General features: G+C 51.8%; 1 protein-coding gene across 2 annotated transcripts; it reads left to right on the top strand.

Moving 5' to 3' along the window:
* Positions 1 to 61,867: 61,867 nt before the first annotated feature.
* DISP3 (dispatched RND transporter family member 3) lies at positions 61,868 to 121,427 on the top strand. 2 transcript variants are annotated; one of them, XM_007980570.3, is made up of 21 exons: positions 61,868 to 62,280; positions 82,497 to 83,592; positions 84,155 to 84,374; positions 95,802 to 95,938; positions 96,816 to 96,950; positions 97,730 to 97,890; positions 99,199 to 99,338; positions 101,072 to 101,220; positions 101,437 to 101,598; positions 102,414 to 102,575; positions 106,079 to 106,192; positions 108,758 to 108,894; positions 110,230 to 110,414; positions 113,223 to 113,353; positions 113,432 to 113,604; positions 114,546 to 114,672; positions 115,202 to 115,347; positions 118,015 to 118,174; positions 118,647 to 118,760; positions 119,179 to 119,345; positions 120,087 to 121,425. In XM_007980570.3, the coding sequence occupies exons 2-21, from the start codon at positions 82,500 to 82,502 to the stop codon at positions 120,447 to 120,449; spliced, it is 4,176 nt and encodes a 1,391-aa protein (XP_007978761.3). In that variant the 5' UTR covers positions 61,868 to 62,280; positions 82,497 to 82,499; the 3' UTR covers positions 120,450 to 121,425. The 2 variants fall into 2 exon arrangements, with proteins under 2 accessions (XP_007978761.3, XP_007978759.3); XM_007980568.3 differs by lacking the exon at positions 61,868 to 62,280 and adding an exon at positions 65,710 to 66,099 and having other exon boundaries at positions 120,087 to 121,427.
* The last annotated feature ends 20,770 nt before the right edge of the window (positions 121,428 to 142,197 follow it).

Raw genomic sequence — 142,197 nt, 5'->3', positions numbered from 1 at the left:
CAAGACTCTGTCTCAAGAAAAAAAAGAAAGAAAAAAAATCAAGTAGAGTAGATTTAATGTTCTCTGTCTAATAAGGTCACTGTCACTCATCCCACGTGCTTGCTTATAGGGAAGAGGCCGGGGGGCATCATATCTGGGAACAGCGTGGCCTCTGGGGCTGTCTCATCGCCGTAGCAGCCCGAGGGTCATTAGCAGTCAGGGCAATTGTGAGTGATAGTGGGGTGTGTGCATTGCAATTTTATAGCTACACTCATTTCCTTTTACATGCTGGATTTTATTAAACTCTGGATGAGCCTGGATGGGGGAATTATTGAACTGCTTATAATGAGGATGGTGAACCCCTCCGGAGCAGTTTCCCCCGCTGCAGGTATCATGTTCAGAGCTCTACGTGCATGATGATTGTCTTAATCTTTTTATGAGCCCGTGAAGTAGGTTCCATTATTTTCCTCATTTTAGAGGAGAAAATTGAAGCTCAGAGAAGTCCAGAAATGTGCTCAAGGTCACCCAGCTGCTGGGTGGCAGAATAAGGATTTGCACGTAGATTTATCTGGGTCCAGAGTTTGCTTTAAAAATTCTTGCAAGACGTACACTGAGTTGCCTGACATTTGCCCACTGACCCACCATCTGTGAGTGGGTCCTGTGCTGGGTGTTCAGGAACATCGAGAGACAGGTCCTGGGACCCCAGGGCTCCTGCTCCCCCAGAGCCAGTTGCTATCCGCCTATACCCTTGTCTCATCCTCTCGCTTCTAGAGGACGGCGATTCTCTCCTCTTGTGCTCTCCGGCGTCATCAATTTTCCCTCTCTCCTGGGTCATTCTCAATGCCATAAGCATGCCATGATTTTTCCCCATCTTAAGAAAATAACCTTCTCTCAACCACGCTTCTCTCCTCTGTGCTACACCATTTCTCTTTCCCTTTACAGCAAAACTCCTTGGAAGAGTTCTGACTTGCTGTCTTCAATTCCTTTCCTCCCGGTCTCTCCTGAATCCACCCAATCAGGCTTTACCTACATTGCTCCATCAAAACTGCCCTTGTCAAGGTCACTGATGCCCTCTTCATTGCTCTGTTCCCTGCTGGACCCTTGGTCCTCTTTGTCCTTGTCCCATCGACTGCCTTTGACTCTCGTCATTGTCTCCTTCTTGAACCTGTTCTTCCTGGGGCTTCCAGGACACTGGCTCCTGGCTCCTCCTCCTGTCTCTCTCTGGTTGTCCCTCTCTGTCTCCCTGCTCAACAACCTGACTTCTTTTTTTTTTTTTACTGTAAGTTCTAGGGTACATGTGCACAACGTGCAGGTTTGATACATATGTATACATGTGCCATGTTGGTTTGCTGCACCCATCAACTCGTCATTTACGTTAGGTATTTCTCCTAACGCTATCCCTCCCCCAGCCCCACATCCAGGCCCCGGTGTGTGATGTTCCCTGCCCTCTGTCCAAGTGTTCTCATTGTTCAGTTCCCACCTATGAGTGAGAACATGTGGTGTTTGCTTTTCTGTCCTTGTGATAGTTTGCTGAGAATGATGGTTTACAGCTTCATCCATGTCCCTGCAAAGGACATGAACTCATCTTTTTTTATGGCTGCATAGTATTCCATGGTGTATATGTGCCACATTTTCTTAATCCTTCTATCATTGATGGACATTTGGGTTGGTTCCAAGTCTTTGCTATTGCTATTGAATAATGCCACAATAAACATACATGTGCATGTATCTTTATAGTAGCATGATTTATAATCCTTTGGGTATATAACCAGTAATGGGATTCCTGGGTCAAATGGTATTCCTAGTTCTAGATCCTTGAGGAATTGCCACACTGTCTTCCACAATGGTTGAACTAATTTACACTCCCACCAACAGTGTAAAAATGTTCCTATTTCTCCACATCCTCTCCAGCATTTGTTGTTTCTTGACTTTTTAATGATCACCATTCTAACTGGCGTGAGATGGTATCTCATTGTGGTTTTGATTTGCATTTCTCTGATGACCAGTGATGATGAGCATTTTTTCATGTGTCTGTTGGCTGCATAAATGCCTTCTTTTGGGAAGTGTCTGTTCATATCCTTTGCTCAGTTTTTGATGGGGTTGTTTGGTTTTTTTCTTGTAAATTTGTTTGAGTTCTTTGTAGATTCTGGATATTAGCCTTTTGTCAGATGGGTAGATTGCAAAAATTTTCTCCCAGTCCGTAGGTTGACTATTCACTCTGATGGTAGTTTCTTTTGCCATGCAGAAGCTCTTTAGTTTAATTAGATCCTATTTGTCTATTATGGCTCTTGTTGCCATTGCTTTTAGTGTTTTAGTCATGAAGTCCTTGCCCATGCCTATGTCCTGATTGGTATTGCCTAGGCTTTCTTCTAGGGTTTTTATGGTTTTAGGTCTAACATTTAAGTCTTTAATCCATCTTGAATTAATTTTTGTATGAGGTAAGGAAGGGATCCATGTTCAGCTTTCTACATATGGCTAGCTGTTTTCCCAGCACCGTTTATTAAATAGGGAATCTTTCCCCATTTCTTGTTTTTGTCAGGTTTGTCAAAGATCAGATTGTTAACAACCTGACTTCTAAGTGTTTAGTGCCCGGGGCTCAGTGCCTGGACTTCTCTTCTCTATTTACACTCACTTGGTAAATAATCTCAGCCAAGCTCATAGCTTCAAACACCATCTAGATGCTGATAATCCCTGAATACCTATTTCAGTCCCGATGTGCCTCCTGAACTCCAGACTTACACATCCAGCTGCCTACACTGCATATCCACTTGGAGGGCTAAAGACACCTCAAATCTGACATACACAAAACTGAGCTTCCAAGCTTTCCCCCAAAGCCTCTCCACCCTCTTCTTTTCCCACCCAGGTATGGCAACTGCATGCTTCCAGTTGCCCGGGCCAAAGGTCATTCTTGCCGCCCCCCGATTCCATCATCCTCTGCATCTAGTCCATTAGCACATTCTGTCTGCTCTCCTTCCTTCCTTCCTCCCTCCCTCCCTCCCTCCCTTCCTTCCTTCCTTCCTTCCTTCCCTCCTTCCTTCCTTCCCTCCTTCCTTCCTTCCCTCCCTCCTTCCTTCCTTCTTTCCTTCCTTCCTTCCTTCTTTTCTTTCTTTTCCTTTCGTTGCCTTTCTTTTCCTTTCCTTCCCTTCCTTCCTTCCTTTCTTCCTTCTTTTCTTTCTTTTCCTTTCCTTGCCTTTCTTTTCCTTTCTTTCTCTCTTTCTTTCTTTCTTTCTTTCTTTCTTTCTTTCTTTCTTTCTTTCTTTCTTTCTTTCTTTCTTTCTTTCTTTCTTTCTTTCTTTCTCTTTCTTTCTTTCTTTCTTTCTTTCTGTCTCTCTCTCTCTCTCTCTCTCTCTCTCTCTCTCTTTCTTTCTTCTTTCTGAGACAGAGTCTCCTTCTGTCACCCAGGCTGAAGTGAAGTGCAGTGGTATGATCTTGGCTCACTGCAAACTCAGCCTCCTGGGTTAAAACAATTCTCCTGCCTCAGCATTCCAAGTAGCTGGGACTACAGGCGCCGCCACCATACCCGGCTAATTTTTCTATTTTTAGTAGAGACGGGGTTCCACCCTGTTGGCCAGGCTGGCCTTGAACTGCTGACCTCAGGCGATTCGCCTGCCTTGGCCTCCCAAAGTGCTGGGATTACAGGCGTGAGCCACCCTGCCTGGCCTCTACTTTCAAAATAGATCCAGGATCCGGTCAGTTCTTTCCACCTCCTGGGTTGCAACCCTCTGAGCCTCTGAAGGTAATCACTGCCTAACTGGTCTCTCTGCTTCTGCCCTGGCCTCTTCTCTGTATTTTCCATCCAACAGCCAGAGGAATCCTGTAAAACATAAATCAAATCATATGACTTCTCTCCTAAAAACCCTCAAATGGATTCTCAACTCACTCAAAATAAAAGCCAGGGTTTTATCACCACCTGTGAGGTTTCATATGATCTGGCCTCTCCCTTTATCTCTGACTGCGCGGCCTTCCACTTTCCTTATTTGCCCAGTGCCTACTTCCTTGCCTTTCCTCCAATGCCCCAGGCATGCCTCTGCCCCAGGGCCTTGGCACGTGCTGCTCCCCCTGCCTGCTTTTCTCTTTCCCCAGAAATCTACTGAGCCCCAGTTCCCTCCCTTTCTCAGATCTTTACTCAAGTGTCCCTCTTCAGTGAAGCCTTTCCTGGCCTCCTTCTAAAACGTCAACCCCAGACCAGGTGCGGTGGCTCACACCTGTAATCCCAGCACTTTGGGAGGCTGAGGCTGGCGGATCACTTGAGGTCAGGAGTTCGAGACCAGCCTGGTCAATATGGTGAAACCCCATCTCTACTAAAAATATAAAAATTAGCTGGGTATGGTGGCACATGCCTGTAATCCCCAGCTACTCGGGAGGCTGAGGCAGGAGAATCGCTTGAACCCGGGAGGTGGAGGTTGCAGGGAGCCGAGATCCTACCATTGCACTCCAGCCTGGGTGACAGAGAGAGATTCTGTCTCAAAAAAAAAGAAAAAAAAAAAAAACTCAACCCCCTTCCTCACTCCTTGCTCCCATCCCTCTGTCATGCTGTGTTTTGTCCTCCCTCGCGTGTTTCACTAACTCAATACACATTTCATTTATTTGTGAATTTATTTTCTGAGAATCCCACTGGAATGTCAGCTCATGAGAGCGGGGACTTTGAGCTCTGTTTCATTGCTGCATCCCAAGTCCATGGTGCATAGTGCTCAGCAAATATTTGCTGAATGGCTGAGGGAATGAATCCCTTCTCCTGTCCAGCATGAAGAGATCCAAGTTATCTACAATATCCATGCCACCCAGGGGTGGGGGGCGAGGTGCTGAAGAGCCCCCCAAGACAGCAAGTGGGCCTTGAATGGAAAGGGATTCTCCATTTTCCCAGGGAGAACTTGAATGTCTATTTTCCTGTGCCACTGGAAAAAGTAGTTATGCATTAGTTTGTGTGTCTATTAAATACCATGTATCTGAAATAAGAGGCGCTAATTTAGAAATGTGAATTTTTCCATTTAATGCATTTCATGAAATTATTTTGCTCAAGCCCCTTCCTGGGGCCTTCCCCACTGGATCTTGGGAGTCAGGAGACCTCTGTTTTGAGGGATCTGAGACTCAGTGCCTTTTGAGTCCTTTGTGTTGCTGTCACTGGAAATTTCAACCCAAGTTACAGCTTCCTGTCTGCTACAGAATAAGAAAGGTATGTTTTCCATTCATCCACTGGGTATGTGTGACACTCGCCTCAGCTGAGACACGCACTGCTGGCACGGGTCCTCTGTATATAGGGTGATCATCTGTCCTGGCTTGCCTGGGACTGAGGGGAGTCCTGGGACTTTCAGTCCCGAGAAAACCCAAGTTCATCCCTTTGTCCATAGTGGGTTTGTTCCCAGCCATGTCCTTGCAGTTCTGAGGCCATGCACCCAGGAATAGTGAACACACTTGGGTCGATGTTCCTTCCTGCATTTTATAAGCTGATCCACCAGGAAACTCCAGAAGGTCTCAAGTTAGCTTTGATTGAGGCTAATGTGTTTTCCTACACAGTGTTTTGTGGTCCAAGCTACATAATCGACAAAGGATTCCAAAAAGAGAGGCTTTGTTAGGAACCTAATATGACCCTGTAAACCAAAAATAAAATTCCAAGGTCTCCCACTGACTGAACAGACCCCCTCTTGGCCAAGGGGACCCCAGAAAAACCTTAAAACTGAGTTCTTGGCCGGGTGCGATGGCTCAAGCCTGTAATCCCAGCACTTTGGGAGGCTGAGACGGGTGGATCATGAGGTCAGGAGATTGAGACCATCCTGGCTAACCCGGTGAAACCCCGTCTCTCCTAAAAAAAACAAAAAAACTAGCCGGGCGAGGTGGCAGGCGCCTGTAGTCCCCGCTACTCGGGAGGCTGAGGCAGGAGAATGGCATAAACCTGGGAATCGGAGCTTGCAGTGAACTGAGATCCGGTCACTGCACTCCAGCCTGGGCGACAGAGTGAGACTCAGTCTCAAAAAAAAACAAAACAAACAAAAAAAAAACCGAGTTCTTGGTCATGATGGAACAGGAGGTTGGTCATGCCTCATTATATCTCATTCCCTTTTGTGGTTTAGATACTGACCAGCATTAAGGCTAAAATGGAAATGATAAGACTGACAGGACATACTCTTTGTGGCAATAAGATGCTAAATTATAAATAAGACCTAAAGCCATGCCAGGCAGGGGTTAAATCATGGACCCCTGCACTTAAAAAATAAACTATAGGGCCGGGAGCGGTGGCTCATGCCTGTAATCCCAGCACTTTGGAAGGCTGAGATGGGTGGATCACCTGAGCTCAGGAGTTCAAGACCAGCCTGGCCAACATGGTGAAACTCCATCTCTGCTAAAAATGTAAAAATTAGCTGGATGTGGTGGCAGGTGCCTGTAATCCCAGCTATTTGGGAGGCTGAGGCAGGAGAATCACTTAAACCTGGGAGGTGGAGGTTCCAGTGAGCTGAGTTCACACCATTGCACCCCAGCCTGGGTGACAAGAGTGAAACTCCATCTCAAAAACAAACACACAGGCTGGGCGTAGTGGCTCACACCTGTAATCCCAGCACTTTGGGAAGCTGAGGCAGGCAGATCACGAGGTCAGGAGATCGAGACCATCCTGGCTAACATGGTGAAACCCTGTCTCTACTAAAAATACAAAAAAAAAAAAAAATTTGCCAGGCATGGTGGCGGGCGCCTCTAGTCCCAGCTACTTGGTAGGCTGAGGCAGGAGAATGGTGTGAACCCGGGAGGCAGAGCTTGCAGTGAGCCGAGATCACACCACTGCACTCCAGCCTGGGCAACAGAGCGAGACTCCATCTCAAAAACAAACAAAAAACTATATTCTGACTGCCACAAGTTTTTTTGTTTGTTTGTTTTACTTTAACAGCTAAACAAGCACTGGCCTCAAGATAAACACTATTAAAACAATTGCAACTCATCTACCTCGCAGACACTAAGCCCCTATTCCACCAGCCATAACTACAGCTTTTATAGGACAAGAGACTGATTGCAATAACTTTCTCCTGATAGAAAGACCACCCTCCGCAGACCGGTTCTGGCTGGTTTACAGAGGCTGCACACTTGAGTGCCTTCATGTCCTAAAAAGACCTTTTGACATATAGGGCCTAATTGTAATACATTTAAATGTTAAGTTTCTATCCCAAAGTAAACATGGGTCATACATAACATATACGTTTATTCAATACACGTGTCGGGACCACCTTCATAAATACTCATAGCTCTTCCCGTAACCTGTTAAATATGCATGTTTTGCCAACCCATTCAGCATACAGCTTCCACCCGGACCCCTCTGATGGAGCTTGGATATTTGTCCCTGCTCAAATCTCATGTTGAAATGTAATCCCCAGCGTTGGAGGGGGGGGACCTGGTGGGAGGTGTTTGGATCATGCAGTTGGATCCTTCATGAATGGCTTGGGCCACCCCCTTGGTGATGAGTGAGCTCTTGATCTGAGTTCACACATGATCTGGTCATTTAAAAGTGCATGCCCTACTCCCCTGCTCCTGCTTTCACCATGGGACATGCTTGCTCCCGCTTCACCTTCCACCATGAGTCAAAGCTCCCTAAGCCCTCCCCAGAAGCTAAGTGATGTCGGTGCCGTGCTCGTACAGCCTGCAGAACCATAAGCCAATGAAACTTTGCTTGCTTCTTTACAAATTACTGCATTTCAGGTCTTTCATTATAGCAATGTAAGAATGGCCTAATGCACCCTCTCTTTCAAAGTGACCATCAATGGCCTTTATTGGAGGCACCTTCCCAGCCTTTGGGATGACCACCTTGCAGGCTATAACCCCCTTATAGAAAATAAACCCTCCTTTTCTAAATTCATATATATTTGTAAGTTTACAACCCTATAGCCAGGCCAAGGGCTAAAACCCCCTCAGTTTATTATAAATAAAGCATGGGTGTCAGGGGTGGTAGCTCATGCCTATAATCCCAGCACTTTGGGAGGCCAGAAGAGTGGCAGGATCACTTGAGGTCAGGAGTTTGATACCAGTCTCACCGACATGGTGAAACCCTGTCTCTACTAAACAGACAAAAATTAGCCAGGCATGGTGGTGCATTCCCGTAGTCGCAGTTAGTCAGGAGGCTAAGGCAGGAGGATCACCTGAACCTAGGAGAAGGAGGTTGCAGTGAGCCGAGATTATGTCACTGTATTCCAGCATGGGTGACAGAGCAAGACACCGTCTCGAAAAAAAAAGAAAAGAAAAGAAAAAGGGATTGCATAGGAAAATAGAAAATATCGTTCTGGTTTAACGTTGGTTAAACGTTGGGTGGTGTGTTAAGGAGATTTGCTGGGGGTATAGTTGTCTGGGTCTCCTGACGGGTCAGGGCGAAAAGAGGACTCGGACAAGTAATCACAGTAGAAGGCGAGTTAAGCCTCAGACATCTTTGCTTGTGTAGTATGGATGATATGGGATTTTTCGGAATCTGATGAGATTCCTGATGGGTTGTTGGATCCTGTTTTGTGGAGAAATAGAAGGTGAACAGCTACTAGGGCAGCAATGATAATAGGGAAAATGAAGTGGAAGGTGAAGAATCGTGGAAGGGAGGTTTTGTCAACTGAAAATCTGCCCCAGATTCATTCCAGCAGGTTAGTACCAGTGTATGAGGAGCTGACCATAGGTTTGTGATTGCTGTTGTCCCTCACAAAGATATTTGTCCTCATGGTAGGATGTAACCTATACATGCTGTTGCTATTACTGTAAATAGTAGAATAATACCAATGTTTCAGGTTGGTAGAACCTAGAAAGGTGTAGGACCTGTACTGTCAACCTCGTCCTATGTGGGTTTATTAGTCTGTTTTCACACTGCTGATAAAGACATACCCAAGACGGGTCGATTTATAAAGAAAAAGAGGATTAATGGACTCACAGTTCCACATGGCTGGGGAGGCCTCACAATCATGGCAGAAGGTGAAAAGGCACATCTTACATGGCAGGAGACAATAGAGAAAATGAGAATCGAGTGAAAGGGGAAACCCTTTATAAAACCGTCAGATCTCGTGAGACTTATTCACTACCATGAGAACAGTATGGGGGAAACTGCCCCCGTGATTCAATGATCTCCCACCGGGTCTCTCCCACAGCACGTGAGAATTACGGGAGCTACAGTTCAAGATGAGATTTGAGTGGGGACGCAGCCAAACCATATCAGTGGGCCTTCTTGGGGCTGTAGTGAGGCTTAAATGGCAGGAGTCCCCTCCCCCAACTCTCACTACCTTCACCACCCCCACTGCAGAGTAAATTGCTGCTTGTCTCCAGACCCTCCACCTGAGGGGCAAGAACAGCAACTTAATATGGTTTGGATCAGTGTCCCCACCCAAATCTCATGGTCAGTTGTAATCCCCAGTGTTGGAGGCTAGGTCTGGTGTGAGGTGACTGGATCATGGGGGCAGAGTTCTCATGAATGGTTTAGCACCATCCTGGGTACTGTACAGTGAGTTCTCACAAGATCTGGTTGTTTGAAAGTGTGTAGCTTTTAACACACTTCTTTCTCTCTCTCTCTCCCTCTTGTTTCTGCCCTGTAAGATGTGCCTACCCTCCCTTTGCCTTCCGCCACGATTGTAAGTTCCCTGAGGCCTCCTCAGAAGCAGAAGCTGCTATGCTTCCTACACAGCCTGCAGAACCATGAGCCAATTCAACCTCTTTATAAATTACCCAGATTCAGATATTTCTTCATTCATAGAAGTACAAGAATGGACTCATACACAGCTGCTCTGTGCCAAGCTGTGAATATGATCTGTGGTCCTTATCATGACTCATTTCCATTTTACAGATGGGAAGACTGAGGCTCTGAGAGGGTAAGGAGTGACTCGCCCAAGGCCATGCATCTAGGTGCCATGCATTTGGTGTGGAGCTCAAGTTCAGAGGCTATCCCTCACGCCCACCCTACCCCATCCCCAGCCCAGTGCATCGAATGGATGACTCAGTGCTTGTCTGGGTTTACCCTCCAGCGAAAACAAAGGTAAGGTTTATCCAAGGGTTTGGTCCCTCATTCCTGGTGCCATGGCTCGTGACCTGGCCTCAAACCTTTGGCCTTCATGACCCAGTCCCCGGGGCCCCAGCCCCTGGAGGTGGCTACAGACAAGGTACAGGCAGTGGAGCGTGTGTATGTGTGTGTGTGTGTTTTAAGTTCATCTTCCAGGATCTTGTCCCCCAGACCTGAAGCTTTCATTCTGAGTACAACACAGAAAATTTAATTAAATTCGTTAAGTCATAACTGTCTGCAACCATTTATACCCACAGGGAAATGTGGCCCTCTCTGCTGTGGGAGAGACCCAGGGTGCAGAGCCTGGACCAGCAGACTCAGGGAGGCAGGAACCAGAGCCTGGGAACACAGGTGTGCCCTTCCTGCCTGTCTGCAAGCATTTCATGAGCACCGGTTATGTGCAGGGCGGGTGCAGGGTGTTGAGGAAGTGGTGGCCGACAAAGCATGGATCCTAAGCAGAAAGCAAAGCTGGGGCATTAGGACTCACCCCAGGATCCTGTTTTCCATGTCTCTCCCTGCATCTCTTCCTGCTTTTCAAATCCTAGCTCTGGCAACACCTCCTCAGGAAGCCCTCCCTGACTAGCCCAGCTCACCCCACCTCTTCCTGTTGTCCCTATCCACAGCTGAGTGATGAAACAGAGACAGAAGGGCTCCTTGAGGGTAGGGGCAGGGTCTCTTTACCCCAGAAGCATGCAGCCCTATGTCTCTGATTTCGACAAATTAGAGAATCAAAGAATGCCCCTGACAGAGGGAAAAACTGAAGGTCAGAGAGGGGCAGTAACTTGCCAGAGGCCACACAGCAGTTTAGTGCAGAACCAGGACTAAAACGCTTCTCTGCCAAGTCCTTTCCCCTAATTATCATAATACCCCAAATATCCTGAGCTTTTTTTTTTTTTTTTAATGTGTCTGGCCCTATATTAATTACTCAAGACAGATGAACCCATCTAGCTTGTCTCCAGCCCCTCAAGGAAGGCATTAATACTATCATCCCATCTCCACTGACAAATGCACTACCTGGGACCTGGAGAAGCCACAGAATGTGCTTTAAGATACTTCCCTGTCAGTAAATGATAGAGTCAAGGTTCCAGCCCAGGTGAATCACCCTCAAATCCACCCTCTTCACCCCTGCATCATATTCAAAGCTCACCTGGGGATCCTGATAGGCTTCAAGGGGCTGTGAACCACCTGGAGTTGCATGTATGTGCATTTTCAGGGGAGAGAATCTGGAGTTTTTATCAGATTATCAAAAGGGTCTTGGCCGGGTGCAGTGGCTCACGCCTGTCATGCCAGCACTTTGGGAGGGTGAGGCTGGTTTGGATCACCTGTGGTCAGGAGTTTAAGGCCAGCCCAGCCAATATAGTGAAACCCTGTATCTAGTAAAAACACAAAAAATTAGCTGGGCATGGTGGTGCGCACCTGTAGTCCCAGCTAGCTCTGGAGGCTGAGGCAGGAGAATCTCTTGAGCTGAGATTGTACCACTGCACTCCAACCTGGGTGAAAGAACAAGACTGTCTCAAAAAAAGGGGGGGGGGGGGCCTAAAGCGTCCAAAACGATGGCTCACTGCTGTTTATGAAATTAATGAGATGGTTAATTATGAGGATGGAGCTGCAGGTGAGTTTAGTGAGGGTGTGTGTATCTGTGTGTGCGTGTGTGTGTGCGCGTACATAAGAACAAGCTGGGATGAAGGAGTTGTGGGGGCATCCACGATCTCCATTTTTATGCCCTGCCCCATGACATTCCCACTTGACGTGCTCTGCCCCCCGTCAGTAGCCATGGTCATCACAAGACCCAGTTGGGCCCATGCGTGTGCTTCCCCACGCAGAAGGCTGGACTCACTGCCCGCTTCTATGCCATGTTCCATTTCTCTTCTGCCCATCAGCTGGGCCTCCCCAGGGCCCGATCTCCACGGTTGTTTTATGGAAGGTGTCAGTTCCCTGCTCCAGTCTCTGGCCTGATGTGGTTATTAGGAATAGCTACAAGAAGAGACAAAACACAGGCGAGAAGGCGGAGGGCGAGGGTCCCCGAAGCAGCTGCCGAGAACGTGTAATGCCTCGTTCCTCGTGTCACTGGAGCAAACTCTCCGCTCCTGCCATGACTTCCTATTTAGAACCGCATAATCATTAGGATGCATATTTGGAAACAAAAAATGAGCTGCGAACATGTGGCTAAGTTTGCTCAGGCCGCGTTGATAACATTAATCCGGAAAAAGGGGAGAAGATGGTGGGGCAGGGCACATGGGAGTGATCGAAACCCAGGTGGCTCCTGGCTTGGCTGCGGGTCTTTATCGCCGGTTTCTCACTGGCCTGGGCCTGGTGGCAGTAGAGATGGCTTCGGCCAGCAGCCACAGTCCTGGGGATCAGTTTGCAAGGTGGGCTGGGCCTCACTTGCTCTGTCTGAGGCCACATGCCCATACCCTCAGGCTACCGAAGACTTGAGTCCCATGTGCTTGGAGTAGACACCTCTCTACTCACCCTTGGCCAGTTCCTCTGCTTTGGAACACCCATGCAGGCTTCCTTCTGTTCCAGCAGGTAACTTACAGGACATGTAAGTTACCAGTGTGAATTTGTGCTTTGTGAACCACAGAGGTCCTAGGTTGGGGTCCCAGCCCTGCCTCCTATTGCTGGGTGACCTAGCTGAGTTTCTCTCCTTCCTTTTCCACCGCCCTCCCTCTACTCCAGCCACAGGAGAGTCGAAGCTTTGGCCTTAGACGGAACTGGTTCAACATTTTTTTTTTTTTTTTTTCCTGAGACGGAATCTTGCTCTGTTGCACAGGCTGGAGTGCAGTGGCATGATCTCGGCTCACTGCAACCTCCGCCTCCTGGGTTCAAGCAATTCTCCTGCCTCAGCCTCCCAAGTAGCTGGGACTATAGGCATGCACCACCATACCCGGCTAATTTTGGTATTTTTTTTTTAAGTAGAGACGGGGTTTTGCCACGTTGGCCAGGCTGGTCTCAAACTCCTGACCTCAAGTGATCTGCCCACCTCGGCCTGTGGTGGGATTACAGGCATAAGCCACCGTGTCTGGCTCAGAACTGGTTCAAATTCTAGCATTTCTCCTCACCAGCACTACCATTTTGAGCAGGCCTCAGTTTCTCCATCTGCAAAATGGGGATAACACTACCTACCATCTATCATTCTGATGAGGATGAAAAGGGAAAAACGCATGGAAAGCGCTTAGCAAGGTACGGGAGCCATGTGTGTTCCTGGAACGTTGTAAACGATCCCTATGCTCTATGTTGTGAGTAGCCACCCAACCGCTTGTCAGTCCCTTCATGCAAACCCCCTGGTATCTTGCAGTTCCTGCTCCACTCTCTGTCCTGGGCAATGAGCTGTGGAAGGCAGGGACCAGGTCCTAGGGGCATTTTCTGTTCCCCGCAGCGCCTAACCCATGCTCTGCTTCAACACTTGATACAGACTCATCAGATGCTTGTCTGGGTTCCTGAAGTTGCCTTCCAACCCTTCTCCCGCTCCTCCGACCTTCCTCCACATGACACAGCAGCCGGGGGCCTCTTGGTAAAACACACACGGGCTCACGACTTCCCTCTGCTCAAAGCCTCCTGCGCGTTCCCATCTCCGAGTGAAAGCTCCAGCCGTGCTATGGCCTCTGTAGGAGACGTGGTGGCTTCAAACAACAGAATGTATCCTCTCCCAGTTTTGGAGGCCAGAGGTCCAAAATCAAAGTGTCAGTGAGGTAGGTTAGATAGGTAGTGTGGTCACAGCCCCGCTTAGAGGGGAACAAACTTGCCAAAGAGATGGAGAGAACAAACTGCCCGCCAGTGCATCAGCTGTATCCTGGGCTTGTGGTTAGAATATCCTGAGGCAAGGAGGGAGAGGAGCAGCAGGGGAAATCCCCACATTCACACAAGACCACATACCCATGATTAGTGTCTTTGGGCTGACCTGTGCTCATGTTTTTTCTTGAGAAAGGTTTTCACTCTGTCACCCAGGCTGGAGTGCAGTGGCGCCATCTCGGCTCACTGCAACCTCTGCCTCCCGGGTTCAAGTGATTCTCCTGCCTCAGCCTCCCGAGTAGCTGGCACTACAGGTGCCTGCCACTTCGCCAGCTAATTTTTATATATTTAGTAGAAACGGGGTTTCACCATGTTGACCAGGCTGGCCTCGAACTCCTGGCTTCAAGTGATCCACCCACCTCGGCCTCCCAAAGTGCTGAGATGACAGGTGTGAGCCACTGTGTCTGGCCCCTGTGCTCATTTTAATAGCAAAAAGCACACCCCTGGATAGAGTTGTTTTCTTTTTCTTTCTTTCTTTTTTTTTTGAGATGGAGTCTCCCTCTGTGGCCCAGGCTGGAGTGCAATGGTGCAATCTTGGCTCATTGCAACCTCTACCTCCTGGGTTCAAGCAGTTCTCCTACCTCAGCCTCCTGAGTAGCTGGGATTACAGGCGCCTGCCACCATGCCTGGCTAATTTTTGTATTTTTAATAGAGACAAGGTTTCACCATGTTAGCCAGGCTGGTCTCAAACTCCTGCCCTCAGGTGATCCACCTCCCTCGGCCTCCCAAAGTGCTGAGGTTACAGGCTTAGCCACTGTGCTTGGCCCTGGGTGGAGATTTAAGATGTGAATGAGACATACCGTGTATGTGCTAGCATGCATATCAGTAGGGCATGCACCTCCAGGGGTCACCCAGAACCTGCCTAACAGCAAAGCCCCTTCCCGCTTCTTCAGGAATAATCACGTAAGACTCCCATAAAAGGACTGTCCCCAGTGTCATCAGTGCTGTCTCACTCCCCAGCAGCCCACTCTCACCCAGCTCTGAGTGTACTTTCACTTTACAATAAACTTTTTCACTTACTTTCTTCTCTCCCTCCCTCCCTCCCTCCCTCCCTCCCTCCCTCCCTCCCTCCCTCCCTCCTTTCTTTCTTTCTTTCTTTCTTTCTTTCTTTCTTTCTTTCTTTCTTTCTTTCTTTCTTTCTTTCTTTCTTTCTTTCTTTCTTTCTTTCTTTCTTTCTTTTTTTTTTTTTTGACAGGGTCTCGTTCTGCCAACCAGGCTGGAGTGCAGTGGCATGAGGTGTGATCATGGCTTGATGTCAAGCGATCCTCTCTGGGACTACATTCATGCACCACCACACCCAGCTAATTTTTGTGTTTTTTGTAGAGACAGAGTTTTGCCATGTTGCCCAGGCTGGTCTCGAGCTCCTGAGACCAAGCAATCCACCTGCCTCAGCCTCTCAAAGTGCTGGGATTACAGGCATGAGCCACCGTGCTCTGCCTACCTTTATTTTTGACTTGCTCTCAAATGAAGTCAGGAGCCTGAACGGGCCCTCAGCATCAGCAGGGCTGCACTTTCTCCACAGGGGAGGATCCTTCCTGGCCACTTCCCAATCCTGGTAGCTGTCATGCTTCTGGGCTTGTGGCCACATCATGCTCTCTGTGCTCACATGGCTGTCCCCTCGGTGCACCTGTATCTTCTCTTTATTCTGCCTCTTATCTCTCTCTGCCTCTCTCTCTTATTTTTATTTTTATTTTTGTTTTTTGTCTTTTGTTTTTTTTTTTTGAGACGGAGTCTCGCTCTGTCACCCAGGCTGGAGTGCAATGGCACGATCTCGGCTCACTGCAAGCTCTGCCTCCCAGGTTCATGCCATTCTCCTGCCTCAGCCTCCTGAGTAGCTGGGACTACAGGCACCCACCACCTCGCCTGGCTAATTTTTTTGCACTTTTAGTAGAAACGGGGTTTCACCATGTTAGCCAGGATGATCTCGATCTCCTGACCTCGTGATCTGCCCTCCTCAGCCTCCCAAAGTGCTGGGATTACAGGCATAGGCCACCTCACCCAGCTTGCCTCTCTCTGTTAAGGACCTTCGTCACTGGGCTTAGGGCCTGCTCAGATCATCCAAGATGATCTCATCTTAGAATCCTTAATTTAATCACACCTGCAAAGACTTTTTTTCCCAATAAGGTCACAGTAACTGGTTCTGAGGATGAGGACATGGACATATCATTTGGGAGCCACTGTTCAGCCCACTACAGCCTGGTAGAGGTTCCACCCCTTCCCACCTCCTTTTTCCCTCTTGCCTGTTCCAGCCACAGTAGTCTCCATGGAGTTCCCTAAACAATACTGCCTCAGGGTGCCTTCAGATAAACCCACAGCCCATGTCCTTATTTCTTTCAAGTCTTTGTTCATATATCACCTGTCCGGTGAGGACTCCTTGGCCACCCTACTGAACTCCATAGAACACTCGATTGCAGCTCCTCTTCCTTTCCTGTTTTATTTTTCTCCACAGCACCTACTGCTTTTAATATCTATCATTTTACTTATTGCTTTTTATTTACGCATTTTTTTGAGACAGGGTCTCACTCTGTCATCCAGGCTGGAGTGCAGTGGCATGGATCTCTGCTCACTGTAGCCTTGACATCCTGGGCTCAAGCAATTTTCTCAGCCTTCTAAGTAGTTGGGATTTAGGAGTAGTAGGTGCACACCACCACCATGCTTGGCTAGTTTTTGTACTTTTTGGTAGAGACAGAGTCTTACCATGTTGCCCAGGCTGGTCTCAAACTCCTGAGCTCAAGCAATCTGCTCACCTCAGCTTCCCAAAGTGCTGGGACTTATAAGCGTGAACCATTGCGCCCAGCCCATTTTCCTTATTTGTTTATCATTGGCCACCAAGAGTGAACTTCCATGTGGGCAGGGACTTTGTTTTGTTCATTGACGTACTATCCCCTGCATCTAAAATTGTGCCTAACACAGTAGGTGCTCAAAATCCATTTGCTGACTACACAAGTAAATGGGCAAGGCACTGTGCTCTGCTGGGAATAGAGCACTGGCCAACTTAATGCACCCCCTGCACCCTCAGAACTTACCTGGTAAGGGGGCAGGTGGGATCTCCATGTCCGCCTTGCTCTCCGCTCTTCAGAGGAGATGATCAATGGAGAAGACCACGTATTGGCTGAGGGCAGGGAGATGGGTTTCCATCATCTTGAGCAATAACTATCGGGAGCAACCCCTGTGTGCCAGGCTGGAAGCCAGCAGGTAAATGAAATGGGACCCAGGAGGGCCACTGTCCTGTCTGCCTTGCTCCCCACTGTAGCCCTGGGTGCTCAGCGGAGATGTCTTGAATGAATGACTCACTTATGCCCTAAATATGAGACAATGCATGGAGTAAATCAAGGCAAGCACCCAGTACTGGCCCAGAATCAAAGTCCTTGGTCTGTAACAAGAGTGTGCTGCACAAAGGGGTCCCTCGCCTAGGGACACCATCGATGTGTCTCAGCAGCAAACCCTCCTGAGAAGCAGCTGTCCCACCAGCTGATGTTACCCCTTGGCTTTGCTGACCCCTGGGCCAGTATCCCAGGTCGCTGTGGAGGGGCCCTCTGGCTGGTGGTGGGCCTCCCCCTGAGGGAGGCCTTAGAACTCTCCGGCACAGAGAGCAATTCTCCACTTGTGATCGCTGGGCTGCTGAGCCCAGAACAATGGACTGAAGGGCATGTCACCCATTAAGGGCCGAACCTCTCACCCAGGAAAGCACGAATCACCGCCTCATCTGTTGTCCCCTCTGCCACCTGCAGTTCCAACCTGGCCCTGCTGCTGGCTGCCAGCTGCACCCAGCTCCCTAGGGGCTGTCTTCAGAAGCTCATAGAGGCTGATCAGATCCTGTTCCAGCCTGTAAGGGAGAAGAGAGCAGGTGACTGGGGCCTGGCCATGGTGTTCCCAAGGCAGCTCTCAGAGGACACTTTCCCCATCCTCTTCCAGGCCCATGCCTGACATCAGTGCCCATGAAGAGTGACGCAGGCCCATTCATCTGCAACACCTAGGACCAGAGATGTAGAAGCCAGGCCAGGCTCCCACTCCTGGGGGACAACTGGGCAGGGGATCCCAGTCAGCTCTTTGCTCTCAGACACCCTCAGGCTTGGAGTCTGTCTAGGAAAAGAAAGCCCCATCCGCATCCGGCTTCTTAACAGCAGGTAGGACCCCGGCCTCACAGACAGCTTCCCTGCCACCGTCTCCCATCGTCCGTCCTACCCGAGGAAGGCCAGGCTCCGTGTCTCCCACAGGCAGGATGTGAAGGACAAGCTGCCCGCCTGCTCGCTGCAGCCTGGCAGGCTCGTCAAAGGCAGTAATTGTCGGGAGAAATTTGCCGGCGGAGTGAAATAAAGAGCCTTGAAGGCGTAAAGCATCGGAGCCGCCGATAAGAAGCTGTTTTATATACACTTTCTTTCCCCAGATTGGAACCAGAACACAGGGACTTTTCGTTTTTTGGTCATTTGAGCCAACGCTTTTATGCCCCAAGAAGGCCAGTTTGGGTGTGAGCGAGATGAATGGTGGAACAGTCAGCCACCATGGAAGCCTTGGGGGTGGGGTCTGTCTGCCCAGGACCCCCATGGTGGCCGGAGGGTTTCCTGCCCTCTTGGGCTGCCTCTGAGAGCACCCTCAGAGCTACCCTGAAGCCCGGAGCCCTCTGGTCCCCAGCTGCCCCGCTGCACCATTTCCTGTGCCCATCTCCACCCACCCAGCTGCAGAACTAGGGCCCGGGCCAGGCAGGTCCAGGGGCTCCACTTCTGCTCCCCCTAGTAGGGTTCAAGGGAAGATGAATGGATTCTCTCCTGTGCCCTGTAGTTCCCCATCTTTTCCAACTTGAGGGCCCCCTTCCTTTTATATAATTTGGTTTAGGTGATGCAGGTTCGTGGTGGAATTATTATTATTATTTTTATTTTTGAGATGGAGCCTTGCTCTGTCGCCCAGGCTGGAGTGCAGTGGTGCGATCTCAGCTAACCGCAACTTCCACCTTCCAGGTTCAAGTGATTCTCCTGCCTCAGCCTCCTGAGTAGCTGAGATTACAGGTGCCTGCCACCATGCCTGGCGAATTTTTGCATTTTTACTAGATATGGGGTTTTGCCATGTTGGCCAGGCTGCTCTTGAACTCCTAACCTTCAGGGATCCACCTGTCTTGGCTTCCCAAAGTGCTGGGATTATGGGTGTGAGCCACCGTGCCCGGCCCATGGTGGAATATTGAGAAAAGGTATGAGCACAAAGGAAAAAAATTAAAATTGCTGTAAACCTTTTCACCATTGTGTGCTGTGGTTTTCCTGGGCTTTCTTCCTATATCTTTACGAACATGGGCCTTGACATACTTCTTTCTTTGTGAGCTGCTCCTGCCCAATGCCTAACACGATGGTGAACATTGTCTGTGAAGCCTCCTCCATTCAGCGTCCGTCTGGTCCATGGGGTCCCACATGACATTAGCTGTGCTTTCTCATTCATTGATTGAGAACATTCAATATGATGGCAGTGACTATGAATCCAGCCAACATGCATACATCAGCTTTCCCTTTGTGAACCACAACAGCATCTTAATGCCCTTGAAAATGCTCTTATGTAGATGAGTGAGGCACATTATTTATTTCATGTGTAGGCAATCGTGAATGTGTCTGTAGTAGACCCCTTGCAATCAATTAGTCACCTCTTGGTGACTTGGTGACACCTTTCAACTTGGGTTGAAAGGAGCTGGTGAAAGTGCCCAATGTGTGTGGTGGGGTTTGGGAAGGGATGGGTTTGGACCTGCAGAGTGGCCCACATATAGGTGGGTCCACTTGAAACGTGATTTGTGGTTTGCTGTATTTGCTTCCAAATTCCCTCTTCTAGTCTTAGTTCCTTGGGGGAAGGTGGTGTTTCTGGACCTCTCTCCCAGATCCCTTCCTCTCCACTCCAGGAATGGCCTGGGACAGGTAACCTAGTAACCAACCCCTGGTAATCCACCCCCTTCAACATCAGCATAGACAGCTGGCCGGACAGTCAGGGAGGGAGACACAGGACAGGGCAGCTTCGTGGGTGAGAGAGTTGGAAAGGATGAGGGCACCGAGGACCTAAGGAGGGTCGGCTAGGTGGGGCACTGTGGTGGGGGCCACAGGACAGCCTTCAAAATGAAAGGAGGAGACTCCTCAGGTAGAAATTTCCAGAAGTGGAAGTGGAAAGACACTGAGATCCAGCCTTCTTCAGGGTTTGACAAGTAGCCAGTAAGAATATAGAATCTCCATGCTGGCTGGGCTCAGAAACTCCTTAGCTCCTCCCTAGGGAAAAAGGTATCCTCTGTCAGGACCCCAGCAGGGAGTGGTCCAGCTGCTGCTGAAGATCTTTCTAGAACAATCAGACCCTACCCCTCCCTTCCAATGGCTTCCATTGCTCCTAAACTCAAACTCCTAATGACAGTTCGTGGGACCCAAGAGATTCAGCCCCTGCCTGTCTCTTCCACCTTACTCTATATCTCTTCTCCTCCCCTATATCCCAGCCCCAGGGACCACTTTGATGTCCCTCAAACTCTCAAACCCTGAGCTCTGTCCTGCCCCAGGGCCATTGCACCAGTTGTTCAAACCTCTGTCAAGAACACTCTTTCTGGCCAGGTGTGGTGGCTCACTCCTGTAATCTCAGCACTTTGGGGGGCCAAGGCGGGTGGATCACTTGAGGTCAGAAGTTCAATACCAGCCTGGCCAATATGGCAAAACCCCATCTCTACTAAAAATACAAAAATAGCTGGGTGCAGTGGTGTGTGCCTGTAATCCAAGCTACTCAGGAGGCTGAGGCACGAGAATTGCTTGAGCCTGGAAGGCAGAGGTTGCAGTGAGCTGAAATCGCACTACTGCACTCCAGCCTGGGTGACAGAGCAAGATTCTTCCCCTTCAAAAAAAGAATGCTCTTTCCCTAGACCTCTGCATGACGACTTCCTTCTCATTTTTGGGATACCTCCTTATACGACACTTCCTTGTGTTCAGGCCCGTCCCGTCCACCCATGGTAGTGCAGCCAGCCTGTCCTTTCTTCTCAGTTCACTCTAGTTTCACTGTCTGTGTCACTATTTATTAAAAATCCATTTGGTTTTTAACTTGTTTACGCATTGATCATCCATCTCTTTCTCTACTATAAGATCCGCAAGAACTGCTGGAGCCCTAGCACAGTGTCCAGAATATAGTAAGTGCTCAATAAATACCTATGGAACGAATGAATAAACATGTGAGGCAGCCCATTCTGCTTTGGGAAACTTGTTTGTTGGAACATAGATGGGAGAGAGAGGTGTCATTTCAAGTGCTGGGGCTAATTGATTGGTAGGGGCTGCCTAGAGCACTAGGCTGAAAAAGTGTTTGAGATCACAGTTGGCCTCTGTGAGAGAGAGGACTGTGATCAATTAGTAATGCCTGCCACAGGCATACAGTCAGGAAAAATGGCACGTATGCCACATATCTGACACACTGGGATGAGACTAGAAGCCCCCTGGAAAGAAAATAAAGCATCCTTATTCTTCTTCGTGTCACCCTAGCAGCGGGCATGGGCTAGGTGCTTGGTTACGACTGAGGCTGACTGATTGGCCAACTGAAAATTGCTCAACTTTGAGGCCCAGGCTCCTGAAGAGACAGGAGAAAACATCTAAGCCAAGGGTTTTCAATTTTTAAAAAAACCCGCAGTGTTCTTTCTTCAAAGGACATTTTACATGAAGCTCAAGATATTAGCAGATGAAAGCAAAGCTACTCTGGCTGAAGCAGGGTTTGGGGCCCAGAGCCCCGCCTGCCTGCACCACCCCTGCCCAACCAAAGCCATCTTTGGATACCTTCAAGGAACCCGATGGTTTCCCAGAGCCCAGTCTGAGAATGACAGATGAGGAAACCAAGATCCAGAGAGGGGAAATGACTAACCCAAGGTCACACTGCAACTAGAACTGAAAATAGGGCACCTTCTCCAGACTCCCAGTTTAGTGCTCTTTCTGCCACATCTCCAGGTTCTCATCCAGGGCAGGTGGCCTCAGCTCTAGGCTGGGCTTTGAGGCCGAGAAAGGACATCCCCCACCTCCTTGGGGCCAGGTAATCACCTGGCCAGCCATCTTTCCCCAGACCCTGAGACAGAGAGCACCTGCCCCTCCCGGCACGGCCCCAGCCAGGGTGGTGGGCACCTGCTTTGTTGATCTTGCTCCCGGAGCCCCAGGGTGTGTTGGAAAACAGCTCTCTCTCCCCGACAGTGCTTTATTAATTAAAGCATTTCCCCTCCTTGGTAGCAGCTGCTTCGAAAGAGATCAGTGAATGTTTAATTCATTGGTTCCGAGCTGCTCCCCCAAACTCCCCCCAACACCTCCTTCCTTCAAAGTGCTTTCCTGGGAAACCCTCCCGGCACGAGGGCTGTTTCCCTGCTTTTCCGCAGAGCTGCCAAGCTGCCTCTCCCGCCACGCTCCACCTCGGCTAGCTGAAAACGATTTGTTATTCAGCTCAAGAAATCTATAAGGAACGAGCAAGGCTGGGTGCAAGCCCAAGTTCCCTTCCTTGAGATAGTTTAAAAGGCTGTGATTTGTCGAATTACTACATGAGTATTTAATGATCATGTTCCTTGGCTTCTTAGAGGCAAAAAATGAGGGCATTGATTATCAACGATGCTGATTAGACGCTGCGGCTCCCAAGGTGTGTGTGTGTGTGGGGGGGTGCTGCTGGCATGAGGGCATCTCTGGGAGGGAACCTCCATCCTCTCACAGCTGTGATCGGCACAATGGAAGGGCCCCGTTGCCCTGGGCCAGGCTGTGGGCTCATCTCCAGCAGGGTCACATGGGGCCAGTGAAGGGGTGATCACTTTCTGCAGGAGCTTGCAGACCACACTGGGTTTCTCTGCACACCTGTACACACGCTGCGGTTCCCATTCCCACCTCAACTTCCTGAACTCTCGAAAGATCCAGTTTGAGGTTGGTGGCTGGGTCTGCAGGAACCCTCTCAAGACTGGGATATGTGAGCCCATTTTTTCCTGCCTATCTGGGCTCAGCTGTGTAAGGCTTGAGGATGGGGAGAGACCCAGTCCACAGGAGCCACATTCAGGCCTTCCACCCTTTTGACCCTCCTTGGAACCCACCAATTCATGGTGCTCCCTTGAACTATGCCTTCCACGGGTATGTCCCAGAATTATGTCCAATTCCTCTTTCTCTCCCGCCCATTGCAGAATGTGTTCAGTAGTGATGCCATAATGTCAACCAACTTTATAACCAGAAGCAAATCCCATGCAACTCTAACCCTAACAACCCCAACCCTAACCCTAACAGCCCTAACCCTAACAGCCCTAACCCTAACAACCCTAACCCTAACAACCCTAATCCTAAGTTTAGGGTTACCAGGGGCAGACCACCTGCGGTATACCTCGCCATGGATGGGGACAAAACAGTGGCCTCAACCCCGGGGTTGGGACCCACTGAATCAGCTGGGGGAGCTCCATGGTCCCACCCCATGGACTCCTCAGTCAGTACATTCCCTCTACCCACTGGCCTGGTCATCCCACCGAGCAGAAAACCCAGTGGGTGGCCCTGCCATACCCCAAACCTTGGAAGATATTCATGAGAATCTGAACCAGTATCCACTGGGTACTTAGCATATGTAGTTGCTGTGCAAAGGAGGTGACAGTCATTAGCTCACTGAGTCCTCTCCCAACCCTGGGAGGCAGGTGCCACTTGGCGGCTGAGTGAACTCAGGCAGGTTGAGACTTCGTAACTGCTCAGTCACTCAGGATGAGGAGGCAAGCCTGGCTTGGCATCCACATCTGTCTGACACCATGCAGGGCTGCTAACAGGGATGGCTTCATCAGACCTGACAGGGCAGCTTCATGCCAACACCAGCCACACAGGGTGGGATGCAAGCTTGTCATTCTGGGCAGCATCGGGCTGGGTAAGGGCACAGTTCCGGGATCAGGCAGCCTGGGTTCAGATCCTGGGCCTGACGCCTAACAACAGCCGTGTGGCCCTGTGCAAGTTACTAAACCGCTTTCCGCCTCAGTTTCCTCCACTGTCAAATAAAGATACCGCCAGGGTTCACCGCCTAAGGTTACTGTGAAGATTCCTTTATTCAGGCAATACATGTTCAGCAAGTGCCCAATATGTTCTAGAAGGATCCCTGCCTTGGCCTGGTGGTGGGAGGTGGACAACTTGCACATTAAGTAAGTTGACGATGAGATGGGTTGAAAGGGAGAGCGGAAGAGGGCAGAACTAGGATTCCAAATGCTGGAGGCAGGGCGGGGTCGTGTGTGTGTGTGTGTGTGTGCGTGTGCGTGTCCTGTTCACTGGGGATGGAGCAGCCATATCCCAGAATCAAAGCAGGCAGGTGGATTAGGTCAGGCCACAGGGAGAAGGAGAGAGCCAGCCCAGTCAGTCAAGGAGACATCTGCGGAAAGAGTGGCCCAGCCAGAGGGAACAGCCAGTGCAAAGCCTGAAGGAGCACGCCCCGGGTGTTTGAGGTCAGCGTGGCTGGAGCAGAGAGTGTGAGAGCATACCAGGAAATAAGCAAACCAGGGAACCTCAGGAGTCTTCGTAAGGACCTTGGCTTTACTCTGGGTGGAACTGAGGCGACGAGCCAGCCTAGGTGAAGTGCTGCGCGCAGTGCCTGGCACAGGGAGTGCCGGTAAATAGTAGTTATTCTTTGTTAATCCTTTTCAGTAATTCTGTTTTGTGTGAAGGGATCGGGTGGGATGCCAGTGCAGCCCTGCAGAGAAGTTCCCCTCTTGCTCCTGGAAGCAAATCGACCAATTAGAGGCTTGTCCCATTGTGTGGGAGTTTATTTTCCTGTTCTTGGAATAGGTCTGGCTTCCCACTGGCAACAAGTGGATTTAATAGAGTGAGGGCTCTCCGAACTGGGCAGGAGAGGCAGGTGAGCAAGGAGGAGGAGGGAAGGGGGAAGGACAGGAGAAGAAGAAGGGAGGAGAGGAGAAAGAGGGAAGAAAGAGGCAGAGGAAGAGAAAGAGGAAGAGAGGAGACAGGAGGAGGGGGAAGGAGGAAGATGAGGGAGGAGGAGAGGGAAGCAGGAGTGAGGAAGGGAGAAGGAGAAGGGTCATAGCAGAGCTGGGATGTCACGCAGCCCCCTCAGCTTGGGGATCCCCACGTGGCTCCCTCCCTGTGGGGCTCTGCATGAGTTTCAAAGAGGTGGTTATTTTGGGTGGCAGCGTGATTGGGAGCTTGGAAGGCAGGAAATTGAGTGGTGATTAAGGTTGTAATAAGTTGACAACATCAAATATCATTACTCTTAGAACATGCAAATGATCACATCTTTACCCTGGATTTGCCATGCAAATACCAATTAGCTGGGAACGTATTTGCCTTGATATGGGGAGGCTGGTTCTCCTTCCAGTGCCCCCCTACTGTCCCCACAAGAGGGTAAACAAACAGGAGGGGCATCGTGGCAGCACGTAGAAAGGGGGCCACAGTGAATGTCACCAGCAGAGGAGAATGAAGAGCCAGGAGCCCCAGCTAGCCAGGGTCGGGTGACTACTGGCCTTGTGGAAGGCTGCCAGAAACTCCGGTCTAGAAGTCCCCTGTCCCAGGCTCTGCCTTCCACGCTGGACTCTGGGTCTGATAGAAGCCCATGGAGCTTCTTGTCTCTGCCCCAGGCCACATCCCTGCTGTGTGCCAACTTGTGTGGCTTTTGTAGCCGAGCTCACTTTCTGCAGCTTGGAGGCGTGTAGCTGATGATGCTCCACGGAGGAGGAATCTGGAACGAGACATGTGGCAGTTCTGAGGCCATGGCCCAAGGGTCCCCACACTACTGTATCTTGGGGACCCTCTGAAGGGTCCTGGGCAAACAGCAGGGAGGCCGTGGACAGGAGCCCCGACGTTTCCTTCTCCTGGCCAGAGATTTGCCATTACTCGTGCTCCCCACATACCTGGCACAAAGAAGCACCATTGCCCATACTGCGATGGATGTGGTGTGCTGCCTGCCCTCAGGAGCTTCCAGTCTCATTTGTTAAGCAGAAGTAACAGTGGCCGGAGACAGCAGATGATAGGTGCGAGCTGAGTGGTACCAACAGGAATGGCCTAGGCTGTTGCAGGGATGAACTTGCTTTTTGCACTGGTTGCATAATGTGGTACGAGAGTTTGGCTGAGACCTGAGAGGGGAGTGAGAAGAAGGGAGAAGTGGAGGGAGGGAACTCTCAGTGGGAAGAATGGCAAAGGCAAGATTTGGAGGTTAGGAAATTTGTGCTGTGCTCTAGGGCCACTGAGTCCCACATCCATTCATCCTGTCCAACCACCCAACTATCCAGCCCTAATTTACCCAAACCAACACACCAACCACTTTACCCAGCCACCTTCCCACATACCATCCAACCCACCCATCCAAGCCACCAGCCTAACGCAACCCCACATCTATCATCAACCCACCAGCTCACCTCACCAGCATGAGCCAGCTCTTCCACCCGCCACCCAACCCACCAGCCCCGGGGAAGAGTTTGAACCCCAGGGTGGATGGTTGGGGTTCAGTTCTTGACTCTGTCACTTTCTGCTGTGGAGTCTTGGGCAACTTTCTTAACGTTTCTGTGTCTCAGAGTTGTTGTATTTGAAATGAGGGTGATGATCATATGTGAGTTATTGTAAGGAGCTGATGGCATCTTGGGCCAACGCACAGCATCCCAGGCACGGCATCTGGGAGGTAGTGAGTACTCACTCTACAGTCACACTTGCTGTGTAGCTTGATGTGATTTATTTCAAAGCCAGTGGGGCCCATTAGGGAGGGGAGCACTGGGGCTGAAGCTGAGCTGGAGAAAGTTAAGCCACAGGGAACTTTAAAAAAGGTTAAGCAGAAGGATCAGATCCCTGGGCTGGGGGCCCACCAGGCCATTTGTCTGGGCCCAAATCTGGCAGGGGGGAGATAGATACCTGGAGGCTCTTCCATCATCCCCTCACTCCAGGCAGACCTCCTTGGGAAGCTGGGGACCCGGAGTTTGTCAGCCAGGAACTCGTTCTCATATCTAAACCTCTCCGTGTGTCTAAACATTTTGCTGATGGGCCCAGCCCCAGCCAGCCAGCCTGGGCAGGGCAGCGGGGAGCAGGCCCACTCTTCTGTACATCTTTCGTCCCTCTCCGAGACCCCAGCTGGCCCAACCCTCTTCCACCCCATATCCCACCAGCCTCCTGCAGACGGAAAGGAAGGTTTCCTGCAGCCCATATCCAGCCAGAAACCTCCAGTGGCTCCTATCTAGCTGCCTCAAGAAATGCTTTTGATCATCTAAATCCAGGTTGTATTAATTCACCAAATCCCTTAAATTCCCCGAGATTTTCTCTGATGTCTAAAGGAGGTCCCTTCCCCGGCTTCTCGGGAGTCTTCTTCTGAGGCTTCCCAGCAGCCTCCTGGCTCTGTGGCCACTCAGGCTGAGGAAGGTGGGTGACTGGAGAGAAGCTTCCCTGGGGCAGGAACCAAGCAGCCGTGGCTGCCCGGTTTGGGGGTCGCAGTGCTCACCCCACAGCTCCTGGGCAGGTGGGGGCTGACCCTGTGGGTTATTAGCCCTGGACTGCCTGGCTGGCAGAGCTATTACAAGGCACAGTGCAATTTCATGCCCTGTTTCCTCCTTCCTTGGTCTGCAGTTTCTGCTCTATTTGTCCAAAATGAACAGAGATGAAGTGGAATGAATTACGGTCTCTCCTTCTCCTCTCTCTGCTGTCTTCCTTCCCTTCCCCTCTCTGCCTCCTTGGTACTCCCAGCCAGCCCCTCGGCTCCCCCTCCATCTCCTCTGCTCAATCTTCTTTTCCTCATGCTCCCTCCCTCTTGTCTCGGTTAAAATCCGTGACTCTGCCCAGCACTTGTTTCCCACTCACTCAGGGAACCAGTCAGAGAACATTCACTGAGCCACACATCAGGGGCTTCCTGGGCCCACACCAGGCCATGAGGGTGCTGATGTCTCCAGGAGCCCCCACATGCCCCACTGACTCCCCTGGAAGAGGGGGTGACACTCTCTCTAGCTCTGAGTGCCACACCCTATGTCAGCTCTGATAGTCATGGCTGGACAGCTGGCCCTAGGGTACCTATGCCAGGGTCACTGCCAGCCAAAGCCTGGCCTCCAGTACTAATCCCCAGTCAGGGGCTAACTCTGACCCCCAACCACAGCCTCTCAAGCCCTTGGAGTAGATTCATCTGGGGCTTGGGCCCAGCCCAGCCCGTCTCCTTTGCGAACTGTGCCGTTACCTGAGTGCTAAGTCCCTCAGGAGAGTGTGCTTTGTCTGGCCTCAGAAGTGAGCCAGACCAGAAGTATATGCACCAGTCCAGGCAGGCCCCACAGCCTCCTTACAGAGGTGGGCAGTCACGCCCCAGGAGGTTCTGCTCCATCTCTGAAGGGCAGACACTTGAACTGGGGTGCGGTGCAAAGCTGAGGCTTCAGTAGCTGCATCTGACGCTCAGCTTGGGACAAAGGGCAGGCTAGTGGGTGGAGAGAAGGCAAGGGGTTAGAGGAGAGGGATGCTCTGTGAGCTGGGGCATGAGACAGAGAGGGAGGGAGACAGAGCGTCAGAGAGGCAGAGACAGTCAGAGACAAAGAGTCAGAGAGACAGAGACAGAGAGAGACATAGAGACTGACAGAAGGAGCATGAGGGCCCAGTGACGGGGACTGGGAAAGACAGGCTGACAACACAGAGAGATTCACATAAGAGGCAGAACTACAGAACTGGGGGTAGGAGGTCGGGGGGTTCATCCTGCTGTTCTGCCATTCAGCCTCCACCCCCTACCTCCACTCCTGCCCTTGGTCCCATGGGGCACCTTTAAAATTGTCTAATAAATTCCCCTTTTGCACAGGTGGGCACAGGTGGGTTTCTGTCTCTGGCAACCACAGGTATCTTGCTGTGAACCTGATTCCTTTGAGCCTGTATGGGGCACGCAGCACAGCCCCTGCGCCTGGGACCCCTCCTGTCTTCTTGTCCCAAACTCTTCTCTCCACCACCTCTCACACTCCCTCTGTCACCCCCGCCCCAGCTCAGCCTCTCCTCCCCTACCCCGGCATTTCTTGGGTTCACACGACGCCTTTATTCTTCTGACTTGAGTTCGGCAGATCCTGTCTGGCCTGTGCTGGGGACCTGCACCGTGCCGAATGCTGGGCCTGGGGCTTAATCCATTCCTTCCAGCACCTCTGTGATGCTGGCTCCATTTCTGTCATTTACAGACTAGGAAATCAGGCTCAGAAAGGTTAATTTGCCTCAGCTCATACAGCTGGCAAAAGGAGAAGCAGGGATTTGCTTCCTGTTCTCACGCTAACTCCAGAGCTCTTCTCTGCTGCACTCAAACCCCTTCCATGGTGGTACATTGTGTTGGACGCCCCCCAGAGCCCCTTTCTTAGGAGAGTGTTGGGTGACCCTCCATCTGAGTGGCCTCAGCCCTGAGTGAAATGGTCAAGCAGATGCATTTGTCCAGATGAGCAGTTTAGGTGGCCATAGGACCTTTCCAGGGTCACCCAACAGCTGCCCCTATCCAAGCGCCATGGCTCTCACTTCATGGAGGTAGGAAGGCTTTGGAATGACGGCAGTGGTGGTGGCAAGTTAGGGGCAGAATAACCCTTGAAAATGCCCAGCAAGACTCAAGACTCCTCACCCCACCCCTATCTCCAAGTGGCCTCTGGTGGGGAGGCTCCATTTCTGGAGCCTTTTTGGTGTTGGCCAAGATCCATGCCAAGGAGGTTAGTAACGGGCAGGACAGGGGAATGTAGGTGCCACTCCTTCCCCAGGCACGCCCCTTCTCCTAGATCAAGAGCTAGTGTTCTTCTGGGGCTCCTGGGTCCTAGTTCTTAGCTCTGCAGTTCCAATTCCAACCTTCTTTATTTCTAATCTTTCCAAATTCTGAACCAGGAGCTGCACCCTCCACTGCCTTTGGGGCCCAGACAGCTGCCGCAAATGGGCAAAGTGGGCTGGGTTGGTACAATACGGAGTGGTGAGGACTGTGGTAAGCTGCAGGTGGATGCCTGTCTCTAGGCGATAGCTGTCACTCAGCCCAGCCCACTGATACCCTGTGGGATTGTGGCCAGGCATGGCCACAGGTCCCTGTTGTTCAAGAGAAATTATAAATCTAGGTTTATTATACATATCTATTTTTTTGTTGTTTTTTAAATGTGTTGCAGGCCAACTCTTTTTTTTTTTTTTTTTTTTGGCGAAGTTTTGCTCTTGTCGCCCAGGCTGGAGTGCAGTGGTGTGATCTTGGCTCACTGCAACCTCTGCCTCCCAGGTTCAAGCGATTCTCCTGCCTCAGCCTCCTGAATAGCTGGGATTACAGGTGTGTGCCACCACATCTGGCAAATTTTTGTATTTTTAGTAGAGATGGGGTTTCACCATGTTGTCCAGGCTGGTCTCGAGCTCCTGGCTTCAAGCGATCCGCCCGCCTCAGCCTCCCAAAGTGCTGGGATTACAGACATGAGCCACTATGCCCAGTGAGGCCAACATTTTAAAACAGGTATGTGGGCCAGATTGGGTCCACAGGCTGCCTATTTGTAATCATTGTTCTAAATGCCCCGCGTTCTAAGTGCTCTGGAACTCTCCGGAATGCTAAACTTTCCCCGCTGTGCGTCACCATCAAGGATGGATGGATCCCATTTGCGGGGCTGAAACTGTTTCCAAACCACTGCCTTCGACAGAAGGGGTAGTAATTACACTCTGACATTAATATTTAAACCACAAACAGGGTTAGCGTGCTAATACTGTCCCCAAAGGCTTCGGACTCGGTTAGGTTTTATCCTTGTGAGACCTAATTATTGTCAGCAATGAATCCTGTAAGACTGCAGGATTAGGGCCAGGGGAGGAGGAGGTAGACAGATCCCTGGGGCCAGCAGCATATGGGGCCTGGACACAGGGTGGCCTGAGGGATGGGGTCCACGCCCCCTGGTCACGTGGGCCATATGAAAGGCCAGTGAGACAGCCAATGGTTTACTGTGCCTCCCAACCTTCCCCAGAATTAGGGATTTTGCTCCTAAGACATGCCCCATGAGGACTGGGGCATCCATGCCTCATCGGTGGAAAGTTCACAACAGTCTCTGGTCTGTGATTCTTTGACCCAGCCTCACGAGAGATCCTCCCAATTCAGGAGAGATCTCAAGAGGGAAATTGGCGTTCTGTGCTTCTGTGCTTGTCCTGTAAAAGAAAAAGGGTCATGTCGGGGTTGTGGGGTGGAGCAAAAAGGGCTGGCGTGTGGTGTGCAGAGAAGACTGAAACGGGCTTCTCAGAGACTAGTTCCAGAAGCTTCTCCAGCTTCTGCTGGATTGGTGGATTACGTTGGACTGACAAGGCTTCTGCCTGTGATTGTGGCCGGCCTCACAGCTGAGGCTCACAACTGTGTGGCTGTGATAAGCAAGGAGACCCACGAGAAACCATCCAGAAACTTCCATCCCCATCTGCAATTGGATTTGGCCTTGAGAAAGTGGTCTGGGTGGGGAGGAAGGAAAAACTAAATAACCCTAGAAGCAGAATTCAGATTTCTGGTTTTCACTCCCTTGTAGAAAAGGGACTGAAAGCTGAGGTTTAGAGCCAGGGAGGCCTGGGTTGGAATCCCAGCTCTGCCCTTTGTCACCCGTTGGCCTTGGCGAGTCAGCCTTGCCAGACTCCATTTCTTCCTCTGTAAAAGGGGATCATTCGGGGGTGCAGGTTTTGAGGGAGGGTGAAGTGAGAACATGTAAATATAGAGTCTGGCACACTGTGAGAGCTCGGCAGGTGGTGGCTGTTTATTTCATTGCCAGTTGGCTCTCTGAGGGGCCCACAGTCTGCCGAGGACACCTGCCTGGGAGCAGAGCAGGTGGACGGGGCCCAACCCCATCACAGCACAAAGCCCTATCAGCCACCCTGTCCCAGGTTCACCCCACAATGTCCTGACCATCTCCCCAGGACTCTCCCTCCCTAGGCCTTACTTCCAGACCTGCAATGCCCCCAGCTCCCGCCTTGCCATGGAGAACAGCAGCCTGTGAATTTTCTCAGTTTACCTCAGGGAAAGAAAGGCCCAAGATAAATACCCTTGGACGAATCCGCTAGAGGAACGAATGAGGCCATAACTCAGCCAGGGCCTCCGTGGCAGACCGAGGACCCCTGGGCTGCAGGCCTGCACTGTTGGGGTGGGTGGGGAGCAGAGAAACCTGAGGGCTAACTGGCGAGGGGCCTGAGCCTCTTCCCAGCCTGGTCTTCTAGCTTGGGGACAAGGGTCAGAGGGCTTCCAGGGATCCATGTCACCAAGGACAGCAGATGCGGTGTCACCTGCTTACTCGCCTCAAACTCAGGGAGAAGCTGGGGGAAGCAGAACCTGGCTCAGCTCCTTAGCCCCTCTGCCCTCTCCCCAAAGCTGTTTCCTGCCCCCAAAGCACCATGGGGGAGGTGTGCGCCCGGAGCAACCTCACTGGAGAGTGATTTGAGGTACCTCTCAGGACTAAAAAGGTGAACACTCCCTTTGATCCAGCACGTCCACTCCAAGAAGCCTGCCCTGCAGAGATACTCACCCATGCGCACAGAGCGCCACGTACCTGAGCGCAGCAGCTCTCACAAAAGCAGAGGCACTGGAGATGACATGATGCCCGTGGACGGGGACTGTCACACCGCAGGGAAATGAGGTGGAAGGAGTGAGGCGGCCCCACCTGTGCCGGGGGGAAGAATCACCCCGATCTTCTGCAACAGGAAAGAGACAAAGGAGACTGAAGGACACACAGGGACCCGGGCAGAGAGGAAAAAGAATTGCAGAGGGGCAGATACTGTCTGATTCCGCTCTCGTGAGGTCCCTAGAGGAGTCAAGTTCACAGAGACAGACAGAGACAGTGGGTGCCAGGGGCTGGGGGAAGGAATGGAGAGTTAATGTTCAATGGGAAGAGGGTTTCAGTTTGGAAAGATGAGAAAGTTCCGGCGGTGGATGACAGCAAAAGTTGCCCAATGGTATGAATGTTCTCAATGCCACTGAACTGTATGCTTAAAAATGGTTAAAGCATTTTTAATTTTATGTTACGTCTAATTTACCACAGTTAAAAGAAGAAGGGAGACAAGGGCAGGTCTGTGGGAAGATCACTTATCAATTTTTTTTACACTGTTTGAGTTTTAAAAAAATCATATACATCTATTACAAAGGACATAGTTACATCACGGAGACCCCTCGTCTGCCCCCACACACCTCATCCAGGTTTGGGGTACTGGAAGATGCGGACAGGTCAGTGTTCCAGGGATGGGTTTGGCATGGGACTGCTGTTTCCGGGCCTCGAGACATTTGCAGTGTGAGTTGAGGGAGATCTGGGGTGTCTCTGGTCTTCTCTGGGTTTCAGTCAATGTCCCATCCATGCAGAGAAGAGGCTGTATCCAGCCTCTTCTGGATCCTGCCCTCACTGGCCTCCGGCTTTCAGACCTCAGTTAGGGGACTCCACAGCACAGCTGTGCAGGCCAAGTATCTAAGGACGGCAGCTTGGCTGGGCACAGTACCCTCAGCAGGGCTTGCTGAACTGCCCCTGCATTTCAGGTGGGCAGTAGCCCTCGGGCGGCTGCTTTAATGAGGAGCGGGGACAGCCAGAGCCATCTGGTGCAGCCTCTGCCAGTGCCTGCTCCCGGCAAGCTGGCTGCTCCTGCCCTCTGAGCATGCCCCAGCTCCTGCCACCCTCACCTGTCCCCATCCCCTACAGCAGAGGCTGTGCCGGAAGTGAGTCTCGCTGCTTTCCAAAGTGGCAACTTTCATTGTTAGCCTCGTGGGGACTCCTCAGGGCTGGTCAAGGCTGTTACCAGCATATGTGGCACCTTTGAGCGAAGTAGGAGCAGGTGAATTCCATGGACCTGGTGCTGCGGCAGGACAAGTTTCCTCCATTGTATAGATGGGGTGACTGGAGCCCCGGGAGGGAAGCCATTTGTCCTACGTGGCCCAGCTCTGGAGCAATGATGAGCAGAGACTGGGCTCTGCACCCTCCCAGCCAGGACAAGCCTCTGCTGGACCGTGACTGAGTGGGTAGACCAAAGAGGCTAGGGGACCAGGGCTGAACCATAGCACTGTCCCAGGTGAGTCAGAGAGCCTGGGCTGGGGCTGGGGAAGCGGGAGGGTGGTGTAGGGGAGGAAAGATCTAAAAGGTGGCTGGGCATGGTGGCTCACGCCTGTAATGCCAGTACTTTGGGAGGCTGAGGTGGGCGGATCACCTGAGGTCAGGAGTTCAAGATCAGCCTGGCCAACATGGTGAAACCCCATCTCTACTAAAAATACAAAAATTAGCCAAATGTGGTGGTGGGTGCCTGTAATCCCAGCTACTCGGGAGGCTGAGGCAGGAGGATCGCTTGAATCTGGGAGACGGAGGTTGCAGTGAGTTGAGATCAAGCCACACACTCCAGTCTGGACAAAAGAGCAAGACTGCATCTCAAAAACATAAACTAAATAAAAATAAAACAATAAAATAAAAGACTCATCACCAGGTGAGAGAAGAAGGCCGGGAATTGTAGGTGCCGTGAGAAGGGCCCCCCAAGGTGATGGGGAGCCAGCTCTGGAGCCAGGTGGGCCTGGGTGCAAATCCCCAGCTCTTCCTCACAGGGAGGCTCCTCTCTGAGCCTCAGTTTCCTTCTCTGCAAACTGGCAGCAAAGTCATACCTATCATTTCAGTGGTGTGAGAATGAAAGAACATGATTGTCCAAAACACCTGGCACTGTGCCTGTTCGCCCTTTGGCCTGTGCGTGCTTGGGGATGGGAGCTGTTATTATTACTGCCGTTGTTAACCTTGACAGTGGGTGTTTCCATCTTGAGCACCTGGAAGACTGTTTTTGGGAGGTGCCTTTGGAGAAAAAGGAAGCACAGAAGCGAAGAACTGGCTGCACTGGGGCTGGGGCCGGGCAAGGGTAAATGTACAGCAGAAGCAGACTGGGAGGAGGAGGATGAATTTGCCTCTGGACTCAAGAGCAGGAGCTGAAAAATGGGACACAGGAACCCCACCCTCCTGGAGTGCCCACTGTTGGTCTTCCCAGCTGCCCACCTCCCCCAACCCTGCCATTACCTTGCCCTGATTTGCTTCCTTCCTTCCTGGGACTCATCCATTCCTAGGGTACCTGCTTAGCATTCCCTGGGAAGGGTTTAAATTGGAGCAAGAAATAATTGCAAGGGAGAAATGCTGCCCCATGGGCTGCAGGGAGGATCTGGCTTCAGGACAAGTTGACGGCTGAGCGTGGACACTGTGCTTGAGATTCACCAAGCACCCGGCTCCTCTCACCTCCACGTGTTCCAACTCAATTGCAACACAGAGAAAATCAAGGCCTAGAAAGACAGGGGGCCCGGCTCAAGGGGAATAAAGAACCATGGCCAGCCCAAGCCCCATGAGCAAAGCAAGTGCATCATGGGCTGATGGAGGAGAAGAGAGCCCTATCCAGGTGGCTCAAACCGTGAGTCCTGAGCAACTCTTGTCATTTCTCTGCAGCGACGAGATTTTCAGTGATTGGGACATGTGTTTTGGGTGCTGCTGACCAAATTCTCATGAAAAAGGGAAGGGTTACACGGTGAACTCCACTAACATCTCAGACTCTGTGTTGAATTAACTCATGAATTAAACTGAATCCCAGAAAATAGTTGAGGCTTTGGGTGCATTGCCAGCAAATCTGAGCATAGCTGACGCTTGCCGAGTGCTTGCTGCGTGCCTGGCCCCTGTGGGACTTGATGCAGAGGAATTATCCTCCCCGAACATGCAGGCATCACAGGCACAGGTGAGCAATGGGCAGGCCTGAGTTCCAGTCTCCACTCTGTCACCTGTAGCAAGGCCCAGGATAGGTCATTCTGCACGGAGTTGGTGGCCTCATCATCACTACCCTCATTTCCAGACAGGGAAACTGAAGCTCTGAGAAGCTGATGGCTTGTACAAAGGGCAACATCAGTGGGAAAGCTGGGACTTGAACCCCAGTTGATCTGACTCCAGAGGCTGAAGGCAGCTGGTGATGTCTTTGGCAGAACACAAAGAGTGAGGTGGTCGCTGAGCCAGAGCCAGATTCATCACTGTATTTCCAACCTGCCCCTGCTCCACCATCACCCCTGCCCCGGCCCAGCCCCCAGCCAGCCTCTGTGCTTCCCCTAATGTGGAACAAGCTTTGATCTGGGAGACAGCCAGTCACCCCAGGCTCCAGTTCAAGCTGCAACCGTGACATTGTGCAAGCCACTCCCCTTTTATAGCCTCAGTCTTCTCATCTGGGAAGTGAGGATCTGCCCTCTACTCAACTGGGATAACAGTGAGCACTAGGGAAGGAAAATGACTGAAAGACACCGCCAGCCACTGTCAATGACTGAGAGACTCCAAGCCAAGGCTGTGGGTGGTGGAAGGGGAGAGGGCCCCACGGACATTCGTCTGCCTTAAAAGTAGCTCTCAGCTCTGCACACAAGGAGGGGAGCTGGGACGCAGACCGTGCCTGGAGGACCAATCATTTCAGCTAAGCCTTAGGATGCATTCTGCTGTCATTTTTAACACCTGAGTTACTCCAGATTCTACAGGCTCAGGAGCCTGCCTTCCATGAACCAGTCATGGGAGAAATTGGAATAGGAGCAGGCTGGGGAGGTCAACGCAGGCCCACTTGGTGTGCCAGGGGAGGGGCCCAGCGGACCTAAAGAGAGGAATATGGGGCTCAGCTCCTGTTCGGCCTCAAATTCCACTGGGCAAGTCCTTTCCCCTCTCTGCTGTCCTGAGTCTCTGCCGAGGGCTCTCTCTGTCTGCTCTGTCCAGCCTGGGCACATAACCTGACCGAGCCTGCGTAGCTCACAGTTGCAACCCCTATACCTGGCACTCTGTAAAGTCCCACCCTTTCTTTGCCTCTTGTCTTCCCCCTCTCCTCCCCACTTCCCCGTCCCATCATGCGCTTCCCACCTGTCCCAGGGCTCATCTGCACCCTCGTGTGGTCCCAGCAGAGAAGATGAGGCACCGAGCTTCTCAGGACTCCGTCCTCGGTAGGCTGAGCCGTGCAGCCGGATGGTGACAGCGGGAGGACCAGACGACCTTACCCAGAGCCTCGCAGGCTGCAGAGCTTTAATTTATTTAATCAATTCTGGTCCCCAGGCTGGGGAAGGAAAACGGCAGGATATTAAATCTGTCGCTCTCGCCAATCTGTCATAGGGCTGTCAGTGCACATTGATTCTCCTCCTCCCGCCTTTATTAACTATCTCCTCTGGGGGCTGCTGGCTCCGCCAGTCCCAGCCTGGACCCTGCCCTCAAGCAGGGAGCAGATTGCAGGTGGAAAGAAGAGGAGGGGAGTTGGGGGGGGGCATGAATCCCTTTTGAGAGACAATTATAAGAAGAAAATGTTTAGAGTTGGGAGGCAGGGACCCTGAGAAGCATTTGTAATCCAAACTCTTTAGTTTCCAGATGGGGAAACTGAGTCCAGAGAGCAGAGGGGATGCCTCAGTAGCACAGCCTGTTGGGGACGAGCTTGAAACTAGACTCCAAGATTCCTGATGCCCAGGCCAGAGTTATTTTCATCCATGTAATCAACATGTTTTCCTTGAGTGACTGTTCAGAGGCGATAGTAGTGATCGTCCATCTCTTATCATTGCTCTAACAGTGACCACAGGCTTAGTGTTTTAAAACAACACACATTTATTACCCTACAGTTCTGGGGGTGAGAAGTATGAAATGGGTGTCACTCCAACTGAAGTCAAGGTGTGAGCAGGGCCGTGTTCCTTCCTGCAGGCTCCAGGGGACAACTGATCTCTGTGCCTTTCCCAGTCTCTAGAGGCTGCCACATTCTTCGGCCATAGTCCCCTTCCGCGTTCAAAGCCAGCAACAGCGGTCGAGTTGCTCACACCACATCATTCTGACACAGACTCTCCTGCCTCCCTCTTCCACTTACATTCCCCTTGTGATGACACTAGGCCACCCGGATAGTCTCTCCATCTCATCTCAAGGTCAATGGATCAGCAACCTTCATTCCATCCGCAACCTGGATCCCCCTTCCCACACAAGGCGCCATATTCACAGGTTCTGGAGATTCGAACATGGACATCTTTGGGGGGCCGTTATTCTGCTGGCCCCGGGCGCATTCCTGTGAATCATGCGTGGGGAGCAGGCATCTCCCTTCCCACTCACAACAACTCAAGGAAGTCAGTACTAGCTTATCCCATTATATAGAGGGGGAAACTGAGGCCCAGGGAGCTCCAGGCTTGCTGAAGCCAGTGGTGGAACTTGGATTCAGACTCAGGCCCAGTTGAGCTCAGAGGCCAAGCTCCTCTGCTCCGCTAAACCGGGTGGTGGTGGGGCGGGAGTGTCCCGATGTGCAGCCATCGGGGAGGGGCAGCCCGAATCACCTGCTGTGGATCCAGGGAAGAGGGATGACAGCTTGCAAGAGGTCTGTCCCGTGCCTCACCCCAAGGAGCAAGGTGAAGGAGTCATGCTTTTATAAAGGGGGGAATTCGGACAGCCCCCACATGTGGGGAGGTACTATCTGCTCTAAATAATTGTGCACCCCACCCCGCCTCCCTATCCCCAGCCCATTCTCCCTCATACGATTTATTTGCTCATAAAATTGAAGGCCTTCTTTTCTGGCACCATTTTCTGTTCTGCTTAGACAAATATTTAGCAGCCAGGCCTGACCTTAATTTCCTTAAATATCAGGTGCCCTGGAAGCCGAAGAGCCTGCCGAGTGGGTGAGGACACGGTGCACCTGGGTGCGGAGGGCGGCTGGGACACTGCTACCCTTCCCTTGGTGAGGCCCACCTCTCCCCAGGACCTACCAGGTAGCCCCGCAAACTGTCAGGTCTCTCCTCTGCTGAGGCTGTAACAAGAGGTAGGGTGCAGATGGCAGGGTTCCAGTGACTCAGTGCCCAACGGAGCTGCATGCTGGCCAGGGCCTCTCTGCTGGGGGTGATGGGCAGAGCAGTGATGGAGCCTCCCTCTGTCTCCCAGGTTCCCTCCCTTGTAGGGTGTGGACTGGGTTGTACATGGAGGGAAGGCAGAGGCAGGAGTGGCGGGGGTGTGGGCCATGTGGGGGCTGCCGGGGCTGCTGACTCTGTCATTGGCTCTGTCTCCCACGCGGTCATTCGTGAACTCGTTTCATTCATTGCTTCACTGAGAAACGTTCAGTCTCGTGCTAGCCTAGGGATCAGAAATAAAGTCCACAGATGCCTTGCAGGAGCTGTGTCCTGGAGATTGGCCAGCGAGAGGAGGGGCACAGAGTCCTGGGCGAAGGCTGGGGTAGAGGGATAGGGATCGGGACTGTCCTCACAAAAGAGGGTGACCAAGATGAGTTTTGGAGCATGAGTGAAACAGGCTCCCTGCAAACGACCGGTTATCTGGAGGAAGCAGGACAGGCGATCCTAGGGGTGCTGCTGGGAAAAGGAACGCTTGGTGTCTTCAGGAGGCAGGGACCCTTGGGTTCTATTCTCAGATCCTGCCTCTGAAGTCAGCTCCAAAGTTCTTGTCTCTCCTATCTGTCCCCTGCCTGAACCCGTCCCTGCCTTTTGTCCTCCCTGTTTGTGTAAGTGGGACCACTGCCATTTCCCCAGCCACTCAAGTGGAAACCACCATCTTTTCAGACTAACACCAGCTACTGCACTCAAGGCTTTAAGAATATAACCTCATCTCATTTGCACTGCAGCCTAGGAAGCAGGCACGTGAGTTATCTCCATTTTACGGAAACAGAGGTCTAGAGATCATCACTCCTCCAGGGTCACCCAGCCAGCATGTTGTAAAGCTGAGAGTTTGCAAAGAAGAAGGAACAGGGAGAAGATATTCCTGGCAGGGCATAGCCTGTGCGAAGGCCCAGAGGAGAGGGAGAGCGTGGCACAGGTGGGTGGTGGGTGCAGCTGGGGGTGCCAGGGAGAGTCGGTGGGGAGGCGTGGTTGTGATTGGATCTCAAGAGTTTTAGAAGTGGTGACATTTCCTGGGTGTTAGTTTCCAAATCATCTTCACATCTGCCATCTTATTTGATCCTGTTCAGTTGCTGTTGCAGTAAGCAGCTCAGAGAGGTGAAGAGGTGCTCGGGGATGCACAGCTAGGAAGTGGCAGAGCTGGGCCCCAGCCCTGCTGTCATGTCCCCAGTGCCTTTGGGTGATGGCCAAGACCACCAGGGCACTCTCTGGGGAACGGAGTTGGACCAGGACCCCTTTGATGGGGGAAGGATGGTAGAAGTGGGAGTGGGGGCCAGGGTTCCTGTCTCGTTTTGCCCCAAGATGCAGAGACTGGAGCCACCACACTCAGCCCTCAACTCTGTGACCTTGGGCTTGTCCTCCCATCCTCTGGGCCTGTGTCTCCCTGTCTGTAGAATGACAACTTCCTACTCACACTCCAAATCTCTTCCAGCAGCATCTCCTCCAGGAAGCACCCTTAGCCTCTGCCTCTGTATCGCCTCCTCCAGGACGCCACCCTGGCCTCTCCAACTGCATTGCATGCCTTTACTAAATGCTCTTAGTGCTCTGGACTTCCATACCCTATATCCCTCACATCATAGCGTGACTCTGTGTAACATCTTCCTAGGTCTGGATCTCGATCCACATTTTAGCTACTTGTCTCTGAGCCTCAATTTTCTCACCAATTCAATGGGGAAGTAACAGTGCCTACCTCATATTTCTGTTGTGAAGATCCAATCAGAGAGCTCATGAATAGCTCCTGGCAGAGTGCTGGGCATCAAATGAGCCATCAGTAAATGTTAATAGTTTCTTATGAGTTGAATTGTGTCCCTCAAAAAGATACACTGCTGTCCTAACTTCCCAGTACCTGAGAATGTGACCTTACTTAGAAACAGGGTCTTTGGGCCAGGCTCGGTGGCTCACTCCTGTAATTCCAGCACTTTTGGGAGGCTGAGGCGGGTGGATCACTTAAGATCAGGGTTCAAGACCAGCCTGGCCAACATGGTGAAACCCTGTCTCTACTAAAATCACAAAAATTAGCCGGGTGTGGTGGTGCATGGCTGTAATCCCAGCTACTACTTGGGAGGCTGAGGCAGGAGAATCACTTGAACCTGGGAGGCAGAGATTGCGGTGAGCTGAGATCGCGCCTCTGCACTCCAATCTGGGCAATAGAGTGAGACTCTGTCTCCAAGAAAAAAAAAGGGTCCTTGCAGATGTGATCAAGTTAAGATGAGTAAGATGAGGTCATACTGCATTAGGGTGAGGATGAATCCAGTGACTATTGTCTTCATAAGAGAGAAATTTGGACACAGACGTAGACAGACAGAGAACAGCACGTGATGAGGCGGCAGAGATTGGAGCAACACATCTACAAGCCGGGACCCAGCGATTATCACCACCAGGAGCTGGGGAGACTCCTGGGATGGAATTTCCCTCAGGGCCTCCAGAAGGAGGCAACCCTGCCCACACCTTGACTTTGGACTTGTAGCTTACAGAACAGTAATAGAATAAATTTCTGTTGTCTTCAGCCACACTGTTTGTGTTAACTTGTTCCAGCAGCCCTGAGAAATGAATACACTGTTATTTCAATGCAGCAAAGCGAGTGCGGTTGTGGGTACACAGTGGTGCTCAATAAGCTCCACTCCCTCACTGCTGACCCTCTGCCTTCACTATCCTCCACCTCCGCCAAACCCACTCCCCTCCCCACTGGCTTCTCAGGCCAGGTCGGTCTGGGCTGGGGGGCACCTGCTGGGCCAGGCAGCCAGAGCAGTTCTTGTCCCCTGACCGAGGCCCGCAGCACCTCATTACCAGGCAAAATGTACCTCGATTTCACCCATGACTGGCACTGAAAAGCGGCCCTGGCTGGTGTCATGGGTGGGCCAGAAGCTGCTCCTGGCGCCTCCTGCCCCCTCCTGGGCCTGGCAAATCTCTGAAGCACCCAGAAGCTGGCACGCAGCACGTTCCACAGCTGAGCCACGCAGATAAACCTCAACAGGCGCCGGGCTGCTGGGTCCTGGAGCAAACATTAGGAAATTAATAGGCCTTTCCATGGGCAGCGCCTGGCCAGGCCCCCACTTCCCCCTCACTCCCGCCTGCCCCCCTCCCCCAGTCCCGGGCTTTGTTTCCTTCTTCCCTTTGTTTCCTGTTTGCGATAAACATGATTCATGCCAGTCCAGCCGGGCCCTGTCACCAGCTCAAGGCCAGCCGTATTTCTCAGGAATGAGCCCCGAGCTGGCTGCAGTGAGGATTCAGGCCATGGACACAAGGGTGAAGAAGGGGCACTGTGGGCAGAGACAGGACTGGTGTGGGGGCACCAGCAGGGAGCAGGGTGCCAGGTCTCTGTGAAGTGCCGCTGAGCACTGAGGGGAGCTCAGAGAAGCCACCGTGGCCAGACCCTCCCTACCTGGGTGTAGCTGGGCCCACCCTTCCTATGTGGACATAACTTCCTGAGGCTGCTGTAACAAAGTGTCAAACACCGGGCGGCTTAAAGTAAAAGATATGTATTCTCTTGCAGTTCTGGAAGCCAAAAGTCCAGCTCAAGGTGTCTGCAGGGCCATTCTGTCTCTGAAGGCCCGAGGGAAAGCGCCCTCTGGCCTCTTCCAGCTCCTGGAGATGGCGGCCGCCCTTGGCGTTCCATGCCTGCATGTTCCATGCCCTCTGGCCTCAGCCTCTGTCTTCACACGGCCTTCTCCTCCCTGTGTCCCTCCCTTTCTTATAAGGACACCAGTCATATTAGGTTGAGGGTCACCCTACTCCAATATGATCTAATCTTAACCACTGACATCTTCAACGATCCCATTTCCAAATAAAGGTCACATTCACAGGTACTGGGGGTCAGGAGTTCAATACATTTGTTTTTGGGGACAGAATGCAATGCATCCCAGCTGCTGAGGCTCCTGGTGGCATCTCTCATCACCGCCTGTCACACCTTGGCCATCCAGCCATCCTGGCCACCTGCAGCTTCCCAGGTGTGCCTGGCTCTTCCTTGTCTCTGGGCCTCCATCTATGCTGTCATCCTCCCTGGATGCCTGACCCTACCATTGTCCAGTTGGTGCATGAGCCCTCATCTATCAAGATTAAGCTTTGCTGGCCGGGCGCAGTGGCTCATGCCTGTACTCCCAGCACTTTGTGAGGCCGAGGGAGTGGATCACCTGAGGTCAGGAGTTAGAGACCAGCCTGGCCAACATGGCGAAACCCTATCTCTACCAAAAATACAAAAATTAGCCAGACTCGGTGGCAGGTGTCTGTAATCCCAGGTACTCAGGTGGCTGAGGCATGAGAATCGCTTGAACCCGGGAGTGGGAAGTTGCAGTGAGCTGAGATCACGCCACTGCTCTCCAGCCTGGGCAACAGAGCGAGACTCTATCTCAAAAAAAAAAAAAAAAATTAAGCTTTGCCATCCCTCTCCTGGGAGCATTCATTGACCCCTGGCCTCTAGGCCCCTAAATGCCCCGTGCTCACCTGCACTGCAGCTCACACTGGCACCAGGGTCTTTACCCATTTACCATGCCTCCCCAGGCCCTGAGCACACGAGCTCCAGGCAGGCAGAGTCCATGGCTCACCTCTGCCTCCCCAGTATGGGATGCACGCAGGTGCCCAGTAAACGAATTCTTGAATGAAGAATAATTGAGCACTTCCTGTGTCCTCATGCCAGCCACTGTTCTAAACCTTTACCTGCCTTAACTCATTTAATCCCAATATTAACCCTACCAAGTGGGTGCCATTGTTAATCCATTTTACAGATGAACAAACCAAGCTCAGAGTGGTTAAGCAAGTTGTCGAAAGTCTAGTGATTGATAAACTGTAGAGGCTGTGATTTGAATCTGGCAGCATGGATTCCTCAAAGGACCATGCACTGAGGGGCAGAGAGAGCTTCCCTAGCACCTGGGATCTCATGCTCCAGGACCCAAAGGGAGCCTCAGAGCGTTGGTGCTGTGGGAAGCCAGGGTCTAGAGATGTAGCCCTGGACTGAGGAGATGGCGTGGTCTTGCATGTCACCATGCTGGGCCCCTTCATCTTATCCCTGAGACTGTAACCTCCCTGGGGGCAGGGGAGGACCATGATTCCCCCTACATCCATCTCCCCACCCAGTTCTGGCAGAGCCCTGCCCATAGTAAGCAGAGCCTGGCATCTCCGGGTAGGAATCCTAAGCCTGGTTCTGCTGCCAGCTCTGCGATCTAGGAGTCACTTCTCTCTGGACCTCTGGGTTCTTCTCTGTCACTGTAGAGCAGCCATCAGTGGGGCTCAAGCGGAGGCAGCCTAAAAATGCTCTAACTCAGCATGGGAAGGAGAAAAGCTCGGCTTTGGGGTTGGACCAACTGGTCTTTCAGTTCCAATGCTGTGTGACCTCGGCCCAGTTACTTGAACTCTCTGGGCACTCTTTTTCTCATGTATAAGATGGGGCAGACAATGAAGGATACTGTGCCAGACAAATGGAGAGCAAGTCCAAAAAGCCAGCAGGCAGTCGCTAGTGGCCACGATACCTCCCGGCCTCTTCCTCCCATGGTGCACAATACCGTCCTCCATGGGATGATGGACACAGTGCTCCTCATTTCCTTTGCATTTAACTCATTTACTTAAATTTTAACTTTTTTTCAAAAGAAATGAAGGAAAACACAGTTAAACAGCCATTTAGAATCATGACTCCATAATCCAGGAATTCTCTTTCCGATGCAATCTGTTCAGCAATTATTTTGTGAGCTGGGAGGGAGGGCACCACGCTAAGTGTGGTGTGCAGACTCCCCCGGGAGGGTGAAAATCCAGCTCCTCCAGATTGCTCCTCTCCCCAGAAATGTCAGCGTGTGTCCCAGTTTGGAAATACAACGTATCGAGTTTTGCAGCGCTGCAGGGGAGGGGTTCCCGCCCGCCAAGTCAGTGGCTAGTGGGGATGGGGTGAGGGCAGCCACTCTAGGAAGAAGGCTTTGGTTTCCTGCTGTTAAAATAGCTCATTGTCTTCTGGGGCCAGCCATGCTCCAGGGCCTGGAATCGGGTGACGTCATTCACCCAGTGGCCTTGGGAAGAGCTGGGCTTAGGGTCAAGCTCCAGCTTCGTCACTTGCTGGCTACATGGCTTCAGGAAAGTCCCTTAGCCTCCCAGGACCTCAGTTTCCTCAGTTGTAAAATGGGTAACAGTCGTACCTACCCAGGAGCTTGGCGGTGCAGACTGAGAGGTAATGCACGGCGGTGCTGTGTGGCTTTTCTGGCCATCGGAAGGGCTGAACAGAGGGAAGTCCTGGTTGTCAACAATCCCAGGCAGAGGAGAGGAGGGCTGCCTTGAAACTGCTGAGCAAAAGCAGAGAAAAGAACCAAAATGCAGAAAGGCTTCCATGGGAGATGGCCTTTGAGCTGGGCCTTGGTTGAGGAGGAGCTAGATTCCTGTAGAGGAGGGAGACAAAGGCATGGAAGCCCATTTCCTAAGCTTCCGGGAAGGACTGTTATAAGGTTTCTCCCACAGGACTTTGTATACAACAGGCATTCAATCCATGCTCTCCTCTCTCAGGGTCAGGTGCTTTGTGGATATGCAATGTACTCAGCCCCACAGGGCTCAGCACACAGTAGGTGCTCAAGTGGAGAAATGGATTCTCCTCTCAGGGCCCAGTGCCAGGGGTGAGAAATACACATCCCTTCCCCAAATGGGGCTCAGCACATAGTAGTACATGCTCACGTGGAGAAAGTAGATTCTCCTCTCTCAGGGCCAGTGCAGGAGGTAGGTGATACACACACCCCTCACAGGGCTCAGCACACAGTAGGTGCTCTATGCACTTCCTTTCCCTCTAGGATTGGCACACCGTTGGTGCTGAATGCACGTTCCCCTCTTGCAGGGCTCGATACGTAGTTATGTTCAGTACGTACCAGCATCTTTTCCCTGCTCATTCCCCTCTGAGAGCAGAGACTGCATCTTTCTTGGACTCCTCCCTGCACCGCACTTGTGGCCGAATGCACAGCACGTGCACAGTTAATAAAGACTGAATGGACCCTCCTCCTTCCCAGCTGGGATGAGCACAGCAAATGAAGACCGTGCAAGCATGCAGAGAAGGACAGCTGCTCCACATCCGTGAACTGGACCTGATGTGTGAACACGGTCACAGTCCTGGCGCCCCTTCCTCAGCCGTCTGGGATCAACACTCTTTGTTTTTTGTTTTGTTTTGGGTCAGAGTCTCACTCTGTCCAACTGAGGCTGGAGTGCAATTGTGTGATCTCTGCTCACTGCAACCTCCACCTCCTGGGTTCAAGCGATTCTCCTGCCTCAGCCTCCCGAGTAACTGGGATTACAGGCGCCTGCCACCACGCCCAGCTAATTTTTGTGTTTTTAGTAGAGACAGGGTTTTGCCATGTTGGTCAGGCTGGTCTTGAACTCCTGATCTCAGGTGATCCACCTGCCTTGGCCTCCCAAAGTGCTGGGATTACAGGCGTGATGAGGTCAGTACTTTGACTTCAGTCACTGCCTAGCTAACCTGCTTGTGGGCTCCTTGCTGGTGACCGCAGGTGTGCAGCCACCACCTGCCTTTCTCTTCCTCCCCACCACTTTCCTGGGAAGCAGCCAGGCCAGACGGGCTGTGCAGGGCACCCTGGCAGCTCCCAGGCTCCACGTTTCTCAATCTGTGCCAGGACCAGGGCTGGACTCTGTGTGATGGAGGATTGGCAAGTGGGAAGTCAGCCAATATGCCTTTCAAATGAAGCATAGGAGGCACTGTGCCCATGAGGACACCTCGCGCCCTCCCCTCCACTAGGAGTCTGGGTGCTTCATCCAATCTCATTTGTCTTGAGCACTATCTCTGCCACACTCAGAGCTTGGTGCTAGGGACCCTGATGGTCCCCGATCTCCAGGAGCCACAGTCCCCTGGGGGAAGTGGATTACAACAGAGATGTCACAATGCAGGTAGGAAGTTTTCCTGTCTCCAAGGAAGCTCTGATGTCCCTGCCTGGAGTCATCAGGGGGAGTTTCATGGAGAAGGTGACATTTGAGTTGGGCCTTGGTGGCTGCTGAAGATTACTCTAGAGGAGGAGGTGAAGAAGAGGACATCAAGTAGTGAGAAAGTATACCGAGAAAGGCTCTTGTGTCAATCCAGGGAGCAGTGGGAAGCGGTGCTGTGATGGATTAGCCATGTCTGCCATGGGAGCACCCTGAGAGGGAGGCACCCCTGATCTGGTTGCCCATGTCCCCCATGTCATTTTACACATGGAGAAAGCCCAGAGAGGGTGAATCATTTGTCCAATGACACACATAGCGAGGGAGAGAAACCAGATCTGCCTTCCCAACCCAGGGCTCTTTCCATGATACCAGAGGTTCTCAAACCTGAGCGTGCATCAGAATCACCTGCAGGACCTGTTAAAACACAGACACGGGGTCCCATGTCTGATTCAGAGGTGCTGTTTCAGAAACCTGCATTTCTTTCTTTTGTGTTTTTCTTTTGACATAGGGTCTTGCTCTGTCACCCAGTCTAGAGTGCGGTGGCACAAACACAGCTTACTGTAGCCTCCACCTGGACTCAAGTGATTTTCCTGCCTCAGCCTCCCAAGTAGCTGGGAACACAGGTGCATGTCACCACAGCCAGGTTTTTTGTTTTTTGTTTGTTTGTTTTTTGTATGGACGGGAGTTTTGCCGTGTTGCTGGTCTCAAACTCCTGGCTTCAAGTGATCCTTCCACTTCAGTCTCCCAAAGTGTTGGGATTACAGATGTGAGCCACATGCCTAGCCTAGAAGTCTGCATGTCTAATAAGTTCCCACGTGATGCTACTTATGATGGTCTGGGGACCTCACTTTGAGAACTGCTGCTGTACATTAACTGCTGGGAGTAGAGGGCCTCAATTTTCTTTTCTGAAAAATGGGGATAACCATTTACCCTCCTGAGCTCCTAGGGGTGTATAAGGGCTTAATAGGCAAAGTTTGAGAATATACTCTGTGAAGCTAAAGCGGTGGTCCTCACCTTGGCTCACACCTGCTTGACTTTAAAGCCCTGATGCCCAGTGGTAGCTCAGACCAATTAAACCAGAATCTCTGGGGGTACATCTAGGCATCAATGTTTTCTAAACTGCCCAGGGTGATTCTAACATGCAGCCCAGCTTGAGAAACAGTGGAGGGTCATGATAAAAATGCAGATTCAGCCGGGCGCAGTGGCTCACGACTGTAATTCCAGAACTTTGGGAGGCCGAGGTGGGTGGATCACCTGAAGTCGGAAGTTCGAGACCAGCCTGACCAACATGGAGAAACCCTGTCTCTACTAAAAATACAAAAATTAGCTGGGTGTGGTGGCGCATACCTGTAATCCCAGCTACTCGGGAGGCTGAAGCAGGGAGAATCACTTGAACCTGGTAGATAGAGGTGGTGAGCTGAGATTTCACCATTGCACTCCAGTCTGGGCAATAAGAGCAAAACTCTGTCTCAAATAATAATAATAATAATAAAAGAAAAGAAAAGAAAAAATGCAGATTCACATTCAGCAGGTCTGGGAGGGACCCTGGAACCTGCATTTTTGACAAATGTCTATGGGCCAATGCTGCTGGTCCATGGACCATGCTTTGAGAAGCAAGGTCCCAGAGGAGAGAAAGAAGCTTCTGGTATCATTATTGGTACTTGGCACTTTTCGAGATTTTTTTTAAAGAATTGGGATCTTGCTACTTTGCCCAGGTTGGACTTGAACTCCTGGGCTCAAGCGGTTCTCCCATCTCCAAATAGCTGAGATTACAGGCAATTCCCCCACTGCCCTGCCCCGTGCCCAGCTCAGGATGCTTCAATTAGGCATTAAGTGTTCATTCTCATGTTGCAAACCCTCCTTCTTGTTCCCAGTGTTCCCAGCATGCTACGCTGACTGCAGTATTCCCACCCTTTCTCAGCCCTGACTGGGGGACCTGGGGACCACTCTGAAGCTCACTGTACAAGCGCAGCCCCTGCAGGCCCCAAGTTGCTTGTCAGACAGGAGCCAAGCACACCCTCCGTCACTGCTCATTTCCCTCATCTCCATTCTGGTCTTTAGCAAACAGCGTCAGATATGATAGATTTTTTGTTTGCAAACGCAGCCTCGAGGCCGGAAATTGACGTCTCCCTTTCTCCTGATGCGTCCTTTGCATCGCACTGTCCTTTTGCCCATGATTCCTCCTTGTCAGTGCTCCCCCCGCAAGGTATTTCAGTCAATTCATGCATTCATTGAGCACCTACTATGTGCAAGGGGGATGACAGTGTGCTCTGTGACTGTGAGCAAGTCTGTTACTCACCCCAACTGAGCAGCATGTGGGTCGGGACCTTATTTAATCACCTTGGTGTCCCCAGAGCCTAGTACAGTGGCTGGAAAGTTAGTGAGTGCTCAACAATATTTGCTAAATAAATGCTGTTGAAGGAAGTCTTGAGCTCAAAGAGATTTGGTTTCTTTGTTTATAGAATAGGGAGTAGAGCAAAGGCCTATTTCATGCATGTAGTGAGGCATACCATTATTGGACAGGGCTCCAAGTTACGCAAGTAGCAAGTCATTGGAGAAAGTGGAATTAGAACCCACGTCTATTATACTCAGAAACCTCCATTCAGTGCAAAAGACTCCTTTGCTTTTCGAGGCAGAGTGGCTAGGTCAGCAGTCCTGCCGGGTCCAGGAGCTGAAACCAAATAGGAAGCTCTGTGGGCTGGTTGGAAACAGAGCCAGTGGCAGCCCCAGCCCTGGCAGAGGAAAGTGGTCCAGGAGCCAGGGCAGTCATTGGTACCTTCGAAGATTGTCTGTGCAGGTGGAAAAACCAGAGCAAGGTAAGAGCCTTCATTCTCTTTCCTGGAATATCTGCTCGGAAAAGTCAGCCAGCAGGAGCCGGCGATGATGCCAAGCTGGAGGTTGGCTTGCTGGGACGAGTGCTTGACTCAGAGGAGTCTGGTCTGAGGCAGCCTTCCCTGCTGGCCAAATGCAACCCTGCAGAGTGGTGTCCTCACTGCCCACTTCTCTCTCAGAGCTTCCCTGGTGCTTCCCAGTCCCCTGCTTGCAACAGTCTCTCCTACCAACATTGGCTGGTGTCCCAGGCCAGCTCAGACCCCATCTCCTCCTTGGATGAGAGGGTGGCATCTAGGAACACAACCATGAAGGGCTGCAAGTGGGTGCCATGGCCCAGACAAGAAGCTGGGATTACGAATCTCATTGTATCTGGCTCATCTAGGCTGATCTGCAGTCAAGGGCCAGGCCCTGCTGGACTTCCCAGTCCAGGACAAATGTGCCAGCACTAGTGGGGGTACATAAAGGCATGTGGTTCTTCCTTGTCTCCACACTCATAGCTTTAGGCCCCTCCACTTGTTCCCTGAGTCAGGCTTAATCTCTAAGAAATTCCAACTCTGAGAGTCAACCACATTTATGATTCTAAGTATCCTTGGCTCTAGGAATCTAAAATTTTGTTATTAAAGGATTCTAAGTTTAGTTGCAAGTAACAGAAAATATGTTCTGCCTGGTCTCAGAGTCATAGAAAAGTTCAAAAGTAGAACTAGGACTTCAGGCATAGCTTGGTCCAGGAGTTCAAGTCATGCCTCTTGTCCTTCAGTTCATGATTACTTTATTATTGGCATTGATGTTGTGGAATGATGGCTGCTGGTAACACAAAGCCTATATCCTCTCATGTTCAAGTCCTACAGGAAAAATAGTCTCTTGCCCAGCAATTTCATAAAAACTTCACAACTGAGTTCTCATTGGCCTGGATTTGCCATGAGTCTATCCCTGAACCAATCACTGTGGTCACGGGGATGATGGGATATTCTGATTGGCTTAGGCCTGAGTCATGTGTGCACGCACCCCACCCAAATCACATGGCCTGAAGCAGAAGGGTAGTTCTTTGGAAACTGAGGGGCTGCTATTAGAAGAAAGGTGAACAGATGCAGGAAGGCAAACATAAAAAGTGCATCCTGAGATTCTGAGGCTATAGAGAGCAGTGATCCTATGAGAACTTGACTCGAAGCGCTAAGGGATTCCTAAAGTTAATCTCTCAGATTTGGGACAATGGACAGCGTTGGAAGCTGGGGATGAAGGGAGATCTCCTTCACTCTCTGCCCTTCCAGAATTAAACAGATCATGTGCCCTTTATTCTTCCTTTACACCCAACTCTTGGAGCCTGAATGTCCTCTTTACCTTCCTTCTCTGTTGTCATCTTGCAGTCAACATGGCTAAGTTTCAGATGGGGATGGTGGGGAGTGAGCCGCAGTCTCTGCAATAGTGGCTGCAGGGAAGGTAACTGGGAGGCTTTGTCTAGTGGCTTTGGGGGACAGCCAGCTATCAATCTGAATCTGTAAGAAAGAAAGCGGAGGCGAAAATGCAGCATAGAAGAGTGAATTATTGGACTCAATTCTTCACTCTCCTGGAGTAGTATTTCACATTCACATCCTTGCCAAGGCCACACCGTGAGCGAGTCTACTTCCTCACCACTTGACTCTGGGCTTGGTCAGGTGTCTTGCTTTGGCCAATGAGATGGTAGCAGGTATAATGAGGGAAGAACCTTGAGATGTGTTGGGTGGTTCTGCTTGCCCCCTCCTTCTTCTGCTGTAGCTAGAAAAGGAACTTGACCAGAGTAGCCTTGGCCCCTAATATGACAAGTGGAGCAGACTTGAGCTACCTACAGCCTGAAGCAGAGCTCCCTGCCAGCTTCTAGACCTGCGAGCAACGTATTGGTGTTATTGTTAAACGCTGCTGAGATTCAGAAGCACAGCCTGTTGTGGCAATAGCTGATGAGGAGGATTAGAGGTTCTGGTAAGGATCAGCCCAGCCCTGAAACTGGGACTTTGGGAGCCCTGCAGGATTAGGAGTTGGGAGCCTAGGTTCAGCCGTCCCCCATGAAGCACCATACGATCATGAGAGAGTCGTTCCTGTCCCATCTCTAAAATGAGAAGAATATGGTCTGACTCCAGCTTCGGACCTATGAGCCAGGTCCTGGAGTAGATGGTCCCGGCTCTGCTGCTTATGATCTATCTCCCCTGTACCCCAGCCCTGGCCTGGGAAGTGGCCCCCCTAGAGAGTCATCATGCACCCTCACGCTTAGACAACAGACTGTATATAGAAGACACGTCAGCCTGTGATAAACGCAGAAATAGATGTGTGAAATTGTTCCAGGAGCAAAGAGGAGAGAGGGTTGAAGGCTCTCTGGGGAAAAGAGTGGGGTAGGGCTGGGGGTGGCTTCCCCATGGAAGGGATGTGCTGGGCCCTAAAGATGAGTAATATTCCCACCGGGAGGGAAGAAGCGAAGGAGCTCTCCAGGTAGAGGGAGTGGTGTGGGGAAGGACTGAGAGGCAGGAAGGAGCCAGCATGTTTGAGCAACGATCAAGCCAGGCGGGTCGGGGCTGCTGGGGGTGTGGACAGGGACTGCCAATTAATGGGGTCAGAGAGACGTCACTGAGGAGGAGCAGACCTTGAGTGCCATGTTCAATGTCAGGGCTGTGTCCCTCAGGCAGTGGGGTGGGGGACATGCAGTGCTTGGAGCAACAGACCCTCCCCAAGTGACCAGCAGGAGTGGCTGGGGTGTCTTAGGTGTCCTATGAGCCAGGCCCAGTGGGGAGCAAGACTTGGATTTGGGGTTTCTACAGGCACCCATGCCATGGGAACCCTGCAAAGTGAGCAAGTTTCAAGGGTAGGAGGCCCTAAGGCACTCAGCTGGAGTTAAGGAGGAGTGTGTTTTAGAAATAAACAATTCAGTGGGAAAGGGCAAGCTTCCAGCTGAGACAGGTGCGAGAGAAAATATGAGAGTGGGAAGAGGAGCTCACCTGGGCTGTGGCATTGGAGGAGACCAGCTGAGCCATAGGTGGGCCCCAGGAACCTCAGAGACATGAGGCTGCAGTGGGAAACCCTTAGGCCTAGGAACCAGTACAGACCCCAGTTCAAAGGGCTTTGCCATTTACTAGCTGTGTGACCTTGGACTCATGACTTAACCTCACTTTCCAAGATTATTGAGGAGACAAAACAATAATATGGCTGGGCCAGGCACGGTAGCTCACGCCTGTAATCCCAGGACTTTGGGAGGCCGAGGCAGTTGGATCACTTGAGGTCAGGAGTTCGAGACCAGCCTGGCCAACATGGTGAAACCCCATCTCTACTGAAATTACAAAAATTAGCTGGGTGTGGTGGTGGGTGCCTGTAATACCAGCTACTTGGGAGGCTGAGGCAGGAGAATTGCTTGAACCCAGGAGATGGAGGTTGCAGTAAGCCCAGATTGCACCATTGCACTCCAGCCTCGGTGACAGAGTAAGACTCTGTCTCAAAATAATAATAATAATAATAATAACAACAACAACAACAACAACACCACCACCACCACAGCTGGGGCCAGGTGTGGTGGCTCATACCTGTAATCCCAGTGTTTTGGAAAGCTGAGGTGGGAGGATTACTTGAGCCTAGGAATTTGAGGTTGCAGTGGGCTATGATGGCACCACTGTACTCCAGCCTGGACCAAACAGTAAGACTCTGTCTCTAAAAATATAAAAATGATAACGGCTGACATTCACTGAACACTTCTTATGTCTGGGCATCGATCTCACAACTTTCCAGGCACCCCCTAACTTCTTAGCACACCATCAAGAGGTAGGCAGTTTTATTAGTCCCTTTTACAATGAGGAAATTGATGCACAGAAAGGTTAGGTGACTTTCCCAAAGTCACACAGCTAGTAAGCGGCAGAGCTGGGATTTGAACCCAGATCATCTGGTTTCCAGGGGCTTGTGCTCTCAACCTACATGCTCTATATATGATATAAGCAATTTGCACATCACACAAAGGGCACATAGAAAAATGTAGGCTATTACCTTGTTATTTAAATCCTGCCAACAGAGCAAACAACTCATAGGAAATCAGTCCTCAGGGGCCTCCACGGGCTGGAGGGAATGTGTTTTTCCAAGTTATTTAGATCCACAATGAGATGGAGCATGGCAATGACATTACCTGGGGACAGCTCTGTGCTGGTCATACTATACACACAGACTTATTCGATCCTCACAACTGCTCTTCGAGGCAGGTGTTGTCTCCATTTTACAGGTGAGAAAACTGAGACTCAGAGAGTTGAGGCGACTTGGCCAACATCACCCAGCCAGTAAGTGACGCAGCTATGAATAGACTGAAGTGTATCTGACCGCAAACTCCATATTCTGAGCCACCTGCTCTGCATGCCCCTTTGATTGGACTAAAAATGATGACAACCACCATATCCCTGGGGACAGGGGAAGTCCTCTGCACTCAGGTCCCACATGTGATGGTCTGGTTCCACTTTCCTGAGTCAGTGGAATGATGACCATCAGCTGACCCCTGGCTGTGCATACACGCATTGGGAAGTGGAGGTTGAGAAGGAACAGAGGATGAAACAGACTAGGGGTGGGGATGAAATCAGCTTAGAGTTTTATATAAAAATCAGAAGAAAAAAAACATCTGTCAAACAACACATCCAAGATCAAAAGAGAATGGATGGCACCATCTCTGGTCTTTTTGTCCCATGTGTGATGAAGTGCTACTGTCCCCCAAAGAGCAAAGGAACAGGAGAGTGTGGGATTGAAGTCAGCTGGGCCATACAAACCCTGACCTCTCTGACCTATATTTTCTCGTCTGTAAAAGACAGATGATTATTCTCCAAGGGTTGTTGTGAAGATTAAAGAAGATGGTACAGGCCTTGTCAACAGTAAGTATTCAGTAAACGTTTACTGTCATCATTATCAAAGCAAGGAATGATTGCAAAGGAAGGAAGGCAGGGAGTTTGGGAGTGTGGGAGACAGACAGGAAAGAAGACAAGGAGAAGGAAGAGGAGAAGGGGTGGAGGAGGAGGAAAAAGAGGTGGAGAAGGAGGAAAAAGAGATGCAGAAGGAGGAGTAGAAGAGGAGGACTTGCTGCCAGCCCAGCTCCCCAAGCACAGCCAGCTGTGCTGTCCTGGCCTGGGCTTCTCCCCGTGTGGCCATTTAGGCCACTCATGCATTCCTTCTGCACCCTGCTGCCAGATGTGGCCCTAGATGCCAGCAAGAACAGCTGTCCTCTGTCGTGCCCAGCTGCAAAATGAGAACGCAGGGATGTTGGGAAAGACACAGAGGCTTGCAGGGGTGGCGAAAAGGACAGTACTGTCAGGAGGAAACCATATCACCATGCTCACCCGCCCTAGGCCTCAGTCTCCCCATTTGTGAAATGATAGGCTGGGCGATGACTTGGCATTTGTGCCAGGTGATGCCAATCCCATGGTGTGTTTGCAGCTGGTGGCCCTGGCCCGTGCATCTTGTCCTGGAAGTATAGGCATGATTCAGTCGTCCTGGGTCCTGGGAACTACCCTGCCAGTTTGCAGGATGGCATGACTCCTCTGGTTTCTGGAGAAGGATCTCACCAAACGAAGCCATTCTCAAATTGGAATGTGAGCTCTGCCTTAGAAAGTTTCCCTTGGTAGATTGGGGCTCAGAGAGAGGCTGTGACTTCCCTAAGGATGAACACGGAGATGAGTTTAGTTGTGATTAGACTTAGGGTGAGACCTCAGTGCCACAGTAGGGAGCACTGAGAGTGGGCATCCAACAGGGACTTAGTTCCATGGAGAGCGGTAGCGTAGAGCAGATAAACAGTATCTACCACATCGGCAATGCTGGATTCAAATCTTCTCCATTACTGTGACCCTTACCGTGTCTTTCAACCTCTCTGACCCTCAGTTTTTCTATCTGTAAAATGGGAAGAATAATGTCATATAGAACTTGGGCTGTAGTCAAACTGCCTGGGTGGGTTTGACTGGGTTGCTACCTGCTGTAGCAACCTACTACTCTCTCTACCTCAATCTCCTCATCTGGAAATGAGGATGATAAGAGGACTTGCTTCATGGGGGAGTTGTGAGTTTGAATGAGATAATGCATACATAGGATCTGGCAATCAAGAAATGGCAGCCATTAATGATTGTTGTTGCTGATGTTGTTAGTAGCATCCCTTGCTGCGTAAAAAAGTATTTTAACTGCCAGGACATTGATGATCGGCCTACCAGCCCTACATGTCAGTTTAGGGGTTCTGGCACTGAACATGCTCTGCCCTGGCCACACTGAAAGTGCCGGAAGAGGAGCTGGCACTTGGGCAACCCACCAGAGCTGCACATATTCTTGACTGGGAAGATGCCAGAAAAGCTCTTTCTTGCTGTCACTGCTGAGGCCCAGATGGGATTTGGTGGCCAGGGTTAAAGCTGACCTGGCTCCTGGCGCCAGTGGGCCAGCCAGGCTGACTGGGGTGGTCAACGGCACTGGTCAACTTGTGCCAGGAAACCGAAGCCAGAGAGACAGAGGAGCAGGGCAGAGTGGAGAGGTGGGGCTGGGATTCTGTGCTGAGTCACAAAGAGCCCGTACAGAAGCAGGTGCACAAGGAACCTTAGATATTCCTGGGGGGGGGGCACAGAGGAAGACCCCCTACCTTCTAAACATTTAAGCCGTCCCACTGGGCACTCAAAAGTCAGGTGTGGCCTGGTGTGGTGGCTTATACCTGTACTCCTAGCACTTTGGGAGGCCGAGGTCTCTAAGACTCTGTCTCTAAAAATATAATAATAATAATGGGAATGACTGACATTCACTGAGCACTTCTTATGTCTGGGCATCAATCTTTGGGAGGCCGAGGTGGAACATTGCTTGAGCCCAGGAGTTTAAAACCAACCTGGGCAACATGGCAAAATCCCATCTCTACGGAAAAAAAAAAAAAAAAAATTAGTTGGGCGTGGTGGCACATGCCTGTAGCCCTAGCTACTCAGGAGGCTAAGAAAATTACCTGAGCCCAGGGAGATCGAGGCTGCTGTGAGTCGTGATCACACCACTGCACCCCAGCCTCAGTGACAGAGAGAGACCCTGTATCAAAAAAAAAAAAAAAAAAAAAAAAAAAAGCCAGGCTGGGTGCTGTGGCTCAAGCCTGTAATCCCAGCACTTTGGGAGGCCGAGACGGGCAGATCACGAGGTCAGGAGATCGAGACCATCCTGGCTAACACGGTGAAACCCCGTCTCTACTAAAAAATACAAAAACAAACAAACAAACAAACAAAACTAGCTGGGCGAGGTGGCGGGCGCCTGTAGTCCCAGTTACTCGGGAGGCTGAGGCAGGAGAATGGCATAAACCCGGGAGGCGGAGCTTGCAGTGAGCTGAGATCAGGCCACTGCACTCCAGCCCAGGCGACAGAGTGAAACTCTGTCTCCAAAAAAAAAAAAAAAAAGCCAGTTGTAACTGCTATTCTTGAACCTGGACGTGCTCAACATCACTCACCCTGAACATCATACTACCTCCAAGTACTCAACTCAGTGGCTGAGTTCATGCCCCTCACCCCTTCGCCCGCATCGCCAACACAGCTGGCAGCAGCCACTGTCCATGGTTCTGAAACACCCCAGGGACAAGGCCTGTGCTGGGACTTCTACTCAGCCTTTCCCAGGAGTTCTGAACAACATGAAGATTTTTATTTTCTGTCCTGATAAAAGATATGTGGTTTCTTTTACCACCACAGAACCAACAAATGTGTGACTGTGGCTTAACTATTTCTGGGCCTACCTTCACATTCTTTTTGGCGGTTCCATCACATTGACCACTGCTGCCATTTACCTCCTTGGAAAATCGGGGATTGCATATTCCCTGTGGCCTCCTACCCAGTCTGATCTCATTTTGTCTTCCCATATTCTCCTGGAAGATCACAGTCAGAGGGGCCCTGGAGCACATCTAGCTCATGTACTTATCTGTCAAATAGAAACAAGAGGCTGAAGATGTAAGGGCACCAAGGCCACAGAGCATGTTAGAGCAAATCTAGGGTCAGCATTCTGGTCTCCTAACTGCCCATCTGCCTTGTTCCCCATCACCCTACACTTCTCTAGGGGTCATGAGATCTCCTTCTGGAGCTTTTTCTGGATAGAACACAAGCACAGCCATTTATTTCCAGCCCACTCTGTACCATTCACTGTACTGCTGTGTGCTTCTGCAGAGCACGTCCCTTAATCCTCCTCCCTGGGAAGGGATGGCCACTGCCCCCAGTTTACAGGTCAGGACACGAGCTCAGAGATGCAAAGGGCTTCTCCAGAAACCACAAAGCTAGTATGTGACTGAACTGGGATTAAAACTAGAACTTTTTGAGTATTTATGACCTCCTCCTTTCAAGCCAGTTCTATCAGTAAGAGCCCTCAGGGTATCTATGTAAAACCCTCAACCTGGAGGTTATAATCTCTCCCCCAACAATGGGACTGTCTTTGGCTAATGCCACCCTGTCCAGATCTTTGGCAGGATCCTGCTCTTCCCTGCCAATGCCTTGGTTCTGCTATGCAAATAGCCCCTCAGGTCTAACCCCTCCAGTGACTTTTCCTCTTGAAGAACTCAGCAATATTTAGTCTTCTCCAGATGTTGGGGTCAGAGCAAAGACCCTTAGAAATGTGGATGGGGGTGGGAGACCATCATGTTGGAAGAGGATTATGCGACAGCGTGAATATTGATGAAGCTGTAATTGGCTCCCTCTCTCAGAGCCTGGGTGTCTGCAGGCCCAGGCGCTGGGGCTAATTGTTGCAGGCAATTAATAACTTGGATTGTACTCACTCTGGCACAGGATGCCTGCTCCCTTGGAGGAGGCAGGAAAGGCTGAGAAAGGAGTGCTAGGTCTGGCTGCTTGCAGAATTCTGGGGGAGGCAGGATGAAAGAGCTGCCATCTGTCCAGCCTCCCCCAGGACCCATCTGCAGTACCCCTGCCCTAAGCCTAGCCCTGTCAGCCTTCCTCAGGCCCTTCTTCAGAGCTCTCTTTCTCTCTTCTCTTTAATTATGAGACCCTCTAATGTTTCCCTCATCCATAAGCTCACACTCACCTCCTGAACAGAACTTCAGGGAGGAAGGGGCTGGGGAGACGAAGGATGGTGTTTCTGGAAGCTGGGAGAACTGGAGTCCAACCCAAGCTCTTCCACTAAGTTTCTATGTGACTTGGAGTCAGAAATGCATTCACCAGGAACTTGGGCAAGCTCCTTGAGCTCTTTTATGTCTATTATGTCACTCGAAGCACAATCAACCCTGAAAATCATGGAAACAGGGATTGATCATCCTATTATCTCTTCCTATATATAGCTATAACTATATCTAGAACTAATTATCAAATGGCTACCTATAAATATGTGTTCTACTTTAGCTGAAGAGACTATTAAGCAGGAATATTATTGGCAGTGGTCATTGTGACTTCCACTTTGCAGATGAGGAAACTAAGTCCCAGAGAAATGCAGTGACTTGCCCAAGGTCACACTAATAAAAGACACACATAAAAATCAAACCCAGTTTCCTAAATCTAGAGCTCTTTCCAGTGTACCCCAGCCTACCTGACTCTGCCCAATGGCTTCCTGGAGAAGGTGAAATTGGGGCTGGAGGCTAAGAGCACCAAAAATGTCTTAGCAGATTGAAGAGGGGATTACTTATAAATCCATTTATTCTATTTCCTGGTGCTGGGATAGTGTCTTAATGCCATATTTTAAAAGATAAACACTCCCAACCCTCCCCATATGCTCAACCCTCAGCTGTTAACCCATCTGGTGGGAGGACTTGATTTGCATACAACCCCCCTTCACGGGGCGGGGTGGAGGGGTGTCACAAAAAGTGAGATGTATTATGGTCAGCACTTGCCAAGTAAGCGTTAACAACATGATGAAGGAACTGCTAATGTGTATTTAGTGCTTAATGTGTGCCACAAACTGTGCTAAATGCAATTTTTGCACAGAGATGATCTCATTTATAACTATAACCGCTGCAATGAGACAGATACTCTTACCATCCCCACTTTATAGATGAGACAACTGAGGCTCAACAAAATGAAGTGACTTTCCCAAGGTCACACAACACATAAGGGGCAGAACAGAAATACGGCTTTACTGGGAGGGGTAGAATCAGAAGTTCAGCTCAGAGGCTCTGCTTCAGACCTAGTCGGAGAGAAAATAGAAGTAGAAATAAAGGGATAGGAAGAGAGGACAAAGCAGCCCTTTATAGCTCATATCCCTTGCAAAGAAGGCTTTTCAATTAGTCGTGAAGACAGAGTATAAGAGAAGCAGCTTATCGGCACCACGAGGCATTTAAATCAGACCCAGGAAGAACTTCCACCAGACAGCACTGGAACAAGGAGCCAGAGGGGACACAGAATCTTATTCTCTGCAGCCTTTCAGCTGGGTGGATCATTTATCCACCAGAGTCATCTTTGTTACTCACCTGGAGGTACGGGAGGCTTCAGGGAAGTACCCTGTGACTGGGCAGGGGGGATATCTGAGGCCAGCATCCCCAGGCTCCTGTAGTAAACAGGCTTCCTGCAAGCAGGAGTGGGCAGGGGAGGGGGAGGGAGCCTGGGGATGAACCCTGGGAAGAGGATTCTCATGACTTTACACACCCGCACCAGCTCCGCTGCCACCACCGGTTCCCCTTTATGGCAGGCATATTTCAAAGGCCTGGTTCCATTTGCATTTTTAAAACCTCGCTGATGGCCTGGGAAAATGGCATCCTTCCAGTGTTCCTGGATACCACACTCTGCACCTCCTCTCCCCCTCCACGGGCCTCTGCCTCTGCACCCTACCTTCACAGAAAATCCCCCACCAAGGGCAGAGCAAGCCCAGCCCCACTGGAGATCCTCTGGAGGTCTCAAGAGGCCAGGGGGGGTTGTGAGGAGGCTGTGGCCAGCTAGGCAGCATGAAGCAAGACCCCTTTGAAGGTGGCGAGAATTTCATCAAGAGCCTCTATCAAACCCACTAAATCTATTTCCCAGGGGAGTGGGAGCTGTATTCCCAGGCATGGGCTGAGGGCGACACAGCACCATAGGGCACACCAATGGGATGGCCTATGGATTTGTCAAACTGAGAGGAACAGGTCTGGAGCCTTGGAGAACTTTGAGGAGGCGCCTAGAAGCAGCCTTAAAGCAAACTGAAAAGAATCAAGCCATTCACCCAGCCAAGAAAACCCTTTGCTCTCAGCTGGGCTTGGGAACACACTTCATGTCTCTCTATTGCTCCCTTAAAAACAAATCTTTTCCTTGTTCTCCTTCCTCCCACCCTCTCCCATGGCTCCTCATTCTCTGCCTTCCCTCTAGGATACGGCAAATGGGACTAGAAGTTTGCAGGGCGGTGCCAAGTATGGTCCTCTGTACTCATGTCAGATTTGGCCTCTGGTCCTGGGACAGCAATTTGCATACCCTCTACTTCTTGGGAGAGATCTCCTGTCTCTTTCTCCCCTCACAGCTCAGAGTGGCACCTTTCACCCCAGGAACTGCCCCCAACCCTAATGTCTTTAAGGCCAGATGGAGCCATTGGGAGTCTTCTGACAGACTTGCCCAGCCTGGCAATGGCTCTCTTGAGACCTTGAGCACACGGGGAGTGAATGCCGGGGCAGGGACACCACTGGCTCGGGCCATTTGCTTCTGCATAGATGAGCTCTCAGGGTACCCAGGGTCATAAATACCAATGTGTCCAGTTGACAGCCAGTCAGTGGGTACTGCTTCCAGGGACTGTACCGCGGAGAGACAGAGCAAGAGCAGCAGGTGAGCAGCACAGGAGCTCCATTCAGCACCCTGATTTTTAGAGGTGCGTCCCACTCAGTTTTCCTCTTTTAAAAATAAGGGCTGGGGGTGTAGAGGGGCTGCCGTGAGTTCAGCATCAGTGTTTTGGCTGGTGGGGCTTGTCATGTTTCATTCATAACTCTCCCATATTCTTCTCTCTCCCATAAGGTGGAAATCTCCTGAAGGCAAGGATTGTATCTCACCATCGCCCTATCTTTCCAGGTCTTTGGTCAGCACACACCCAGGACAAATGACAAGCTCATGGCTCACCCTCACACAGCATGGCAATGGCCTCCCTCCTTTTTGGTTTCCATCACTGACATCCCTCCACCCTGCAGCTGGGGGCTGGCAGCTGTCCCCCTTTTGAGGGGTCCCCCATCGTTCTCCCTGGGCAACACCAATGCCAATGCTCTCTGAGCCCTGATGAAGAGAAATGGGCCAAGGCACTGGCTTGCCCCCCCACCCCACCCCAAGCTCTTTCTCCTTGTGGCCCTTTGGCTAGGGGTGTCAGGCAGGCCATGTGCTAGAGCTGGAGGGATGCCCAGTCCCAGGGGCTGGCAAGGCTCCGGGTTCTGGTGCTAGAGGGGTAACTGAAGAACAAACGAGGAAGGGACAGCGCCAGGAGCCTGGGCTTGGCAGCTCCCTCCGGAGGGCGCCCGGGGATGCCCGCGAGTGTCCAGGAGGCTGGTGACCTGCCAAGGCTGGGCGGGCTGGCTGGAGAGGAGCAGGAGCGCAGGCCCGGGAGAGACTTGGGAATCAGGAAACCCGGGGGCGGGGCTGGAGGGGGCCTGGCCCGGGCCGTCTGCAGGGGCTGGGACCGACCCCCAGGGGTCGCTGCGCCGCGTTCGTTTCCCCGTCCGCGGGCGCCAGGGCCGGGCTGAACCACCGCGCGGATCGGCAGGGGGAGCGGCGGGGAAGACAGCGCCAGACAGCTGGCCCCGGAGACCGCAGCTCGCGGCGTGGCGCAGGTTCTCGCCGGCCACGGACGCAAGGCGCGACAGCGCGGAGCCCGAGGAGGCGCCAGGGGCTGGGCAGCGGCGCGGCTCCGGAGCCTGACTCGGACACCCCTGCGACCTATGGTAGGAGCCCGGACCCAAACAAAGGCGGGCGGCGAATAAAAGGCGACGGCGGCGCGGAGTGCTCGGGTTGCGAGCTGGTGACTGGGATTCGCGCGCCGCTTCCCGCGGTCTGCTTGCCCTGGAGCAGAGCGTGGAACCCCGGCTTCTTGCGGCTCCGAGGAGCTTCCCCTTGCGACTCCCGCGAGGAGACGAGTCTGCGCAGCGGGGTGGCCGCAGCCTCCCGACCCTCCGAGCACTCCCCCCGACGCCGGCGGCTCAGCCCAGCCCCATTCGGCCGGCCGAGGTGAGTGCACGGCCGCGGGGCGCCATCCGGGCTCGGTCTCGGGGCTGGGGGATGCACTGCTAGGAGGAGGGGGAAGTCCTCCGCGCCGTCCGCATCCCAACCTGCGTGTCGCCGCGCGCGAAGTTCTCCCGCTCACCAGCCAGCCCGGGATGCGGGCCTCGGAGCCCCCCGGGAAGGCCGGTCAGGGGTGGACAGAACCCAAGCTTGCCCTCCGCGACCCGGCCCCAGCTCCGCACCATCTGCCCGCGGGACTGCAGCAGTCTCGGTCGGCCAAGACGAGTTGGATGTTGGATGTCCAGGAATGGCAAGGCTTCCGACCTGTGGCCCCTGCTCGTCCCCGCTGGGGGATATCTGGGTCCATAAAAGTTGAGCGTCAGTCTGAAGCCGCCCCTGGATCGGTCTCTCGGCCATGCTAGAGCAGAGGGAGGGGACAGAGTAAGGCTAATGACCCCTTCCATTCACCCCCTACCTAGCGTACTCGTGCTCTCGGAGGGACATTTTCCCGGTTAAGCTGGCTGCAGGTCCGGCCGGGGAGGGCGCGTGGGGGCTTGGGGCGGGCCGGGCCGGCGATGGAATCAGCACGCGTGAGGGTCCCCGGGCTCTGCCGAGAACGCGAACGAGGGTGGAGGTGGAGTGGGCAGCCGGGCAGTGGCAGCGCTGAGGGTCAGGGAAGAGTCCCAGCGAAAGGGGCGCCGCGTCCCGGGAGCCAACCCCACCGCCGGAAGAACTTTTCCCAACTCCCTGGGGAGGCCGGCAGCTGGGCTGGGAAGACGCCTCCTTGGGGGCTTCCTCTTCTCGGCCCCTCTCTGCTCCACGGCCGGCGCCAGCTTCCCGCTGTCCACCACCCACTGCTAGACTGGGCGCAGGTCTCTGTCGGCACACGCCCCGGGTCAGCACCGCGGACAGCGCCTCGCGGCCGCCTGTAAACTCAGAAGCCCGCCCACACCCACAGTCCACACGCACACTCACACCCATCCACGCGCACACACATATCTACAGACCACTGGAAAACAGTCCACACACATATTCGTAGTCCACTTGCGCAAGTACACACCCACCCACAATCTTCAGGCGCACACAATCCACACAGACCCACGGTTCACACGCACGTGGGCAGACAGATCTCACAAGCACACACGTTTGTGGACCTGGGCAGCATCTTCGCCCCCGCTCCACACTCGAGGCTGCTGTCTCCGGACTCACTGACTAAGCCCCAGATTCCAGAGCCCACCACCTGGTGTTCCCACCGATGCCCAGTGACTCACAAAGCCGCTCAGGCTCCCAAGCACAGACACGCTCCCACCCCTAGCGCGCGCGCGCATGCACACACACACACACACTGTCCTGCTCCTATGGGCGAACCATGGGGATTTAGAGCAAACACCCGCTCCCACCTTCTACTACACCTCCCAAGGAACCAGGGGATCTTCTGGAGGGAGGGAGGAGGCTGTGGCTCCGTGGAAGCTGCGGGCAGAAGCCCAGCCCGGACAGGTGCCTTACAGAATCTGCATTTTCAGCCCAGGGTCCATTTTGCTTGGCTTTTCTACCCCAATACTCACTCCTCTTCCTCTAACCTTAGTCCAGACACACAGATGTACAATCAGGGTCTGCATTCTTTGTTTGTACCCTCTGTTTCCCTGCTCTGTTCCCTCCCCCAGGTTTATGTCTCTCTCTCTCTCTCTCTCTCTCTCTCACGCGCGCACACACACACACACGCACACACACACCCCCTCTTTTTTTGGTCTTTCCAGTCATCCTTCCCCACTGCCTTCGCTTCTCTCCCCAACTTTCCTTAGGCTGGGCCTGACCCAGTCTTCGCTGGGATGTGGGCCCAGCTGACCCTTAGGGGGAGCTGACTCCATTCTCTCAGACTTGCCTTCTTCACTGCAGGTTCCATGTCCCTGTTTCTCTCTCTTTGGAAATCTGATGGCCCTCCACCGTGGCCTCAGCAGCTTCTGTTCCCCTCCCCAGGAAGTTTTCCAGGGCCAGATGCCACAGAGCCCCAGTGATCTCTCCAAGGGGCTAAGAACTTTGGGTGAAGCATTCTGGAACCCCCCTGGAGATTTGGCTAGCCATGAGATCTGGTAGCCGTGACCTGGCTTGCCCTTTGACACCTCTCTTGTTGTTGTCCTTCAACTCCAGAAACTGGGTTGAAAGAAGAACAGTCCCAGTATGGTGTGGTGGAAGGAGCACTGGACTGGAAGTGAGGGACCTGGATCCTAGACCAAGCTTAACCACAGACTCCCAGTTTGCCCTTGGGCAAACTACTTCCCTTCTCTGAGCTTCAGGCTTCCCATCTGTTAAAAGACTGGCTGAGGTGACCTGTAGGGTCACTTTTTGGCCCTAATAATCTGGAACATTGATTCTCTAGTGAGTCTCTTGAGTGTGGGTGGGATTGAAAATTGTGATTCTAACCCCAAAGATTATCCTACCTTTCCCCTTCCTTAGAGCACCCACCACTAGTGAAGTCATCCTGTTCCCTGAGTGAGGGAAGTTTAGATGATTTCCTTAATAGGACCACAGATGTCAAGTAATTCTCCTGAGGTCATACTGCTGAAATGCAATCTTCATTGGGACAGGCATTACTTCTACTGTCTATATATCCTCTGCATAAGCCACCGGTTCTGCTGGTAATGTATGGTGAATGAATGAGTGGATGAACAAATGAATGAATAGAAGATTTAAACCTGGATCTCCTGATCCCCAGGTCCTTGGATGGTTTAAGCCCCTTTCTCTGCTAGTATAGACCTACTTCCCTCGTCTTCCCATCCTCCCCACCCCCTATTCCCCTAGTCATCAAAGGCAGATGGAATTGTCTGAGTTAAGGTCCTTCCTCCCAAGTGGCAGACACTGGGCTGGTTGTAAATGGCCACAGAGAAGGGAACAGCTGAGAGCAGCTTTAGAGGTCCTGCCCAGTGAGTAGGGGCTTTGCAATCAGCCTCATGTCCTTGGACCCAATCAAGTAGACTGCCCATGGGCAGTTGGTTGCTGGCCAGGTTCTGATGACAAGAGGAAAGACAGCTATGACCACCATGTGGCCGAGCAGCCTCTTTTCATAGCCCCATGAGCTGGGGATGGCAAAAATAGCCTTCACAGATGAGCCAAGTGAGATGGTGAGCAAGGAGGTGGTGTCCCTAAGGGCCATCAGTCAGCCCACTGCCAGCAATAAAAGTAGGCACCCCAAAATGGTGGGGGTGGTAGTAGTGATGGTTGACAATAACAATACTATAGGTGTTGATAATGACGTTAGCATTGTTCAAATCGGGAGCTCAGTGATTAGCCTTTTTGATTCCCTTCCCACTCTTTGAAATTGTTTCCCCACCTGAACCCCTCTTATACTCCTCCCCACACCCAAATATGGAGAAACAGAGGGCTGGAACAGTGAGGCAGGGGTGTGGGATTGTCCATCAGTCCTAGCCAAGGAAGAGGGCTTGTCGTTTGAAATCCTCTTCTTCTCTGCCTGCCCTCCCCCTACCCAAGCATAGTGTCTTGCCAAAGGAGCTGGGAGAGGTGTCAAAGTCTGTCAAAACACCCTTCCAAGCTAATTCCAAAGCATCGAAGCCCGGGGAAAATAAATAAAGAGAGCAGTGTCGGCCCAAAATAGAAACATGCACCAACTCACAAATATGCATGTTTTCCGCAAGTCGCATTTCACGGGCAGACAGTACGGCTCACGCTGCAGCTGCCCAACAAAGGCTGGAGGCATGGATGCTGCGGGACCAGTCCAGGGATGGCAGCAGAGCCTCCCCCAGTGAGCTCACTCTCTGCCTGGCCACGGGGAGACCAGACAGCCGCTCTCCACTCTGCACCAGCTGGAAGGTACACGGGCGGGAGGATTGCGAGGAATATGTGTCTGTGTGTTGTCAAAGCTCTTTGGAAACAGGCACCAGACATGGCTGATGGCCTCAGGTCCTCTGCCTTACAATGGGAGGCTGGTGATAAAAATACCAACCAATCATAGCTGCCATGTGTTGAATACCTACTGTGTGCCAGGTGCTAAGCATTTACGTGGACTGTCTTAAGCCTTGCCACCATTTCATGGCACATGAATTGTCATCCTCATTTAATGTATGGGAAAAGCAAAGTTCAGAGAAGTGAAGAGATTTGCCCAAGGTCACACAGTGAGAAGAGGCCAAGCTGGGATCAGATTTTGATCTGAATGAAGCAAAAACCCCCATTTTGCCCAGTACCCTGAATTGTTTTGGTTACTGTCATTCAATAAATGTTTTCTTATCGAGAAACCTGTTTATGTGATGGGTTTCAAAAGAATGTAAATTCCTTTGCCAGACAGGCCAGAGGTGAAGGGCAGTACCCTCACCTGCGTTTATCAGTCAGTGGCCTGGTCTGGGTACCCAAGGCTTCTGAGCCATGGCTGGGCTGGAGCTGAGTCCCCGTGAGAGTCTGGAATGGGACTCAAGCTGTGAAGCTTGGCGTGTGAAAGACAACTCTGTAAAAGGTCAAGGATATGAGAAGCCTCTGCAGATGGGGAAGTTACTTCAGAGAGGGCAAGTGAGTTGCCCAGCATCACACAGCATGTTGGTAGCAGAGCCTGAGTCTCAGAATCCCCAGGCCAGGTATCTTCCCAGGCAACTGGGCTGGCTTCCTTGGGTGTGTGGGAAGCATCCAAACCACACCAGGGAAGGGGACCGAACTGATGCAGCCAGTAAACCTAACAACTCCCTTCCCAGCACAGAGGTGAAATGCGGCTTGCTGTCATCTCTCCAGTCCTCTCCCCTGCACCCCTTCTGACATCAGCCACATGCCAGGCTGTGTGCTAAATGCTTCATGGACCTTAACTGATGTGATCCCCATAACCACTCAGGAGGGAGGTGCTCTGATTCCATTTCACAATGGAATGACCTGAGGCTAGAGAGGTCAAGTCACCCGCTCAAGGTCACACTGCTGGTGAGGAGGCAGGTGGAGCCCAGCAGAGCCCCTGCTGGCTGGTTCGCTCTGGGGGTGAGGAAGGCGAAGGTTTGGAACTAATGCCAAGGGGGTGGAGGAGCTGATGGGCAGCAGCAGGCTATTTATATTACACCTCCAGGCTGGTCACGCTTGCTGGCATGTGTACCAGCAGAGACTGTGTCTCTGCCAAAACCTGGAAGGAAGAACCCGGTGCAGCATCCTGGGGCCATCCCCTGAGGGCATTAGTGAAGTGTAAGGTCTGGGTCTATTTCTCCCTGAACTCAGGGGAGAGAAGATGCTGGAGAGGATCTCGTTGCCTGCAGAACTCCCGGCATGCTCTTGATCCTGACAATTTCCTTCCTTCCATCCGTTCCCCCCTCTGAGGGAACCAGATGGGGAATCTGCCAGTTTGGAAAAGGCTGTCGGGCGGCCGGTTTTGGTGTTTGTGTATACAGTGAGCTTGACCTGGGAACAAGGGGGTGGTAAGGACAATGGGAAGGATTGGCTTGGATTTAGATTCTCGCAGGTACCATTTACAGGGTCTCTTCTTGGAACCACAGAGTAACGTCCTGGGAGATAGTGTCCAGGAACTTAAACCTCCTCTGCCAGGAAAAGCCTTCTCCATTATCTCCCATCTCACAAGCATCTACCTGAGTAGTCCTGCTGTGTGTGTGCCAGGTGTGGGCTTGTAGAAGTGTTAGGTTGGTGCAAAAGTAATTGTCATTTTTGCCACTAAAAGTAATGGCAAAACCCCTAATTCCTTTTGCACCAACCTAATGGAAAGGTCTCGGTCTCTGTCCCTATCTCTGTCACTGTAGAGCTCATCAGAGTCCCCATTCCCACCCCCCCAGGACCTCTGGTCGAAGGAGCAGAGGTGATAGATGATTAATGCTGTCTCAGTCAGGCCCCCCCACCACAATAGAAGAGGGACCCACGTGTCCCCTGGGGCTGAGATGGCATGATCCAGTCAAGTGGTCACTCCAGTGTCAGGAGGAGGGTTTCCTGTAGGTGTTACCCCCAGTACAACTAGACTGTCCATGAGCTTGATGTCTTGGTAGGAGGAGGGTGCCATGGAGAAGGCTCACTCTGCCCAGCCATCTGCTCAGGACGTCCAACACATACACTGGCACCTGGATGATGCATCCTTTGCCAAACCTTGTTAATAGAGGAGACATGAGTGCTAGCTGGAAGCCACTCCTGTTGTGAAGGAGGATGTGGTGATCTTCTTGTCTCCGGGGACGGCAGCTTCAACAGGGGTCAGGGTGGGGGAGGTTGTTGCAAATTGGTATTCCTGGGAGGTTTGGGAAAAGTGTGTGTCCCCCACACCCTGCAACTGCGTTGACCTTTGCACTGTCCTGGGAGATCTCTCTGTTCTTCACTGGGGAGCTCTGCAGGGTAATCACCCCAATGATAATGATCATGATAATAACAGTCAACATATTTTGAATGTTTACTACCTGCCGGGCTCTGGGCTTAGAACTTTACAGATATGATCTCATTTCATCCTCACACCTGCTCAGCAAGGGGGATAGCACTGTTATCTCCATGTTAAGGATGAAAAATGTGAAGTGCAGAGAGACTAAGCAGCTTACTAATAAGCAGTGGAGATGGGACCCAGCTGCCATGTGCACAAGAACTGAGCCCCACACTCTGGCCTTTACCTTCTCTTGATTTGGGCCCTTCAGGATGAGTATGATTGAAGCCAAAGTACCTTGTGAATCCTTCAGTAATCTCGGGAATTGTACGTAGGGACTCGGGCCGTGTTCTGATGGATGTGGGCTGACCATTTGCTTCTTGACTGCCAAGTCACCGAACAGATCACTTTTTGAATGTCCAGATGTGGGCAGCATCTGGCAGAGTGGCAGGACATTGCTGGCTTTCATCCAGATGTTTCCCCTTTTCCTTCCATGTAGACGTAGCTGAGACTTGCACCCCTCTGGACGTGATCATGTGTGGGGACTTCCAGGTTGAAAAATATTTGTTGGTTTTAAGGCATCATCTTGTGACTTCACAGGGGCAGGATGCTGGTTTTTGTTCCTCCCTGCAATCCCGGCCTGGGAGATATTAGAGAGGAATCAGGCTTTGGAAGAGTGTCAGCAGCCGGAAGAGAAAACCCCTCCTTCCCTTCTTTAGCCAGGGAAGCTGGGAAGAGGCTGGCTGAGAGTGTGCATTACAGGCTAGTAGCTGCTGTGGGTTCCCTCCAAGGGTTTCTGACTTTCTGACCTGGTGCTCCAGAGACTTCCAGCAGATGATCCCAGAGTAACAGAGCCAGGAATCTGCAATGAACAGGGATATGTCAGCCAATTGGCATTCTTGGGCGTTAATGAACATGCGAATAGATCTGGGGTGAAAAGGTTCATGGAGCCTTCAGGAGGAAAGGAGTTGAAGACATCGCTAAGTTAAGATTATGATGATTATTTTTTAAGTACGCTCTCTGTTATCCAGGCTGGAGTGCAGTGCTATAATCACAGCTCACTGCAGCCTCAAATGCCTGGGCTCAAGCAATCCTCCCCCGTCAGCCTCCTGAGTAATTGGGACTACAGGTGCGCATGACCATGCCCCAGATACGTTTTTTACTTTTAGTAGGTCTTCCTGTGTTGCCCAGGCTGGTCTTGAACTCCTGGGCTCACACCATCTGCCTGCCTTGGCCTCCCAAAATGCTAGGATCACAGGTGTGAGCCACCACACCTGGCCAGATTATGATGATTTAACAGGAAGTCCTTATTTTATATAGCAAGCACCAACAAGTGAATGAAGTTAGAGCGAATGAGTGAATGAATTGGTAAATGTGTGAATTGGGGAATGGGGCTGAGGGACTTTGACAGTCAGTGCTTTGATTTGGCAGGGCCTGACCCCAAGTATGGACAAAGGGAAAGGTCCTTCTCTTGTCCTCATCCCCCCAATCTTGAAAGAATGTCCCCCACCCCAGGAAAAGCCGAGGAGCTGCCCTACTCGGCAGCAGAGTGCCCTGGGTCCAAGGAGCCTGGGGAGGGGCAGGGGGAGCGTTGGCTCTGGATTGGAGAGAGTCCTGGACGTCCTCCCTTCCTGAGGGGACATGGAGAACTGGCAGCTGAGCCCAGGCCTGCGGGAATGGGGCGGCTGCCACTGCTACCCCTGCTCAGAAGTTACTCTGGTGCTCAGCCAGTGCACTTGGAGGTGATTGTTTCTGGAAAAGGAAGCTTCTGCCTTCCCTGCCACCACCTTGCCTGGGACAGCACTTGAATAGGAATCAATTTGCATCATTCCTGCTGTCACCAACCTAAAAGAATAAGTAGCTTAAGTAGCTTATTTCTCCCTCTGCAGACCTACTCTCAAAGCATTCCCAGGCTTCACCTCCTCCAGCTGCTTCCCCCGTCCTGGAGTAATGAGGGGCCCAGAATATCCTTGGCTCAGGTTGGGTAGAGAGACTGACTCCCTGAGCTTTGCCCTCTCACTGCCTGCCCCACCCTCATCCCATTCTGCAGGACCCTCCGGTCATGGGGTGCCTCTGGCTTCTGGCTGTGGCATGGACTGGAACCCAGGAGGCTGAAAGCGGATGGAAGTTGCTGCTTCAGGACCCCAGGGAACCTACAATGCTTTTGACCTTCTCAACTGGTTACCCAGCCCTAAATTTCCCCATCTTCTGTCCTGTGTCACACTCCTGTGTCCTGGCCCTCTAGGGACTCCAAATGGTAGAACTGGGAGGTGCCTGAAAGCTCAAGTCCAGCCCTCCCATTTGACAGAAGGGTAAACTGAGGCCCAGGAGAAGGAAAGGCTTGCCCAAGTTCAAATAGGAGACAGGGCCCCGTTATCATGGAAGAACTGGTGCATGGGTAGGGGCGTTCCCATTAGACTTTGGATAACACTCCACCATTGAGCAGGGTGGGGGCGTGAGGGAAACAGTCTGGGATTTTTTAGCCCAGGTAGCTTTGCTGGGTCTCTCCTGGCCTTTGGGGCTGGGAGCAGCAGTTCTTAGTTCCTGGGGCCCTGAGCCTCCCAAGCATTTTATGAGAAAGGCAACAGAGTTGGAGGGGGGCAGTGCTTGAGGGGCCGCTCTCCATCCCCAGCCCTCTGCCTCGGCGGCTGAGCACCAACCCCCGACTCCTGTCTCCGTAGGCAGCTGCATCATTGTGGAAGGGGTGCTGAGGCTGAGGCCAGTGTCAGACTCCCTCCACCCCAGAGCAAGGGCCTCTGTGCTGGCCTCAGGGGCTGAGGGGTACTGAGCTCATCTCCTGGATGGACACCTGCTCCCCACTATCCATGCCTGAGCTGTCACTCAGGAAGGGAGCCAGGAAGCCTTCCCTGGAGCCACTGACCTGTGTGGGCACCGAAGATGAGATTCCACCTGGGCACCCGTGATGGGGAACTTGAAGGTCAGTCCCTCATGTCTCTAACTTCCTCCCTTCCCTGGGAACCCACAGTCCAGCCAGCGCTGTACCTAACCTGTGACCAGAATGGCTGAGGGCAGATGCTGTGTGTGTGTGTGTGTGTGTGTGTGTGTGTGTGTGTGTGTGTGTATGCACACACACCGAAGTGGGAGTTGGGAGGACTGATTCTAGGACCCTAAGATTTTCAAACATGTAAGACTCAAAATCTACGACAGTGAGAAGGGTACTGAGCTCATCAAAAATCAGGTTCAAATAAGTCCCTTCACTTCCTTAGCCTCAGTTTTCTTGTCTGCAAATTGGAAATAATTCCTAGGAGGAGAAAACCTATGCAAAATTGATCTGCAAACTGGAAGTTGCTGCATGGATGCAGCACGATTCAGTCCCACCACCACCCCTGCAATGAGAGGATTGAGGATGGGTAGAGAAAGGGCTCTGGCTCAGGAACACAGGGCAGTCTCCGCCATCTCCTCGCTGTGCCCCTTTCATCTGCTGCTGGTCTCCTCAGCCCTTCACAGGCCCAGGAAGCAGGGGATGGGGGAGCCCCAAGTTCTCAGAGGGAAAGATATTTGCTCTAAGGTTCTCTCCTCCTTCCCAGGCAGTGAGGCTGTGGGTACAGCCCTCTCCCAGAGCTCCATCCCGAGCGCCTTATGGTGGCGCCTCAGCAGGTTTGAGCACATTTAGCTTCTGATGTATCTTCCAGCTTCGCTTTGGGTGCTATGGGGCAAAGAAGAGTTTTGCAACATCTCGGGACCCACAAATTGTGCTCTGGGTGTGCTGGGGCTGCGGGAGGGATTGCAGTCTCCCAAGCCTTCCCCAGAGCTAGGAACGGGCAGGTGACCACCTTGCTGTGTCCCAGCAAAGCTGATGGCACCCAGTACATGGCTATTGGCTATTCAGCTCTTCTTGCCACTTGGCCAGGCTCCTGTGCCTGCTCCCCTCCAAAGACAGCAGGACCCCTGCATGCTGCCCCCTCCAGTTATTCTGCAGAGAGGTGAAGGGAAGCCTCTCACAGCACCCAGCTCCCCTTGCTCTGCCTCCCCCAACTGGGTGGTGACTGAGAATCAGAGGCAGAGGATTTAGAGAACGTCTCCTCCCGCTCTCTAAACGACCTATCCAGAGATGTTAAGTGGCTTGTTCTAGGTCACACCGTAGGCCAGTGGCCAGGCAGATTCCAACCCCAAGTCCTTGGGGCCACTTCTGCTGCTCCAGGCACAGATCCCCTGCTTCCTCCACCTCCCTTGCCTCCAAGCTTGAACTTGCAGCAAGATCCCAAGATGAGATGCTGGGGGAATTGTTTTACATATTTGTTAATCACGTCTCAGAATGAAAAGGGCCCTGAGCTCATCAGCCAGGAAGAAATCCAATTTGACTTTTATGGCCATAGTTATTGGTCATATATCGTTGGGATCTTTTTCTTTTTTATTAACCCAGCAGTTTAGGGGCTGGGGTGCTGGACTGGCTGCTGGGCCCAGAGGTTCCTCTGTACTTGGCAACTGTGGTCTCCAGCCTCACACACCCAGGACTGGGGACTGAGGGTGGGAGAGATGTGGGGGGCAGGGGTGGTCTGGACGGGTTGGCCAAGGCCTGCAGTGAGGGTTTCCAAGAACCTGCTGACCCATCAGGCCAGGGGCATCTGGGAACCTGGTCATATTTCACAGGTTCTGTAAGCATTGCTGGGGTTTTTGTTTGTTTTTGTTTTCATTTTTTTTCTTTTTTTGAGACAGAGTCTCACTCTGTTGCCCAGGCTAGAGTACAGTGGCGCGATCTTGGCTTACTGCAAGCTCCACCTCCCAGGTTCACGCCATTCTCCTGTCTCAGCCTCCTGAGTAGTTGGGACTACAGGCCCCTGCCACCACACCTGGCTATTTTTTCTTTTCTTCTTCTTCTTCTTTTTTTTTTTTTTTTTTTTTTTTTTTTTTTTTTTTTTTTTTTGGTATTTTTAGTAGAGACACAGTTTCACCATGTTAGCCAGGATGGTCTCGATCTCCTGACCTCGTGATCCGCCCGCCTCGGTCTCCCAAAATGCTGGGATTACAGACGTGAGCCACTGCGCCCAGCCTGTTTTCAATTCTATTTTGAGACAGAGTTTCGCTCTTGTTGCCCAAGCTGGAGTGCAATGGCGCAATCTTGGCTCACTACAACCTCTACCTCCCAGGTTCAAGCAATTCTCCTGCCTCAGCCTTCCAAGTAGCTGGGATTACAGGCGCCTGCCACCACGCCTGGCTAATTTTTTGTATTTTTAGTAGACACGGGGTTTCACCGTGTTGGCCAGGCTGATCTCGAACTCCTGACCTCAGGTGATCTGCCCGCCTTGGCCCCCCAAAGTGCTGGGATTACAGGCATGAGCCACCGTGCCTGGCCGTATTGCTGGTTTTGTTAAGCTTTCATTGTCTTTTCCTCAGTGGTGCCAAGGCTGCTTTGTGGGCTGCAGGATCCAGCGCTGATGGGTCTTGGAGGTGAGGCCTGAGTTGTGCAGGCAGGAGCAGGAGGTGACCTGAGAGCGTTAGTTGGTGGAATTCCTTTCGGCATCAGGGCACGGTGGCTAAAAGGATGGGCTCTGATATTGCCTCCAGAGGCTCCGATCCAGCCCAGCTCTACAAGCAGGCTTGTAGGGCAGGGGTTGGATCAGACGTGATATAAATAAATAAAACAGCTCCCGTGTGCCAGACACACAGTAGTGCTTAGTGGATGGTAAACTCCCCACCCAGTCCGCTTGTAAGGGGCCTGGCAGACAGTAAGCCCTTGGACTTGTATTTCCTTTTACTGTCTAGCCCTACCAAGAAGAGCCGTTTGGCAGATCTGGGTGTGCTGTTTGTATCCCCCTGTGTGGCCGGCCCAAATGCCATCGTTTCTTCCCTCCCCATGGCTAGAGGAAAAGACTCCCTGAGGAGTGAGTCTTGGCTAGAGACACAACAGCCTGAGTCCATTCCCTGAACTTCCAGGGACACATGTGAGTCACAGTGGAGGGGTGCGGGGAGGCGAAAGGCTGGATCAGTTGCTGGAGGGAGCCACTGGGAACAGGGGAGGATGACCAGGGTAGCAAGGGTTTTCCAAGAATGCTTCTGGACCACCTGTATCAGAATCACCTGGGGAGGTGGTTTAAATACAGACTCCAGGTTGGGCACGGTGACTGATACCTACTGTAATTCCAACACTTTGGGAGAATGGGGCAGAAAGATCGCTTGAGTTTGAGATCAGCCTGGGCAACCTAGCAAAACCCCATCTTTACAAAAAATTTAAAACAGAAAACAAAAACAGCCAGGTGTGGTGGCATGCACCTGTAGTCTCAGCTACGTGGGAGGCTGAGGTGGGAGGACCACTTGGGTCTGGGAGGTCGAGGCTGCAGTGAACCGTGATAGTGTCACTGCACTCCAGCCTGGGCGACAGAGTGAGACCCCATCTCAAAACAAACAAAACAAAACCCAGATTCCCCACCTCCTCAGAATCTGACCTGGTGTCACCCTAGAATTTGCACTTTAACAAGTGTGCCTAGTGACTCTCACATTAAAGTCCAAGGATCTTTGGGGCAGAGAATAAAGGAGTCCACTCCAGTTGACTTGTGGACCTGCCTACAGCAGGGGCCAGACCTGGGCTCTGGCTGGCTAAGAAGTTAATCATCATACTAGCTGCTCTGGTTCAGCAGGGGAGCAGTATCGCCACCCCCATTTTACAGATTTCCCTCTTGGTGTTAGGGGGTCCAGTTCTGTCCCACTGAGCTCACTAGAGAGGGGACACAGAACAGGGAAAGTAATAGTGGCTGTTGTGCCCATGAACGTTAGATCCCTCCAGTGTTGGCTGGGATGTTTCCTCAGGTAATATATTGACCCAGGCAAAGCTTGTTTGCCTGATAAATACTGAGCCGTTGGGTTTACGAATCAGCGCCCACAGTTTCCTCACCAGCTGTCAGCCCCGGGAGGCCAGTCATCCTTCATCCACTCCATCTGTGCAGCCGGACCTTCTCTGAGAAATGGGGGGCTTGGACAGGCTTGCCACAGAGCCCCCACCCAACACAATCTTTCTCTCTCTCTCTCTCTCTCTCTCTCTCACACACACACACACACACACACACACACACACACACACACACAGAATCATGTTTGGCCAAATATCTGGGTACCCCATAGCCCAGTCTAGTTGATACATAGAATTGACCATCACACCCATGACCCATTGAAGGGAAGGCCAAGCTTCTGAGGTTGGTGGGAGACTTCCTTTACATCATGCCCTGAGTTGCCACCTATTGAAAGCAGAATTACTAGACCCCAAGTGATTTCCAGTCTTATGGGGATGGTGCAAGCTTGCTAATGCTAAAAGGCAATGGGTTTCTTCCACGAGTACTGACATCTCAGCTTTCACAGAGCTCATAGGCTACCTGGTATGGCCCAAAAAGCCTGGGCTTTAGGATCAATAGACCTGAGGTTCAAACTCCAGTTCTGCCCCTTAGTAGCTGTGTGACCACCAGGGAGTCACTTAACCTCTTGATTCTGATTTTGCTTCTGTAAAAAGTGGATGCTTATAATGCCTTCCCTAGCGTCCTTGCAGGGCTGATGTGAGGATGACAGAGGATGGATAAGGAGTACTGGGCACATGGTAGATGCAGAGTTAATTATGATGATGGTCTTAATGGGTGTCAGAGTTTCTTCATTGAACTAGCTAGACTTTTGACTTCACTCCATGTGTGTGATTTTGCCCCAGTTTCACCACCACATCTCCAGTGCCTCTCCAGCCTCCTGGCCTAGGTGGAGTATCCAGGTCTCGGGGGAAGGTTTGGGATTCTGATGACTGGCACATAGCCGGGGCATCCAGAGAGCGAGAGATTCTCAGAAGATGGAGTATCAGGACTTAGGACAATGATGCCTGGGAGGCACCAAGGCCTCCTCTTTTCTTTCCTCCCTTCTCTGGAGCTGCTCAACTCAAAATAACTCATTTTGAGCCTCTGCCCAAATCTCTCAACCCAAGGGTGAGAGAATCAAAGACCTCAAGATGTTCAAGGACCAGAGCTAAACCGGGGAAGGCAAAACACCCTGAGCCAGGAAGAAAAAGCTCATTAGCTCCTAATTGCCGTTAAATTGTATATACATATACGTATTTTAAGTCAAATCTGCATGTCTAATGTGATTTTTTGATTACATTTTAATAGTCTGGCTGGGATGGGGGAATGGAGAAGGAAGGGTTCTGTCAACCTTTGCCAGAGCAGGGAAGTTATAAACAGGAACACAGGGAGATTCTGGCATGGGTTCACATCCGTGGGAACTCCACTTGCTCTGGAGAAGAGTGAGGCCTGGCAGGGGGCTGGGAGTGTTTTTGAGGCAACACCACCTCCCACAAAAGCCCCATTCTGTCCAAATGGGGAAGTCCATCTGGCCTGTGACTTGAAGACTGGCTTTTCTCTTCAACTTCAAAAATTGCTCTCCCAGCTGGGCGTGGTGGTTCACGCCTGTAATCTCAACACTTTGGGAGGCCAAGGCGGGCAGATCGCTTGAGGTCAGGAGTTTGAGACCAGCCTGGCCAACATGGTGAAACCCCATCTCTACTAAACAATACAAAAATTAGCCAGGCGTGGTGGCACAGGCCTGTAGTCCCAGCTACTCGTGAGGCTGAAACAGGAGAGTCGCTTGAACCTGGGAGGCGGAGGCTGCAGTGAGCCGAGATTGCACCACTGCACTCCAGCCTGGGCGACAGAGCAAGACTCTGTCTCAAAAAACAAAACACAACAAAACCAAAAATAGCTCTCCTATTTTGGCACACAAACCATCTCCCCCCAGGTCTGGTTGTTCCCTGGGGCTGCCAAAAACTGCCCCCAGAATCTGGGGATGGAGTAGAATGAAAACTTCATCCAGGAGTCCTGGTCCTGCCACTGATAAGATGACCTTGGGCCAGTCCCTTCTCCTTGACTTGACCTTGGGTCTCAGTTTCCCCATATGTAAAATGAAGACGTTAGACAAGGTATACTCTGAGTTCTCTTCTGGGTCCAGTGGGCCATTATCTACTTCCTGCACTTTGAACGATCCCTCCACACTCACTCACCCATAGGGCATTTGCCAACTTCCCCTGTCCAAGGTCCTTCTGCTCTCTCACTGGGCTGTCTCCTGCTACAACCTACGCCAACTCTCCTTGGTCTCTCTCCTCGGAGGACAGAGCCCTCCTCCCCTGCCTATTATAGTAATTCCTCAAAGAGTTGAAGGCTGTTAGCAAAATCCCTTCCCCACACATACACACATATTCTATTTTTAAATAACATTTATTTCTGATTCTAAAACTAAGGACGTACCTGATCATTGCGGAAAAATTAGAAAGAGACAAGTACAAAGGAGAAAATAAAAATCACCCACAACCCTCCCTAACAGGCTACTGCTATTAATGGGTTTTTAAATGCATATATATGTGGGTTTTTGTTTTTTTTTTTTTTTTCTGTTAAAAACTTGGGATTTGACTGCAGATATGGCTTTGGATTTCCACAAGCCTGGGCTTGAAAGTGGGTGAGTTCTTCCCTTTCGAGGCTCCCTAGGGCCTGTTGTTCTCTTTTAAGCAGCTGCCCCAGTTGCCTTTCCCAAGAGGAGGACGATCGGTTTCGTGGATGTGTGTCCACCTTGATTCGTGGGCCCCAGCGAGGCCCGGAGTTTAAATTTTGACTGCCTCTGAGTGTGCCTGTATGTGAGTGACAGAGACAGAGACAGAGGCAGAGAGAAAGGGCATTGGTCACTGAGAAGGAGAACATTCCCAGGACCCAGAAAGGCCTGATCACAGCCCCCACTCTACCCCACCGCACTCTACCCCAACAGCCATAGTCCTCCTAGTCCTACTCCGGGCTTTGTCTGAATCAGTGACAGCTACTGCAGGAATCACCTTAGTTCCTTTCCATGCAGCAGCTGGAGCTCCTTGCTAAGCTAATCAATCCCCATCATTTGAGAAAGGAAAACAAATTTACAATTTGCTGCCCATCCTACCGGCTGTGGAGGGGCCTGCGGAGGGAGGTGCTGGCTGAGGCATTGGTGTTCCACCCCTACCAGCCCGGCCTCAGTTTGGTGCGAGGGACTCTCAGATAGCTCCTGCCCTACTCAGGCTGCAAACTGGGAGGTGGGATGGCCTAGCTGTCTGGGGTTTCTTGGAGACCCCAGGGGTGGCACAGCTGGAAGGACCTGGGCTTTTACCATCCCGCTTTGAGATCGGGGAGACAGGGCCCCAAGAGGGGTGGGACATACCCAGGGCCACCCAGAAAGCTGGTGGCTGGACCAGGCCTGGTGACACATGAGTTGACCACCAGTCTTGTGTGATTCCCTTGTGGCACTTTTCATTTTGGGGAGGACTGAGAAGGCAGGTACGGTGGGGAGGGTGCATGGTAGACCAAGGATTCATCAAATCCACTTCCGGCCTTGTCCATTTCACACTCTTCCAGATCCTTCCCAACCCGGAGGAAGCTATATCCCCTGCCTATGCTTGTGTGGCTTGGGGTCTGACTGCCCTTTCTGTCCAGGGAAAAGTTCTTTTTTAAAAAAATTAATTAAAAAAAAATTTTTTCCATAGGTTATTAGGGTACAGGTGGTACTTGTTTACATAAGTTCTTTAGTGGTGATTTGTGAGATTCTGGTGCATCCATCACCAGAGCAGTATACACTGTACCCTATTTATGGTCTTTTATCCCTTGCCCCCCCAACCCTTCCCAAGTCCCCGAAATCCATTGTATCATTCTTATGCATTTGCGTCCTCATAGCTTAGCTCCCACGTATCATTGAGAACATACGATGCTTGGTTTTCCATTTCTGAGTTATTTCACTTAGAATAATAGTCTCCAATCTCATCCAGGTCGCTATGAATGCTGTTAATTCATTTGTTCAGGGGAAAGTTCTATTGAATACCTAACCCAAGTTCATTGGACACTCCTTTTCCTTCTTTCTCTCCACAAATATCTGACTGCCCCCCTCCCCAAGGGTGTTTTAGGCCACGAGAAGCCAGCAGGGGATATGACAGCCAAGTAAGTCCCTGCTCCTTTAAAGCTCGCATCTACCCGCCTGTGGGACTCTCACTGGGAGGTGGAGTGGCTGGGCCCAATTTTCTGGTCACTTAAATCCAGTAAATGCTGTCTGTAGGGCATGGAGCCACACATACAGAACAAGGCTTCACTGCAATTGTTCCAGTTGCTATTGCTATGTAACAAAACATCCCAGAGTGCAGAGATGTATAACAACTATCGTGCATTCTGCAGGTCAGGACAGGAGAGAATGGCTGAGCTCTACTCTGTGGTATCTGGGCCTCGGCTGGAAAGACTTGAAGGTTAGAGGTTACTCAATGACCGGGGGCTGGAATTGTCTGCAGCATCGGCGCTCACATGCTCACATCACATGGTGGTTGACACTGGCTGTCAACTTGGTTGTCAGCAGGAAGTCCTACGAGTGATCTCTCTGCAGGGGTTCGTTTGGACGTTCTGTTAGCACCGTGGCTGATCCCAAGGATGAGTGTCGGAAGAGAGCCAGGAGGAAGCTGCATCTTCCTTTATTTCCTAATGCCTGCGTTCCTTCCCCTTGAATCTGGGTGGGCTGGTGACTTTGGCAGCCTTGCCTGCTTGATGGGTGGAGTGTCAAAGTCACATCATGAGATAAGCAAGTGAGATGGCAGATATTGTTGCAGCCATCTTTGGAAAACACAGCCCGCTACATGTATCTGTTAGGGGTTCCAGCCTTTGGAGGGAAGTAGCGATCATTTCCCAACCACTTATACCTACCAGGCACCGTACTCAGTCTGTTGTGTACGCCATCTTTCTGACAATTTCTGTGGTGAGTACTGTTATACCCGTTCTGCAGATGGGGAGACTGAAGCTCAGCAAGGTTACACTGCCTGCCCTAAATCTTACAATTGGGATTTGCACCCAAGTCTGTCTGCCTCCAAAGCCATAGCTCTTAACATGCTGCTACACTGCCTCTCCCTCCCTTCCCCACAGTAATTTTTACCAGGCAAAATCTAGTAAGGATGGCGAGAAACTTAGACAGGAAGCTGGGGGAGGTTCAGATCTGGGAAGGCTTCTTGGAAGAGGTAACGCTTGAGCAAGGCCTTGCATGATGAATTCAACGTGGACTCCTAGGGGAAGGGGGTGGCATTCCTGGTGGAATAGCAATGGGATCAAGGGGCCTTCAGATCACCCAGGGAGTGTTGCTGTGACCCAGAACCCTGGCCTTTGACCCCCTACAACACCAACACACTGTACTGTACTCCCCACAAGGCAGGCTGAGGCACAGGCAGGATGGATGGATTTAGTTCCCAGAAAACTGCAAACATGACCCCTCCCCTCTCCACCTTATTCCCATCAGCTTTCTTCTTCTGAGGCCAAGAATCAGGCAGAGGCTCCCACACTCCTCACCTCCACATGCAGACTTGGTTTTTCCCTTTGGAGATGGGGTGAGTCTGAGCTGCCTCCAGTGCGAATACAAATTGGGTCTCAGAGCAGTTACCATCCCCTTGGCAAGCTGGCAGGCTCGTGTTAGGGCGTTGCAAATGGGAAGTTTAATTATCTCATTGATAGGAATCTTGCATATTGCAGGAGTAATTCCCGCCCCTTCCAGGCCTCTGTCTTACAAGTCTTCTGCTGCCTGTCCCTCACATCCTCAGTCACTCTTCCTGTTTCTTCTTTTGTTTCCCTATTTGCATCTCAGTCTCTCCCCCATCTCTGACCATTCCACTCTCCCCTCTGTCTCTCTCCTCTTTTCCTCTGTCTCTGTCTCTGTTACCCTCCTTCTGTCACCTCCTCTTGCTTACTTTCTCTGGACTGACGGCAGCCTCTCTTCCTGGACAGATCATCTAATTGAAATGGAGCACTCCAGAGAATGTTAATAGGAAAGGCAGCATTAATTAGCTAGCGCTAGCATAATTAGCTTCCTCCTCTCACTGCCTAGCATCTAACTGGATAATGAGTCTCTCTCTGTCCAGAGGGCAGGCAGGACAAGGGGGACAGGCCATGTCGGGGATGCCGGAAAGCCTCCTCTCTTTGGGCCACCCCGCTGGAGTCCTCGGGTTGCCCAGCCCTGCCCTCTTCTGCCAGGCCCTCCTGCTGCTGCGCTCAAGTCTCTGGGAGGCAGATGCCCGGCCCCTGCCCATGCCCAAAGGTTTGATGTTGCTAGAGTTGCATATTAAGTGGCCTGAGCCTGACAAACAGTGGCTGCAGCTGCAGCACCCCATAGAGGGGGTGGGAAGCTACTGAGGGTTCTCCAAGAGTGCTGTGACAGGCACCTAGCCCTGGCACAGTTCCTGGGTAATGGCTGAGCATGTTACAGTCCCCAGCGGGGAGCAAGGAAATCTGCTTATGTGACGGAAAACTAACGTACTACACAGGCTGCAGAGTACTTCCACCTTTGACTCCACAGTCGTACGAGAGGCAGCAATGGCCACTTCTATTTTATAGATGAGGACTCTGAAGTTCAGGGAGGCTCACTGCCTTGCTGATACTCAGACTGCCAGGACCCAAATCAGGGTCTGCCTGATTCCAAAGATCATGCTCTTTCCCTTGCACCCTGATACCTCCTAGAGGTACTTTACAGCTGTTCATTAAATAAGAGTGGTTGCAGTGGAGTCACATCTTACATTGGGCCTGAGTTCTAAAGTCAGAGGATGCAGCAAACATTAGAAAATTGTGTGGTCAATTTTTTTTAAAAATCCTTCCTCCCAGGAGAAACATCTTTTCTGTTTGCAATTGTTCTGCGATTTTCCTTTTTTCTGTGGCCTTGAAAGCCAAGACCCAAAAGGGAGAGGTGACGGGCAAATAACAGGAATTTGCTTTGTGTTTTTCGCAGGTGGTAAAATTCAGTTGTCTTGATACATGCTTGATGCAATTCCATTGCAGTATTAGTATTTGGTTATGAGTGGACGGGGTTGGTACCTAGGACTGGGCGAACTGCACCACAGGGCACCTTCCCCTCCCTGTCTCTCTAGCCTGCTGACCCTCTCCCTCTCCTGCAGGCTATGGACATGGAGGATGACCCCTTGCTGCAGGATGTGTGGCTAGAGGGGCAGGAGGAAGAAGAAGCAACGGGTGAAGCCTTTCCAGGGGCCCAGAAGCCAGGGCCCCAACTTGGGGCAGGAGGGCAGTGTTGCTGGCGGCACTGGCCCCTGCCTTCCCGGCCCCCAGCCTCAGGCTTCTGGAGTACCCTGGGCTGGGCCTTCACCAATCCCTGCTGTGCTGGGTTGGTGCTCTTCCTGGGCTGCAGCATTCCCATGGCCCTGTCAGCCTTCATGTTCCTTTACTACCCACCGCTGGACATTGACATCTCCTACAACGCCTTTGAAATCCGCAACCATGAGGCCTCTCAGCGTTTCGATGCTCTCACCCTGGCGCTCAAGTCCCAGTTTGGATCCTGGGGGCGGAACCGGCGTGACTTAGCCGACTTCACCTCCGAGACGCTTCAGCGCCTTATCTCAGAGCAGCTGCAGCAGCTGCATCTCGGCAACCACTCGCGGCAAGCCTCCCGAGCCCCGCGTGTCATCCCTGCGGCCTCACTCCGCGGCCCAGGCCTGTCCCGGGACACTTCAGCGGCCCAAAAGCCCACAGCCAATCGGAGCGGGCGACTTAGGCGTGAGATTCCGCCCCTGGAGGATCTGGCAGCCAACCAGAGTGAAGACCCACGAAACCAGCGGCTGAGCAAGAATGGGTGGCACCCACCCAGCATCCCACCCCCCGTGGCAGCTGCGGCCAATCAGAGCCGTGCCCGCCGAGGCACCTCCCGCTGGGACTACTCACATGCGTATGTGAGTGCTAACACCCAGACGCACGCGCACTGGCGCATCGAGCTCATCTTCCTGGCGCGCGGGGACGCGGAGCGCAACATTTTCACCAGTGAGCGGCTGGTCACGATCCATGAGATCGAGCGCAAGATCATGGACCACCCAGGCTTCCGGGAGTTCTGCTGGAAGCCCCACGAGGTGCTCAAGGACCTGTCGCTGGGTTCCTACTCCTACTGCTCGCCTCCCAGCTCGCTCATGACCTACTTTTTTCCCACCGAGAGGGGCGGCAAGATCTACTATGACGGCATGGGCCAGGACCTGGCGGACATCCGGGGTGAGCCGCCAGGATGCTGGGGTGGGGCGTAGGTCCTGGTTTTATACAGCTCTTTATGGAGATTTGACCCAGGCCCAGTCAGTCTGGAGCTGAGTCCTGGGCATAGCCGGAGGGCAAGGTGAAAAGGACTGGGCTGAGGTGCGAGGTGAGCGTGAGAGGGAACCGAAGAGGGAAGCTTGGATGCAAATCCGGGTGAAGGATGGTGGGGGTTCTGCTGTGGTCAGAGGTAGAGAAAGCGTGGAGTGGGGCTCGGGTGTGAGGCTGGTTAGAGAAAGGCCAGGATGTGGTTATAGAGAACCAGGAATCTGGCCAGAGGAAGACAGGAGAAAGATTGGGGTTCAAGAAGACTGAGGTAGGGTTCGTTTTAGGTAAATTAGGAATGGCGCTTGAGGAAGGGTGGGGCAGGTTCAGAGAGAGGTTGTGGGACCTGGGGTGGAGTTTTGGTGGATGTGGACGGGGGAATCCTGGGAGCCAGGGCTACAATGAGACTGGATGACCTTGAGGGAGGGTTGGTGGGAGTTGACCGGCTGAACTCTTGAGGCCCCCACCGCTGTCCTCGCAGGCTCCCTGGAGCTGGCCATGACTCACCCTGAGTTCTACTGGTATGTGGATGAGGGCCTTTCTGCAGACAATCTGAAGAGCTCTCTCCTGCGCAGTGAGATCCTGTTTGGAGCACCCCTGCCCAACTACTACTCAGTAGATGACCGCTGGGAGGAACAACGGGCTAAGTTTCAGAGCTTTGTGGTCACCTACGTGGCCATGCTGGCCAAGCAGTCTACCAGGTAGGAAGTCCAGCTACATCCTGTGTGTGCATACCCATGTGTGTCCCAGGAAAGGCCTGCATTAGGACAGGACATTGATTTCCAATTGTCTCTTACTCTTAAACACCATACCTCTTTCCCTATTATCTTTTCCTTTGGACGTCTTTCTTTCCAAATCAAGGCAGAACCAAGTACATCCTTCCAGTCACTCTGACAAATAGAAGTCCCCTTTGCTTGATCAGTGCTATGGTTAGTGAACATGACAGCTTTGGGCCAGGTAGGAAATCTCAGACTCTGCCCTGGAGGTTTTGGGTATTGATTTTCTCCTGAGATGGTGCTCGAGGTCTTTCTGGAAAGAGTATTGGCCAGGGAATAAGGAGTTCCTCACTGTATTAGTCAGGGTTCTCAAGAGAGATGGAACCAGTAGGATAGATAGAGAGAGGGATATGTGAGAGGGGATTTATTAGGGGAATTGCCTCATGCAGTTATGGAGGCTAAGTCCCATGACACACCATCTGCAAGCTGGAGACCTTTGGATGCTGGTACTCTGGCTCAGTCCAAATTTGAAGGCCTCAGAACTAGGGAAACTAATGGTGTAATTCTTGGTTTGAGACCAAAGGCCTGAGGACCCTAGGGACTGCTGGCGTAAGTCCTGGAGTCCGAAGGCCAGAGAGCCTGGAGTTTTGACGTGCAGGGACAGGAGAAGAGTGTCCCCGCTCCAGTGGGGAAAGAGAGAGAGAGAGGAAATCACCTTTCTGCCCTTTTTGTTCTGTCCTGGGCCCCAGCCAATTGGACGGTGCCCACCCTGGCCACTGACACGTATGCCAGTCTCCTCTGGGAAAACCCACACAGACACACCCAGAGGCAATGCTTTATGAGTTCTCTCCATATTCCTTAATCCAATCACAATGACACCTAAAATTAACCACACTTCCTGCCTCTAATACCCAGGGAGGTAATGGACAAGTCACTTCACTTCTCTGGGTGTCAGTGTTCCTATCGTTAAAATGGATAACATGATTCTGGCTGCCCTCTGGAGTCACTAAGAAGAGATGAGCTAACAGATGTGATGGTGCTTTGGGGTGGAAGGTGCTTTGGGATGGAGTGCCCCAGAGTACAACTGGGTCCCTCCCCACCAGAACAGAGCAGCAGTCCTTCTGGGCAATAACTGCAGTGCTTTCCCAGTCCCCACCCTGATAAACCAGTCCCGGGCACAGGAGGAATCCTTCTGCCCAAAATACCCTCATTCCTTCCACTGCTCATCCTTTATATTGAGCAACTGCTAGAATAATCAGAGCTAATGTTTATTGAGCACTTACTCCGTGCCACACACTGTTCAAAACCCTTTATATATACCAGCTCATTTAATTCTCACACCAACCCAATGAGGTGGGTGCTGTTATGATGATCTCCATTTTATAGTTGAGGAAACTGAGACACAGCAATTAGGTAAGTCATCCACAATTTTAAAGCTCATCAGTAGTGGAATGAGATTAAAATCCCGACCTCACCCTTTGTGTTTTTGTGCCAGTTACTGCACTGGGAGCCTTCTCCCTGACTTACTTCTTTGTCAGGCAAGCTCCTATTCATCTATTAAGATCCAACTTGGGCAACATTGGCCAAAGGCTGGACTAAATGCCCATTACCTGCTATGGTTTGGATATGCTTTGTCCCCCCCTAAAACTCAGTGTAGCTGTGTTGAGAGGTGGGGCCTAGTGGAAGATGTTTGGGTCATGGGGGTGGATCCCTCATAAATAGATGAATGCCATCTTGTGGGAGTGAGCTAGTTCTCACTCGAGGGAACGGATTAGTTCCCAAGAGAGCGGGTTGTTATAAAGTGAGGTTCCTCCTCTTGTTTGGTCTCTTTTGCCTGTTCCCCCTTTGACCTTCCTCTGTATTACGATGCAGCACAAAAGCCTTCACCAGAAGCCAATGCCATGCCATTGAACTTCCCAGCCTGCAGAACAATGAACTAAATAAACCTCTTTTCTTTGTAAATTACCCAGTCTCAGGTATTCTGTTATAGCAACATAAATCAGACTGAGATGCACCCTGTTTCCATAGTCCCCTTTCTTCTCCCTAAGGGAGGCAAGAAAGAGTATACACAGACTTTGGAGTCAGATAATATCTTGGGTCCTGTCCCAGTTATTCAAATTATTGTGAGTTCTAGCGAGCTATTTCACCCCTCTGAGCTACAATTTTATCACAGTGCTTCTCACTCTGTCTTTTAATTGTAACTCACAGTGCATTCCTCCAATCAACAACATCAGCATCACCTGGGGCTTGTTAGAAATGCAGAATCTCAAGTTCTCTCCCAGGCCTGCAGTATTTTCAGGTGATTTGTTTGCATATTTAAGTTTGAGAGAGGTCTGGTTTAATTATCCGTCTCTATAGAATGTGAGTTTATTGAAGACTGGGATTGTTTCTGGTTCAGTTTCTATGGGCCGAGCCCCAGCACAAGGCCAGGTACACCTTAGTAAGGATTTGTTAGGGGAGTGAATGAATAAATGAATGGAGATGCCTCAAGGAAAGGTACTTGGCTGCATTGGAAAACTGAGAGGTGCTGACTATAGAAGGACGTTCATGGTTTTAGATACCAGGTGTTAACTCTGCCCAGATGTTTAGCTGCTGAGGCGAATCCCCTGCCCTTAGGGAAGAAGCCACTCTTTTCTGTTTTCTCCCATTAGAGCATCACAGCAGTGGTGACAATCCTGTAGACTTGACTTTAGTGCTTTTGGGTGAACAAAATTCTTAAAATTACTCTATTATTGGTTACCCAAGAGATGGTAACATGTACCTTGACTTAGAATAATATAAATGATCACTTTTATTGCTTTTAATACTGGAATCTTAGAATGTGTTCACTGCATTTATTGAGCTTCAATTTTTTGCATTTATGTTGCATGCATTTTAATTCTTAATGCTTAAACCTCATAAGACTGTTCTTTTATATTTATCCACATATTTACCTTTTCTGTTGGTGTTCATTACTTTGTATAATTTCATGTTTCCCTCTGGGATCATTTTCCTTGTGTCTAAAGAACTCTAGCATTTCTTTCAGTACAGGTTTGCTGGTGATAGATTCTCTGTTTTGTTTGCCTAGTAGACATCTTTATTTTACTTTCATTTTTGAAGCATATTTTTGCTGGTATAGAATTACAAATTGGCAGTTATTTTCTTTTAATACTTTACCTGAAGATGTCACTCCATTGTCTTCTGACTTCCATCATTTCTGTAGAAAAGTAGGCTGTAAATCTTTTTTGTTGCTCCATTAAAAATTCCCTTTTTTCTGCTTTTGAAATTTCTTTGTCTTTGTTTTCACCAGTCTTACTGTGACGTATCTTGGTGTGTTTTCTTTGTGTTTGTTCTGTTTGGGAACACAGAGCTTCGTGAAGCTGTAGGTTGATGACCATAATCAGTTTTAAGAATGTTCTAGCTATTATCTCTTCAGATTTGCTTCTATCTTGTTCTCTGTTTCCTCTTTTTTGTACTCTGATTACACAAATGTTAGATCTTTTCACTGAGCCCCATATGTTTTCAATGCTTTTTTTCTGGGTTTTATTTTTTTATGTTTCTTTCTATGCTTTGGTTTAGATATTCTAGTTCACTGATCCTGCTTTCTATTTATTGTCTCTAGTGTGCCATTTAATGTCTATTGAGTTTTTAATGTTATTGTTCTGTTTTTCCTTTTTGGGAATTTCCATTTGAATATGTTATAGATCTAAATCACTGGTGCAATTATTTTATTCATCATTTAGTTTATTTTGTCCACATTTTCCTCTCTGTTCTTAAACACATTAATTATAGTGTTTTAAAGTTCTTACCAACTTTTAATATATGGTTAACCTGCAGATTTGTTTCTGTAGTCTGTTCTTTCACTTGGTTTAGGATCATGTGTTCCTGCCTGTGGGTATACCTGGTGATTTTAATTTTTTTATTTTTATCTTTTTGAGACAAGGTGTCACTCAGTCATTAAGGCTGAAGTGCTGTGGCATGATCATAGCTCACTGCAGCCTGAAACTCCTGGGCTCAGGTAATCCTCCCATCTCAGCCTCCTGAGTAACTAGGTCTACAGGCATGTGCCACCATGCCCAGCTAGTTTTTTTGTTTTTGTTTTTGTTTTGAGACAGCGTTTGACTGTGTTGCCCAGACTGGTCTCAAACTCCTGGCCTCAAGTGGTCCTCCCACCTTGGCCTCTCAGAGTGTAACTTTTATTAAGTGATGAACATTATGTGAAAAACACACACACACAGAGGTCCATATGATGTTATTTCCTCCAGAGAGAATTTTTCCTTCACTTCAGAAGGCACATAGAGTCGTGGCTGATCACCTTAAGCAGGCAGTGACCACACTGAGAGTTGAGGATGGTTTGCAATCCTGGAAAGTCTAGGTCTACCTCTAGTTTGCCCTAGATTCTCTAAGATTTTTAACTGAGAGCTTGGTGTATTCTGCAGAGTCCTTTGCCTGGATAGGTTCCAAACTCTATTCTTTTATCTCTCAAAGCTGCTAAAAAATCAGAACAAAGACAAAAATTCCACTCGCTTTTTCCGAGGCTTTCTGCTTAGGATTTTTGGCTTCAGGCCCCACACAGCCCCAGTCTCCTGCAGAAGTGCTGAGGGAAAACCTGGCCATGTGTTCTGCTGATCTGCAAGTGTCTGCCCAAAGCTCTGCTAGCTTATCTGACTCCCAGCCAAGTTTTTCAGCCTTCTGCCCATGTTTAGAATCAGCAAATGCCTCCAGGGTAAAAATGGCTGTAGAAGGGCAGCTTACCTTTCCTAGGTTCTTTCCTTTCTGGAGTCTTAGCCCTCTAGTTCTGATTACTTCAGCAACTCTCTACTGTCATCACAGATAGTTTCTGAATTTTAGTGGACATTTTAGTAGTTTTAGGTAAGGATACTGGTCTTCCATGAGCTATTTCTTTCAACTTGAGAGTAAAAGTATGGGCCTATGTCTTTTTATAATCAGCATCTAGCACAGGACCAAGAATCTAGAAGATACTCTATAAATGCTTTTCAAATTAGTGTGTGAATGAATAAATGATTGATTTTCTACTCTAATGGAAGGATAGTTAACCTATTTAATTCAACAAAGTAGATAATCCAGAGATCCTTTAAACTTGGCTTTTGAAAGTCCTGTTTACATTTTTAACAGCTTTATTGAGGCATAATTGACATACAACCAACTGCACATACTTTACAATTTGATTAGTTTTGACATGTGTGTATACACTGGGAAACCTCCACCACCATCAAGACTGAACGCTAGCAGGGTACCATAGTTCATGCCTATATTCCCAGCTACTTGGAAGGCTGAGGCAGGAGGATCCTTGAGGCCAGGAGTTTAAGACCAGCTGGGAAAACAGCAAGACCCTGTCTCTAAAAACACACAAAAATTAGCCTGTAGTCCTTGCTACTTTGGAGGCTGAGGTGGGAGGATCCCTTGAGCCAAGGAGTTCGAGGCTGCAGTGGACTATGATTGTGCTGCCTCACTGTAGCCTGGGTGGCAGAGCAAGACTCTGTCTCTTAAAAAAAAAAAAGAATTGTCAAATTTGTTGGTATAAAATGATTTATAATATTTCCCTATTATCTTTTTAATGGTTATAGAAATTGTAGTGATGTTACCTTCTGTGTGTCTTCTATTTTTTTTTTCATGATCAGTCTGGCTAGAAGCTTATCAATTTTGTTGATCTCAAATAACTAGTTTTTGGTTTCATTGATTTTCTTTTCTAAGAATTAGATTTATTTATTTTTATTTTTTATTTTCGTGAGCACATAGTAGGTGTATATATTTATGGGGTACATGAGATGTTTTGAAAGAGGCATGCAATGTGAGGTAAGCACATCAGTGGAGAATGGGCTCTCCATCCCCTCAAGCATTTATCCTTCAAGTTACAAACTCTTATTTTAAAATGTACAATTAACTTATTATTGACTGTAGTTACCCTATTGTGCTACCCATTTCATTGATTTTTCTCCATTGCTTTTCTGTTTTCTATTTCCTTGATTTCTGCTCTGAGCTTTATGATTTTTTTTCTTTGGATTATGTTACATTTCATTTTCTATTGTACTACTTTCTTAAAGTAGAAGCTAAGGCCATTGATTTGAAACTTCTTTCCTAATAGAGGTGTTTAATGCTATAAAATTCCCCTTAAGTACGACTATTTTAGCACATTTCAAAATTTGGATATGTTATTTTCATTTCATTCAGTTCAAAATACTTTCTATTTTTCCTTTTGATCTCTTCTTTGACCCATGTATAATTTAAAAGTGTCTTATTTAGTTTTCAAATATTTGGGAATTTTTCAGGCTTTTTGTTGCTGATTTTTAGTTTAATTTCATGATGGTTAGAGAACATACTTTGTGTGATGTAAGTTCTTTTAAATTTATTGAGTCTTGTTTTATGGTCCAGTACATGGTCTTTCTTGCTGAATGTTCCCTGTATACTTGGAAAAAAAAATTCTGTTTTTGCGTGAAACGTTCTATAAGTCTTAATTAAATCAAGTTCATTGATTGTGTTGTTCATGGTCTTCTATATCCTTACTGATTTTCTGTCTAATTTTTCTACCAATACTGAGAGAGAGATTGAAACATCTATTTACAATCGGGGAGTTGTCTATTTCTTTTTTCAGTTCTGTTAGTTTTTACTTCATGTATTTTAAAGCTCTGTTATTAGCTATAAAAACATTTAGGATTGTAGTTTTGATGATCATTTTGAAATTATCTTCTTTGCCCCTAGTTATATTCTTTCCTCTGAAATTTACTTCATTTTTTATTAATATGACGAATCCAGCTTATTTTTTGATTCATGTTAGCATGGTATATCATTTTCTATCCCTTTGCTTTTATCCTATTTGTGTCTTTATATTTAAACTGGGTTTCTTGTAGTCAGCTAGGTCTTGACTTTTTTAAAGGTCTCTGGGTGGCTCACGCCTGTAATCCCAGCACTTTGGAAGGCCGAGGCAGGTGGATCATGAGGTCAGAAGATCGAGATCAACCTGGCTAATGGTGAAACCCATCTCTACTAAAAAATACAAATGATTAGCCTGGCGTAGTGACGGACGCCTGTAGTCCCAGCTACTCGGCAGCTGAGGCAGGAGAATGGCGTGAACCCGGGAGGCGGAGCTTGCAGTGAGCTGAGATCGCACCCTGCACTCCAGCCTGGGCAACAGAGAGACTCCGTCTCGATCAATCAATCAATCAATCAATAAATATCTCTGATACTTTCTGCCTTTTACTTGGGGTGTTTAAGCCATTTACAGTTAATGCAATTATTAATATGGTTAGACTTAAGTATATTTTGTTCTATTTGTCCCATATGCTCTTTGTTTCCCCTTTCCTATATTTTGCCTCTTTTGAAGTAATTGAATGTTTTTTATGATTCTATTTTATCTCCTTTGTTGGCTTTTATGCTGTAACTCTTTTAGTAGTTGCTTTAGCGTTTATAGTATACATCTTTAAATTATCACAGTGTATCTTCAAATGATATATCATTTCATATGTAGTATAAGAGCTTTATAACAATATACTACTATTTCTTCCCTCCTAGCCTTTATGTTATTGTGGTTATGCATTTTATTTTAATGTATATTATAAACCCCACACTACATTATTTTTGTTTAAACTGTCAATTATCTTTTAAAGATATTTAAATAAATAATAAGAAAATTTTATGTATTTATTTATGTCATTACCGTTTTCATTGCTTTTTGTTTCTTTGTGTAGATCCATATTTCCATATTTCCATCTGTTACCATTTTCCTTCTTCCTAAGGACTTCCTTTAACATCTCTCTTAGGCTTAGCAGAGTGGCTAACACCTGTAATCCCACTTTGGGAGGCCAAAGTGGGAAGATTGCTTGAGGCCAGGGGTTCAAGACCAGCCTGGGCAACATAATGAGACCCGATCTGTATTAGTTCCTTTTCACACTGCTGATAAAGACATACCTGAAACTGGGAGAAAAAAAAAGAGATTAACTGGACTTACAGTTCCACATGGCTGGGGAGGACTCAGAATTATGGCAGGAGGCAAATGGCACTTCTTAGATGGTGACAGTAAGAGAAAATGAGGAAAAAGCAAGAGCAGAAACACCTGATAAACCCATCAGATCTCGTGAGACTTATTCACTACCATGAGAATAGCACAGTAAAGACCAGTCCCCATGATTCAATTACCTCCTCTTGGGTCCCCCCAACAACACATGGGAATTCTGGGAGATGCAATTCAAGTTGAGATTTAGGTGGGGACACAGACATATCATTCCACCTGGGCCCTCCAAATCTCATGTCCTCACATTTTAAAATCAATCGTGCCTTCCCAACATTCTCCAAAGTCTTAACTCATTTCAGCATTAACCCAAAAGTCCACAGTCCAAAGTCTCATCTGAGACAAGGCAAGTCCCTTCTGCCTATAAGCCTGTAAAATCAAAAGCAAGCTAGTTACTTCCTAGATACAATGGGAGTACAGGTAGTGGGTAAATACAACCATTCCAAATGGGAGACATTGGCCAAAACAAAGGGGTTACAGGGCCCATGCAAGTCTGAAATCCAGTGGGGCAGTCAAATTTTAAAGCTCCAAAATGATCTCCATTGACTCCAGGTCTCACATCCTCACATCCAGGTCACGCTGATGCAATAGGTGGGTTTCCATGGTCTTGGGCAGCTCTGCCTCTGTGACTGTGCAGGGTACAGCCTCCCTCCTGGGTGCTTTCATGGGCTGGCATTGAGTGTCTGTGGCTCTTCCAGACACACAGTGCAAGCTGTCAGTGGATCTACAATTCTGGGGTCTGGAGGACAGTGGCCCTCTTCTCACAGCTCCACTAGGCAGTGGCCCAGTAGGGACTCGTTGTGAGGGCTCCGACCCCACATTTCCCTTCCATACTCCCCTAGCAGAGGTTCTCCATCAGGGCTCCACCCCTGCAGCAAACTTTTATCTGGGCATCCAGGCGTTTCCATATATCTTCTGAAATGTAGGTGGAGGTTCCCAAATCTCAATTCTTGACTTCTTTGCACCCACAGGCTCAACACCACATGGAAGCTGCCAAAGCTTGGGGCTTCCACTCTCTGAAGCCACAGCCTGAGCTGTACATTGGTCCCTTTCAGCCACAGCTGGAGTGGCTGGAACACAGGTCACCAAGTCCCTAGGCTGCACACAGCATGGGGACCCTGCGCCTGGCCCAGGAAGCCACTTCTTCCTCCTGGGCCTTCAGGCCTGTGATGGGAGGGGCTGCCATGAAATTCTCCATGTCAGAGAATGTTAATCCCCATGGTCTTGGGGATTAACATTAGACTCCTTGCTACTTATGCAAATTTCTGCAGCTGGCTTGAATTTCTACCCAGAAAATGGGTTTTTCTTTTCTATTGCATAGTCAGGCTGCACATTTTCCAAACTTTTGTCCTCTGCTTCCCTTATAAAACTGAATGCCTTTAACAAAACCCACGTCACATCTCGAATGCTTTGCTGCTTAGAAATTTCTTCTGCCAGATACCCTAAATCATCTCTCTCAAGTTCAAAGTTCCACAGATCTCTAGGGCAGGGGTAAAATGCCACCAGTCACTTTGCTAAAACATAACAAGAGTCACCTTTGCTCCAGTTCCCAACAAATTCCTCCTCTCCATCTGTGACCACCTCAGCCTGAATTTTATTGTCCATATCGCTATCAGCATTTTGCACAAAGCCATTCAACAAGTCTCTAGGAAGTTCCAAACTTTCCTACATTTTCCTGTCTTCTTCTGAGCCCTTCAAACTGTTCCAATCTCTGCCTGTTGCCCAGTTCCAAAGTTGCTTCCACATTTTCAGGTATCTTTTCAGCAGAGCCCCACTCTGCTGGTACCAATTTACTGTATTAGTCTGTTTTCACACTGCTGATAAAGACATAACTGAAACTGAGATCAAAAAGAGGTTTAATTGGACTTACAGTTCCACATGGCTGGGGAGGACTCAGTATCATGGCAGGAGGCAAAAGGCACTTCTTACATGGGGACAGCAAGAGAAAATGAGGAAAAAGCAAAAGCAGAAACCCCTGATAAACCCATCAGATCTCGTGAGACTCACTCACTATCATGAGAATAGCATGGAAAAACCAGCCCCCATGATTCAATTACCTCCCCCGGGTCCCTCCCACAACACTTGGGAATTCTGGGAGATACAATTCAAGTTGAGATTTGGGTGGGGACACAGCTAAACCCTATCACCATCTCTACTAAAAAATAAAAAATTGGCCAGGCATGGTGGCATGCATCTGTAGTCTAGCTGCTCAGGAGGCTTAGGTGGAAGGATTGTTTGAGACCAGGAGTTAGAGGCTATAGTGAGCTATGATCATGCCATTGCACTCCAGCCTGGGTGACAAAGTGAGACCCTGACTCAAAAAAAATTAAAAAATCTCTTTTAGTGCAGGTATACTGGAGATGAATTATTTCAGTTTTTGTCTATCTAAAAAAAGTGTTATATTTTGCCTTTGTTTTTGAAATGTATTTTTGCTGGGTATAGAATCCTGGGCTGACTTTTTTCCCACTATCTGCAAAGGATGTTGCTCCCCTGCCTTCTCACGTGCCCTGTTCTTAATGGGAAGTCTGCTGTCAGCCTTGTCTTTGTGCCTCCGTGTTTTTTTCTCAGGCTGCTTTTTAAGATTTTATTTTGGTCACTATTTTTGAGCAGTTTGGTTATGATGTGCATTGTAGTTTTTTTTGTGCTTGGGGTTCATTGCTGAAGCTTCTTGTGTCAGTGGGTTTATAGTTTTCATCAAGTTTGGAAAATTTTCAGCCTCCTTTGGGGAGTCCACTAACCCATGGCTGCACTGAGGACTAGAAACTCTCAAAGCACTAAGCCAGGGTAAGCACAGGACTCATTTTGTTTCTCATCTCTCAGGGATCATCCTTGGTTGCCTTGTTTCATGCATTTTCTCACATTTTTGTTCCAGTGAGAAGATAAATATGGACTCCATCTTGTTACTCCATCTTGGCCAGAAGCAGATGTCACTTATGTTTATATTTTAAGACACAGTTTGACCAGCCTGGTTATGTTATTTTTTTTTTTAATTAAAAATAACTTGTGTTAAGCACACATTGAATAGCAGTGTAAAACTGAATATCCAGCAGCCAGTTTGAATTTAGAACTTGGCCATAGATGTGGAGAATTGGAAGATGACATAGAGCTGATTATAATTGATCATGATCTGCGTAGAGCAGTGGTTCTCAACCTTGACCCTACATTTGAATCACCTGAGAGAGTTAAAGAGCACTGATGATTCAGACCCACCCCAGCAGTTCTGGTCTAGTTTGTCTGAAGCCTGGCCTGGACATCAGGATAATTGGAAGCCCCCAGGTGATTTTGATGTCCAGCGGAGGTACAGAGTCACAGGTGAAGTGGACAGCTCCTGATCCTCCTCCACGTGTTCACAGCCATCTCTAATCCTCTTCCTGTCGTTCTTCTCTCCACGTCCTCCTTTCCCCCAGCAAAGTCCAGGTTCTCTATGGGGGGACAGACCTGTTTGACTATGAAGTGCGCAGGACGTTCAACAATGACATGCTCCTGGCCTTCATCAGCAGCAGCTGCATTGCTGCCCTGGTCTACGTCCTCACCTCCTGCTCAGGTAGGGCTTCTCTCAAGCCAGCCCCCTTCTCCCCTCCCAGGGTGCTCCTGTCTGCCCAGAGCCCGCCTTCTCAAGAATGCTGCAATACTCTTGAACCGAGCATGTCAGAGCTGAGGACACAGGGATATGCAAATAAATCATCTTTCAACCCCAAGCACGCAGACTGAGGCCTGGAGGCAGGTTGGGCTGTACCAGCCTGGGTCACACCCTCTACCCTGGGCCCCTGCGCAGTTGGACCTTTTGCCTGTTGACCATCTGTCTCCTGTTGATAGCCTTGTGTTGGGGAGCCTGGGGTATTGTATTCCTTTGTGGATTACTTTGTAGCCTATTTTGGGTCCCAAGTCAACGGCCCTCTGCCCCCTGATCACTTTTTCACCTCCGCATGCTGCTAGTTGCTAGGGTGGACACTAGCTGCTGCTTACTCCTGTCTGTATACAGTAAGCATACTCTACTTCCCAAGCAGACAAACAATGGTAATACTTTCCAAAATGGAAAAGATATTCATCCGTGCAACAGATATTTACTGGGCACCAAACTATATGCCAGATGCTGTAAGGTGCCAGGAATCCAGACACAGTTCCTAGCCCCAGGTCATATGTGATGTTCATAAGGCTCTTGAGGTAAAGTCTGCAAAGAGGAGGACAGCCTGACCTATTCAGGGATGGCTCCATCTGCCACTTGGGCCTCCTGTCCAGTGCCCTCTTTGGGCATGGAAAACTGAGAACTGGCCCTGTGCCTGTGCTGGGAACAGAGTCGTGAATGGTACCCAGGGTTAGGGGGGAAGAGACAGGACCCAGCTGAGGTCAGGGACTCTAATGGGGCTTGTGTCCCGTGAGAGTCCCCCCACCTTCTCCCTCATGCCTCTTACCCTGCCCAGTGTTCCTGTCCTTCTTCGGGATTGCCAGCATTGGTCTCAGCTGCCTGGTGGCCCTCTTCCTGTACCACGTGGTCTTTGGTATCCAGTACTTGGGCATCCTGAATGGGGTGGCTGCCTTCGTGATCGTGGGCATTGGTGAGTTGCCTCTGTTGCCATGGCAGTGCGCCTCCCACATGGGAAGTCTGCCTCATCCCCTTTCTCCCTGGATACAAAGCCTGGCTTTCCTGGGGGCTCTACACAGCTCCTGCTGAGACCTAGAGCCTTGGAGTGCAGGCTTAGAATGTGGGTGGTGGGCCAGGCGCAGTGGCTCACGCCTGTAATCCCAGCACTTTGGGAGGCCGAGGTGGGTGGATCACAAGGTCAGGAGATCGAGACCATCCTGGCTAACATGGTAAAATCCCTTCTCTACTCAAAATACAAAAAAAAAAATTAGCCGGGCATGGTGGCAGGCGCCTGTAGTTCCAGCTGCTCAGGAGGCTGAGGCAGGAGAATGGTGTGAACCCAGGAGGCAGAGCTTGCAATGAGCCGAGATCGCGCCACTGCACTCCAGCCTGGGCGACTGAGCAAGACTCTAGCTCAAAAACAAACAAAAAAGAATGTGGGTGGTGGGCAGATCCTTGGCATAGAGTGAGTGGAGAGAGCAGGAAGGTTTGCTGGATGGAAGTGAGGATGGTGGGAAAGGCCCAGGAAGTATGGGAAGGAGGCCAGGATGTGGGAGAAGGTACCTAGCTCTGGGTGAGGTTGGGGCCAAGGAGTGTGGTGGGTGGAGCTTGAACTCTTGGTGGGAGGAGCTAGTCAGAGGGGTCTCTCCACACTCTAAGCTGAGAAGCAGGACTCCTGCAGCCTGCCAGGTTGGGCCTGATCCTGGAGACAGTAGAATGATCCTGAGCCTGGCCCGGGACTCCCTCCCACAGGTGTGGATGACGTCTTTGTGTTCATCAACACCTACCGCCAGGCCACCCACCTGGAAGACCCACAGCTGCGCATGATCCACACCGTCCAAACTGCAGGCAAGGCCACCTTCTTCACCTCCCTGACCACGGCCGCCGCCTACGCAGCCAACGTCTTCTCCCAGGTGCGGACCTGCCCTCCATTTGTGTCCTGGCCTCCCACCCGCCCGTGCATACCTAAGCCCCTGGTCTCTGCTGCTCCCACACCGCTTGAGTGGCCATATAGCCTTCACCTCAAGGTACTTGCCTCATCTCTGGAGTTCATTTTTGTCACGAATCACCCATTACCCAAACCTAACAAGTGTGAATGTTATAATCCAGACAGCATTTTTTAGGGATCCTCAGTAGTAGTAATCCTGCCTCCACCCTGGAGGACGTTTGGCAGTTCCCAAAGCTCTTTCTCATTTCATCTTCATTCCCATGGTCATTGACAAAGGTACCATTACAATCCTATTTTCCAAAAAAGAAACTTGACCCTTGAGAGGTCAAGTGGCTTCCTCAGGATCACACAGCAGATAAGTGAGAAGCCTGACCAAGTCCACAGCGATTCCCCCTCTGCCTGCTTCTGGCTGCGTTTTCCTCCCGCGCGCTGACTTCCCCTTGCTGCCTCTGAGTGGGGCTTAGGAGAAGACATTGAGCCCAGGCTGGGTTCTTGGTGTGGGAAGACAGTGAATTGACCCAAGTCTTTGAGAGACTTTATGACCTGAGCTGAGTAGCCCCTCTGGAACCCAGTAGATGCTTTAGGATTATCCAGGTCCTTCTAGAGAAATCACTTCTGGAAGGTAGGCAGAGCTGGGTTCAGCTTCTGCTGTGTGACCTTGGGCAGGCTGTGTGGCCTCTCTGAGCCTCACTTTCCTCATGTGTGGATTATCCAGAGACTGAGATGCGAGGATAATGGTGAAAGTGTTTCACAGAGTGCAGGCTGCTCTGTTGGTGGTTACAGCTTCCTTCCAACTAGCACCTCCCTGTGTGGTCCCTGTCGTACTTCTGGAACATACCCATTGCTCCTAGTCCCCACGGTCCCTGCCTCCTTCATGTGGCAGAATTCTCTCCCTCCCCCTCCCCACTAGCACATGGCTTGGTCTAACGGGATGTGTCTTCCTCTGTCCCCCATTCATTTGCGTAATGACAGCTACTGACCACTGCCTCTGTGCCGGGCTCTGTTCCGGGCAGTGGGCTGCAGATAGACAAGAGCCTCCACTCGAGGTATGAATCCTTCCGGTGCTGCTGTGTCCCCTGTCCCCTGATACCAGCCCTTGGTGTCACCACCAGTGAGGCTGGTGGTTGGCATTCTGGCAGCCTGGGCCACCTCCTACTGCCTCAGTCTGGGCCGGATCTGGGATCCTGAGTGTCTCTGGCTGCAGAGGGGCACCCAGGCCCACTGACTCCAGGTCCAGCCAGCCCCACATCCCTCTCTTCCTTTCCATCACCAGATCCCAGCCGTCCATGACTTTGGCCTGTTCATGTCTCTCATCGTGTCCTGCTGCTGGCTGGCCGTGCTTGTCACCATGCCTGCAGCCCTGGGCCTCTGGAGCCTCTACCTGGCACCGCTGGAGAGCTCCTGCCAGACCAGGTAAGTCGGGCGGGGCCTCTTCCCAAGCAAGGTATCCACAACAGGCCTCTGTGAGCCACTCAGCGCACCACCCTCTCTTCCAAAAGCCTTCTGTGTGCCCAGTCCTGTGCTAGGCAGGGAACAGGGAAGGAGAAGATACTTCCATCCAATAATTGCAATTTGGGGTCACCAGGGTCACCAGGAAGTGAGCAAAGCACTTTAGTCCAAGATCTGATGACATCACCATTCACTTCCCAAAGAACCCTGGGAACAGGGTTCTCTTGCTGTGCCCATTCTACAGATGAGAAAACAATGGCTCAGGGAGGTTCAGTAGCTTTTTCAAGGTCACCCATTTAGTAGGCAGTAGAACCTGGATTTAAACCCAAGAACTCTGCCTCCAGATCCCATGCTCTCAGCCACCATGTTGAGTGTCCTCAGGTTCTCGTCTGTAGATGTAGTGAGCCGTGTGCAGAGTTGAACGGGTCAGTTCAGAGTTGCTGCTGGAGGTTTAGGGGAAAAGGTCTTGTGGGCCTGGTGGTCGGGAAGATGGAGGGGGATGGTGGTGGAGTTGAATCAGGCCTGGGTGGCTGCCTGGGGCTGGGAGGATGGAGGGGCTCTGGGCTCAGATCAGCACCCACTCATTGTGATAAAGGCCTTGGTCAGTGGTGGTCAGCAATGTCCACTTGCCCATGGTGAGCCCCGGAGGGGCTGGAGGGAGAGGAGGGCCCAGCGAGGAGCTTAGACTTGGGCCTGAGACGGACTCCTCAGCTCTCCCCACTCACATCCTCTCCCTTCAGGACTCTGCTGTGGTGGTGTGGGTTGGCAGGTGCGGGTTGGCACTGCACACGGGCACCCTAGCAGAGGCACTGTTCTCTGTACCATGGGCGCTCAGATTTGACTGTTTTCCATGACAGTTTCATGTCACAGAAGCAGCGTCGTGGGGAAAAGGCACCTTTTTCTGATCTCTACAGAGATACCAAATAAGCCCCCGCTCTGCCGCCGCCCCGCCTGGGGCTGTCTCCCCAGTGGTCCTATTGGGCGCAGTCATCTTCCCCGTCAGTCAGACGTGGGCTTCAAGCCTCACCTCCTCCCTCGGCAGCCGTGGAAGCCTGGGCAGGTGACTTCACCTCTGCATCTCAGTTTCCTTTTCTATGAAACAGCTATGATCCCTGTGTGTGAGTCTCATGAGGATTAAGTGAGATAATCCACGCAGGGCTCCCAGCTCACTGCTGGCACGTGGCAGTGGTATTAGCCACACACACAGCGCTCATATCAGCCATGAGGATTATTCTGGTGCCCAGTCCCTAGGGTGAGCCGTGTCTGTCATGTGTTCACTCCGGCTGAGACCTCGGCCACGAAGCTACACCCTCAGCCCTGCCCTGCTCCCTCCTCCTGGCTCCCCTGAGTATTAAGTTGGTGGCAGAGCCCCCGGGCCACACAGCAGCAGAGGAATGAGTCCCCTGATTTGATCACCTTAGTGCCTGGGCCACTGTGTGTTGTCATCCCCTCTTGCTGGGTAATGTCTGCTGTCACCATTTGTCTCTCTGGAGGAAGACTGGCACCTGAGGGTCCTGGGGTAGACGATACTAGAAAGAAACCAGGTGACCAGCTCCCAGAAGTCTGGGGTGCTCATCCTGTGTGTGACGTCAGCAGCACTGTGATACCTGGGTTCATCTGATCCTCAGGGCCCTGCCCCCCTCTCCCTGGGTACCCAGGACCCTCTGGCTCACCACTGTCCCCTACTCTCTCCACAGCTGCCACCAGAATTGTGGCCGCAAGAGCTCCCTGCACTTCCCCGGAGACGTGTTTGCCACTCCCGAGCAGGTTGGAGGCAGCCCCGCCCAGGGTCCCATACCCTACCTGGACGATGACATCCCCTTGCTGGAGGTCGAGGAAGAGCCAGGTGAGAGCTGGCACAGGCCTGCCCTGCTGACCCCAGCGAGACCCAGCACTGCCTCTGCCCGGGGAGTAACGCTTGATAAGTTGGTCCTGAGACTGGGGACTGGACAAGGTGGCCTGCAGGGCTTCCTCACCAGGCATCTGGGCTTCCCTGGAAGCGAGCACGGACCACAGTGGGCTTTGACTCAGGCTTTGACGGGCCACTGCTCTGCCCTGGCAGTGTCACTGGAGCTGGGAGACGTGTCCCTGGTGTCTGTGTCCCCTGAGGGTCTGCAGCCAGCCTCCAACACGGGCAGCCGTGGCCAGCTCATTGTGCAGCTGCAGGAGCTGCTGCACCACTGGGTCCTGTGGTCAGCCGTCAAGAGCCGCTGGGTGATTGTGGGTAAGTGGGCCCTCTGCCCCTCCCCCTGTCTCACAGCTCCACCCCGAAAACACACAGGAACTGGGAGCCCACCCCCTCTTGCAGATGCCCCAGGGCAGAGGCCTGGGCTGGGGTCTCTCCCTCTCCAACCCGCCCCGCTCCTTCCTGTGCAGAATGAAGCTGGTCACGGGCGGCTGTTGCTCATTGGCCCCTGCTGTGTGCCAGCCACTCACACTGGGCAGTAGCACAGAACGTGCCACGCATGGGCCCTGGAGTTAGCCCCACTTGAGTCTGAGTCCCAGTTTGGCCGCGTCCTAGCTGTGTGAATTTGGCTATTCCAGTCTGTTTAGCACTCAGTTCCTATTCTGTAATTGAGGGTGAGAACGGTGGCTAGGAAGGCAGCTGTAGTTGGAGAGTATGTATAAAGACCTCAGCCCAGCACGTGGCATGTAGTAAATGCTCTGTGAATGTTAAGTGCTATTATTATTGTCATCTTCAACAGGATTTCAGAGTTGTGTGAGATCAAGTAGTGCACCAGCTCTTCATAAACTATGAGGTACTCTTAGGTGGCGGCCGCTTCTTGTCCAGCAGTGTTAGATTATAGCTTATAGTCAAACCCCATGGGACACCACAAAGCAACTGATCCCTGGCCCTGGAGGACCATCCCCAGTAAGCTGTGCCCACGGGCTGACATGCAGGGCCTTCCCCCACGCCCTTAGGACACCCCCCCCACCTCCACCACAACCAGAGCCAGCTGTCTCCCGGCACTTGGGAGCCCCGCTGGGAATGGACCAGCTGGGTCCAGCCCCGCCTGGTGTAGCGCCCTCTCCTCACAGGGCTGTTCGTCTCCATCCTCATCCTGTCCCTGGTGTTCGCCAGCCGGCTCCGCCCTGCCAGTCGGGCCCCACTCCTCTTCCGGCCTGATACCAACATCCAGGTGCTGCTGGACCTCAAGTACAACCTGAGCGCCGAGGGCATCTCCTGCATCACCTGTTCAGGTGAGGCTTCCAGCCAGGCCGTCCCCGGCCTGCTCAGGTGTCCAGGTCCCAAAGGCTGTTGGTCTGAGAGATGCAGGATCCAGGCTCCCCATCAATGCCTGACCTCAGGCAAATCCCACTCACCGCTGAGGCCCCGTGTTCCCACAGTTCATTCAACAGATGCTTGCTGGGTGCCTGCTGGATGCTGGCTCTGGGGAGGTACAGTGGGCAGGCGGCACAGGCTTCCCAAGCTCAGGGAGCTCACATTCCAGCTCTAGAGACTAGTCACTGTAATAGTAGATCTGAGCTTTGGTGGAGGAAGACTAGGGTGTCTTAGAGGCCCACATCATGGAAGGCTTCCTGGAGGAAGTAACGTCTAGGCCAAAACTCACAAGAATGGGAAGGAGTTAGCCAGGCTGGGAGGGGAGAGGAGAGAAGAAGAGGAGTTAACCAGGTAGGGAGGGGAGAAGAGGGAAGGGGTGGGGTTAGCCAGGCTGGGAGAGGAAAGGAGGGAAGAGGAGGGGTTAGCCAGGTGAGGAGGGGAGAGGAGAGAAGGGGTGGGGTTAGCCAGGCTGGGAGGGGAGAGGAGGGAAGGGGTTAGCCAGGCTGGGAGGGGAAAAGAGGGAAGAGGAGGAGTTAGCCAGGTGAGGAGGGGAGAGGAGGGAAGGGGTGGGGTTAGCCAAGCTGGGAGGGGAGAGGGGGGAAGGGGTTAGCCAGGCTGGGAGGGGAGAGGGAGGAAGAAGAGAGGTTAGCCTGGTGAGGAGGGGAGAGGAGGGAAGGGGTGGGGTTAGCCAGGCTGGGAGGGGAGAGGGAGGAAGAGGAGAGGTTAGCCTGGTGAGGAGGGGAGAGGAGGGAAGGGGTGGGTTTAGCCAGGCTGGGAGGGGAGAAGGGGGAAGGGGTTAGCCAGGCTGGGAGGGGAGAGGGAGGAAGAAGAGAGGTTAGCCTGGTGAGGAGGGGAGAGGAGGGAAGGGGTGGGGTTAGCCAGGCAGGGAGGGGAGAAGAGGGAGGACTCTAGGCAGAGGAGAGCACCAGAGGTGGGAAAGACCAAGGCCACATTTGAGAGAGGCAGTTGCAGGAGCTAGGCTGGCCCAGTGGACTGGGATAGGGCAGGTGGGCTGAAGTGAGGGGTCTGGATTTTATTCTAATTGTCACTGGAAACTAGTCACGTGGTTTAAGTGGAGAAGCGGGGTGATGGAGTCTCCCAGGTGCTGTGTGGAGGTGGATTGGGGCACTGGGGTGGAAGCTGGCTGGGAGGCTGGGTAGGAGGCTGGTGGGGTATTCTAGAGGAGAGTTGGTGGCACTGGAACCAGCATGCTGACGGCAGCGGTGGTGGAGTCAAGAGGTTTTTAGGAGGCGGTTTCCATAGGACTTGGTGATGGAGTGAGAGTTGGGAATGAGCCAGGAGGGAAGATAGAGATGGCTCCTTGATTTTGAGGTAGCTGGCCCAGGCCGAGTTTTACAGAGCGGGAGCAGGGTGGGGGCAGGCAAAGTCAACCCAAGGTCATCTGACTTTGCCAGGGCAGTTAGAAACCAAATGAGAAGATGCCTGGGTGAGAGCTTCCAGCTCACAGGAGCGGATCTGCTGGCTGCTGTAATTGCCTTTATTTAATTAGGGCGGTGCTGAGATTAACCTAGCCTTCCCCTTGGCAATGGCAGCCAAATGTGTGATAATCCACTGCAGCTCCGAGAGGCACCGGAAGAGCCCCTCGCACCTCGGAGCCAGCCCCGGCCACGTCCCCAGCTCCTCTCTCCAACTGCCAGGGCGTGGCATTGCTCCTGATCATCACTGCCACCACAGGCCTCCAGCCTGCCCAAAGGGCCTGCTCCCCTTCCACAGAGGGACAAACCCCCAAAGCTCCCTGACAACATCTGGGGCCAGGACCAGGCCAGAGCCCAGCCAGAGCCCAGCCAGGACCCCAGCCAGCATCCCAGCCAGAGCCCAGCCAGGACCCCAGCCAGGACCCCAGCCAGAGCCCAGCCAGGACCCCAGCCACAGCCCAGCCAGAGCCCAACCAGGACCCCAGCCAGCACCCTAGCCAGAGCCCAGCCAGGACCCCAGCCAGAGTCCAGCCAGAGCCCAGCCAGGACCCCAGCCACAGCCCAACCAGGACCCCAGCCAGCACCCCAGCCAGAGCCCAGCCAGGACCCCAGCCAGCACCCCAGCCAGAGCCCAGCCAGGACCCCAGCCAGAGCCCAGCCAGGACCCCAGCCAGAGTCCAGCCAGAGCCCAGCCAGGACCCCAGCCAGCACCCCAGCCACAGCCCAGCCAGGACCCCAGCCAGCACCCCAGCCAGAGCCCAGCCAGGACCCCAGCCAGCACCCCAGCCAGAGCCCAGCCAGGACCCCAGCCAGAGCCCAGCCAGGACCCCAGCCAGAGTCCAGCCAGAGCCCAGCCAGGACCCCAGCCAGCACCCCAGCCACAGCCCAGCCAGGACCCCAGCCAGCACCCCAGCCAGAGCCCAGCCAGGATCCCAGCCAGCACCCCAGCCAGAGCCCAGCCAGGAGCCCAGCCAGGACCCCAGCCACAGTCCAGCCAGGACACCAACCAGCACCCCAGCCAGAGCCCAACCAGGACCCCGGCCAGAGACCAGCCAGGACCCCAGCCAGCACCCCAGTCACAGCCCAGCCAGGACCCTAGCCAGCACCCCAGCCAGGACCCCAGCCACAGCCCAGCCAGCACCCCAACCACAGCCCAGCCTGAGCCCAGCCAGGACCTCAGCCAGGACCCCAGCCAGACCCCAGCCAGGACCCCAGCCAGGACCCCAGCCAGACCCCAGCCAGGACCCCAGCCAGAGCCCAGCCCCTGCTCCCTGTACCTCTTCCTCTGAGAACTGCCTCTTGGAGGGACCCCTTCAGAGTGCAGCAGAGTGCTTCGGCTTTACAAGGGGCAGGCAAGGCCAGACCCCAATGGGACGGCAAGTCCCTCTCTGGGCAGGTCCCTTCACCTCTGCTTTCCACTCCATCAAGGGGTCCATGGGAACAGCCTCAGGATGGCTGTGAGGATTAAAACTTTGAAGGTGCAGTTCTCTCATTTCTAATTTAAAAACCCAAAGGGTTAACACACAACGCTTGAAGCAAAACCGGCATATATGTCTCCCAACATGTTTGCCAGCTAATGACCTTGGGTCACCCTAACAGTCACTCCTGTTAATTGGATGCAGAGGATGTGATGTCCCACCCCCAAGGGAAGTGTGGCATCATCCCTACCCAACAGAGGAGGCAGAGTGGCACAGAGAGGGCGAGCAGGGGGCAGAGTGGCACAGAGAGGGCGAGCAGGGAGCGTTTCAGTGTTTTTCTCTGGGCAGGCTGATGGTGCCTTTCTCTGGGCCTAAAATTCCTAAAAGTTTGGTATTTGATTTTTTAAAAGTTCTTCCTAGTTTCTTACCCCCACACACCCACCCCCTCCAGTCCCTGGGCCCCAGTTCCTGAGACTGTGTCAGATCCCAGCCTCTTGCCTCTGCCCATCGGGCCCAGCCCGGGATGCCCTGCTGTCCTGCTGTCCTTGATGTGGCGTTGCGGGGCAGGTCTGTTCCAGGAGAAGCCCCATAGCCTGCAGAACAACATCCGGACGTCCCTGGAGAAGAAGAGGCGAGGCTCGGAGGTTCCCTGGGCCAGCCGGCCTGAGGCCACCCTGCAGGGTAAGCACGGGGGGTGGAGGGTGGGGAAATCCTCCCTGGTGCTAGGGTTGGGGGCCCTGTAAGAGGAGCAGATAAAACTCCTTCTGGATTCTCCTTCAAGATGGACACTGTGTGTTCCTGGTCACTGCAGAGGAGCTGGGGATGGGGGGTGAATTTGGGGCCCTCACCTGCCATCCCGCCAGGACAGGAGGCTCCCGCGACACCCTGGTCTGTGGTGCCCCCCAAGCCCTCCCTGTGCACCAAAGCCATCCTGAGTGTCCAGGGGCAGAGGCAGGCGTCCCGGGCCCCAAACACTGGCTTATCCCTGCTGGAGTTTCCCTCAGAGGTGGGTGCTGGGACAAGTGTACTGGGGGAATGAATCCCCCATCAGGCAGCTCTGTCTGTCCCTGTCACCCTATGGCACTGTCACCAATCTGTCCTACCACTGTCACTCCCAGCACCAACCCTGAACCATCACTGGCACACCTTCACCAGGATGCCCTTCATCACTGTCACCTCTGCTATCTGGGCCACCCCATCCCAGTGCCCACCACCTCCCCCACCATCCCTCCCACCCCATCCTGTGCCCACCACCTCCCCCACCATCCCTCCCACCCCATCCTGTGCCCACCACCTCCCCCACCATCCCTCCCACCCCATCCTGTGCCCACCACCTCCCCCACCATCCCTCCCACCCCATCCTGTGCCCACCACCTCCCCCACCATCCCTCCCACCCCATCCTGTGCCCACCACCTCCCCCACCATCCCTCCCACCCCATCCCAGTGCCCACCACCTCCCCCACCATCCCTCCCACCCCATCCTGTGCCCACCACCTCCCCCACCATCCCTGCCACCCCATCCTGTGCCCACCACCTCCCCCACCATTCCTGCCACCCCATCCTGTGCCCACCACCTCCCCCACCATCCCTCCCACCCCATCCTGTGCCCACCACCTCCCCCACCATCCCTCCCACCCCATCCTGTGCCCACCACCTCCCCCACCATCCCTCCCACCCCATCCTGTGCCCACCACCTCCCCCACCATCCCTCCCACCCCATCCTGTGCCCACCACCTCCCCCACCATCCCTCCCACCCCATCCTGTGCCCACCACCTCCCCCACCATCCCTCCCACCCCATCCCAGTGCCCACCACCTCCCCCACCATCCCTCCCACCCCATCCTGTGCCCACCACCTCCCCCACCATCCCTCCCACCCCATCCTGTGCCCACCACCTCCCCCACCATTCCTGCCACCCCATCCTGTGCCCACCACCTCCCCCACCATCCCTCCCACCCCATCCTGTGCCCACCACCTCCCCCACCATCCCTCCCACCCCATCCCAGTGCCCACCACCTCCCCCACCATCCCTCCCACCCCATCCCAGTGCCCACCACCTCCCCCACCATCCCTCCCACCCCATCCCTGTGCCCACCACCTCCCCCACCATCCCTCCCACCCCATCCTGTGCCCACCACCTCCCCCACCATTCCTGCCACCCCATCCTGTGCCCACCACCTCCCCCACCATTCCTGCCACCCCATCCTGTGCCCACCACCTCCCCCACCATCCCTCCCACCCCATCCTGTGCCCACCACCTCCCCCACCATCCCTCGCACCCCATCCTGTGCCCACCACCTCCCCCACCATCCCTCCCACCCCATCCTGTGCCCACCACCTCCCCCACCATCCCTCCCACCCCATCCTGTGCCCACCACCTCCCCCACCATCCCTCCCACCCCATCCTGTGCCCACCACCTCCCCCACCATCCCTCCCACCCCATCCTGTGCCCACCACCTCCCCCACCATCCCTCCCACCCCATCCTGTGCCCACCACCTCCCCCACCATTCCTGCCACCCCATCCTGTGCCCACCACCTCCCCCACCATTCCTGCCACCCCATCCTGTGCCCACCACCTCCCCCACCATCCCTCCCACCCCATCCTGTGCCCACCACCTCCCCCACCATCCCTCCCACCCCATCCTGTGCCCACCACCTCCCCCACCATCCCTCCCACCCCATCCCAGTGCCCACCACCTCCCCCACCATCCCTCCCACCCCATCCCAGTGCCCACCACCTCCCCCACCATCCCTCCCACCCCATCCCAGTGCCCACCACCTCCCCCACCATCCCTCCCACCCCATCCCTGTGCCCACCACCTCCCCCACCATCCCTCCCACCCCATCCCAGTGCCCACCACCTCCCCCACCATCCCTCCCACCCCATCCTGTGCCCACCACCTCCCCCACCATCCCTGCCACCCCATCCTGTGCCCACCACCTCCCCCACCATCCCTGCCACCCCATCCTGTGCCCACCACCTCCCCCACCATCCCTCCCACCCCATCCTGTGCCCACCACCTCCCCCACCATCCCTCCCACCCCATCCTGTGCCCACCACCTCCCCCACTATTATTGCCATGGGCCTGGTCCAGTAGAGAGGGGCACAGCCAGCATTTTGAGATGAGCCCAAGGCCAGGACTGAGCTCGTTAGTCGACAGAGCTGAGGGTGGGCTGCTCCAGGGTCAGGAGAAGCCAGTCAAGGTCAAGTTCACCTCTCTTTCGTCCCTTATTTGTCCATAGATTTCCTGGGCACCGTGTACATCTCTAAAGTGAAGAGTCAAGGCCACCCCGCTGTCTACAGGCTCTCCCTCAATGCCAGCCTGCCTGCTCCTTGGCAGGCTGTGTCGCCTGGGGATGGAGAGGTGCCCTCCTTCCAGGTGAGCCTGGGCTATCGTGAAGTGAGCCGCCACCACTGGGGGCGGGGGGGCCCTCAGGGCCACACTAGTGGGCACTGGCCACATAGGGAGAAGCAGCTTTGAGGATGAAGACCCCCCCCGCCCCAAACCAGCCTTGTCTGTGACAGGAACCTGCCAAGTGGTGGCAGCATGGGCTTCTGAGTCAGCCAGGCCTGGATTCAAGTCGTGGCTCTGCCATTTATTAACTGTGTGTCTTTGGGCAAATTGCTTACTCTCTGAGCCTCAGTTTCTTCATCCGTGACATGGGGATGTGACAAGCACCAGCCAGCATTGTTGGAGGTGTGTGAGGTGAGGCCTGTGCAGTGCAGAACGCCTGGGTACAGTCCCTCCTCGGGCAGTGGCGGCCAGGAATCTTACTGTCCTTGGTAGCTGCTCCAGCACCGCAGAAAGGAGTCCCCAGGCCCAGACTTGAGTTTTCCCCTTCGTGAGGGTCATTTGTGTTTCTTTTCTTTTTCTTTTTTTGGGGGGGTTGGGGGGAGGACAGGGGCTTGCACTGTCACCCAGGCTGGAGTGCAGTAGCATGATCATAGCTCACTGCAGCCTCGACCTCCTGGACTCAAGCGAGCCTCTCTCGTCAGCCTCCTGAGTAGCTGCGACCACAGGCACACACCACCACACGAGCTAGTTTTGTCTTTTATTTTTTGTAGGTACGGGGTCTCTCTGTGTTGGCCAGGCTCATTCGTGTTTCTTTAACATGGTACACGCTCCATGGTGACAGGGACACGTACCAATTTGTTTGTTCAGGATTTATATTTCCATTTGGAAGATGAGGTCTCTGAGGCTTTTCCTGCCTCTAAGCCTCTGCGTGTGCTGTTCCCACTGCCTGAAAAGCTTTTCCTTAAGCTTCGTGTGTGGCTGACTCCTCGGTGCTCGTTCAGGTCTCGGCACCCCTGTGGGGCCCCACAGAGCCCTGCCCCGGCGCCTTTCTCGCCTTGTCCTCCTCTCCCTGCCATTTATCCTGTCTTATCTTCCTTATTCTTGGAAGCCATCATCATTGCCAGCTCCACAAGGGTAGGGACCGTGCCCCTCAGAGCCTGACGCGGTGCCTGGTATGGGACAGACACTCAGTGAACAATTGTTGAGGGAAGAAACGAGGCTCAGAGGAGGAAAGGATTTGCCGAAGCGCTGAACTCAAACCCAGGCCTCCCAAGCCTCTGCCCAGGGCTCTGTCCCCAACTCCGAGGACTGGGACGGGGTGAACTATGCCGAGGAGGGAGGGGACGGAGCCTGAGGCTGGCCCAGGCTGAGGCAGCCCCCCCGAGTCACATGTCTTGTCTCTGTCAACCCACTGCTTAGGTGTATAGAGCGCCTTTTGGTAACTTCACCAAGAAGCTGACCGCTTGTATGTCTACAGTAGGGCTGCTCCAGGCGGCGAGCCCCTCCCGCAAGTGGATGCTGACGACCTTGGCCTGTGATGCCAAGCGGGGCTGGAAGTTTGACTTCAGCTTCTACGTGGCCACCAAGGAGCAGCAGCACACCCGGTAACAAAGCCTGGCAGACAAGCCGGTGCCCATCAGCCCGGCTGCTGCTTTGCCCTTTTCTCTCTTTTCTCTTTCTTCTCTCTCTTTTCACATGAGGGATGGCAGCAGGCCCTTTTTTTTTTTTTTTTTTTTTTTTTTTGAGACGGAGTCTTACTCTGTTGCCCAGGCTGGAGTGCAGTGACACAGTCTTGGCTCACTGTAACCTCTGCCTCCCAAGTTCAAGCGATTCTGCTGCCTCAACCTCCCAAATAGCTGGGACTACAGGCGTGCACCACCACACCTGCTTAATTTTTGTATTTTTAGTAGAGATGGAGTTTTGCCATGTTGGCCACGCTGGTCTCAAACTCCTGAGCTCAGGTGATTCACATGCCTTGGCCTCCCAAAGTGCTGGGATTACAGGCATGAGCCACCGCACCTGGCCCTGAGGGATGCCAGCAGACCCGTTTAAGAAACCTCTGGCCAGGTGCAGTGGCTCATCCTGTAATCCCAGCCCTTTGGGAGGCTGAGGTGGGCAGATCACAAGGTCAGCAGATCGAGACCATCCTGGCTAACACGGTGAAACTCCATCTCTACTAAAAGTACAAAAAATTAGCTGGGCATGGTGGCAGGCGCCTGTAGTCCCAGCTACTCAGGAGGCTGAGGCAGGAGAATTGCTTGAACCCAGAGGCAGAGGTTACAGTGAGTCGAGATCACACCTCTGCGCTCCAGCCTGGCGACAGAGCGAGACTCTGTCTCAAAAAAAAAAGGAAAAAAAAAAAGAAAAAAAACTGCTGTCTATTTTTACCCACCTGCTCAGATGGGTCTCTGCCCAGGGCTGGGGAGTGCAGAACATTGGCAAAGATGACGGGCCCAGGAGCTGCTACCCGCCTTGATAGCTCCTCAGGGGTTGCAGTGGTCACCTGGCTGTCCCTCTAGCATACCAGGCCCCTTTCCATCCCAGGCCCTTTGCATTTGCTGTTCCCTCTGCCTAGAATGCTTTCCCCAGCTCCTCACATGCAAGACAACATCTCAAGATTCAAGTCCCTGTCCAAAAGTCACCTCCCGGGAGAGTCTGTCCCTCCCCAGGTACCACATCCAGCCTCTCTCCATACATCACCCACTGCTTTCCTGGCCCCACTGCCACCTGCCACCATGCTGACCTGCAGTGTTACCTGTCCTCCCATGGGAGCACACAGGCATCCTGTGGTAGGACCTTGGCCATCTCTTTTGGTGCTGCCTCCCCAGCACCTGTCACGGTGTCTGGCATAGTAGGTGCAAATAACTGCTTGCTGAATGAATGAATGAGTACATGCCGCACTTCCTTGACAAGGCACTCACCCACACTCTAAATACATCATTAATTCAGAAAATGTTTATTTAATGCCCCTGCCCGTTCCGCTGGAAGGAGAGTGAGGGGAGGGCCTCTGTTGTATTCACTTGCCACAGGCCCAGTCCCTGCTAGTGCCCGGTGTGAAGTTGGGCCCCCACTACATGCCAAGTCAGAAGCCGCATTCTGTGCTCTCGGGGTCTCCATGCCATCCAGGGGCACCTTTTCTGGGGTTTCCTTCCCCGTGTTGTAAACACAGCCCCACATCCATTTATCCATGGAGGCCATATTAGCTGAAGGTCTCCTCCCTCCGCCGTTCACTGATTTAACAAACTGTGGACTCCAACTGTGCTGGCACTGTGCTAGGGATATGGTAGTGACAAAGACAGATGTGACTCCTACCCTCGGGCCGTCTAGCAGGAGACAGGCAGCTAACAAGTAAACAGCAATGTCATTACAAACCATGATACGTGCTCTGAAAGAAATAGTCCCACTGTCATTGTGGTGGAGAACAGTGGTGTAAGGCCATGCTTGGTGACACACGGGGACTGTGGTCTCTGACAGAACTCAGTGACACACGGGGACTGTGGTCTCTGACGGGGCTCGGTGACACACGGGGACTGTGGTCTCTGACGGGGCTCGGTGACACACGGGGACTGTGGTCTCTGACAGAACTCAGTGACACACGGGGACTGTGGTCTCTGACGGGGCTCGGTGACACACAGGGACTGTGGTTTCTGGCAGAACTCAGTGACACACGGGGACTGGTCTCTGATGGGGCTAGCTTTGGAGTGTCAAACACCCATGGGAGTCTGAACTCTGCATGGGGCTGAGGGGTGCAGCTTGGAGGCCGGGGAATGGCAGGACAGCACTGGCTGGGTCCTTTCCAGCGTGGGACCCTGACTTGGGGGTGGGGGCCCCTCTGCCTGTCCTCCCCTGAGCCCCAGGCTGGGCTCACTCTGCCCAGACACATCGGTGACCAGGGGTTGGGCAGCCTGCCTGGATGAGCTGGAAACATTCTGGAAAGAACTTTGAGCTGCACTGGGTCTAGTGGTTAGCCAGCTGTTGACCCTAGAGCGCTTCCTTCCTATAGAATGTAGAGACTCCCTAACTGTTGGGGTTGAGGCAAGGCTGGGGACCCCTTAGCGGGGACCGCTAGGGTTGTCCCTGGGGCCCCTCCTGAACCTTTGTACCCCCTGGGGGACAGTTTGAAAGCTGCTGGTCTTCTCCACCCTTCATGACGCCTATGGGGAGACTGAGGGGCAGAGGTGCAGGGCCTTGACTAGGTTCCCATAGTCAGCCTTGGCAGGGGCGGGGCTAGAACAGCCTCCAGACCCCCAGCCTAGGGCAGTTCCCTCAGCCCTCAACCTGAGAACAAATCCCCATGCGGGAGCAGAGCCCAAGTCCAGATCCCACGACACCCCACCCCCGGCCCACTGGCCTCACCTCCCTGACTCCTCCTGGCCTTTCCGGCCTCAGCCCGGCCTCCATTGCCTCCACAGGAAGCTGTACTTCGCCCAGTCTCACAAGCCCCCCTTCCACGGGCGCGTGTGCATGGCACCCCCTGGCTGCCTGCTCAGCTCCAGCCCCGATGGGCCTACCAAAGGCTTCTTCTTCGTGCCTAGTGAGAAAGGTACGGCAGGGGCACACAGGTGGGGACCTCAGGAGCTGGGCCGCGCCTTCCCTTACAGCTCTGACTCCCTGTTTGCAGTGCCCAAGGCCCGTCTCTCGGCCACCTTCGGCTTCAACCCCTGCGTGAACACAGGCTGCGGGAAGCCAGCGGTGCGGCCACTGGTGGATACTGGGGCCATGGTCTTCGTGGTCTTTGGCATTATTGGCGTCAACCGCACTCGGCAGGTGGACAACCACGTCATTGGAGACCCGGTACGGGGCATGTGTTGGGCAGATGCCGAGGGCCCCAGCTGCAACAGTCTTGCAAATAAGCACCTGTCCAGGGAACCACGTCCAGCTCCTCACACCCCCTCTTGGCTCCTCGATGGCTCCTCTAGCCCAGACAGATCCCCCATGGGCTCCTGGGGGTCCTGATTTTCTTGAGGACTCAGCGGCATTGACCTCGTAGACTCACCCAGGAATCTGGGTTTAGGGTCCAAGCTGGATGCCTGTGAGGGACTCGAATGGAGAGAGGGCAGTCCAGGTGGACACCTCCTTGCCCTCTCCCTCGCTCTGAGCTGGGCTGTGGCTTTCTCCTCTCTCAGGCTTCCCTCCCTCACATGCATTCCTGTCCAGTGTGGGGCTCTTCAGTGTTTGAAGGCACTGGTTGAGCTGGGACTGTTCGGCACGTAGTGGGTGCTAAGGATTCCTGGGAGGAAGGACGGGCGGGTGTCCCTTGCCTTTAATAAATTAGTCACAGCCCGGCAGGGTCCACGGGAATGGCAGCCGTGGAGTAAGTCGGGAACAAGGTGGAGTCGGAGGAGATCTGTGTGTTCAGTCCACACTGGGCATCTGCAGGCGCTGGGAACAGGGGCTGGGGGACCAGGCAGGTCCTGCAGGACAGTGAGGATGTGGCTGTCTGGGAGGGTGGGGAGAAAAGCAAGAAATTCAGGTGAGAAGGTGGTGGGGGAAGGGGAGGAGGTGAGGCGGAGGGGCCTGTGTGGGGTGTGCAGTGATGGAAGCAGAAGATGCTGGCGGGGGCAGGACAGAGCGTTAGGGTGGGGCAGTGAGTGAGCAGTTGGAGGCTGGCAACGTGAGGGTGATGGGTAGCAGGGAGCTGCTGGAGGTTCTTCCCTGGGGTTGGGGGTGAGCACGCAGGACTGAGTCCCTGTCTCACTGAGCGGCCTGGGCTGGCTTATGTCTCCTTGGGAAAGGGCAGCGTTGTCTACGACAGCAGCTTCGACCTCTTCAAGGAAATTGGACACCTGTGTCGCCTCTGCAAGGCCATCGCAGCCAACTCCGAGCTGGTGAAGCCAGGCGGGGCCCAGTGCCTGCCTTCAGGTGCGTGGGGTGTGGGGAGCTGTTCCTCCGAGGGAGAATGAACTGACTGGGGAGGCACAGAGGCTGGTCCAAGGTAGACAGCCGAAGGACACAGCGTCTGGCATGTGGGGGTGTTTTGCAGATGTGTGTCTGTGCTGAGTGTGTCCACACCAGGGTGGGGTGTGTGCCGGCAGTCGAGGGTTTTTGGATGTGAGCAGGCTTGTGTGTGAACAGGACTGGTGCAGAGGTGCCCGTGTGTGGGATGTGGGGCACATCTGCAGGAGTAGCCTTTCCAAAATTAGGGGGTAGGGCCAGGGACTGGCCCACAGCCAATGTGGATGAGGTCACCGCAGGGGCGTCCCTGGGAGGGGCCCACACATTATGTTCTACCCTGATGGCAAATGCATGTTGTAGGTTTCCCAATGCCGTTGCCAATGGTTACAAACACTCTAAGCCTCAGAGGTAGGTGAGCGCGTGGGCACAGGTGTGATGCAGGGGGACAGGCTCTTCCAGGGCCACTACCCACTCCCTTTCTTGCCTCTCCCCACAGGCTACAGCATCTCCTCCTTCCTGCAGATGTTGCACCCTGAGTGCAAGGAGCTGCCGGAGCCCAACCTGCTCCCGGGACAGCTGTCCCACGGGGCCGTGGGCGTCAGGGAGGGCCGCGTGCAGTGGATCTCCATGGCTTTCGAGTCGGTGAGCCCAGGCAGCCTCGCTGGGCGCCGTGCTGCATACTTGCCCTGGGTGTGCCACCTCTGATCTCAGCCCTCTTCCCAGATCAGGGGGAGATGCTGAGGCCCAGAGAGGTGGAGTGACTTGCCTGAGGTCACACAGTTAGTGGGTGTCAATGTCAAGTGCTAAACCAGGCCGCCTGACTGCAGAGCTCTGCCCCTTCTTCCCCCCACCCTTTCCCTTCCCTCCTTCTCCACCAACTGGGTATCCATGGTATTTTTTAGTCTCTGGTCTGTAGGGGCCAGTAGAAGTCCAGAATGCCCCCCTCTGCCACTGTGGGAGGCCAGGTTTGGGCCCCAGACCCTGGCAGCCTCCCTCAGGGTGGCCAGGGCACCGGCCATCCTCCATACCTCCCTGCTACCTCTGTCACCCCGGACGCTCGCTGAGCTCTGCCCAAGGAGTCATAGGCACACGTGTGCACATATGCACACATGCACACACTCCTGCCCTGTGGGGACTCTCGGCCCTGGCATGTGGCTTTCCACAGCTTGGCCAGCCCGTCCCTGCTGCCTCCGTGCAGAGACCTGGGCTCAGTCCTTGCCGGGATCCTGGTGTGCTCTGTGTCCCTGAGCAAGTTACTTGTCCCCTCTGGCCTTATCTGTAGAAGAGGGTTCAAGATCCCTGTGCCCCTCTGGCAGGTGTGGAGGTAAGAACACATGGGAAAGTCTGGGGACTAAGAATCAATGTGACAGCTTAAGCAGGGAGGTGACTCTCCTCTGGCCCCCCACCCTGACTTGCTTCCCACTATTTATTTGTGTTACTCATTGCACAAGCAACGAAACCAGCCACCAGCCAGGGGGGCCTCAGAGCCCTCAACAGGCCCCCAACCAAATGCAGACACCAGTTCAAAGACCCGGATGGGTCTTTTTTAGGTTGCATTTTTTTTACTGTGGTGAAATATACATAAGGTAAAATTAACCATCTTAACAGTTTTTTGTTTGTTTGTTTGTTTGTTTTTGAGTCAGGGTCTCACTCTGTCACCCAGGCTGGAGGGCAACGGCACGATCTTGGCTCACTGCAACCTCCGCCTCCCAGGTTCAAGCAATTCTCCCACCTCAGTCTCCCCAGTAGCTGGGACTACAGGCACCCACCATCATGCCCAGCTAAATTTTGTTTTTGTTTTTGTTTTTGTTTTTGGTAGAGAGAGGGTTTCACCATATTGGCCAGGAAGGTCTCGAACTCCTGACCTCAGGTGATCCACCCACCTTGGCCTCCCAAAGTGCCGGCATTACAAGGCATGAGCCACCACGACTGACCTGAACCATTTTTAAGCACACAACCCTGTGGCATTAAGTGTGTTCACACTGTTATGCAACCGTTACCACCATATACTTCGAGAACTTTTTTCGTCTTTCCAAACTGAAGCTCTATCCCTAGTAAACACTAACTCCCCCTCTCCCCTTCCCACAGGCACTGGCACCCACCATTCTACTTTCTCAATGAATTTAACAACTCTGGGGGCCTCATGTGAATGGAATCATACGGTGTTTGTCCTTTGGTGACTGGTTCATTTTTTTTTTTTTTTTTTGAAATGGAGTTTCGCTCTGTTGCCCAGGCTGGAGTGCAGTGGAGCCATCCCAGCCCACTGCAACCTCTGCCTCCTGGGTTCAACCAATACTCCTGCCTTAGCCTCCCAAATAGCTGGGATTACGGGCATGCGGCACCACACCCGGCTAATTTTTTGTATTTTTAGTAGAGAGGGGTTTCCCCACGTTGGCCAGGCTGGTCTTGAACTCCTGACCTCAGGTGATCCGCCCACCTCGGCCTCCCAAAGTGTGGGGATGACAGGGTGAGCCCCCGCGCCCGGCCAGTGACTGGTTCATTTCACTCAGTGCGAGGCTCACCGTGTTGCTTCATGTGTCAGAGTTCCCCTCCATCTGCAGGCCGAAGCCCCAGGCAGTTCCAGGGAGAAGAGAAGTCCCCACTCACGCTCACCACACGGCAGGGCACCCACTTCCAAGCTGACCCCACCAGCACTCAGACACGCGTGCACCTGCGCACGCACACGCAGGCCTCCTGGGAACTGGCTTGTACTCAGCAAGAGCAGAATTGATGAGCAGATACCTTAAGAACCTTTTAGAGCAGGGCGAGTGCCTGTTTCTCTCATTCATCATCCATGAGCACCCCTCGGGGCTGGGCACTGTGGGCCAGCCAGGCTGCTCCTGCCCTTGCAATTCACAGTCCCACCTGCCAGGGCCAGGCAGGCTGCCAGGCAGTGACAAGAGCAGGGGAAGCACTGAGGGTTTGGAGACCCCAAAGGAGGCCCACCTTGGGGCGTCAAGGAAGGCTTCCTGGAGGAGACAGAACCCCAGAAAGTCCTGAAGGATGAGCAGGAACTGGCTGAACAGGCAGAGGGAATAGCATGCACTCTGTGTGGACACAAGAGTGTAGGGGACCCTGGGAGCTGAAGGGGGTTCTGGTGGGCAGGGACTGTGGTTGCATGTGGACCAGTGCTGCTGTCACAATCACATAATACCTCCAGAAGCTGGTGGGGACTCATTTTGGATTGAATCGTTCATACCCTCCCCGACAGATGCAACACTCCATTGGTGGCCACAGAACAGACCAGCCCTGCGTGGGAAGGTGGCCACAGCCCCTGCCTGTCTCACTGGCTCATGTCTCTCCCTACAGACCACGTACAAGGGCAAATCCTCCTTCCAGACATACTCAGACTACCTGCGCTGGGAGAGCTTCCTCCAGCAGCAGCTGCAGGCCTTCCCCGAGGGCTCAGCCCTGCGCCGGGGCTTCCAGACCTGCGAGCACTGGAAGCAGATCTTCATGGAAATCGTAGGCAAGCGGCAGCCTCACCCCTCCACCCTGGGTGGGCAGGAGGCAGAGGGACCTGGGAGGGGAGGGCACAGAGCGGCCTGTCTGAGCCACACTCTCTCTCCTGGCCAAGAGCCCTGGGGAAACCGGGTGCCTCAGTGGCCAGGACACTGATCAGAGGCTGGAGTTTGGGTCCTCTCCTTCGGGGGCATCTGGCTACATTCTCTAATCTGGACTTTGGCCACCTAAAAAGTAACAGTCATGACCATGATGGCAGCTGCCAGTTACCAGCCTCTCCTAGGTGCCTGGGCTCTGGGCTGAGGGCCTGACCTGTGTTCTCTTCAACTCCAAACAAGGCAGGTGGGGTAAGGTCCTGTTATGACCGCATTTACAGACAGGGAATTGGAGTCTCAGAGAGGTCAAGGGCTCACCCCAGCAGCACAGCTTGCTGTGAGCGCCCACAGAGCAGCGCACTGAGGCCCTGTCCTCCCTTGCAGGGGTGCAGAGCGCCCTGTGCGGCCTGGTGCTATCCCTGCTCATCTGCGTGGCCGCGGTGGCCGTGTTCACCACCCACATCCTGCTCCTGCTGCCCGTGCTCCTCAGCATCTTGGGTACGTGGGCGAGGGGCTGACAGGCATCTGGCCGGTAGGGATGGGAGCAGGCAGAGTCTCCCTCGTTGGCCTCCAGGTAGCAAGTGTCTCTAAAGCCTTCACTGTCATATCTCCTCGGTGGAGGCTTCCCCCACCCCCACCCCAGGTCACAAGACCTTCTGCCAGGTGCCATCTGGGACAGTGGCTCATAGGACTGTCTCTCCCGCATGTCTGTGCTCGCGAGCAGAGCCAGGGTACCCAGGTGGTAGCCCTCAGCTCAGTGATGTGTTGCTGTACCTGTCCCCTACCTCGGGGGTCCCATCAGTGTGCCTTGTCTCTCCTGTCACCTGAGGGTGGGGGCTAGACTCCAGACCTCCCTATTCCCCTAAGGCCTCCAGGGCGGGAAGTCTGAGCTGCCTCCCCTGCTGTCCCCTTGCAGGCATCGTATGCCTGGTGGTGACCATCATGTACTGGAGTGGCTGGGAGATGGGCGCCGTGGAAGCCATCTCCCTGTCCATCCTCGTTGGCTCCTCCGTGGACTACTGCGTCCACCTGGTGGAGGGCTACCTGCTGGCTGGAGAGAACCTGCCCCCCCACCAGGCCGAGGTAAGCACCCTGCCCACCTTACCCACCTCCCACCACGTCGGGTCTTCTCCCACCTAGGTGCAGCTGAGGGACCCTCAAGGGCAGCTGGACATCCCAGGACCAGGCCCCCCCATGCAGGCTGTGTTCTAGAAACTAAGGTTTCCCAAAGCTGATCCCCAAACCCCAAGGACTCAAGTTCTAAGGTCCACACCCCCCAGCCTCAGTCTCCCCAGGTGAGCAATGAGAGGGTTGGACCAGACGCAGGATCCCAAGGGGGCCCTCCTGCTTCATGTTGCCCCAAGCTATGGCTCATTCTCCTTCCAGCCATGACCCAGAGGCCACAAGTCTGCTCCAGCCCCCGGTGGCTTGGTGAGGACATGTTCACATACTCAGTGCCAAAACCAGCTCTGGGCCTAGTAACGGTTTTTTCTTTAGTTTGGAATTGGCGTTGGTGTGAAAACATTCACAAATATGTAAAAATCAAATCAGTTACACATTCAACTGCCTGTGGTCAGAGGAACAAAATGAGTTCCAAGCAGGGCTCCCATTTATGAGGACCCGCTGTGCAGACCCTCGCATCCTACTGACATAGCAGCACCCACCGGTGCGTACCCTCCCAACGCTGTGAGGCCGCTTGCAGCTCTCCTCCCAGTAACAGAGCAGGAACCTGGCCTGGGGCGGGGGTTCGCGATTCCCCAGGTGCTGGCCAGAGGGGTCCCGCAGGCGGACGGGCTGGGCTCCCAGCTCTCCTCTCGCCCCCAGGACGCCCGAACGCAGCGCCAGTGGCGTACGCTGGAGGCTGTGCGGCACGTGGGCGTGGCCATCGTCTCCAGTGCCCTCACCACGGTCATCGCCACAGTGCCCCTCTTCTTCTGCATCATCGCCCCGTTTGCCAAGTTCGGCAAGATCGTGGCACTCAACACGGGTGTGTCCATCCTCTACACACTGACCGTCAGCACCGCCCTGCTGGGCATCATGGCGCCCGGCTCCTTCACTCGGACCCGGACTTCCTTCCTCAAGGCCCTGGGGGCCGTGCTGCTGGCGGGGGCCCTGGGGCTGGGTGCCTGCCTCGTGCTCCTGCGGAGCGGCTATAAGATTCCGCTGCCTGCAGGGGCCTCCCTATAGCCCAGGCCAGGCTCTGGACACTTGCACCTTTGGTCCCGTGGGTGGGGGACAGGAACTGCTTCCCAGCTCGGCTCCAGCTAGCTGTGTCCCCAGGCCTGGGCCCAGGGCGCCCTGCGGGCCAGCGTGGAGGCTGACACCCACACAAATGGTGTGGACCGCACTGCCTTTGCGGAGCTGGGAGTTGGAGACGGCCGCCACCCCATAGGCTGTCTGCTGGCAGCCACACTCGGCTTTTTGCCCAGTGGCAGAAGAGACCAGCCCTCCTCCCATGCCCGGTCACCATGGGGGTCGGGTTATTTTTGTAGGGAGTCTCCCGCTCACACTGCCTCAGTGCTCACCGCCTTCCAGTGTGGATGTTACAGGGTGACCCCCATTCTACCGATGTGAGAACTGAGGCGCCAGGACACAGTGGCTGCCCTGCGGCTGGATCAGTAGCAGAACCAGAGCTGCCTCCGAGCTCCATGCTGCCCTCGGCGATCACGCAGGAAAAGCACAGTGGATCCAGGGTGGGGGCCTCACACCCCCTACACCCCTCCCCCCCGCAACCCTCCCCTTCAGCTTTACAGCAGCCAGTGCTGAATGGCCCTGTGGCCCTCCCTGGGCCTTTTGATCCTGGCCAGAGAAGACAGAGGGACCCGGCTTGGGCTTCTGCATGTCCTACCCCTGACCCCAGCCTCAAGGGGCCCCTCGAAGGCCCTCTCTGGTTTCTGTGGGGCTCTGCACAGCTTTCCTCATGGATCTAAGCCCCCATGTTTCCCACCTGACTCTGAGTGGATGTTTTGGGGGGTCGCCCCTGTGGGGAGGGGCTGCCATGCCTGCCGCCTTGCCCATGGCAGAGGGTTCCTATTAAAGTGACATAGGATTGCACACCACCGCTGTTAACATGAGCATTTTAAGCACTGCTGTCTCCACCACTTTTCTAAAGTTGAAGCGACCTTGCACACTGCCTAGCCTGAACCTGGCACAAAGGCCGGGGCTGGCGCCAGAGGGAGAGGTGGGTGGGCTGAGGGTGCCTGACCATCCTGGAACAGGTCACAGGGCGCTCTGGGGGAGGTGAGGTTCAAGAGATGCTTCTTTCTTTAAGGGGTCCAACTGGCTCCACAGAGCAGACGTCTTGAGGATGCCTTTGGTGTGCCGAGTATTGTGCTGGTCACTGAGCTCTTTCCCTGGAGACTGACATTGCCACTGGGCTTTATGAGTGTGGACTCAGACTGAGCTGGAATGAATCCCTGAGGGTGGGAAAGACATCAAAGGGGGTTTCCAGGCCAGCCCTCCTGGCCTTCTGTAAATATTAACTGGGGGCCTGGGGATGTAAGATAGACGTATACCATACTCCACTTAGCAAGTGTTTGTTGAGGGACTGGCAGACCTTGGCCCACAATGCATAGTGAAGACATCAGACAAGCAATGAGTGAGCCTAACGGGCGGCACTGACTGCCAGAGGCTCTCCTCAGGGTTTGTGTCTGTGTCCGGGGCTGCCATGAAAAAGCTCCACGCACTGTGTGACTTCCACAACAGAAGTTTATTCTCACAGTTCTGGAGGCTGGATGTCCAAAAGCAAAGTATTGGCAGCGTCGGTTCCTCCTGCAGGCTTTCAGGGAGAGTCTGTCTCCTGCTCTCCTAGAAGGCTTCTGCTGGTTGGTAGCAAACTAGCCTTCCTGTTCCTTGTCTCCAAGAGGTGTCACTCCAGCCTCTGCCTCTGCCCTCACGTGACTTTCTTAGTCTGTTTCTCTGTTTACGTCACCTTCTTTCTAAGAGAAGCACCAAGCATACTGGGTTAGCCCCCCCGCCTCCTTAATGACTTCGTCTTAACTTGATCATCTGCAAAGAGCCTATTTCCAAATCTCGCATTCACAGGTACCAGGAGTTAGGACTTCAACATCTTTCCAGGGACACAGTAGGGTTCCCATGTGTGAGCTCACTTGTTAACCATAAGGAGTAGGTGCTGTCACACCCATTTTGCACACGGGGCAGCCAAGGATCTGAGATTGACTTGCCTGGATCACATAGCTAGTGAATGGTGGAGCCAGGCGCCGAGGCCCACCCACCTGTCCCCAGGGTGTTTCTTCAACCAGAAGAACCAACCCTTCAACCAGATTCACAGCCTCTCAATACAGTCTAACAAAGGCTGATGGTGGTTACAGGGTTGTCTGAGGTTGGTGGTCAGATCAAGAGGCCTGTTCTTAGAAAATCCGGAATGAGAACCCTTGTGTTTGTACAATGCTTCATACCTGAGCATCTTCCCATCCAACATCTGGAAAACCCGGACCCTTGGAGGCCTAGCCAAGAGCGCAGTGGCTGAGGGGAAGGACCACGGCCTGAAGCACACAGCCCTGAAGGGCCTGGTCAGGGCACAGGCCAGGCTCTGACCTGGGACCCACTTGCGGTAGTCCCCAGGTGTGCAGGAGGCCACATCTGCAAGGTCAGTCCTCGTCCAAATGACCACCCATGCAGGGGAAGTGGGGCAGGGTGGTGGGAGGAGGCCCAGGAGTGGAGGGGAGGGGAGGGGAGGGGGCTGGCAAATTGACAGGATGCCCCAGAAGGTGCTTCGAGAAAGGATCTACATCTCCAAGTACTTGTCCCGAGACCTTCCCAAAAGCTTAGTTTTAATATGGAGATAGAATCATTTGCATATCATTTGCATGCAGTTCAAATAATGCCCATTTGGCCAGGTGCAGTGGTTGAGCCTATAATCCCAGCACTCTGGGAGGCTGAGGCGTGGAGATCACATAAGGCCAAGAGTCCAAAACCAACCTAGCCAACGTGGTGAATCCCCGTCTCTACTAAAAATACAAAAATTAGCCGGGCATGGTGGTGCACATCTGTCATCCCAGCTACTTGGGAGGCTGAGGCACAAGAATCACTTGAACCTGGGAGGTGGAGATTGCAGTGAGCCGAGATTGGGCCTGGGAGGCAGAGCAAGACTGTCGCAGTAAATAAATAAATAAATAAATAATAATGCCCGTTTGTAAAGAAACCCTACCCCCACACCCGTCTCCTTTTGTGGTACAGCTCCTCCTCCTTCTCCTGGCCTCTGTCTTTTCAGGGTGTTGTGGGGGTTTTGGGCAGGCAGGTCCAGGGTGGAGAAGTCTGGCCCTATGTCGCTGTCATCTCCCCCAGGGTGACGAGGGCTCCGTGGCACACGTACACCTCTGATGTAACCCTCATGCTCGTGTGAGTGGAGTTCCCGTTTCACAGATGAGCACTCAGAGGCCCAGAGAGGGGAAAGAGCGCACACCCACCATGCTGCCAGGCAGCTTCCCTCCCCACCAGCCTCTGGCCAGGGTCACCCCTGGGGATGGCATTCTCAACTTCAGGTCTGCATCTCCTCATCAAAGCTGACGTGTCTGGCCCTTGTCTGGCCCTGTGCAGTGCCTGATCTGTCCAGCTCTCGGCAGGTGGTAGTTCTTCCTCCAGGAGCGGGACCATGGCCAGGCTGGGGGAAGGCTCTGAGTGTTTGGGAGTTTCCAGGAACTCTGGCCACACAACCGGTTGCCTGCTTACCTCCAAATAAATCCCCCTTCATCTTATTTGTGAATACTGGCGGCATAGGGTCTCAGAGGCACTAACTCCCACAAAAAGAACCTTGACCTTCCTTTGCCACTGATGCACAACTCACGGTCTTAATGAGCTTTGCTGAGCGTTAATGAGATGCTCTTTGTTAGCTCGGGCACAGCAGGTAGCCCGAGGTCTGTGAGGATGTGCAGACATTTAGCGTGCCAAGGTGGCAGTGCGTGACACAGATGAGGGGCTGAAGGCATGAGGAGAGTGAGGGGAGAGGGACCCCCACCCTCTGCCAAGGTTCTCTGAGCCCTCACTTCTCTCTCCTTCCCTTTGGAGACCAGGAGGTATCAACTGTGTTCGTGTGCATGGAGCGCCTGCCTTGCCTGGGCAAGAATCTGTGCATTCTCGGGAATCTTTCGAGCACTGGTCAGAGGGAATGCTTTTGCCCCATTTCACTGCTAAGCAACTGAAGTCCAGAAACATGAGCTGTGCCCAGGTGCACACCCTACCAACTGACAAGGGTCCTTGAAGAAGGGCAAGGCTGTGCCCACTCCCATGTCCACCCAAGGAAGCTGGACTTTATCCTGGAGGGAATGGGAATTACAGTGAAAGGTTTTTAATAACAGAAGACCATTTTATATTTATCCACTTGGTAAAGATCTACAAGGTTGATGGCACACTGTTAGCCGGGCTAAGGGGACACGGGCTGCCACGCACTGCTGATGGGCATTTAACAGATTCCACTGGGTAATTTGGCAGTCACTATCAAAATTACAATCTCACAGTTCTTTTGATTGAGCAATCCTGCTTTTGAGAATCTGTCCTGCAGCTAAACTTCCTGCGCTGGCCAAGTGTAGAAGTTATTCACTAGAGGCTTGTCTGGTGCAGCAAAGGGCTGTGAGCCCCACATGTCCATCGGCACAGGGACAGTGGAACATTCTGTAGCCATATTAAGAACGAGGAAGCATTCTGTGTAACGACATAAACAAAAAAATGCCAAGATATATTAAATGGGGGGGGGGAGGCTTGCAGAACAGTGTGTGAAATATGCTAGTGTGTGTATAAAAAATACGTGTTAAAAAAAATGGCTGGGTGAGAGAACATGTACTCATTTTTTGCTTGCATATGCATAAAGAAATTCTGAAGAAAACAAGAAAAACGGAAACAGTGCTTACCTGTGTGTGTGGAGAGAGTGGCGTTAGGCAGATGGCAGAAAGCGACGGGAGGAAGGTTTTATAAATCTTTTCACACTCTTGGATTTTTTTTTTTACTACAGAAATGTATTATCTAGATGATATTTTGTAAGCAGGGGAGAGACGTGGCTGTCATTTGCTCCTTAGAAAGCTCTTGCTGGCTGCAGGGCTGAGGATGGAGGGGAGGCAGAGAGAGCAGGGAGGAAGGAGAGAAGGAGCTCACCCCTGCTCAGAAGGCATCAGCAAATGTCAACTGACTTGCTCTGCCCTGGAGGCATCGCCAGGAGATGATGGCACCAGCGCCAGTCACCCTCCCTGCCTTCCCTAAGGATGTGACAGGACTGCTCTGGCCTGCTCCAGAGCCAGAGTCCCAGTCAGAGGCTTTGGAGCACTGAGCAGCATGACATTGCCGATGCTGCTCCCTTACCCACCCTTGTAGTTGAGCAGAGGGGGTGCTTGGGAAGGGGCCGCACAGGGTAACCGAAAGAGGCCGGAGTTCGGATGCAGCCATCCTGCGGTGTGGTCACGGAGCGCTTCCTCACCCTGCCTCCGTGAACTGTGTGGATGTGGGCAAGTCACATTCCCCATCTTAACCTGTCTGCCCATCCGTTCAGTAGAATAATACCCATCGTGCATGATCGTGTTTTAATAAGATGATGTTTGCCAAGGGCGTGGCCACAGCAGTACCTCTAAAACCATCATCCCGACATCATCGTTGTTAGGAAACAGATTTCTCCCAACTCAGGACAGCATTTATGCGCTTGGAATTGCAAAGCCCTTCGATAAATAGGAACTATTATGTCCCCGGCTGGTCCCTCTCTAACTGCTGGTGGTGTATGTTTTCTTGTCCTATTGACGTCGGGCCCAGCCATGTGACTTTTGTTGTCCCTGGGGATGTTGTCAAGTGCGAGGCCAGTGCAGGCTTGTAGTTCCTGTCCGAGGGGACCTCCCTGTGCTTCTCTGCCTCCCTGGGAAGAGCAAGCCCCAGCGAGCCCACTGGTTCCAGCAGGTTGAGAGACACGTGGAACTGACTTGAGCCCGCGTGTGGCCTGGAGCCAGGTTGCGCTGGCCCTGGTACAGGTCAGTGACTCCCAGCTGACACCAAGTAACTGTCATGCAAAGCCATGGAGTGCCAGCGGTTTTTCACAGCTTTACTGCAGCAATAGTTGCCTGAAGCGTTGCTTGTTGCCTCCAGAATGAAGTTGAAGTTACTTCACCCAGCCTTCCAGGTCCTTTAGGGTCTCAGTGACTTCTGCGTTTTTATCTCATGCCACTGCCTCCACATTGCACCTCAGGTCTCAGCAGAACCAACTTTTCAGTTCCTTAGTTGTGTTGAGCTGTGGCTCCCTCACTGCCTACACACTCCTCCTGCACCTGCTACACCTTCATAGCCTCCCCTTCTCCTTCAGGACGCAGCTTCCTCCAGGAAGCCTTCATTGGTGCCCAAGTCTGGGTTCGTCATCCTGGTATATGAACACACAGCGCTGTACTTCCTCTGCCCTGTGTTGTTAATGACCTGGTACTTGGCTCTGTCCCCACACTCCAGGGAGAAGGCATGAAGGCTCCGTGAAGACAAAGACTGGGTATCCCCAGTTCCTGGCATATAGTCTATTCATAAATATCTCTTGACTGGATACATTTTTTATCCCTTCAAGCCTCAATCTGCCTTTCTGTAAAATGGGAACAATCTCATCAGAACCGGTGCAGAGCAGTGTCCTGGCCTGTCCTGGCTGCAGTGGGAGGAGCCAGCACCGCACCTTTCACTCTCCAGTCGCCTCTGCCTGCCGGTCCCTGCTTCCCATCCTCCTCCTGCCTCTTCTCCAAGGAACTCCGGGTGAAGATGCGGATTGTCCAGAAGATGAATGCCCAGGTCTACGTGATGGGATATTGCTTGTACTTACCTGGTTTGCGTGGGGAGAAGAGAAGAGCTTCCTACGGGGCCGTCCCCAGTCAGTCACTCCACTCTGCCTGCCGGAGTGCCTTCAGGGCTGATCTGCCTTGCCTTGTTGGTGAGGACAGGCAGAAGCCAGGGCACCAGGAAGGGAGGAAAGTTGAGCCGTAACCAAGTCCCTTCCACAGGCTCCCCACCACCTAAGCTCCCTTCCTCCCCACCACCCACTCCGTGAAGAAGGTGCACCCCCATGTCTCAGAGAGGAAAGTGACTCACCCACCTTCACCGAGCGGTGGGATTGGAACCCAGGCCAGCTGACTCCAAGGACAGTTTGCACTACGTATGAATGCCTCACAGGGAGCAATGGCTCAAAGGGCCTCAGTGAGAGACAGAGGGGATTTGTGACACCATTACAATAAGAGAGACTATGCACCTCACAAGAGGCTGTCTCGTTCAGAACCTCAGCAGCTCCTCATGACTTTGTGAGGCAGGCATGTTACTACCCCATTCTACAGATGAGAAAGCAAGGTGGAGTGACTTCCCCCGGGGGCTCACAGCAAATGACGAAGCTGAGGCAAGACTCTTCCCATCTTGTCTCCTGGATCACTGAATTCCAGAGGTCCCACCCAGGGCAGCCCTTGTCCCAGGGACATTTTGGCAGAACCTGATATCTTGGGACATATCCTGTCCCTTTGGTGTGGCGATGAGACCATCAGGCTCCCTATGTTCCACCCACAGTTGTGTGACCTGTACAAGACTCCTAATCTCTCTGAGCCTCTGGGTATCAATTATCTACCCGGTTTGCCTAACAAACCACTTCAACATCGAGTGGCTTAAGACAACCGTGTATTTAGCTCATGATTCTGTCACAAAAGTAGCTGGGCTCATCTGGGAGGTTCTGGCCCTGGCAGGGCTCCCTGGTGTGTCCACAGTCAGCTGTAGGTTCACTGGGTGGTTCTGCTTTGGGGGTTTAGCTGACTGTCAGGCAGGAAGCAGGGGTCACAGGGTCATATGCCACTCACCACCCAGCAAATTAGCTTGGGCTTGTTCACAGGGCAACGCCAGGGTTCCTGGAGAGCGAGTGGAAAGGCCCATGACCTTCTGTTATGGGCTGAATTTTATTTCCCCAAAAAATCATGTTGGGCTGGTCATGATGGCTCATACCTGTAATCCCAGCAGTTTGGGAGACTGAGGCAGGTGGATTGCTTGAGGTCAGGAGTTCAAGACCAGTCTGACCAACATGGTGAAACCCCATCTCTACTAAAAATACAAAAAAAAAAAAAAAATTAGCCAGGCATGGTGGCAGGCACCTATAATCCCAGCTACTCGGGAGGCTGAGGCAGGAGAATCGCTTGAACCCAGGAGGCAGAGGTTGCAGTGAGCCAAGATCACGTCATTGCACTCCAGCCTGGGTGACACAGATAGACTATATCTCAAAAAAAAAAAAAAAAAAAGAAAGCATGTTGAAGTTCTAACCCCCAGTATCTCAGGATGTGACCTTATTTGGAAACAGGGTCTTTACGACTGAACCAAGTTAAGATGAGCTCATTAGGGTGGGCCTTCATCCCAGCATGACTGTGATTATCCACTGAATTGTGTCACTCCACTGCAAAATTCATATCTTGGTGCCCTAATCCCCAGAACATCAGAATAGGACTGTATTTAGAATAAGGTCCTTAAAGAGGTGACGAAGTTAAAATGAGGTCATTCAGTTGGGCTGCAATCCAATCTAACTGCTGTCCTTTTGAGAAGAGAAGATTAGGACACCCAGAGAGACACTAGTGGCCTGTAAGCACGGACCGACAGCCATGTGCAGAAGTGGCAAGAGGGCGGCTGCGTGCAAGCGCAGGAGAGAGGCCCAGGAGAACCCAACGCTGCCCACACCTTGATCTCGGACTTCAGCCTCCAGAACTGTGGGAGAAAACCTTGCTGGGTTAGGCCCCCAGTCTGTGGCACGTGTTATGCCAGCCCCAGCAAACTAACACAGCTGGTATCCTGATAAAAAGAGGGAATCTGGGCACAGACACTGCTGAGGGAAGATGAGTGAAGACACTGGGACAAAATGCCATGTGAGGATGGAGAATAGGTCGGTGCACCCACAAGCCAGGGAGGGCCGGCAGAGCATCAGAGGCTACGGAGAAGCAAGGAGGGAATCCCGCTCCGCCAGGTTTCAGAGGGACATGGAACCTATCTACACCTTGAATTCAGAGTCTAGCATCTGGGACTGTGAGACGAAATGTTTCTGTTGGTTGTGTTATGTAGTTACAGCAGCCTTCGGGAACTAGCACCCTCCCCAGGCCTGGAGTCAGAGCTGGCACATCATTTCTGCCACCTTTGGCTGTCAAGGTGAGTCCCGGGTCAGCCCAGGTTCAAATGGTGGAGGAATAGGCTCTACCTCTTAATGGGAGGAAATTTGAAATGATGTTGCAAAGGGGACACAGGGAGAGGAATCTGTGCAAACAACCACTCACCGTTACTTCATCCATCAGAAGGGACCAAAGATGAGCCTAACTCAGTGTTCCGGTGAGGACTCAATACGGCAAGGTTGGGAAGCACTTGGCACAGAGCAAAGGCTCCATAAAAGCAAATGATGATTTGGCAACATAGCTATTTTTGAGGGCAGGGTCCTTGCTCATGTTTGACCTCCAGTTTTATCACAATGCCTGGCATGGAACAGAAGCTCAGGAAGAGTCTTACAAATTCCAGCCAGTTTGGTATCGAGAGTCCCTGCCCACTACAAGGGCCCACCCAGTGCCGCCTCATATCTGAAGGTGCCCAGTCCACCACCTAAAAGCTGCAGCTGAAGTCAACAACCTTGTTCCCACGGCGGTGGCTACAAAGAACATACAGGGCCTATTAGCCACTCCCAGCTCACTCATCCCGGGAAGCTGCCTCTGGAGCACATGTTCCTGTCTCCTGGTCCAGACAGAGGAAGTGACCCACACAGAAGACAGCACAGCCACCTCCCACTCTGCGCCAAGCAGAGCCAGCTCAGAGACAGGTTGGCTCCTCCAGGCTTCCTCCTCTGCTCCGCCCTCCTCCCTGAGCTGTCACTGATGCATGGGTGGGTCACAGGTGTGCAAGCTCTTTGCAGCATCCTTCCTGCCCTAATTGCTTCAAACACCAAAGACTTTTGAGTAGCTAAAGATCGCAAGCTCAGACCACAAGACAGGTGACCAAACCTTTTTTTACAAAAAGGGAGAAGGCAGGGGTTGAGGGGAGACGAAGGATACACACGCTCACACTTGCCAACCCCAAAACGCAATTTATAAAATGAAAATCTAGTGTCACATTCAACTAAATTAACAATTTGTAGATAATTCACAATGCTCATACCATTAAGCAAATGCACTTTAAATTGATTTCAAATTAGCGGGCTAATGATTCCCCCCAGGTCCAGTCTCTGCCAGCCCCTAGTGCAGCGTTTTTAATAAGAGGTGGGTGTGCAGTAGCAGCCTGTTTATTCTGTAATTGAAGCCATAACTGAACCTGAGGTCACAGCCAAGGGCCCTATTGATCTGCATAGAGAGGGAAAGTGCTGACAGTGACCATCAGCAGGCCAGAGGGGCCGGTGGGCCAGGGGAGGCGCCTGCAGTTGTGTTGCATTTTGAGCTCATTTCCTGTATGACCTGCAGGTAGCTGTCATGCCTAACAGGGGAACTAAATAACCTTGAAACAGGCAGAGTTCTGACTTCCGGTCCTGCAGATTGTACTCAGAACTGCCCTAAAAGCACATCAAAGATCTATGTGATCCTCTAATATTCCTAGGGCCCCAGAATGAACTCTCTGTACCTTCTCTTTGCTCACCATGCCTGCCTGGCCTCTATGTCTCCAGGATAAGAAAATCCAAGCCAAAGTACATCACAAATGTTTACTCTCCCTCCTCATCCTAAGTTCGGAGTCCTTTAACCCTCAGCCCAGTCAAAAGCTCTCTTGACCCCAACTCAGAAAGGCAGGGTGAAAGATCTATGTTCCTGTTGGCATAGCCCTGATTGCTCCCATCTCTCAAAGCATAAAACATTACTCATCTTTACTGCTGCCTCTACGAGAACCTTTGGCTCCATCTGAGGAGGACACAGGAGGCTCATTTTATTCTGCACCAGCTACTTTGGTTGTTCTGAATTGAGAGCTCTTTTCTCCAAAGAGCAGAGCAGAAAAGAGGAAGTGGGAGGAGAAGAAGACAGGGATGAAGAGAGGTCCAGAGATAAGAAGCAAGGAGGATGACAGAGACCTAGTGTTCAAAAGGACAGAGAATGGCTGGGCAGGGTGGCTCATACCTGTAATCCAAGCACTGTGGGAGGCTGAAGCAGAAGGATCATTTGAGCCCAGGAATTCAAGGCTACAGTGAGCTATGACTGCATCACTGCACTCCAGCCTGGGTGACAGAGCGAGATCCCATCTAAAAAAAAAGGACAGTGAGAGACAGAGACAAAGAGACAGACAGAGACATGCAGAGAGAGAGAGAGAGAGAAATAGAGACAGAAATAAAGACAGAGGTAGAGAGAGAGAGAGAGAGACAAAGAGAGACAGAAAGGCAGAAACAGACAGGCAGAGATACAGTCAGAGAGAGGCAGAGACACACACAGATTGATTTTACAGAGGAGTCAGTGTGTGATTAGAAATCTTGTGACCCCAGCATCAGAGAGGACAGCAGCAGGATGAGGCAAACTCAGCACTGGGTGCTGTAATGAACGAATTAATGTCTAGGACAGTCGATAAAGTCCTCCATGCGTGCCCCTGAGGTTGTTGAGCTGTCTATAAAACAGTCCCAGTTTGACAGTTTGAGCCTAAAGTTATCTAAACACTATGCATACACTGGGAGTAGATCTGTTGCCCCAAATCTCATAGAATCTAAGGAAAAGGTGAGGAGGGAGAACACAGGAGGAGCTTGCTCTTTTCCCTGCTAATTACCCACTCCTCTTCTTGGAGCAAAGAGCTCCTTGCAGATTGATTTTTTTTTTTTTTTTTTTTTTTTTTTTTTTTTTTGAGACAGGGTCTCACTCTGTTGCCTAGGCTGGAGTGCAGTGGCATGATCTTGGCTCACTGCAGTCTTGACCTCCTCAGCTCAAGTGATCCTCCCACCTCAGCTTCCTGAGTAGCTGGGACCACAGGCATGTGCCACCATATCCGACTAATTTTTATAATTTATTGTAGAGATGGGGTCTCCCTATGTTGCCCGGGCTGGTCTTGAACTCCTGGGCTCAAGCAATCCTCCAGCCTCCCAAAGTGCTGGGTTTATAGGTATGTGTCATTGCACTCAGCCTCCTTGCAGACTTTTAATTGGCCTTTGTCTATCTGTAGCTCTAGGACTCATCTAGGGAACTGGGGATGAAGACTACACTCCTGGCTCTCCTTGGCTGGAGTCTTCTGTCAGGCACGTTCTAGCCTGAGGTGTGGAGGAAGAAAAGCAGGTGATTTATTCTAAACTCTGCACCACCTCATTCAGATTCCATTACAGGAGTCAGTCATGGTGATAGCCAAAGAAAAGAAAGATGTGAAAGGAGAATAGTTTCCAGGCAGGGATTAGTAGGGAATAGTCATCTAATCAATACTGATCAATAGAGTGCCCTGGAAAACTCTAAAGCCACAACTATTTAAGCAGAGCCTGCCCCTAGAACATCTCTGTTGATCAAAATAAGACAGAAGAGTTAAAATCAGAGAGGAGAAATGTTTTTTTCAAGCAATGGCTGTAAATTGATACAACTACTTTGAAAACACAGGTATGTGCCACGACCCAGCAATTTCACTCCTGGGTATATATTCAACAAAAACAAGTGCTTCATTCATCAAAAGACATGCACAAGAGTGCTCAAAGCTTCATTCATAATAGACTCAAACTGGGAACAACCCAAATATTCATCAATAGTAGAATGGATAGGCAAAATGTGATTTATTCACACAAAAGAATATTAAACAGCAGAGAAAAAGAATGAACTGCTGATACACAACAACATGGATGAACCTGAAGACATAATGTTGAATAAAAGGAGTCAAACTTAGAAGAGTGCATCTGGAATAATCCCATTTACATGAAGCTTGATAACAGGGAAAAACTAATCTATGGTGACAGATATAAGAAAAGTAGTTACCTTTGGTGGAAAATGCTTCGTTAGGTGGCATAAGGCAGGAGGCATGCTGGAAATGTTATGTGTTTTTATCTGTATAGTGGTTACACGCACACATGCATACACACAAAAATTCTTTAAGCTGTGCACTTAAGATTTGTGTACTTTATATGTTATATCTCAAAATTTTTAACAAAATTCTTTATGAGAGGAAGTCTCACTCTGTCACCCAGGCTGGAGTGCAGTGGCACGATCTCAGCTCACTGCAACCTCCACCTCCTGGGTTCAAGGGATTCTTCTGCCTCAGCCTTCCGAATAGCTGGGGCTACAGGTGCGCACCACAAGGCCCGGCTACTTTTGTACTTTTACTAGAGACAGGGTTTCACCATGTTGGCCAGGCTGGTCTTGAACTCCTGGCTGCAGGTGATCCACTCACCTCAGTCTCCCAAAGTGCTGGGATTACAGGCGTGAGCCACAGTGCCCAGCCAACAAATATGTTTAAATGGTCACTCTGTCATTCCAAAATCTAAGTTATTATCTGTCACTTACTTCTTGTGAGCCACATGATTTACAGAGCTTATTCCTTATTTTCCATCTTGAGGGAAATGGAAACATATCTGCCCCACTGGACACGTGGACTCCTGCAGAGGTACCACTGCAGACTAGGCAATGTAAGGCTGGACTGGCAGGTGTCATACTAAGTGGAAATGGTGAACTGAGATCTGTGGCCCGCCTGCCCTTTCTCATGGCATTACTGATGGGTTCCAACACCTGAGGCCGGACACACCCCATGGAACTGCCAAAAGGGCTTAGAATCCCATAGCCCCTCTCCCTAGAGCAGAACAGGATGGCTGTAGCAGCAGCACCTGGATGAGTTTCAAGACATTCCAAATAAGGATGGAATTATAGTCCAGCCTTGTAATTTCCAGCAGCTCTCATTGCAGCGTGACCCAGCAATGGCAGGGCACAGTGACCACGCACTCCTGGCCAGCTCCATGAGAGCGAGGAGAGGGTGAAGGGGAGGGAGTTCCAGCACCTCGGACAGAGGTTTCCGCCTCCAGAAGCCCAGGCACTCGGCTGATTCAATTGTTTCAGCACCAGGGACAGAGACTCACACATTAAATGGATATGGAAATAGACTGGGTTGGCCAAAAAAAAAAAAAAACGTATTTGAGAAGAGCAGTCTTCCCACGATTTGCTATTTACACACAACGCTACTGCTTCCAGCTTTGTATAACCAATTTTGACAGCATTAAAAATGTATGTGTGATGAGACAATTGGTTTGGAAAACACCTAACTTTTACCTTCCTTCTATTGCCACCTCCTTCTTCCAATCCAGGTGCTTCCCAAGGGACCCACACTTCAGGGAATGCCCAGGTAAATGGGATTTCTCATAGTTAGAGTTGTCAGTCCAGCACATGGGTAAAAGAACAGAATTCCTGGGACCCACCTCATTTTCTGAAACATAGACACAAAAAGTCTTTCCTCTGTAAGAGGGTGCAGAGAAGCTATTTTTAAATCTCTCCTTCAAAATCTGTGCCACCATAAATTAATTAATTCATTCAACTACTATTTGCTTAAAACCTACTGTGCAGTAGGAGCTGGAATTATAAGAATGAGCCAAGTAAATCCTCTGCTCTCATGGAGTTTACATTCTAGTGGGAGGGGAAGACCATGAACAATAAACATATCTATAACTAGGATAATTTCAGTTTGTTCTAGGTGCTATGAAGAAAATAAGTAGAGTGATGGGCTCTATGGTGATGGAGTGAGAATCACTTTAGCTAGGATGGTAAGGGAAGGCCTCTCTGAGGAGGCAATGTTTGAGTTGACTTGAACAATGAGAAGGAGCCGGACTTGTGAAGATCTAGCAGGAATGCATTCTGCAAAAGGTGCAGCAAATGCAGTGGTGCTGAGATGGAAAGAAATGTGGCATCAGAAGATGGGAAGGGCCAGGCATGGTGGCTCAAACCTGTAATCCCAGCACTTTGGGAGGCCAAGGTGGGAGAACTGTTTGAGCCCAGGAGACTGAGATCACCCTGGGCAATATAGGGAGGCTCCATATCCACAAAAATAAATAAATAAAATTAGCTGGGTGTGGTGGTGCACACCTGCAGTGCCAGCCACTCAGAAGGCTAAGGTGGGAGGGTTGCTTGAGCCTGGGAAGTTGTGGCTGCAGTGAACTGTGATTGTGCCACTCTACTCCAGATTGGGCAACTGAGCAAGACCCCATCTCAAGAAAAAAAGATGGGAAGGAGGCTAGTATGGATGGAATGTAGTGAATGAAGGGAAGATGGAAGGGAAATAAAGTTGGAGAAGTGGGAGGGGACCTTGTAGGTCATATAATGTGTTTGGATCTTAAGCATGGGAGTGATATGATCTGATTTATGTTTAAAATGAAAATAACCATCACAGCAGTTTAAAAAGCTTTGACTGAGCCATGGGGTGCCTAGGCATTTGGTCAAACATTAGTCTGGATGTTTCTGAATGAGATTAACATTTGAATCAGTAGACTGGGTACAGCAGATAGCCCTCCTTAATGTGGATGGATCCCATCCAACCGAAGTTCTGAATAGAACAAAAAGGTTGCCCTCCCTACAAATAGGAGGAAGTTCCTCCTGCCTGATTGCCTTTCAGCTGGAACATAAGTTCTTTCTTGCCTTTGGACTTGAACTGAAATGGCTCCTCCTAGGTGTCGAGTCTACCAGCCCTCAGGTTGGAACTATACCATTGGCTTTCCTGGTTCTCAGGTCTTTGGAATTGAACTGGATCTCCAGCATCAGCTCTCCTGGATCTCCAGCTTGCTAACTGTTAATCTTGGGACCAGTCAGCCTCCATAATCACGTGGATAAATTCCTTATAATAAATTTATATATATATAAAATATATTTATATTATATATATTTATATATTATATTACATATATTTTATGTATTTTTATATATTATATATATTTTTTATATTTTTATAATATATATATATCTCTCTCCATAAATCAAAGATATGTGTATATATCTCCTATTGGTTCCGCTTCTCTGGAGAACCCTGACTAATACAACTGCTCTGTGGAGAAGAGACTAGGGAGGCAGGAGGGGATGCTGGGAGACCAGTTTAGGCTGTTGCAGTGCTCCACTGAGATTATGGTGGTGATAACCTCTCCTTGTCTCCCATCAGGAGCAATTTTATCTCCAAAATTAAGGATGCTCTTTCCCAAGTCAACCACGCTCCTTTCCTCTGGTTCTCTCATGACTCCAGATGTAATGAGATGTGAGATGTGGTGAGAGAAGGTGAGTAGGGTCATATATGATGATTTATTGTTGAAAGAATGAATGAATGATAGCTTTGGAACCACCTGGCTCATCTAGAAATAGAATCTGTTGCCGCTTCTATGCTGGTTCTTCCCAAACCCTTTTAATTCATGGGCTACCAGCTGGGGAGGGAGGGCTGGCAGAGTGCTTAATCCACTCTTATCATCTGAGAAACAAACCTCACCACAGCCAGGGAAGTCTGGGCTCATGCTGATGGGAGGCCAACAGGGAGACCATACACGATCAGTTATACAGTGAACAAAAGCATCAACATACATGACAATTAAAGTATTAATAAAACAAGGGTATCAATTCCCAGACCACCCAGAGGACCCAAAAAGACCATCAGTGCATGGTGGGCAAGCCCATGAGACTCAATGATGGAGGGTGGGTGAGCCCCCAAATTGGGGCTTAGCCCAGGAGGGTTCTTGGCTTTGCCCAGGAAAGAATTAAAGGTCAGGATGGTGGTGTTGGACAGCAACTTCTATTGAAGCGGCAGTGCCCAGCAGCAGCAGAGGCACTGCTCCTTGCAGAGCAGGGATACGCCAGAGGCAGTGTGCCCACAGTAGCAGGTCAGAGGCACTTCTGCCGTCATATTTACACAACTTTTTATTATATGCAAATTAAGGGGCAGATTGCACAGACATTTCTAGAAAAGGTGTGGTAACTTCCGGGTCATCAAGTCATTGTCATGGAAACGGGTGGTAACTTCTGGGCATCACCATGGCAACAGCACACTGACATGGCACAGTGGTAGGTATGTCTTATGGGGAGGTGCTCACTTCCTGTCCTTGTTTTAGCTAGTCCTCAATCCAAGCCCTGCCTCTGGAGTTGAGTCCTGCCTACTGAGTCAAGTCCTGCCTCCTACTTCATCACCAGTCACAGGCGCCTTGGGGATCTGCACCAGATATGACTGCCATGAAAGAAGCAAACCGAACAATGAATGGAAAACAAGGATCACATGACTTAGCGTCAGGGCTCCTTCTCCCTAATTCATTTGAGGATACCAGGCAACTGCCTTCCTGTCCCTGGGCCTTATTCTTCTCAATTGTAAAACCAGGGGGTTGGTTTGAATTCCATGATCCTTCAGCTCCAACAGTCTGGAAGTCTGTCGGTGGCCCTAGGACCTGCATTTTCCACATTGTTTTTGCTTCCACACCTGAGTATCCCCACTGGTGCTCCTAAAACTGCCCATAAGTATGGAAAGCCTGTATTGTCATGCCCATTTTTCAGGATGAGACCTCAAGATCACATGGGACTCTTCACAAATTTACAAACTGCCTGAGCTAGCAAGAATAAAGATACCATTACAACTCAACCAGGTAAACCCTTCCTTTCCCAGAAGGGACTACCAACAGCTCATTCTGCAGGGCCTCCTCATTTCACTCCCCAGATATTCCCTTCCCTTCCTCCCAGCCCCCTCCTGTTCCTCTCCTGTTAACTCTGACCATTGTCAAGAGGTGTGTGGGGCTATGAAGATGCCTGTGCACCATGCACACTCTCCGTATGTATTGCTATTTTGGTTTTAAGACCACTGTCGAACTTCACCATTCAGGTCCTTCCACTGGACTTGTAATTGGAATCTGTCAGCTCATTAACATGAGGAAGGTGGGGAGGACACTCTGGGCTTTATCCACCAGTCCTGATTTAGTAGGTGCTCCCTTTGCAGCTCCTGGACCTTGGAGGAAACTGTGTCCTGCTGTGTGTGCCTGTTTGTTAAGGAAATTACCATTTGCCCATACATATAAATCTATAAGACAGCCTCTTATCATTTCCAATTGTTCCACCGGCAACACTGATAGAAGCCTGGGCAGAGTTGAGGCTATTTTGGAGATGCTGACACCTCTCTTTGTGCTAACATCAAAGGAGTCTTAACCACCCAAAGAGCTCATGGAACAGTTTCCAGTCCTCACGAGTTCACTGTGTCCCCGGCACTGCTGTCAGGGATTCGCATCCATCACCTCATTCAATCCTCAGATAACACCAACCTCTGTATTTTATATGACAACACTGAAGTGACTTGCTCAGTATCACAGGAATGGGAAGCAGACACCCTTAATCACCCAACTTCTACATCACCTCCATGATTCTTGGATTCTTTAGTGAATAAGATCATCATGGGGTGAGAGGAAGAGATGGGGGTCACATACTTCACGGGGTTGGGGACTCCCCAAAGCATCTCCCACTATTTCTTCCCTGAAGATATGCTGTCTTCCCTCTGGAGGAAATTTTTCCTCCATAGAATGAGTCTTGGGGCTCCAAATCGTGGTTCTTTCACTACCTTTGTGGTCTAATTGGTCTAATCATCCCCCTGTCCCCCGGCCTGTTGGTAAGAATTCTCTCAGTTATGCCAGAAACATAAAAACCCTGGGCAGGACTGAGTTAGGGACATGATGCCACCCAGAGGCTCAAGCTATGTGGTCAACCCCTGCCTGTCTCTCTCTAACTCCCAGCTCTGCATGTGTCTGCTTGGAATCATTCTATAGGCGGGCTTACCCTAGCTGGCAGCTGAGATGGTCCCCAGCAGGCCCAGACATGTATCCTCCCAGAAAAGTCCTCCCCTAAATCCATAGACCAACACCAGGAAAAATTCAAATGGCTCTGCTTGGGTCACATATCTAACCCCGAACATTTCATTGTGACAGAGGGATGAGGTAACCTGATGAACTGGTGTAGACCAGGTGACCATTCCTGGAGGGGGACGGGGAACACTATAATTGGCAACCATGCCAAGACCACCAAAGGTATAAGTATTTTTCAAAGATGGACCCCGCAATATTTCCTATCCCACATGCTTTTCTTCCCTGTTTCGTTGGCATTGCAGAAGAGTTTTCTGGGTGGCTGTGGACTGACTCAGTCCTCCTTCCTTGTAGAATCACTATAGAATCCATTGGGAATGCAATATCCTGAGATAAGGCTATTCTATAGAACTGCCTAAAACAGCCTGGGTCTTGTTCCAGTCCTTCCTAGGAAATGTAACATCTTGAGTCAGGGAGGAAGGTGCCTGGGACAGCCCATGCTTGGTTCCTCTCTCCCCAGGAAGCAAGATGCCCTTCCAAGCTTAGCCCAGTGAGTCTCATTGTCCCGACGTATATAATAACCCGGGGTGGGCTGCCATTTGGAGTCACTCAGCTGTGGTATAGGTAGGACATGTGTAGTTGAGGCCCATCTGCCTCGGGCAGCTTTCTTGAGCCTTGGGGGACCAGCTCACCGTGGATCCCAGTCTTCTGTCTATAAGTAATAAATCTGCTTCATATACCTTGTGGTGTGTGTGGGTGTTCTGTCTCTCCAGGCTCCAACAAGTTGGTAACCAGTGCAAAAGGAATCTGCTTTACATGCTCCTCCCATCTCATAGTAAGTTTATGCCTTTTTCTCTTGAAACTGAGTGGATCTTTGTGTCTTCCTCAACCAATAGAATATGGTAAAAGCAACATTCTCCTCACTTCTGGGCCCAGCCTCGGAAACTCGCAGCTTTCACTTTTTACCTTTTGAGACACTCACCTCTGGAGATCTGTGCTCCCATTTAAGAGGATCAAGGCCGCCATGTTGTGAGGAAGCCCAGGCCACACAGAGAGGCTGAATGCAGACATCCTGACTGACAGCCCCAGTAGAGATCTGAGCTGACAACCAACATTAACCACCTGGCATGTGAATGAAGTTGTTTCAGGAAGATTCTTGCCCCAAGACTGAGACCTCCTGAATGAGGACTCAGTCATCATGTAAGCAGAGACAAGCTGTCCCTGCTGTGCCCTTTCCCAGTTTCTGAGCCACAGAAATTGTGAGCATAACAGAGTGGTTGTTTTAAGCCACTCAGTTTTGGTTAACGTGTTATGTAGCAGAAGATAACTGGAAGTGTGTGTGTGTGTGTGTGTGTGTGTGTGTGTGTGTGTGTGAAGAATAGTTTCCAAAGAATCAGAAGGAGGATGGGGAAGCACACTAGGCACACAGGCACTGGGTCTTATACCTGAAGAACCTATGGTCACCGCTATTTTGAAATGTACCAACTTTCATTACTAGGAGGAGTGACTGTGCCATCCAGGCAATGTAGAAATAGGTATGTTCCAGGTACGGAGCCTCACTTGCCCAGTTGGCTTGCCAGAGCATTAAAGCATTTATCAGGTTCTTCTGCATATACCCTCTTCTTCTTTTATCCAGTGAGTTGGCTGCTCCTCCGAGTTAGGTCTCCATTCTATCCAAGTTCAGGGGCCACTTGTCACTAGGCTTCCTGGTAAGTGGTGCCCCTTGAGCTGAACTGTGCCATGTCCATGGCATTGGCATAAGTTCCCCATGCCTTTCACCTGCCAGACCCACCCCAGCCATTCTGGCAGCCCTTCCATGGGCTCTTCTCCACTCCCTGCTCCCCCAGCAGCTTCTGGACCCTGACCCAGGAATACTCTCAACTCTGCTCCTCTTTTCTAGGCTGTTCCTTCTTTCCAGGCTCTTCAAAGCTGCCCTTCCTCTGCAGTCTTTCTCTCCTCCTTTCTGAATGCTTCGATTCTCAAGAAGGGTCCAGTTTCTCCATCCTCCTTTTCCCAGATCATCAACCCACAGGAAGAAATGAAGATCCCCCTAGGCAGGTGGCACAGCACTGCGGGTAAGACAGTCCGTGTCAGACCGCCTAGCTCAAACTCCCAGCTTCGCCACCTGCCAGCTGCGTGTCCTTCAGCACTTTTGCCGATCTCCTATCGTCTCATTGTCCTGTCTGTAAAAGAGAGATAACCATAGAGCCTGCCTTGTGAGGTTGTTAGGATCAAACGAGATAACTCAGGTAAAGAACTCAGCACTTTGCTCATGTTAATTCAAATGAGACAAAGATTCTCAAACTCCTTGTTTAAATAAGAATTCTAACAGAGACCTGGGTTTGTGTTTTCACCTCATTCCTGCCGAGAGAAGGCAGTGCCCACCCCCTCTGGTTTTACAAAGACTACTCACAAGTATGTATACCTTTCAGAAAACAGGAATGTCCGTTTAAATACTATTACCAGAGTAATCAATTATTAAGACAATCATACAGAATTATGGAGTTTTTTAAGGAGTAAAAGGTATTTACCATTGATCATTGCAACTATTCTGAAGTCTCAGATTTATAAGGATGGATTTTTTGATGCAGACCAGAAAGTGTTTTCCTGTCGCTGCAGGGAGAGTGGAGATGTTTTCTAACATCTTATCTTGCTGAGATTTCTTTCTCCAGCAGTTATTAAGGATCCGTGGTTTTAAGACCAAATATTGAAATTCTATTAGTGAGCACTGAGGGGGGAAAAAGCAGCCTGAGGAGGTCAAAACTCAGCATGTAAAGGAGAAAAAGGCAGAAGAGTGTTGCTGAGTGAAATGTGCGGTGTTTCATCATTTCTGTTTCTACGTAGTGAATAACAACATTCAGTACCTGTTAGGTATTGTTTTGGTCTTTGTTCTTATGACACGTAATCTGACTAAAACCCGGGTCCACACAGTCAGTGTCACATGAAGACACATGGTCCAACCACCAAAAAGTTAATGAAAATTATTTCAAAGTCTTCCACTGCATCTCTCAAACCTCTGGAGGTGGCACATAGTCAGAGAAACTTCCCCACAGCCTCGTCCTCTCCCACCCACTTCCTTCTCACTTTGCAGAGTCCCCTAGTACCTCCTTCCTCCAAAACCCCCGTAGCCCTGGCTTCATCTCAGTCCTAGATTTTCCTGTTACCCCCCCCATTCTACATCCCAGAGAGCCAAAGAGCCAGTTTCATCTTAACAGCAGGGCCCTCCCTGGAGGTGGAAGGGGGACTGGGGAGTCTAGAAGAACTGAA

The sequence above is a fragment of the Chlorocebus sabaeus genome, chromosome 20, assembly GCF_047675955.1.
Source record: "Chlorocebus sabaeus isolate Y175 chromosome 20, mChlSab1.0.hap1, whole genome shotgun sequence".
NCBI lineage: Eukaryota > Metazoa > Chordata > Mammalia > Primates > Cercopithecidae > Chlorocebus > Chlorocebus sabaeus.
The sequence above is the reverse complement of the archived record's forward strand: the minus strand, read 5'-3'. Positions and strand labels throughout refer to the sequence as shown.

Bases quoted from the DNA above. Each gene is read 5' to 3' on its own strand.
- DISP3 (XM_007980568.3), top strand. From the start codon at position 65,911: ATGTTTTCCGCAAGTCGCATTTCACGGGCAGACAGTACGGCTCACGCT. The intron at 84,375-95,801 runs GTAGGAAGTCCA...CCTTTCCCCCAG, and splicing joins CTGGCCAAGCAGTCTACCAG to CAAAGTCCAGGTTCTCTATG. The intron at 101,599-102,413 runs GTAAGTGGGCCC...CTCTCCTCACAG, and splicing joins GAGCCGCTGGGTGATTGTGG to GGCTGTTCGTCTCCATCCTC.